Source organism: Taudactylus pleione, unplaced genomic scaffold, assembly GCF_031769625.1.
Source record: "Taudactylus pleione unplaced genomic scaffold, aTauple2 ptg000037l, whole genome shotgun sequence".
NCBI classification, from domain to species: domain Eukaryota; kingdom Metazoa; phylum Chordata; class Amphibia; order Anura; family Myobatrachidae; genus Taudactylus; species Taudactylus pleione.
In genome coordinates this window covers 4,922,781-5,066,959 of record NW_028284439.1, presented here as the reverse complement: position 1 = coordinate 5,066,959, position 144,179 = coordinate 4,922,781, and the positions used below count along the sequence as shown (strand labels likewise).

The 144,179-nt window shown below is 41.3% G+C and overlaps 1 protein-coding gene and 1 pseudogene across 1 annotated transcript; both read left to right on the top strand.

Annotated features, from left to right (window-relative positions):
* The first annotated feature begins 50,954 nt into the window (after window positions 1-50,954).
* On the top strand, window positions 50,955-51,073 carry LOC148538703 (5S ribosomal RNA; annotated as a pseudogene).
* Window positions 51,074-63,941: 12,868 nt separating this feature from the next.
* Window positions 63,942-121,847, top strand: BCHE (butyrylcholinesterase). Its single transcript, XM_088452362.1, has 4 exons — window positions 63,942-64,087; window positions 68,767-70,298; window positions 103,347-103,513; window positions 117,106-121,847. Exons 2-4 carry the CDS (start codon window positions 68,776-68,778, stop codon window positions 117,228-117,230), a joined length of 1,815 nt encoding a protein of 604 aa, XP_088308488.1. The 5' UTR covers window positions 63,942-64,087; window positions 68,767-68,775; the 3' UTR covers window positions 117,231-121,847.
* The last annotated feature ends 22,332 nt before the right edge of the window (window positions 121,848-144,179 follow it).

Sequence of the window (144,179 nt, the reverse complement as noted above, 5' to 3'; positions counted from 1 at the left end):
TTCTGTGAAATTTCTTTTAAATTTTTAATATTCCTTTCTCAGTTGTATGTATGATAATAGTGAATTCAGTTATCTAAAGTTTTCTGTTATATGTGCAAACACAGAAGGACACCGTGGAGTGGATTGCAACCTACATGCAGGCTATATGACCATATGAGAGAGCCTTAAGGCGCTAATAAATTGCTCTTGCTTTTCATACCCAGGGATTCCGTGCATTAATCATTTACAGCAATTGACAGTCAGGTATCTCATTTTGCATTAGAAATATTTTTTGTTTTCTTATTGGAAGTAAGGAGGAAAAAAGAATAGGAGATTATATTTTTCATTAAAGCAGGTCAGGACTCAAAACCAAGGAAAAAATATTATCTTTTATAGGGAAATAAAATTGTAATTACAGTTTACTTTCTTTATTATTCAGTTGTGCATGTGCATTATTTACAGTACTTACAGTAGCTTTCTATTTTGGTACAATGGCTGATATGTGTCCATTATGGGGAAAATTGCACATCCACGTGTCCCAGTCTTATTTAATGCCCTGTCCCCTAAAGTTCAGGGGGTTTTGGCAAATACTTTGTCATTGACCAGATTGGGGCTGATTTTTTAATAAAGATGGACCCCTCAGTTATACTCTTCCAGTTATGCTGAGATTCAGCTAAGGCTGTTTGTTGCTGGTGGTGGTGGTATTCGGCAATGGGGAGTGCACTGCTGACATTTTCATTTATTTATTTAATTTTGTATTATAATGAACAGCTTTGCCTGGGAAAATAATAATAATAATAATAATAATAATAATAATAATCTTTTAATATAATATAAATGTATGTATGATAATATATGGATTACAGTTGGATACATGTACATTTGAGCTTGAATATTGTTTCATAATCTTATCTCAAGCATTAGATAGCAAAGAGCTTCAGGAAGAGTAAATTCACCTCAGATCAATAGAAATAGAAAGTATTACACACAAGCAATTGAATATGCCATTTAACATGCAAAAAGTGATATTTTTTCTCCTGTGCAGGAAGTAAAAAGTTAAGGAATTCAATAGGCCAAAACAGAGAACTTCTTTTTTTTTGCCTGGTAAAACCATTTTTGGCACAAAAAGATTATTCCCCTAAAAGTCTGACTGTTTTGAACCCCCTGGATGTGGTTGAGCAACCAGTCACAGCAATTAGAAATACTGTATATTCAAATGTATGTTTATTGGGAGAGGATACAGCAGCAAGGGAATGCAGATAATCTTGGAAATGCACATAAACTTGAAAATGCAAATAAAACTGCAGAGATGAGAATGGGAACAAGGCAGAAACAAATAAAGTCCTTTATAACTGAACAAAGAACAGACGCAAGGTAACCTGATGAATGGCAGAAGTTCTTTAGCTTGACAAGCACAATACACATGAGCTCACAGGAAAAAAAAGTCCAGAAACATTGATGACCCAGCCATGAATGCTGGGACCAGGCAGACTTAAATGGCCAGGTGTAATCCATGCTGGTGAATGAGTATATTATATATTAGTCTCAACCTCCCCGTAGCTATGCTCTGTCCTGTTTGCCACACCCAACACACTCTGTGCTGTCTCCTGCTCCCATACTTACCCCATTCCTGGTGGCCAGCTGGGTCCTTCTCTCATACAGCACTATATCAACACATGCCCAAGCTTCCACTGCACATTCATGTAGGAGGTGGGACAGACCTTGTTTTGCTTGTGTTTCTATGTATAAAAACACTGGAGCATGAGTAATAACTCTAGTGCTTCTTTATTCAGCCATTATAAACTATATACAATCTATACACAGGCCTACATCCACTTACCAGCATCCCCATGGTCCTAGGGACTGTCACTGAAGATTTGGGCTTTCACATTAAATAAGGTAGTGTCTACAAATATTATGCATACATCTAATGCAATAATATCAGATCCTCTTTTCCTTATATATAAGTCCTGTATACTTCAGTGCTACAACACAACAATGAGATATGTTAAGATTAAGAATATCATCTAACATGTTTCAATGAGTCTAACAGGTCTGCAATTTTCTCTTTTGGGTGTCTTCTAAATAGTCTGTGTTTCATCAACCATGCTGGACCTTTTGTGATACATGGTTTGTTAATTGTTATCAAGATTATCATACATGTCAGATGAAGGGCATGCTTCATTCATGTTGTCTTCATGTTGTCTTCATAATGGTTAGGTAGAGGTTTTAAATCTTTATGATTTCTTCATACTTATGTTCCACACTCTGGACCTGATTCAGCAAAGGATGGACTATGGTAGCAGCTGCGATGGCTCTAATCTGGTAATGCAGCAGGAGGTTTCATGCCTGCTGCATGCATTACTGATCCGAGTTGCATTGTACAAGCCGGCCTCAGTAGATGCACAAAGAGGCCAGTAAATTTTTGTCAGCCGATGGAGATCCTGGCCTCATCACTGCCAGGTGGCACGCCTCTGTTTTGGGAAACAGAGGCAGTCGCTGCCCCCTCCCTGCCCAGAATCGACATCACAGACCTGTACTGCTCATATGAAATACGGGTCCGGCGCATGTGTATATTCCCGACAAACAGGTACCTGCATGATTTCTTCTCCTGCAACCTCTGCTAAGTCAGACTTTCTGTGCAAATTGCTATATATATTGGTGCCACTTGGTTCACAGTGCCTTTCTGCATCCAAATGCCTTTCTTATGGTTTGTGAGATGGAGTTGGTCACCCGATTTAAAATCAGACTAGCCTTTTGCTCTTCAATCATGGAACAGTTTTGGATTCACCTGTTGTCGTTCCTTACTCAGTCTGACTAATGTTGAATCATGCATTTTAAGCAGTTAATCATGTATTGGAAGATTTGTTCTAATTCTCCTACACATCAGAATCTGTGCTTGAGAAAGTCCATTCTGCAGTGATGCACTTCGAAAGATTAAGAGAATTTTGTAGAAATCTTTTTTTACAATCATATTTTTTCTTCAATAGGCTCTTCTCACTCTATTTTCCACCAATCCATTTGACCATGGATAGTTGGGACTTAACATAGTATGAACAAATACCAAATAATCAGTGAATTGTCCAAATTCAGTGCTGGAAAACTGAGGACCGTTGTGAGTGAACATTTCCATAGAAACACTAAGGGGTCTATTCATTATGGTAATTATCAGAGTTTGGACCATGATAATTAACATACTAACTCACCGCGAGCATCAGAGCAATTCATAATTGGTCCGGTACAGAGACAGCTGATTTGAAAATCAGCTGTCTCTGTGAGCAGCTTCACTGCTCCTTTCAGAGCAGTGAATCTTCTCACTGCTCCTTTTGGAGATAAGTTCGCATGCATGACTTACAGGTCAAGCATGCGCACAAGAGTCCCGACCTCTGGTGGAAGGAGCCAGACAGGGATGGAGGGATCCGAAAGGATCCCTTTTCATGACCCGGGTAGCGGGAGCACTTGGCATCCTGCAATCAAGCTAAAAAATATTGTATTTTTGGAGCTTCATGAATACAGTTCCCATACTAGTGTATGGGGACAGCGGGCCATTTCGGCAGAGAAAAGTAAGCAGGAAATATGTGTGATATCTCCTGCATTACCTTTTTGATGAATGGTCCGATAACTTAATTTCTTCAGTTGCAAGTGAAGATGTTCATTTCCCCTGCTTTTGTAGAAATTAAGTAATGATGAACAGACCCCTATGTCTTGCAAAGACTGACATCATGTAATTGATAACAGCTCTACTAGTAGTCTTATGTAGTATCTTTACCTTAGGGTAATGATAGTAATAATCCGTTATGACAATGAACATCTTCCCATAAATTCAACCAAATCTGCGCCTACCTTATGGTATTGTCTTTTGGAACTGCATGAGGACTCAGTGGCTTGACTTGTTGCTTTGGTCTATATGTAAGACATAATGTGCATGTACTGTAGCTGACATCTGTGTTCTTGGTTCCTACTTGGCCAATATTCCACTTTTCTTGCCCTCCACTTACATTTTTTTCTCCTAAGTGACCTTCATATACAGTATCTTGCACAGCATAAGTTTTCAGTCTTGCTGGTATAAATCTATTGACTTTGTAAATGTGTCATTGACTATGTAAAGTCATTTTGGTACATCCAATAATCATGAATAAACAACGGACAAGTAATTTAATGTAATCTGTCTCTGTTTCTTTTCTAATCTGTTTTTGTCTTGCAAGAGAAACTGGGAGAGAACAACATATGCTTCTATTACTTTGTCAATCAGACTTCCAGGTATTTTCCTTTTGTCCACAGCACGTGAAAGTGTGTCAGCAATATACCTGCATTTACTGAGACAATTGTACATCATATTTCTGTAGTCTTATAAGCATTCATTTAATTCACATGGGGCAGTTGTGTATTGACTTAGCATGATAGCTACCAATGGTTTGTGGTCAGTTTGCACTGTAAATGCTTGACCATACACAAATTGATTAACTCTCTCACATACATAAGTTATTGCTAGGAGCTCATTTTCTATCTGATCATAACTTGTTTCAGCAATTGTCAACACTCTAGATGCATAGATTATAGGTTGCCATGTATACTCATATTTTTGCAACATTACAGATCCTAGGCCAATTTGTGAAGCATCTGCTAACATCCTTATTCATTTTGCAGGTTCAAAGAATCTTAGTACTAGTTGCTGTTCCAATTTCTGCCAACTTTTCTCTTATTCATGTGACTACATCCACTCATTATCTTTGTCAAATAACTATCTAAGAGGACCTGATTGTTCTGAGAATTGAGAAATAAACTTTCCTAAGTAAGTCATCATTCCTATGAATCTTCTGACATAATCTTTGTTGTTTGGATGTTCCATATTCACTATGGATGATATTTCCTTGGGTCAGGCTTCACTCATTGCCAATAAAGGTAAGTGTTTTCACACCAAATTCACATTTGTCCTTGTTTTGCTTTAGATTCACTCTCCTCATAAATTCCATAAATTTTCTCAATCTGTAATCATGTCCTTCCTTTGTAGAACCCCAGATAATAATGTCATTCATCATTGTTTCAACTCCTGGAATATATTGAAAAATCATGTGTATTATTTTCTGGTATACTTCTGGAGCAGACAGTGGGCCTAATTCAGACCTGCTCGTGAGCGCTGAACGCTCGCAAGCGGGTCGATGGTGCCCTAATGCGCATGCGCACAACGGAGGGAGCTCCGTCGTGTGCATGCGCGAGACCCACATTGCAACAGCCAAGCTGTCGCTATGGGTCTCGCACCAAAGGGGGCGTGCTGTCAATGGAGACTGACAGCACGCCCCCTTTGGTGGGTGTGCCGGGGGCGTTGCTGCCCAGACAAAGGCGTTCCAATGGGAACGCCTACTGTCTGGGTCCGGCCCCACTCACATCACTAGTGATGTCAGTGGGAGTGCATTTGGCTCTGATAGAGCCAAAAGCACTCCTGGGCTTGCGGCAGCGAGACCCTACTGCAGGGCATCTTTTTGGCCGCTCCATTTTTAGGTAGGAGGGCCTTGATTCAGAGTGAGCACTCTGGTCAGAGCATCTGACTCTGAATAAGGCCCAATATCCCATACATAGGCAAACACAGGGAGGGTTTCCGATTGCATGGAAATCCCCCTTCTCAGCCCACACCATGATGACCACAAATATATATATAGAATATAATAATAAAGTTGCATTTTTTTTAAGATCCCCTCAGTGTCACAAATGAAATATTTACCACCACCTGTTTATCTTTTAAAATGAGTGAGCCAGTAATGAATACACTTGTACATCAACTAGGATATAAGGAAAAATGCACTGTTAGGACTGCACTGATATACACCATATTGATATTGATATGGTCAATTATTTATACTGTATAATAATACACTATCCAGTGCTTAAGGAGACCAATCTGTACATATCTGTCCAGGACAGTGCTAGGTTCTTTTGCTGCTCACCCAGACTCCCGAACTTGCTGAAATGATCTGGAATGGAGCCCACATCTGAAATAAAAAACATTCAGCTCTGGCAGGATGACCCTTCTTCTGTATATATAAAAGCATACTTTGATGGTTGGTCCTGTATATGTCAGAATTTTTACATATACTATACTACGTATAATGTATATTATGGCTGGTTAAGTGCTGATTATGCCCTCTTCATGGACTGGCCACACTTGCTTTAAAATCAAGCATTTGGAAACCCCCCTCTAGAAATCCTGTGTTTGCCCTTGCCATATGTCAGTCAAATGAATCTGTATTCACCTTCTGGTGTATTAAATGTACACAGCTTTGAGCTGGCTTTATCTATAGTAGCTTCTTTGCCAGAATCCTAAAGATGCTTCCAATTTACTGAACCATTTTAATCTTGCAAATTTCAACATGGTTTCTACTCTGGTGGGTAGATTGAAATGTTCCCTTTTAATGACTTTATTCAAATTTCTTGGATCAAGACATATTATGGGTTGGTTATTTTTTTCCCACAATTATTAGTAAGTTCACCTATTCAGTAGGCTCATCAACTTTCTCTATCACACCCAAGCTCTTTTTTTTATTTTTTATTTTACTGCAAATTGCAGTTTTCTATAGGGAAGTATCACTAGTGGAACTTGTGTGTGTATGTTTATCTTATTCTCACCAGGAATGCAACCTTAGCCTTCAAACACATCACTGTATTCTTTAACCACTTGCCTGGCACGGTCGTATCAGATATGACCATAACAGACTGGGCTTTAACTGACATGGTCGTATCTGATACGACTAGTCAGAAATAACCACTGGGTGGCTGCTGGAAGCTAATCTTCCCACCGCTGTCTACATCAGAGGGACCTGCTGGTCCCTCTGCACCCATAGCTGCCCCTCCAGTGTGTCCCGATCACTGCTGGCCACAGTGAACGGGCAACCGGCGGCACGCCCCTCCCCGCGCGGCTCCAGTGTATCCTGATCACTGTGACCAGCAGTGATCGGGTTGCCTGTGTGACTTCTCGCCCTGGCAGCCAGTGCAACTTTATCTTCTCCCGGCATGGCTTGTTCCCCTTACCCCGATGCTGCAGTGTCCCCGGGCTGGCCCACTCTTGTACAGAACTGCTCTCCTCAACCTGCCCACCCTCCACCCCCTCTTCCTTGTGCAGTGTACTCACCTCCTCCTCCCGTCGGCAGCTGCTGGGTGTCCATCGGCAGCTGCTGCTCTAAGTGCTTCTGCTCATGGCCCGGCGGCTGCTGCTAATGTGTGCCGGTGCCCTCCTTCTCCTTCAGGGCCGGCAGCTGCCGCTGATGTGTGCTGGTGCCCTCCTTCTCTTTCTGGGCCAGCCAGCTGCTGCTGATGTGTGCCGGTGCCCTCCTTCTCCTTTCGGCCCGGCGGCTGCTGTTGATGTGTGCTGGACCTGCCTGTGTCCTTCTTCTCCTTCCGGCCAGGTGGCTGCTGCTTTGTATCAAGGGACCTCCCCCTTCTCCTCGGTGCAGCTGTCAGTGAATGTGTCCCCCTCGGAACAATGATCTTGCAGTGTATGTATGTGTGTGTGTGTGTGTTATATATATATATATATATATATATATATATATATTAGGGGTGAGCGGGTTCGGATTTCTGAAATCCGAACCCCCCCGAGCCCCCCCGATCCGAGGCAGATCCGAGTCAGGCTAAACTTTTCCCGCCTGACTCGGATCTGAAATCAAGGCAAAACGTCATCATCCCGCCTTCCGGGTCTCGCGGGTTTTGGATCCTATATAAGGTACCAGTGTCGGCACTATTTTATCACTCGGCTGTGGACAGTGAAGAGGGAGGGTGGGAGTTAGGGCTGGCTGGGCTGTGTAGTGTAGTGTAGTGTAGTGCAGTGTAGTGTTGTGCTGTGCTGTGCTGCGCTGTGCTGCTGTTGTCCATAAGGGCTGTGTCCACTCCTCCAAAGACCATAGGGGCTGGCTGTGTTGTGCTGTGCTGCTGTTGTCCATAGGGGCTGTGTCCACTCCTCCAAAGTCCATAGGGGCTGGCTGTGTTGTGCTGTGCTGCTGTTATCCATAGGGGCTGTGTCCACTCCTCCAAAGTCCATAGGGGCTGGCTGGACTGTGTTGTGCAGTCAGTGGTCCATAGGGGCTGTGTCCACTCCAAAGTCCTGTGCAGAGTCCCAGTCCTAAAGGGGTGCTGTAGTGTCGTCCAGGGGGTGCTCTGTCCATCAGGGGTGCTCCCCCAAAGTGCAAAAAAAAATAAAATATTTTCTGTGTTTGTGAATTGTGTGCGCAGTAGCCGCACGTGCATCAACAAAGTAGTGCCAAGCGTGCGCCTATGTCATAAGTAAAGGGCCGGCTGGCTTGACCGTTAAAGGGTGCTGTAACCCCCAAAGTACACTCCAAACAACATAAAAAAATATTTTCTGTGTTTGTGAATTGTGTGCGCAGTAGCCGCACGTGCATCAACAAAATAGTGCCAAGCGTGCGCCTGTGTCATAAGTAACGGGCCGGCTGGCTTGACCGTTAAAGGTGCTGTAACCCCCAAAGTACACTGCAAACAAAATAAAACAATATTTTCTGTGTTTTCTGAATTGTGTGTGCAGTAAACGCACGTGCATCAACAAAGTAGTGCCAAGCGTGTGCCTGTGTCATAAATAATGGGCCGGCTGGCTTGACCATTAAAGGGTGCTGTAACCCCAAAGTACACTCCAAACAAAATAAAACAATATTTTCTGTGTTTGTGAATTGTGTGCGCAGTAGCCGCACGTGCATCAACAAAGTAGTGCCAAGCGTGCGCCTGTGTTATAAATAAAGGGCCGGCTGGCTTGACCGTTAAAGGGTGCTGTAACCCCCAAAGTACACTCCAAACAAAATAAAACAATATTTTCTGTGTTTGTGAATTGTGTGCGCAGTAGCCGCACGTGCATCAACAAAGTAGTGCCAAGCGTGCGCCTGTGTCATAAATAAAGGGCCGGCTGGCTTGACCGTTAAATAGTGCTGTAAACCCCAAAGGGCACTCCAAACAAAATAAAAAAATATATTTTTTTGTGTTTGTGAATTGTGTGCGCAGTAGCCGCACGTGCATCAACAAAGTAGTGCCAAGCGTGCGCCTGTGTCACATAAATAAAGGGCCAGCTGGATTGACCGCTAAAGGGTGCTGTAACCCCCAAAGGGCACTCCAAACAAAATAAAAAAAAAATTTCTGTGTTTGTGAATTGTGTGCACTGTGGCTGCACGTGCATCAACGAAGGAGCAGCGCCAAGCGTGCGCCTGTGTCCCATAAGTAAAAGGCCGGCTGGCTCATTTCTTAAAGGGTGGTGTAACCCACAAAGTGCACTAGTCTCCAACAAAAATAAAAAATTATTTTCTGTGTTTGTGTGTGCCTTAGCCGCACGTATATATCAATATAACATAAATGCAGGACCAAACTTTCTCCGATAAAAATAAAATAGGGAAAGATCAAGGACCACTTCCTCCTAGTGCTGAAGTTGCTGCCACTAGTCATGACATAGACGATAACATGCCATCAACGTCATCTGCCAAGGCCGATGCCCAATGTCATAGTAGAGGCCACATACAATCCCAAATGACAAAGTTCAGGAAAATGACCTTGAAAAAAACATTTAAATCATCTGAAGAGAAACATAAACTTGCCAATATGCCATTTACGACCCGGAGTGGCAAGGAACGGCTAAGGTCTTTCCCTATGTTCATGACTAGTGGTTCAGCTTCACATGACGATGGAAGCCCTCTTCCCACTAAATAATCAAACGAGTTAAGCTGGCAAAAGTACAGCAAAGAAATGTGCGTTCTAAGAAGATATCACAAATCCCCAAGGAGAGTCCAACTGTGGTGGCGGTTGCGATGCCTGACCTTCCCTGTACTGGATGGGAAGAGGTGGCTCTTTCCACCATTTGCACGCCCCCTGCAAGTGCTGAATGGAGCTCCCACAGTCCACTTGCTGATATGCAAATTGAAGATGTCACTGTTGAAGTATAACAGGATGAGGATACTGGTGTAGCTAGCACTGAGGAGGAAGTTGGCGAGGAGGATTCTGATGGTGATGTGGGTTGTTTAAATCAGGCTCCGGGGGAGACAGTTGTTGTGCGTGGGATGAAAAAGCCCATCACGGTCATGCCTGGGCAGAAGACCAAACATTCCACCTCTTTGGTCTGGCAATATTTCTATCCATATCTGGACAACAACTGTCTTGCCATATGTACCATATGTAAAGGTGAAATAAGTAGGGGTAGGGACGTTAACCACCTAGGAACATCCTCCCTTATACGGCACCTGCAGCGCATTCATAAAAAGTTACTGTCAAGTTCAGAAACTTTGGCTAAGACCGTAAGCAGTCCAGGGACACCTAAATCCCTTTTTCCTGTTTTATCCAAGGAATCGGTGGATGAGGAGGATGAGGACGACATCTTGCCTCCATAGAGCCAGTTTGTGCAGGGACACATTAATTGCCAGCTTGTTTTGTGGGGGCCCAAACGAACCAATCATTTCAGCCACAGTCATGTGGCAGACCCTGTCGCTGAAATGATTGGTTTGTTAAAGTGTGCATGTCCTATTTATACAAGATAAGGGTGGGTAGGAGGGCCCAAGGACAATTCCATCTTGCACCTCTTTTTTTTCTTTGCAGTATGTAATGTTTTTCAAACTGCCATCCTGTCTGCCACTGCAGTGTCACAACTAGATGGGCCACGTGTTTGTGCCGCCCACTCGTGTCGCTTAGCATAGTCATCCAGCTACCTCGGTGCAATCTTTTGGCCATAAAAACAATATTGTGAGGTGTGAGGTGTTCAGAATAGACTGGAAATGAGTGGAAATGAAGGTTATTGAGGTTAATAATTGCATAGGAGCAGAAAAACCCACAAATTCTGTGATTTAAGCTGTTTTTATGCTTTTTTAAAAAAAAATACAGATCCAAAACACAAAACCCAGAACCCAAAACACGGAAGGGTGGTTTTGGCAAAACCAATCCAGATCCAAAACACGAAGAAAGATCCAAAACACGAAAAGTGGCCGGTGCACACCTCTAATATTAATATATATATATATATATATATAATTATATATATATATATATATATATATATATATATATATGCTTTTTACAGGTACAACACGCAAGTAGCCTTCACATATCTCATGGATATGTGCAAGCTGCTTGTTCGGTTGAGTTTTGCATAAAGAAAACACTGCAATCTCAGGTGAGTAATCTCATCTAAACTTGCTACTCTGGGGAGAAACCTCAATATGATTCACTATCGGCCAACTCACTTTCAGCTAAACTCACTTCTTAGTAAATTTGTGAGTTGAAAAACTAGGAAATCACCCGAGTTTCAGCGATGCAAATCGAGTTTTAAAAAAACAAACTCTATCAGACTTGATTCTTAGTAAATTTAAATATTTTAAATTCAACTGAACACCTGTATCAACCTTAAAGGGAATGACAATCTTTTTGACTGTTAAAGGAACAATCCTTTCCTTCTTATCTGCACTGCAAAGTTTAATGCAATCCACAAATAAACTCATCGGTCTTATCTTGTTTTACATTGTGCACTTTGTATGCTTAAATTTTTGTTTACAGCATTTGGTAAAGTGATTAATCTTACTACATTTCATGCAGGGTTTACCATAAGCTGGGCACATATTAGGATTGTGGCTGTTTCCACATCTATTACACATTTTTCTATTAGACTGTGGGACTAATTCAGAGCTGGATGCCGTGTAGGTCGGTACTGTGTCTTCAGTCGCTTTGAAGCAGAAAAAAAATGCTATTGCTGAAGGCAGCATCTTGTGTAATTAGAAGCCCCCCTCCGGCATTTATCATCTGTTGCCTTCATCTTAAGATGCAGTATCGGATCACCATTGTGACCATTGAGACGACCATTGGACATCTGAGGAACCATTAAGTTACTTAGACTGTCCAGTGCAAGTAAGATGCCAAGGAAAGAGAATCTGCCTTGGAATATGCAGTCTCAGGCATTAGGCATTTCCCCCAAAAGTGAAGATCAGGCGCTGAGAATCAATATTTATAGATTGTCATTTTAAGTTGCTCTCTTAGCTGCCATTTTTTTCATTTGCTGAAGAACTGCTTTTTTTTAGTTCTGTTTAATATTATTATTGAATTATGGATAGGAAAGTGCAATTAAGTGATGTATTTTACTGTTCACCCACTTCTCCTTTATTGAAGTTAGCCATTTTATCTACTTTTAACTCCGTCCCATGAAAATTATTAGGTAACATTTGCATTTCCATGATATGGCATATTCATTTGATTAGAGAACTGCACATAATAACAAATATACATGTATTACAGCACACATATGTGTGTAAGAAGCTTCATCCAGGGCAACATTAATACAAAATTCACATATAACTAAGCCCATTGAACATATAGCAACATATAGGTAGGTGCTCTAAAATGGGGAACTTCCCATTGAGATAACCTCTAAGTTGTACCAGGAATTTAATACTACTGCTCGGCGGCGGGTGTCCTTTACCGGGGAGGGTAGAGTAGATACCAGGTTGCAAAGAATTTCTCAGACCTTTTTTCTGTATTAATTGACATTTCTAGCAAATCTATATGAAACAGGTAAGATATACAGTACATGGCATTAGCAAAGACAATGTCTAGGGATCTGAGGAGACCCATTGGGAGAGACTGGTTTTCTTCTCCGATGCAGCAATTGTAGCTAATAAAATACCTTGTCCCACAGGAGACTTAGGATGATTGGGAGTTGGGTATATGTCCCAAAGGGCTATTCAGGAGAAATATTAATGGATATACACAAGCATATTTAATATATGTATGAATAATAGACAAAAAATGTTAACCTCTGGGTTAAGAGCATGCCTCAGGTGTGTGCCACTTAAAGCAGTTACAGTCTGATGAAACCCCCCATCAAAAGGTGTAATTAATGAGTAACTTAAGCATGATGTAAGAGCATGTAATGCATTTCTGTGTAAGAGGCAGAAATAAGGGTTTTGATAAGGTATGTAAAAGCAGTGAGAATAGTTTTGAAAGAGTGGTGGGAAAATGTTTTGTCATTGGCAATGCCAGACTGCACCTTGTCTAAATCAATAGAACGTTTAATATGAGCAGCTGCGCAGCACATCATCTACTGTAGCACATGTGTTCTATGAGCTTCTATTAACTTAGAGAGTAATTTAGCCACATAGCTATGAATTTTGTAACATACAAAAAGAAGACTAGTGAGATGGGGAAACACTTTCTGTAGCCAATCATAGGGGAGCATTTTAAGCTTCTGTTCATCCAAAATTTTAAAAATTTTAAAAACTTAGGCTCCAGGAACACAATACAGTTGAGTCAGAGATGGAGGGCCCTTGAGACCCTGTATTATGATATATAGGAAGGAAAATAGTGTTATGAGCCAAAATACCCATCTTAAAACTGGATTACCGCCAGGCTGCCGATGTGGTAGTTAGTAACAAATTGTTAACGACTGAGGACGGGAAAGTCTTGGGTCTCATATATAAAAGACTTGGGAGTGAAATATCAGGGCAAAAGGCTTTCTCCAAACTAGCATTAGTAAACTCATCAGAGTTCTGCAGCCAATCAACTGCATAACGATAGTTTTCAGCTAGAACATAACTTTTAATGCAATGAAGATTAATACCTACCAAATCTAGAGACTGACTCCATAGTTTAAATAAAGATATTCTAGGCTTATTGTCTGCCCAGATGAATTTGCTCATGATCCTAGCTTGTAACTTCCAATCAGAGTCCTTTAACAACAGAGGTAACATTTGAATAGGGTACAATAATCTAGGAACTAAATCATGTTTCCAAGCTTGAAAATCAGCTATGGTGTGGGCAATAACCACAGGAAAATTACCCACATAAAGGTTAGAAGGATTAACAGGTACATGTAGTCCTAAATAAATCAATGAAGTACCCGCCCACATAAAAGGAAAGGAGCCATTCCCATCCTCCACAGCACCTGCATACTGTTTTAGATTTATTAATCGCGAACCCCGATACAAGTTCAAAATCATGGAGGAGCTGTAGAAAACCAGGGAAAGCTATATGAGGATTAGTAAAATACAATAGAAAGTCATCAGCATAAGATGATACTTTTAATAAATGAGGACCAATCTCGATCCCATGCCATTCCATATGCAAGGAAAATGTTGAATAAGAGGGTCTAAGCTAAATTGAAAAGGAGAGGGGAAAGGCGGCAGTCCAGTCTAGTGCCTCAATGTAAACAAAAGCTCTCTGTATTCAATCCATTAATGGTGAGAAACAGAATGGGAGTATTATATGAGAGGTACCCAATGAGCTTTTTAGTGAATGGGTCAAAGCTGCTATTACCTGGTGGATGTTATATAGTCTACCTTTCACAAAGCCAGTCTGTGATGCAGAGGTGTCACTAGGGTTGGTGTCACCCGGTGTGGTAGCTCATGGTGTCACTCCACTACATGGGCCTTGTATCACACCACACGGAATCCTTAGTGCTGTTTTTGTACTATCACTAAATATATGTTAAATCAATGGGCAGAAAGAGTTTTCATTTGCAGATGGACAAGCACTCACATCTATGGAATGCCCCTTATTCAATGCCCCCAGTAGTAGTGCCCCTTATGCAATGCCCCTATAGTTGTGCCCATTATGCAGTTCCCCCTCTGATAGTGCCCCTTTATGCAATTGCCCCTATAGATGTGCCCAATATGCAATGCCCCCTGTATTAGAGCCCATTATGCAATGCCCCCTTATTAGAGCCCCATATGCTGTACCCCAAGTAGTGCCCCTGACACAGTTCCCCCAGTTGCACCCCCTAGATTTTACCTCCAGTAGCACTCCTTATGCAGTGCCCCAGGAGTGCCCCTTATTCAGTGCGCCCAGTAATGCCCCTGATGCGGTGCCCCAGTAATGCCCCTTATGTTGTGCCCCCAGTAGTGCCCCTTATACATCCCCAGTAGTGAGTCTTATACAGTGCCCCCAGAAGTGCGCCTTATACTGTGCCCCCAGTAGCGCTTCTAATGCAGTGCCCCCAGCAATGCCCTTTAAGCTGTGCCCCCAGTAGAGCCCTTATACAGTGCCCCCCAGTATTGCCTCTTATGCAGTGCCCCCCCAGAAATGCCCCTTCAGCTGTGCCCCAGTAGTGCCTCTTATGCAGTGCCCCTTAAGCTGTGCCTAGTGTGCCCCCAGTAGTGCCCTTATACAGTGCCCCAGCAATGCCCCTTAAGCTATGCCCCCAGTAGTGCCCTTATACAGTGCCCCAAGTATTGCATCTCTTATGCAGTGCCCCAGCAATGCCCATTAAGCTGTGCCCCCAGTAGTGCCCTTATACAGCGCCCCCTGTATTGCCTCTCTTATGCAGTGCTCCCCAGAAATGCCCCTTCAGCTGTGCACCCAGTAATGCCTCTTATGCAGTGCCCCTTAAGCTGTGCCTGGTGTGCCCCCAGTAGTGCCCTTATACAGTGCCCCCAGCAATGCCCCTTAAGCTGTGCCCCCAGTAGTGCCCTTACACAGTGCCCCAAGTATTGGATCTCTTATGCAGTGCCCCAGCAATGCCCATTAAGCTGTGCCCCCAGAAGTGCCCTTATTCAGTGCCCTCAGTATTGCCTCTCTTATGCAGTGGCAGTGCCCCCAGCAATGCCCCTTAAGCTGTGCCCCCAGTAGCGCCTCTTATGCAGTGCCCCTTAAGCTGTGCCTGGTGTGCCCCCAGTAGTGCCCTTATACAGTGCCCCTTAAGCTGTGCTTCCAGCGCCCCTTCTGCAGTGGCCCCGGTCCCCAGTAATCCCCCTTATGCTGTGCCCCCACTGTGCAGTGAGTCAGTACTTACTTCTGGGTGTGTCCAGGTGGGGTGCGCACTGCACAATTTACTTGAGTCCTTCTGTTCTTGACACGGAGCGCCGTAGTCCCTCGTCCTTCTCTATCAGGCTGAGTGGCTCCCAGAAGAACAAGCGGAGCTGGCATGTGCGATGACGTCATCACAGCTGGCATCCAGAACCACACACAGGTACAGAGAGATTCATTGTGCCTGTGTGTGGCTCTGGACGCTGGCCGCGGTGAGAGAATGTGCAGCTTACCCCGGCGGCGGCAGGCAGAGCAGAGATGACCAACGCGCTGCAGGACGGACCTGCATATAGAGTAAAAAGTGTCTCCTCCAGCTACAGCAGCATGGTCGGCGGTGGTGCCGTGGGTGTGCGGCCCGCGGGGGTGACGTGCTGCTCTTCTTGGTGTCAGCCCTTTGGAGGGTGACACCCGGTGCGGGCAACACACCCCGCAACCCCCTAGTGACGCCACTGCTGTGATGGAAGCAATTTAGGAAGCAGACTCTGCAATCCTTGTGCCATGATGAAAGACAAAACTTTTAAATCTTGATTTAGCAGAGATATGGGACAACATGTTTGTATTAATGTGGGATCTTTGCCCGGTTTAGGTAACAATATTATCCGTGCTTCATTACAAGCAATTGGATTAGCTTCACCCAATTAAAATAGAATTAAACAAAGTTAGCAAATGAGGGACTAGATGTGGGTATAGTAATTTATGATATTCTGCACTAAGGACCTGATTCCTTACGGAACAGAACTTTGAATGCAATAGCGATTACGCATGCAGTTCAACTGCGATAGTATGCTAATCCATTGTGATCACAATGCCGCCGCAGCACTACATATGGACACCCACTTTACTCTATACACATCCATAATGTTTAGCAAGACTACAAAACCATCGGTAAAGTCAAGGACCATCACAGCCTCACACACACTTGCACAAGCTCTGACGTTACTCAGAATTGCTAACTTCCATGAACGCTATCTGGTCTCAGGCTGCGTAGGGCATTGCAGTGAATAATTTATGCATGCCCCTGCAATGGTGTTGAGACACACTGGCATGCCTGCGTTCGGCCAACTATCCCCCCAGTTACCACCCACAAATGGCACTTCCTGTCAATCACTCTGCGATGGGCCTGCATAGTTACTGCAATCACAGTCCCGTTCGCAGTGGCGAGCACTGTGATCCATATGCATGTGAAGTACTCAACAATCAGCCGACTGCATGCGTATTAGAAACTACATTTCTTGCTGAATCAGTCCCTAAGTTCATCTGGGCCCGGAGTCTTACCGGTAACCAAACGCTCAATAGTGGCCAGGATTTCCTGCCCAGAAAATGGGTCAGTCAAGGAGTCACATACTTCCTCCATCAACACAGGTGAACCAGCTGACAAGAGAAAATCCATACCCAAGGTCGGGTTATCCGGTGGTGCAGTGTATACATTTCTACAGTAATCTAAAAACAAAGGGCCAAATGAAGTAGGGTGTGAGCTATACTCGCACATTTTCAGAACAAATCTTTAGTATGATGGCCCCTTCAGCACAATCCTGTAAATGAACATATCTTAGTCAAAAATACATTATTAGGGCCAGTTGGCACATATACAGTAACAATGGTGTACATTGGTGTTACAATTGTATTTTAACAAATAAAAAATTACCTTTGGGATTACACAGCTTGTCAATGATGGTGTAACTAAGGGACTTACCAAGAAGAAGGAACACCCTTCTTTGTTAGGATGTAAACGAGGCTGCTATGTATCATTCAACCAAGTGCACCGAAGTGTATTGGGATCTCCCTCCCTCCAATGAGTTTTATGAAGCATAGCTATGTCTGGTTTAAGCCTCTTTAAATGCTGTAAAACTTTCCGCTGTTTGAGTGTTGTGTTTAGACCCTCTACATTGCACATGAGGACTTTAATATGCTCCTTATAGCTAATATAGGAGGGTCTAAATTATCAGCCAATACCCTGCTTTACGAAAAAGCTTAACAGCTGACGTACATACAAAGTAGCCCCCCCATATCCCAGTGAGTAAGGGATCTATGACAATAAACAATATGCAGTCTTTCAACTCCAAAAAAAAATAAAAACAATTACAAAAGGATATACCAAATAAAGCAGCTCTACCATTTTGTAATATTTTAAGAACCCAAGCAAAAAGCCAATGAGGCCAATATGAACTACAATACCTATTCCAAAATTGAGAAAGTGAGGGGAGGGAAAGTGATAAAGGGATAGGGTCAAAATAATAAAAAAGGGAGGAGGAAACGTGCACTGAGCATGCAAAGGCACAATAAAATAATATCACAGTGACAGATAACAATAACCTAACAAGATCAAGCAATATGCATGGTACTTGTGGGCCAAATGATGAATCAATCCACATCATCAGATAGAAGAGTGGTCGGCCCTAGAAGAGAAATAACAAATGTCTTTGCCGGAGTCACCGAATCAAAGAAATACTGCTGACCTTCATGGTGCAGCCGGAGTTTAGCAGCATAAAGGAGAGCAAACTGGATTGCAGCATTCCGGGGAGAACTCTCTTTGTTTCATTGCCACTTGGTAAGAGAAATCTTGAAACAAAAGTAGTTTGTTCCCTTGTTAAGATAAACCTTGAGATTTGCAATAGGCTTCCATCACTCTGAGTTTATCCATGTAACAAAACTTAAAAATGACTGGCCTGGGTCTGCGATGGTCAGCCTGGCAATCTGGGCCAAATCATTGTACATGCTCTTTCAACATAGAGTCTGTTGCAGGGTTACAGCCCAATTCTGGAGGTAGTCATAAGCTTCTTTTGTTTAACAGATTCGTGCAGGGCAATCAAACGGAAATTATTGCGATGATTGCAATTCTCGAGATCTTCCAGCGTTTCTTGTATGGCAGTGATGGAAGCTTCCTGAGTATCAATTAGCAACTTGGCTGTGGTGGGGTCATCTTCAAAGTTTGAAATGCGTTGCTCTGCCTCATCAAAATGTGCACTATGCTCTTTAAGTTGAACTATGCCAGAATCAATTGCTTCCTTCAGACCGGCTATTATTTTATCGAGCAACGGTGAAAGGAGATCAGAGACTTCCCATGCTTTGGCCACAGATGCAGCTTTGTATTAAGAGGGGTCTGTCACACCTTCCAGAATATCATCCCCAGCCAGAGAAGAATGAGGACTAGAGGCGATGGAGGCCGTAGTTCTGTTTTTTGTATTTGAACCACCTTGGCCTCCTCTCTGGGCTTTAACAATATATTTATCCATGTGCAGACCTCCAACAACAGGCTGAGTGTAAGTGGCTTACTATGACAGGCACTGTGCAGTTCCTGATCAGCATGGCATGTATATAGCAGTCAGCAGCAGTACAGAGAATGGAGGATTCAATGCTGTGAAGAAGAGGATAAATGTACCTTCAAGGCTCCACTTAGATACACCAAGGTCATTCCAGGAGGGTCAGAGAGCAGGCCAGGGAAGTCACAGGGCAGGGAAGAGTAGCAGGGAAGGCACGACAAGTGCCCAGTCTATTCCAAGATGGAGGCTGTGTGCAATGGTGCAGCAGCACACCCGAATTCTGGCGTATTCTGAGCAGTGGTGACCCGGGGGAGTTTCCCTCTTGCCTACCAGTATCTCTGGTGACCGCAGATGGCTGTGCAGGTCACGGCTCCCGGTGCTAGAGGAGGTATGATTCCGCGTTTACAGGGGGAGCTGAGAGCTCATTAAACGCGGCCATCTGCAAGGTCTGTCCCATAATTGTAATTTTTAACACATTGTATTATTCAGAATACAAAATTGTGATAGATTTTAATGAATTGTGCAAATCCACCTTTTTGTGCCAATTGGTATCACTACATTTTCAATAACAACAAAAGATGAACAGAATTAGAAAAAGGCTTAGATCAGGGGCTATTGTGTGATCATACAATAATAAAAATCTTAAAAACAGCTTTAAATACATGAAGAATACGTCCCTCATCTGGAAGTAAATGTCCTTCAGAATATCCTTGTGTATCCACCAATGCCTCTCTAAATCCTTATCGTTGAATGTTAAGGCAATGAAAAAAAGAGAAAATATAAGTGTAATATTGTCTTCAGCCCTTTTTGAAGAAAAACACTTCCTCTTATGTGACGTCAATATTTTAAATATTGGAGGGAAAATCATATCCAAATGGACAGTTTATATAGTATCCCAGTAGGTATGAGGAATTGTACCTCACTCACAGTTCAGGAAAGTTGTGATGTACTTATAAAGGTATCTTAAGGTCCTCCTTTTGTGCCCCCACACCATTAGTGGTTCTCAATATAGACATGCATACCACACTCACGATCAATGGTTTCAAAGTGCTTATAAAGTTATCTTTTCATATGTGTTTCTGCATACACATATGTAACCCCCCTTTACCCTCTAAAGGGACACCAGGTTACTAACTCCTATTTCACTAAGTGGTCTAATGTTAACAGTGCCTCCACCCAAGTATAAGAATATAGTGTGGGCCTACTTGGGAAAACCCCTGTTAAGATACCAGTTATTTTGTGTCTTAACCTAGGCTTACTTATAAAGGTATACAATAATTGTATAACTTAACTTAAACCTGTTCTTCTATCCTCCATAGATTACTGATTACTCCGCTACTCCTTCGGGCGAGTGACACACTCAAATACAGTTTGACAAGGGTAAATTTCTACAGATAGAATACATTGAGAGACAATAAGTAAAGAACAATACAACCTCTAAAATACATCAAGTTTTACAGATGAAACATAACCTCAACTGAAAACTTGCACATACAACTTTTCATCACTATAAATATATAGTTGTAGAGTCATCAATTTAGCCTTGTAATAAGTCCACAGTTCATACTCCAGTATGTTGTAATCCTATAAATAACTTCCTTTGCACAAAAATATGTAGCAGGTATCCTATTGGGATACAATGTGGTATAATGTTTCTGGCACTTGCTAGGTGTTCCTTCTACATATAAATAAGCTGTAATGTTGTAGGAGTTAACTTGTAGTGCCTTTTTCCTGAAGTACTTATAATCCTATTAGTTTGCAACTCTGTTATTCAATTATATTACTTTGTTTCATGCTGAACAAAATAGTTTGTTCTAAAGCCCCCTTACTTAAGCTGCTAAAGTCTGGTTGCTGTGTCTTTTGTTGTTACTTCCAACTCCAAATAGCCATTTATAATGTCACATAAACTTTACTAATGTCATTGTATCTGCTGGTTACTATCACATATCCAAAGTTGACTCTCAAATTAATTTTATAGGATTTGCTATGGAAAATCAAGTTCCACTCCTTTACAGTTACTAACAAACTGGCCAGTATAACTGTTATAAGGATATGCAGTCAGGAAGCCATGGACCTAATCCAGACAGCTGACTTCCTGACTGCTTTATCCTGGCGAGGGTTAAATGACAGGCGTCTAAATCTAGACGCTTGTCATTTTATCAATGACAGTAGACAGGCGCCCGGCATCCCGATCGAAGGGACACTGGGCGCCAAAGTGGATAGCCGCTGGGGGGAGGGTTAGGTTAAGGGTTCCCGGGAGGAACTTAGGGTTAGGCACCCCCCCGGGAGGTTAGGTTTAGGCTAGGGGAAGGGGGGGTTAGTGTTAGGCACCCCCGGGGGACTTAGGGTTAGGCATCCCCCCAGGAGAATTAGGTTTAGGCGGCGGGGAAGGGGGGGTTTAGGCACTTAGGACCTCATTCAGAGTCGGTCGTTGCGGCCACACGGTCATACGCATACGATGTTTTTCTTACTGCGCCTGTGCGCGGCTAGCAGAGCGCTTGTGCGTACGAGCTCTACCGATCAAAAATACGGAAGTGGATTGCTAAAGTTGATTGACAGGAAAGACCGTTTGTGGGAGTATACGGGGGTGGTGGTCTGGAAACGGAGGCGTTCTTCAGCGTTTCCAGGCGTTTTAGGGGAGTGCATAAATTACCTGCTTCGTACGACCAAGAATTGCGGATGCATGAAAACATCACTCTACGAACAGGCTGATCGTCCAGGCTAAGTAGGCAAGAAGCGTCCGTAAGCCACAACAGTACAATCATTAATCTGATGTTACCTGCGATGTTTCGATTTGGAACCACACAAACCAAGCAGCTAAGATTCCTGCATTGTAACTATTAACACTGCTAATTACCTTGTAACTCATTTCACTTGCGTGTGCATTGAGGAATTCGTAACACAAATGTTTCTTTGTGCTTTTTAAACAGTTTTGGGATAAAACAGTTTTTAAAACATTTAGCATTGTGTTTTGCGTAGCAGCCTTTTCAGATACCACACCGTTTAAACCTTGTATACATTGATATAGTTAAAGATAGACATTATTGGTATGATTTTTTTTTATTTGCCTTTCATCACAATGTAAAGAATAATTGTTTAGGTAACATTTGTATATAATTAAAATAATGAAAAAAAAAAAAACATTTTTTGTCCAAAAAAAAAAAGAACTTGAGACATTGGTGACAAGAAATATGGGGACTGGACAACAGGTGAGGGTGGAGATATCCAGGGCTACTTGCGTTGTTTGGGCCGGTTCGGAGGAAGAGGTAAGCTACGGACAGCCGACTGGCGTGTAACATGCCGACTGGCCTGGCCTGAGGTAGATGGGATTTCCTCTGGCCTAGGCATAGGGCCTCCATACTTGCGGGGGTGGCTGTTGGGCTGCCAGAGGTGGTGGTTCTGGGAGGAAGGGAGTCTCGCTCCATCATGGCAGGTGGGTTGGCCTGCTCCTGGGTATTGGCAAAATGATCTAGGGCCCCAGTAATGGTCTCCAGGGCCACCGCCACCCTCACCAGAGTCGTCTCCATCCTCAGAAGAACACATGTGTTATCCTGAGTTTGGGAGACCAACCTGGTGAGGAGTGGCACTGCTCGGTCTAATGGTTGCCCTGGAGTAGACTCCACAGGGTCCCCAGATGGAGTACTTGGATCCTCCCCTGCAGAGTCTCCATCTGTGCTGGACCCAGACCTGACCTCATGAGCAGGCACTACCTCCTCTGAGTCTAGAATATAAAAAAAAAATGTTATTTGTTTTTCCCCCCAAAAAAAGAGACATTTCTGCTTTATAATTTTTGTCTTACAAAATTAAATTAACTTCTTGCACATGTGGAGCATTGAAGTCGACCATGTCAGTGTCCATAGTGGACACGCCGACTATCTCCTCTTCCGTCACACATCCCTGAGCCAACGTCTCCAACCTTGTCAAGGCCAGCTCCTCAGATGGGACCACCACCTGTCCTCGCAGCATGGTCCACCCTACTCCATAGCTTCCTCTTCAGTTGGTACTTGAAATCCGTCCAGCTGTCAATGTTATTTTGGAAATTTTAAGTGTTAGTTTTTTTAAATAAGATCAAGCTTTGGCCTTCAGTACACTCACAATATAATTTTCTTACCGTTTTTTTATGACTTTCTGTATTCTGTAGGTTGTCCCCACACCATTAACAGCCCTGGATATCTCCTCCCAAATCCTGTCTTTTGCCCCAGCCCCCATATTTCTGGGTGCATTGACTAGGTTCTCCATTGTCATGGTCACCAATGTCTCAAGCTCGATCCGTGAAAATGGAGGGTTTATTGGCCTTGGCCTTGGTCTGCTTGGGCCCACCTCCTCCTCCTCTACTGGTGGACTTTGATTCCCAGCACCTACAACAAATTTTCAAATAGTACAATTTTTTTTTTTTTTTTTAGGGAAATAAGACCAGTTCTTGTGTTGTGTAAAAAATGTGATTGGAACTTACCTGGCTCAGTTGGCCTCTGCTCACCATGCTCCTCGCTTGACATTCTGGTAACCTGTGAGAGAGCATGAAGAATACTGCTTGTGCAGACTATTTTATAGATGTGATTGCATCCTTGGATTGGTTACCCGTGCATCCTTATTTCACTAACTACAAATGCACACCTTTCCTGCATACCGTAATTACTGCTTGAGTTGTGCTAGATGTGAGCACATCCCTGGATTGGTTACCCGTGCATCCTTATTTCCCTAACTACAAATGCACACCTTTCCTGCATTCCGTAATCACTGCGTGGGTTGTGCTAGATGTGAGCGCATCCCTGGATTGGTTACCCATGCATCCTTATTTCCCTAGCTACAAATGCACACCTTTCCTGCATACCGTAATTACTGCTTGAGTTGTGCTAGATGTGAGCACATCCCTGGATTGGTTACCCGTGCATCCTTATTTCCCTAACTACAAATGCACACCTTTCCTGCATTCCGTAATCACTGCGTGGGTTGTGCTAGATGTGAGCGCATCCCTGGATTGGTTACCCATGCATCCTTATTTCCCTAACTGCAAATGCACACCTTTCCTGCATTCCGTAATCACTACGTGGGTTGTGCTAGATGTGAGCGCATCCCTGGATTGGTTACCCGTGCATCCTTTTTTCCCTAACTACAAATGCACACCTTTCCTGCATTCCGTAATCACTGTGTGGGTTGTGCTAGATGTGAGCGCATCCCTGGATTGGTTACCCGTGCATCCTTATTTCCCTAACTACAAATTTACACCTTTCCTGCATGTTTCAATAATTGGGGTTTGGTTTCTTTATTTAAGGCAAAGCCAAATGTTCCCTTACTTGTGGGTTGTAGTTGGAGTGTTTGGTGGTGCAGGAGGTGTTTGATAATAGTTAAATAGTTTGAAGTTGATTGAGAGGTGCTTGTGTGTGTAGTTTGAGAGGTGTTTGTTTGAAGTTGATTGAGAGGTGCTTGTGTGTGTAGTTTGAGAGGTGTTTGAAGTTGATTGAGAGGTGCTTGTGTGTGTAGTTTGAGAGGTGTTTGTTTGAAGTTGATTGAGAGGTGCTTGTGTGTGTAGTTTGAGAGGTGTTTGAAGTTGATTGAGAGGTGTTTGTGTGTGTAGTTTGAGAGGTGTTTGTTTGAAGTTGATTGAGAGGTGCTTGTGTGTGTAGTTTGAGAGGTGTTTGTTTGAAGTTGATTGAGAGGTGCTTGTGTGTGTAGTTTGAGAGGTGTTTGTTTGAAGTTGATGGAGAGGTGCTTGTGTGTGTAGCTTGAGAGGTGTTTGCTTGAAGTTGATTGAGAGGTGCTTGTGTGTGTAGTTTGAGAGGAGTTTGTTTGAAGTTGATGGAGAGGTGCTTGTGTGTGTAGTTTGAGAGGTGTTTGTTTGAAGTTGATTGAGAGGTGCTTGTGTGTTTTTTTTGTTTTTTGTTCTCATTTATTTTGGTTGAGGGGTTTTTTTTGTGTTCCTTTCTTTTTTTGATTTTTTTTGTGTTCCTTTCTTTTGGGTTGGTTTTTTATTGGTGTTCCTTTCTTTTTGGTGGTTCTTTTTTGTGTTCCTTTTTTTTTGGTGTTTGTTGTTTGTGTTCCTTTTTTTTGGTGGTTCTTTTTTGTGTTCCTTTTTTTTGGGTGGTTCTTTTTTGTGTTCCTTTATTTTTTGTGGTGTTGGTTTTTGTGTTCCTTTTTATTTTTTTTTGTGTGTTTTGTTTTTGGTGTTGTTTTTGTTTTGCCAAATTTGATTGCTTTGGACTTTGAAAAACCCTGTTAGTTTTTGTGCTTGATCCGGTGACTTGTTTGGTTTGGTTGGCCGGGCTTTTGTCTTCTTCCTAAATCCAACATTATTCGAAGAATCAAGTAAGTGTGCCAGCCTACTGCATTTTGTTTTTTATTTTTTGGGGATCAACAATCCTAAAAATCGTTCATTTTTAAAAAAAAAATATTTCTTAAAGGTGTTTAACACTCCATTTTGGACTTGAATCAGGTAAGTGTCTATTTATTCAAGCCTACACTTATTTATATTTTATTAGAATTTTTATAACCAAATTTTTTGGGAATATTGTTTATTGATCTATTTTTAAATTGTAATTTTGTACATTTAACAACAATTCATATTTGCGGGTTTAAAATTAAGCATGGTTTTAACACTAAAAGTAGTAATATTGGTTTGACCTCAAAAAAATTTTTATTTTTTTTTTTCCCTCTCATTTTAAAATCGTATAACAAATACACATGTAGTGATTTCCAAAGATGGTACTGCCCGACCCTGTAAGAATATGCACCATTATTATAAAGCTAAGTATTTTTGTACAAAATATCAAAATACACTCTGGAGAACAAATTAAAAATATAAATTTAACTTTACAGAGCGATGTTGGACAGCTAATAGTGGCCATGTTGACCCCCTCAACCTTCCTCAGCCTCCTCCTGGGTGTAGGCATAGGAGGCGTGCAAGGGCCAAGATATATAGAACACGTGTCACCCTTTTTGGAATGCCTGATGATGTGGTTGTAACCACTTATCGCCTGCATCCAAATATTATCCTAGACACTCTTTCAATAATAAAGAATGATCTAGAAAGTCAGATTAACATTCCTACAGCAATGTCACCACTTACACAGTTGTTGGCGGTGTTACATTTCTGGGTCCTTCGAAACCACTGTGGGGCTGGTGGGTGGCCTCTCCCAGCCCTCATTTTCACGGATCCTGAGGCGTGTGCTAGATGCATTTTTCAATCATCTAGCACATTTTATTAGTATGCCTTTGGATACGGAAGCCCTTGATGTGGTAAAGCAGAAGTTTTTTGAAATTGCAGGCTTTCCACACGTCATAGGGGTAGTGGATGGCACTCACATAGCACTTCAGCCCCCTGCATGCAGGGAACAAATATATAGGAATCGCAAACATTACCATTCCCAAAATGTAATGGTGCTATGTGATGCCTCCTTCTAGATCCTCTCCCTGAATGCCAAATTCCCAGGCTGCAGCCATGATGCGTATGTGATCCAGCATTCAGGGATTTGGCCCAAACTAAGCACACTGCAAGCTGGTGATGCGTGGATTCTTGATAAGTAAAAATCCAGTATGTCTTTCTAGTAATAGTGTAAACAGGTTCTCATGGAAAATGTATATCTTTTGGTGTCCCATTTCCAACAGGTGACAGTGGATATCCTTGCATGCCCTGGCTGCTGACTCCTTATTTGACTCCCACACCAGGGCCCCAAACTTAATATAATGCCACATTTACAGCCACCAGGCAGGTGGTGGAGTGCTGTATCGGCCTTTTAAATGGCCGGTTCCGGTGTCTCCACCACTCTGATGGTCCACTCATGTACTCGCCGGATATGGTTTCTCGCATTGTGATCCTGTGTGGGATTTTACACAACATTGCAATAAGGAGTCGAGTACCCATGCAGCCAGAGGAGGCCTTGCCAGAGGATGGCCCCCCAGAGGAAGGTGTTGTGTTGCTGTCGGGGGGGCCAGACGCGATGATGTCATTTCACATTTTTTTAGGTATGCATATTTACATTTTTGGAAAAGAAAATTCAATTTTGCAAAAAGTATTTTAATGTGTCCCTTTTTCTTTTGTTTTCTTTTCCTACCAACAAAATCACAACACTTTCCAAAACCTGCAAAAAAATGGAACCCATTGGCAATACCCTGTTATGTTTTTGGACAACTAACACATTTTGCACGGATATCCCCCAACATGTTTAGTTAATTTGCCTTTTGTTTTAGTAATTGATATGTTTTCCATTCCAAAATCTGTTTGTTTTTTACTATAGTTGTTTATGTTTTACTAAGCCACATGTTTAATTTGCCCAAACCATGAGGACATTTGTTATGTGTGAATCTGTTATGAATTTTTTGTTACCATTAAAAGCCTGTTGGCAACATGTTTGTTATGTAATAAATGTTTTAAATGAATTAAAAATTTTGTTGTTTCTTTTTTTTTAATTGTAAGCCACTTTGAGGTGTATAATGTATGCCAACCCATAATTGAAAAATAAACAATATTACTGCAAATTTTCTTAAGGTTTACTAATACATGTTTTAAGTTCTTAGACTATGGAAAGGCACCCACCTTTGTTCCTAAATTTTTGGACATGCAGAATTACACCCTTTAATGTGTGGCAAAAAAGAGGACAAATGTTGGAAATCACAAAATTTTATTTTTTTCTTTAAATGTCATAAAAATTTAAGAAAAAACAAAAATAAAACTACACATCCTCCAAACGCCCCACTAATCTTTGGAGGCAGCAGTAGGCCTGCATTAAGTAGCCCGAGGTCTCTCGCAGCTCCTCCTGAATTTCCCTCAGGATGTGGGTTAGATCTGTGAAAATTAAAAGATAATTGATTAAATACTTCATTACAATTAGAAACATTTGAACATTACACATTATTCAATGTACCAAAAAGTGTTTAAACACACTGATGTTACGGTGTGTTAGAAATTATCAGACACACAACATTATTAATAGGCTTCTACTTTTCTGTTGTTCAACTAATTTGAAACCCTAACTATGTGGCATAAGCCAAAATCCACTATGATGATGTTACAAATAATGGGAAGCCATATCCTTAAAACACAATGCACGTATTCACTTCTAGAATGTTGTTGATAAACCAAAAATAGAATGTGTTGGTTTGCTATGTAAAACATCACTTTGCCTAAGTACATTAGTACATTTTAAACACAGTGTACACAACATCAACAAGGGTAGTCTGGTTCCTAGCACCTTGCCAAGTCTGGTGACAGTTTTTTTTACATTGTAAAATACTAATCCAAATGTAATCATTATTTCCTTAAAACTCCAATACATTGTTGAAAAACCAATGTAAACAAAAACAAACAAAAACAAATGTAAACATAAAATAAAATAAAAAAGTTTAGAATTTTGGTTACACAATACAAGTACACATTCTGTACAATAAGGACAACATACAGGAGGGTTTTTTTTAACATTGACTAAAATAATTGGCAAAGGAACATACATTTTTAACAGTCCACTAATTAATACTTTTAAACAAACGCATACTTACGTCTGCGTATTTGCGCCCGCAAATTCATGAGGAGCACAGGCGACCAGCGGCCCAGGTCCGACCAGTGCCGCTCTAATTGGGCAATGTTTCTCCTATACCCCGCTGATCGGAGGGCTCGCCTCACCTCCGCATAGGCCGCCCGCTTTGTGCGATTCGAAATGGGTAGCACAGCCTGGGTAATACGCCTGTCCATGATTTTTACCAGGACAAGCAACTCTCTCCTGGTAAACGCTGCGGCTCTCATGATGGCAATGGGCGATTTTACAGAAAACATGAAATATACATGGGGTACTAAAATGATGATTGGCTAAAATATTTTCACTTTCCTCAAAAAAAAACACTATTGGCCAATCCTTTTATCATGTGTCCCGAAAAATAAGGTCACATTTGATTGGCTACAACACGCAGTGTGCAATTGCAAACATAAGAGTGCAAATGATCCTAACGCAAAATGCACATGCATTTATAAAGTTAACACAAATAGCAAACAGACATTCACAGTTAATAAACCTTACTTTGTTTTTAAAATTGTGTGAAAAAATAAGAACGGAGAAAACAACCACAAAATGAACAATAAAGTTTATTGACACATGAGAAAAAACTCGTTTCAAAGAACAGCAAGAGTTAAACACTTAATTAGATAATTGCCAACAAGCTAATAACAAGCTGATCGATAGTCCATGTAAACATGACATGTGACCATCAAATCAGCACATACGCCGCAAACATCAGAACATAATTAGCATACAGTGACTGACAGTGCCCGACTACGATTGACTCGATCGTTCGTTCAGATCAGTCGGTAGCTAGAGGAGGTGCAGTGCTAGCGAATGGGCATCAGTTTGTTTACGATCACCCTGCCGTACGATCGGATTTTGCGGTCGTTGATCGTACGACCGTGCTGCCGCAATGACCGACTCTGAATAAGGTCCTTACAGTGGAAGGTTAGGGTTAGGCACCCCTAAGGGAGGGTTAGAGATAGGGGGTAGAATTAGGTTAGAGAATACTTACCTTGGATGATCGGGATTTCCTCCTCTGCCGGGATGCTGCTGTTGGGATTCCAACCGCCGGGCATGGGTCCAGCGGTAAATCATACTGATTTCTTTATAAGTGGATTATGTAATTGCACTGCTATTGCTGTATGTGAATGTGCCTTAGGATGCAGAACAACAGTATATAGGTAAGGAGTTGTAGTATTACACACTATGGGTACAGCGCTACTGCTATTAACCACCTGATTGTCACTGGACGCTCGGCTTGAACTTGCTGACTATTGATCACCTGACTATACATAGTAGGGCGCCTGTGATCGTCGACTCTCCCTTCACCTCTGGCCACTTCCCCGGGGACAAAACTGTGACCAGGAAGCACTACTGCTGCATGTACCCCTTCCTTGTGCAGACTAGCCTACCACACATGTAATCCACCTCCATCCTCTACCGCATGGCTCCGCCTCCAGTCTGCTTACTCAGATACTCAGCTGACAGAAACTGCGGGACCCACCTATTACAGGAACTCCCATGTGGCCTCCACTGCCGGGACATCGAGCACCCCGACCGAAGCTGCTGCCAGTATCCTCTGCCAGAACTGCCATCAGCTGCTCCAACAGCTCCTGAAGTGAAAGGCTCAGCTCCTGCTGCACTGGTCCTCTGCTGCACTGCATCATGGCTAATCCCACCTACTCCATCAGTGGAACACCTAGCTGACAGATGTCCCCGCCCAGCACTCAGCCACTCCCGCTGGATACTTGACCATAGCCGACAGGTATCCACATTGAGCAGGCAGGGTGATACCACTACCCACTGACATACACAGCTTCAGCTGGGCTCCATCTCCAGCTTTGCCCCCCTGCGCCCAGTAGCGTATCACCGCTCATTGGCTACCCGGGACACAGGAGGGCAGGCACCGAAGGGAGGGATCAGCAGACTGGTCGTCAGCTACTGCCGGCTGTTGTTATGTCCTACTGGACTCAGAGGCATGCGACCTCTACTCTGGCCGCGAGCCCCCATCTTTCCTGCCTAGCGCTCGCTCTAACCCCTACACACTCTGCCTATGTTAGCAGTGGGTTTTCTTCAGTGAGGGTTCGTGCCATTTCATTTCACCTTCTATCAGCTCCTCATGATGCCCTGGATTTTACCTCAGAAAATGTACATAAGCAATATATACTGTAGCACAAATTTAAGTGAACCACATACATGCAAATTAATCCGTACTGTACAGTGACATGTCCTACATGTTACACATTCCATTAAATACACATGTTTTTAAGTATTTTATAATTGAGTTGCAATAAAATATTATATATATTAACTCTAAATAATATATTTCTTTTAGATGCAAATATATGAATTACTACACACATCAATTACACATATATATATATATATATATATATATGTATATATAGTTCCACAGTTCCACAGTCTGCTGGCACTCCAGCAACAAAGTAAATGGCTCCGGTGCCTGTTTCAAGTAAATCATACACAACTCCAGCAGAAAAAGCGGCACTCAGAGACTTAGGTGAAAAAATATGAAATTTCATCCACGTCTACATTTGGGGGTCACCACCCCTTCCTGATGACCACATACAACAAAAAGCACACCAACAATAAGCCCCTTAAGTACTGTACCTGACATCCAGACCACAACGCTGCTCACCAGTCTAGCCCGACAAACTCCCGCTGACGCACTTCTGGGTTCTGCCGGAAGTGTTGCCATGGTATACGCAAGCTTGAACTCCAGGGCTCCCACCTTCCCGCATTCCACCAGTTGAATCCACAGCTGATTCCGACGGGCAGACATGTAGCCAATTGTAGGGTGTCTATATAACCCCATAACATCTAATATATAAATATAAGTGACACATAAAAATAGGAATACATAGAGAAAAAAAACAATCATAAAACAAAATGAGAAAAACAATTGAAAAGAGAACACTAAATTATGCTATTCCAATTGATTTTATCATTAAGTCCTTTAGGACTAATGGTATCCAGATGGACAATCCACTGGGCTTCTCTAATTAGAAGTTTTTTAGCTCTGTCCCCACCGCTTAATGAGGGGGGCACATGGTCTATCATAAAGTATCTAAGTGATGCCAGTGATTGGCATCTTTCTTTAAAGTGTCTCGCCACCGGCTGATCGATGGTTCTACCACTACTTGATAAACGAATTGCAGATGATGGGCTGCCATTCACTCACTGAATCTTCTCGTGGTTTGTCCAATATAGCAAAGCCCACATGGGCACACTATCATATAAACCACATGTGTGCTACAGCATGTAAGTACATGACGAATGTTGGAAGTCTTGTTAGTTTGTAGATGTTTGAACGATTTACATGCCACTGAAAAATAACATGTTGTACAATTACTACACTTGTAGCAACCCGGTGGTTTCCTATAGACATTGGGTAGGTCTGGAACACCACTGCTGGTTATATCCTTCTTGACCAGTCTATCCCTTAGATTTCTGCCCCTTCTAAATACTGCCAAAGGGCACGTATTTTTAAAGGAGGGCAATTCACTATCAGATGTAACAATAGGCCATAGCGCTTAGGTGGCCCTTTTGATAATTGGGCTGGTGACTGTATAATTACTAGTCCATGGAATAGCCCGTTGCCCAACTTTTTTGACTGGATTAAGTAACTCGTTTCTCAACATCTGTAGCACTTTATATTTATGAATCAAAAGATCCTTCAGGGCATATCCATGAGCCAAAATCGATTAATCAAATCATCAATAAGACTAGGGACCTTATTTCCATCGCTCATGATGCGAGCAATGCGCATCATCTGAGACAGTGGTAAACCTGTTTTAAGTGCTGTTGGGTGGTGACTTAAAGACATGAGGAACGTGTTTCTATCTTTTTATTTCCTGTACACCTCCGTTTCAATACGTCCATTAATAATCTTAATCTTTACATCCAAAAAATGGATTTCCTGACTATCATGAATATTTCAGAGAGCACAAAATCCTGAGGGGTTTTAGGGTACGAAACGTACCAACCATTGGGCGTCATAATCCTGAGTTCGTTCGCAGATGGATTGGCATTTTGAATAAATGCGCTCTCAATCTTATGGTGGCAGTCATTGAAGAATCCAATAGGGAACACCTAGCAACTAGGAACAAAATTGTGGAGTTGTATATATATATATATATATATATATATATATATATATATATATATATATTTATATGTATCATGTATTTCCATAACCCTTAACCAGGGTTATGCATATAATGGGCATATCACAGTCACGGTCAGCAAACAGTAGTCTTTTGTGTAAAGGTTTATTTAGAAAACTCTTGTAGTGCAGGTCTGTCTGTCTTAGTTTCTCTCTCTGGTATAGTATTAATAAAGGTGGCTCCATGCTCAAAATAGATTGACACATTTTGGCTCTACAGGAGCCTTTGTCTAGATTGACTGTTGGGAGTGTGGAGCACTATCCTCTATGCACCATATTTCTACATGAGAAAAAAATGTAAATATAAAAATAAAATATGTAGTAAGCAAACAAACAGCAAAACAATGATTTCCACATTATACCTTGCGTTTGGTTATATCTGCTATTTAAACATACTTTTACAGGACTGTTTCTTACATTATGCAGAGCCTAGGTAGACAATAAATCAATAAATATGCTCTTGACTTCACCATTCAGCTTTATTAAGGTACCAATTCTTGTGTAAAACTCCATTTAACAAGAAATTACCTCACTACAAAGTAAAACAACATCCAATTTCCATATTACCTCACTTAATTGTTAATATTTTCATCACTCAGTGGCTTAGAAAGCCTGGCCTTTTATCATCCAAGCACTGGAGTTCATTTTGCTGAGGGCACATTAACATCTATGACATTGATAACCATAGAAGGTTACTGTGATGGCGGGCATTAGTGCATAGTTAATCTCAGGCTTCATCCTCTCATTAGAATCCCCTGCTAAAAACAATTAGAAGCTGACTAACTAATAAAAAACAAATGCAGATTTGTGAATACAGCATAAAGGATCACAGAGTCTAATGTCACCAACAAATTGTAATGTATCAGTATACATCTAGTGTGTGTGTCAAGGCAAATATTAATAATACAGTCATATACTGTAAGTTCTTACCAAACAACAGGACTTCCAAAACAGTGACTGTATGATTATTTTGAGATGAGCAGTAAATAACAGAGTATTGGGTTTTTCGAGTTGAACTAAGGCATGGCTCAGTTCCTGCTGGCAAATTCGGCCCTCAAAACAAGGCAAAACATCATAATTCCGGAAATGTCAGATCTAATGTTCTTGGGATTACTTATAATTCCCTCCCTGTCATATTTTAATTCTACTTCCTACTTCCTATTCCGCCCCGAAAAGGAGCTCCGCTTTTGTGGGCAGGCTGAAAGCACTACACAGATTAATATGATCTGTGCAGGCTTTGTTATGTGTTAAAAACTATTCCCAGGGCTGAAATCTCTCGGGAAGGTTCAGACCCCACAAAAAGCTCTTCCTCACACCCCCAGGCAGTGGGTGCAATGGGAATAGTTAATAAAAAGTAAATAATATTGTTTAATAATATTGTTTTTTTACAGATGACCTACAAGTCCCAGCAAGCCAGCACTGACAAAATGACATTTTTGGAACAAGTGCCAGCATGCCCAGACATTAAAGCCCTGCTGGTGCTTGTAGTCCATTTAAAAAAAAATAAATATTAAAATAAACACAGGACATATACAGCGAATGTTATCTACATTTTAAAAAAAAAATACTCTCCCACAATTCACCACTTCATTGCTTACAAAATGCAGTGATCATGTCTTCTTTGGTTAGCACTGATTCAGGGATACATGGTAGTGATCTAACGATCAGTGAACAGCACACCACAGGGATTTCAGTGAACATACCACAGCTGACAATTCACTATATTCAATAGTCGCACATAATTGAGAGCTAATCAACTATATAGTTAGTTTGTGTGGATGGTTATCATAACAGCCATTCCACCCACCATGCCTTGATAAAGACACCGGAGTAGCGTTGAAACAAGTTGGTGACCATCTTCCAAAATTCAGATGGTCCTAGTACCTGCTATTTCTAAGGATAAACAGACTCACTGCATACCTGACTCATGTGGTCTGCCCCGTTCAACTAATACGGAGCCCTCTTTCAGTGCAGCCCAGCCGTAAGGAGGTGATCGGCTCCCTCTCCTTGGTTGAGCTACTTGATATCCAGTACACCCCTTACGCACCTGTCTCCCGCAGCCCAACAGTCTCCCAGCCAGAATCACACCAGCTATTGTGGTCCGTTCTTCTAACAAATCTGAAGCATTCTGCTATTTCAGTGAGGCTAGAACAGCTTGTGAGCAGTTCCCTCTCCTAGGTTGAACTGAACTCACATGAAGCAAACTACCGCCTGTGTCTGGATTCCTGAAAATCAGCACTTCAAAAGGTGCAGCGCCGTTCTACACCTTGGTGCTGTTGGAAACAGCAAACAAACGGAGATCTTATTTACCACACTGGAGATACTACTGCCTACAACAGCTTTTACACGGAGATCCAGGCTCCCCTCTACACAGGTTAGAGCCACGAATAATGACACCATAATTTAGACTGTAAACACACCACAGGTAAAATTTTGCTATCAAAGCATGTCTAAATTATACAGGACCCCTGCGCTGCTTGGATTCTGTTTGCAGTTGGCAAACATTACAAGACTTGGAATTATTACAAATTCTCCTATTAGCACAATTTGAAAATTACTGTCTAGATTGGTACAGGACCATTACAATGTTTCAAATATATAACATGTGAAAATAAGGATCAATGCATGTTGAAGTTTATTGGTATTTCATTTAATAAAATTAATTTTTTTACAAATTCGAACCTTGTTACATTGTATTTACCCTATGAATAACCAGCTGCTTTTTGTACTATATTATATATTTATTTCTGGGATTGACTACCCCAATCAGCTGAAATATTCAGGGTGTGGTATTTACTCATCAAGCGCCTAGGTATTTTTGTTGTTGTTAATTCCACCCACCTGTGGAATGTCTAAATTATACAGGACCCCTGCGGTTGTCAGAGTGGAACAGCTTAACGTCGATGCTCCAGTGTTGTGACCAGAAGCATGACAAGAGACAGAAATTCAGGGCCTGATTTAGACCCACTCACGAGCGCTGAGCACTCGCAAGCGGGTCGATGGTGCCCCAGTGCACATGCACATGATGGAGGGATCTCCGTCGTGCGCATGCGCGAGACCTGCATAGCGACGGCCAAGCCGTCGCTATGGGTATCGCACCAAAGTGGGCGTGCTGTCGATGGTGAGTGACAGCACGCCCCCTTTGGTGGGCATGCCGGGGGCGTTGCTGCCCAGATAGAGGCGTTCCCATGGGAACGCCTTCTGTCTGGGGCCGGCCCCACTGACATCACTAGTGATGTCAGTGGAAGTGCTTTTGGCTCTGATAGAGCCAAAAGCACTCCTGGGCTTGCGGCAGCGAGACCCTACCACAGGGTCTCGTCGCAAGCCCGATGGTCGTGATGGTCTTGACCATCGCGACCATCTTTTTGGCCGCTCGCATAAGCTGTGAGTGGTCACCCACAGCTATGCGAGCGGCCAGGAGGCTGCTCCAATTTTAGGTGGGAGGGCCCTGATTCAGAGCGAGCGCCTTTGTCAGAGCATCCGGCTCTGAATCAGGTCCTCAGTTCCTACTGCAATATCTCTTACAAGAGATTTTCAAAACTTCTCCCCAGGAAGATGGCTTGAAATAAAGATTATCATTATATGTTTCTCTGCTGATCATCACTTCACATTTCCTGTGTAACCACTACATGCAACGCCAGTTGACATCTTTCAAAGGGTGAGTTTATACACAATTTTCATCACCCTTTAATTTTACACCACAATGTGCACTATTTTTTTTCCCACATATTTTATGGGGATGCGATCAATATCCTGACTGCGGGGATTGCGGCGGTAAGAATGCTGGCACCACAATCCCGACACCTGTCAGAATCCCTGTGCCACCACCCTGATTGCTGGAATCTTGAAGATAAGCAGCAGGGTTGGGGGGAGGGATAATGTTAGGGTTTGGCACTAAGGGGAGGGTTAGCTTTAGGATGCAGGAAGGGGGAGGTTAGGTTTAGGCAATGGGGTGACATAAAGTTCAGTCACCAGGGAGGGCAGATTTGGGAGAGGGGGAGGGTTAGGATACTGACTGACAGGTATTGGTATCCTAACCCTGTCGGGAAATCGGGTTCGGGATTCTGACCGCCGGCATCCCGTACTCATCCCATTTTATGATATCCCACTGGAACATCTATAGAAAGCTACAAAGCACCAGGACTACCCACTCCTTTTCATTGCTGTTTATGGCAATGCTTTTGAGGTTTCTGTAAGTACATTTCTCACTCTCTGTGAGGTGCAACATAGGAGACAGTTGGACCTTCAACACCAGAATCAGGGCAACATACTGTAAACCCATTTTCATCTAGAATAATCCTGAACTCTCACATCAATAGGTAGTGCAAATGTGTTGACTGCATTGCACAAACCTGCTGAATCTCTATCAGCAGATGAGTGATGACATAGAACCATTGTTTGGCAGTAATTATGCAGTGCCTGAAATGCATACATTATTGTGTGCACTGCATTTTATAACCATATAATCTTTAGTGGTTCCACAGGCAACATTTGTTAGGCACTTAAGTCAAGTGTTAGGTGCCTTTAAAAAATGTTTTGCTCACATATATTCTTCCCCATCATGAGTCTCAGTGGCAGCAGCTAAGGTTTGTCTTCTATCAGATATCAGGATCATATATTCCGGGAACCATTGACTGTACTCATTGCCTGGAGAGCACCTCACTTGATTCCAGAAGTGTATGTGAATAGGAATCAATATCACTTCCTCTATATGTAGGTGGTCTGTGATGAATACCAAGGAATATATCCTATATCCTGTGCCAGTCAACCCTGTGGGAGAAAGTGGAGATTAGAGAGATTCCTCAGGGCTGCTGCTAGATATGTTTTCTTGATTTCTTATACAAAATGCAACATGGTGTTACTAATATCAACCTATTTGTTCTCTCTCATATCAGGCAATTTAGGATATACCCTACAGCAAGATCGGGCTGACCTGTTATATTGTGTCATACAGCAATGGGGTTTCCATTAACATCTGAAAATGTGGCAGAAGGCAGAAGGAAGGTTAGGGAGTGGCTGATAAAGGAACTACTTCACATGTATGTGAATTATACTTTACCTGCAAAGCACTAGGGACCATTTGGTCTGGTGAAATTTTTTTTTTTTTTAAATCTATAGAGCTTCTACCAGTGTTAATATGTAACCTGACGGCCTTAAGCTGGGTACACACTACACGATCTTTTGCACAATATATTGTTCTGGCACGGATCGGAACAACATAACGTGCAGAACTCATAGTGTGTATGCCCGATCGCGCATGCCCGCTGGTCATCTTCGCATCGTCCCATCTGCTAAATGCAGCATGGAACTACACGTCCACTGCATTGTGCACTGTGTACAGACTGTGCGATGCATTGTGCCTTTGCATCGTGGCATAGCTGGGTACACACATCGTATAGGGTGTACCCAGCATTAGTCTATCACTCCTATTTTTTTGTAATTGTACAAAACAGTTGAATGTAGCACTACGTATACAGAATAATGCCTAAAGTGATGTTACTGTACATCATGCCTCAAAGTATACATGTTTTGCATGTGTTTGTAAATGACAAACAAACTGCAAATCAGTATACCACATTAATATATTTTTCATTCTGTTCTTTGGACTGTTCCTCAACATCTGACCCTCTTGACATACCTATCTCTGTTATCCCTACGTCCTCATACTCAGTCTTGTGGTGTAGTAACTGCTGATGTTTGTGGGGTCTCAGTTTGGCTGCTGGAAGCTGAGGTGCTGGCTACAAGTAAATGCTGCTTATAAGCTGTTTGCAGCTGAGCAATTGCTGAACATAATTGATCTGTCATCATTTGTAGACACTGGCTATTATTAGTGTTTAACATCCACATGTCTAGTATTAAGTGTTTGCTATTTGTGTTCTTGTGCATATATTGTGACTGTAGCTTACAGAATTCATCCAGTGTCCCTTACATATTGCCCAGTGTAGGGCATGTTTGTTGCTGGCTGTTGATGTATCTGTTGTTCTTGTGCCTGTGTGGGCTGAATAGTGACTAGTATACTCTCCTCTGTAGGCCATTCTTTTTTGATGCTGGTTTTCATTCTCCAGTAGTTAAGATGGGCGTGTTGGAAAGATATGTATCAAGAAAAACATATGTGCAAGTATTACACTGCCCAATTACAAACATGATTTGCTGAATACATAATAATTTCAAGAAAGCCATATGTAATATGTATACATTTTTTATTTAGGAATATAATCTTATCAACAGAAAAACAGCAAAACCAAACAGCAACAATAATTCTTGTCCAAATATTTCTAAAATATAAAGTGTTGTGGTTGCTACAGTATAACATGCTTTTGTATGTTCTATAAATACAATACATTGAGGCTGATTAAGAGATATACGCTAATCTGATGGTTAGCGCACCTCTCTGATTGCAGCCTCTCTGCTCTGGCGCAGGACCTGTACTGTGCATGTGCAGTATGGGTCTGCGATCCTGCACGCAGACTGGCAGTTATTGACAGTCTGCTGCCATTCCTGGGCAGGGGTGAGGGAAGAGTCTACTGTACTGCCAGAGAGGATGGGACCCACTCTGACTCTGCATATGGGCCCTCTCCCCTCTTAAAATGCCTCTGACCTAATGTACATATCTTGTAATAAAAAAACAATATGTTTCATCTTCACGGGTAGAAGAGAATGCTCTTTTCCACTTTAGGTGGTGACCAAACAAGTGTGTGTTCCAATGAGTAAAGGAGTAATCGGTCACTGGAAATCAGGAGCAGGCATGACTCGCCTTGTCCTTCTTTTTGTTCTTCTATCACCTTTTTACAATGTGATGAATGGATCCAGGTGTCTTTACCTACAGTACTACCATTACAGCTGTAGGCATTGTCAGCACTCAGCAGAACTTATTATGATTCTTCTCATCTTGGGTCAAGTGTTAATTTCATTGAAAATTTTTTAGGACCAAGTCCTGACACTGCATATCTGTTTTGTTCGGGAGGAAGAGACTTGCTCTGAGAACACTTGTTCATCCAGAAAATTAAGCAAAACAAACAAATTCATATGCTAAATTTCTCATTTTAGGAAATGAAATGAAGTAAACATGTAATACATTGAAGAGACATTGAGTTTATGGTAGATGGCATTGTGCTGGCACTGAAGCAGTCTGCCTGGATTGATTCTCAGGTATATTTTGCAAAGGGTTGTCATAAATGGAAAAAAAAACAAGAGTGAACCAATCACTGTACTAATAATATCTGACCACTGGGAGAGACGCCATGAGCTGCAATCAATAATGACTTCAGCAGTGATTTTTTATGCTTTTTCCTTGCTCATGCCTTCATGTACGTATCAGATGTGATATGTGAAATCATTGCCATTAGGTGGGTGTGCCATGGGTGTAGCAGACTGGAGCTATTGGGGAGGAGGCCAACAAGGCACAGCCACGCAGTGATCATTAATCAGAGTCCCAGGCTATCAGGCAGTATGTTCTACAGCAATATTTTTCCTGTATTAGTTGCTTACTCAAAATTAACCTTACTCAAAAAATGTTTATGTCAACATTTTTGTAAGGCTGAATAGGGTTGTATCAATGAATTGTGTAACATAATGTTATCTCAGGAAATAAACATATCGGTACAACTGACACCATGTGTCTTCTGACTCTACACATTTGGTGAATATCACTGACATTTACAGCACTGACTACCGCAATGTTTATGTCCACCATCAATGAGCCCATGTGGTTTCTCATTTCCTTGTTACATTGTTTCTTTAACTGATGAGATTTCTATCTACTATGTTTCTCCTCACTACTATGGGCTTGATTTAGAGGTACACGCTATTGCAGTCGCAACTGAGTCTTTTGCTGCAGCGTGAATGCAATTTTATGCTAATACTGCAACCTATGGGATTTGTAAAGAGACGCCGACCGACTGCACTGCTAATCCACCACTGTGTGCATTAAGACATACCATCATCTGCACATCGGTCGCAACATCGAACATTGCACCAACCCTATGTAAGAGCAGAAGCTCAGTCCTCACATGGCCGCCAGAAACAGTGCAGCTGTACGATAGTTGTTGGCATAAATGTTAATAAAAGCCTCTTGTTTATAAATACTCTATCCTAGATTTGGGTGGATGCTGCTTTCCAGACTTTTGTGTGGACAATCATCAGTACATAACTTTGCAACTATACATGAAAAGATGTTTCCTAGTGTACACAATTAAAAGTCCATTTTGACAATCCTCTGGGTAGCCTCGAATATGTCCTTATACATCAGGATGAAAGAAAGAAAAAATGCTATAGTGTAGCTACATTTTAATAAAATAATCTTATTGTGCAAATAATATATAGGTGTCTGCAAACCATCGTGAAATACTCAAAACTCAAAAACTCTGTCACTTTATTATATGGAGAATTACTGCACACCATGTGGAAATTCACACAACTACTGTATAAAAAAAGGATAAACCACCACTGTAAAAAAAACTGTGTCTGCATGCCAGAAAAATAGCAAACACTTTCTCAACTATTACCCACTTGAGAAAACACCGCTATGAAATATACCATGTGTCTGCATACTAGAAATATGACAAACACTTGTTTATCTGTTGCCCACTCAGATAATCACACCACTGTGTATAACACCATGTATCTGCATGGCAGAAATATAACAAACACTTGCTTATCTGTTGCCTACTTGGATAAATCACACTATTGTGTATAACATCATGTATCTGCATGCCAGATATATGACATCTACTCATTAATCTGTTGCCCAATTGGGTAATCATCATCCTTACTCTTCATAATTTATGGCACTGAGAAGAAAAAATATATAGCCTAGTGCAGTATATTTAAACATTTCTTTGAAACCACATAACTAAAAGAGGAAAAGTTAATGCCCATACATTCAATCAATATAAAAATCCTCATCTGAACGTGCCCTCCTGGAATTCAACAGCATTTTATCCATGTAATGTCTTTAAGATTCATCAGGATATAATCCCATTGATGATATCCTAAAGATATTGCATAGAGAAACATGGAGAAGCTGAATTAAAGACCATCTTCCTCTCTTGTATATACTTTCTCCAAAAGGATTTAGTGTGAAAATACTATTTAAAGCAGTAAGGACCAGTCATCAGGTTGGCAGTGGACAGACCCTTAGAGAAGAATAGAGGATGTACTGTGCTCACATGATCGCACTATTTCCAAAACGCCCACTGCACAGAGGCTGATGAAGTAACAAAAATCTGCCCTTCATTCTCAACACTTTCTTACAATTTTGCAGGAGCCCTAACATGGATTTATCACATTGCGTCTTCTAGGAGTCTCAGCCAACACATGCTCCAGTTTAGCTTGGAAGAGTCCTTGCTTTTACGATTGCTCAAGGGTCTTGATTCATTCGGCAATTACACAGCCCACATAGTAATAATGTTATATATGTATATATATATATATATATATATATATATATAAATATATATATATATATATATATATATATATATATAAAATGCACACTCACCACCTCCTTCCAGAGAAGATTCCAGGACTTGCACTTCACCACAAAAAAAATGGGATTAATCTAATATAAAGGTTACACAGACAAACGCAGAGGCCCAACAGTCTGTTTCAACTGCTCACATACAGTTTTCATCTGAAGGTGGCTCATGCCTCCAGGTGTGCAAGGAAGCACACTGTTTAGAGTATATGGGAAAACGTCCTAGACTGCACACCCTGAATATATATAATGGGAGGTGCTACCTGTTGAGACTATTAATGCAGGCACAAAAAAAAGACAGATCACAGGTGCACAACTCCAAATGACTAATTATATTGTATATAAAAATACATTTTGCAATAAAAATTTTCAATAAATAGAGGTTTTTAGCATAACATGGGCAGAGTTATGGGCCTACCCACCATATCCAGGTAACCTCTGTATGGTAGGTCCCTAACATACTGGGGTTCAAATCCAGGGAGCAGGACACCGCCAAACCAGCTCAGCCGAGCCACCCCAGGGCATCACTCTAATGAGAAAGGTGAAGTGTAGAGTAAGATAGATAAGAGCAGCTACAGAGTAGAAAAGTGAAAACACATTCTTCAGCAGCTTCTGTTGTCTGATTTCTGCTTCTAGTGGGGGGAGAATAGATTTTCTTATCTTTGACAGAATCCAGCTTCCTTAAAAAGTAACTTCTGTTTCACACATTGTGTGGTAGTGTATAAAATGAATCATGCAGTAGTGATGACTTGTACAATATGAGACATACAGTACACTTTGTACATAATCTGTTTCTATGGCAAGCTCGTGCTAGTAACAGATATGCATTAGATTTTCACTCGCTGACAGAATGAATCCATCTTATTGCAGCATTGTGCTGAAGAAACACAAATTGATGTAATCTGTCCTTTTCTAAACATAAGTCATTCAATGGAATGTACTTTTTGTCTTTGCTGTGATACTAATGAAGTTTCTAAATTATGTATACCAATCACTGTACTATAGCAACATGTCACTGGCAGTCAAATGAGTATTGATAATATTGATATGAGCAGTGTCAAAATATTTATTAATTTTGAAGAATTCCAGAATATTTCACAGAAATTTAATAACAGGGGTTAAATATGCCATTTAATAACAGTTCAGTGCTGTGTAGGGCGTCTCACATGGGCATAGGCTGGAACTTCTGAATGTTTTCAGTGTATTAGTGTGGACTGGCAGCAGGAACTGACATCCAAGTAATTAGCAGCACTCAGTGGGGGGCAGGGATTACAGTGCCAGATATTGAATAATTCAAAACCTATTATAAGCACTACCACCTCTTGGGTACTGTTAATTACTTTGATGTCAGTTCCTGCCTCCTCTCAGCAAGTGCACATACTATGGAAATCTTTGGGTCAGAAGTTCTTAACTATACACACAGGTCAGATATTATTAAAAACTGTTTTCTATATGAGATTAATGGATGGAACTTCCTATGTCTCCACATGAGAAACCCCAAAGTTACATCCTTTAAACTTTCTCTTATAGGGATTGTAACCTCAATACAATTGTTTGATTAATGCAGTCTAGCACAGGTGAATTTATATGTGAGGCCTAATTTATGTTGAGCCTGTTTGCAATTTTTTTTCATTTTTGATTATTTATGGATCTGGCCAATGGCCGATGATGTCATTACTACCTCCAATGATGTCACACGTTTGCCCTTCTGATTGACAACACTCCCAAACTTGTTTGTGAAGACATAAAAATGAATCAATAGGATTGACAGGAGAACACTGGAAAAAGAAAAAGAGATTATGGAAAAAGAGAAAATTAACATTGGCAACTGTACTAATTAGAATTGCTTTGCAAGTTAAACATTTGATTGAATTGGATTGAGGTCCTCTTGTGTTTTGATGTCACTGGGCTTGATTCAGAGGTTAATGTCCTTGTATGCAGCAGCTGTGCAAAAATATGCAAAAGTTGCAGGAGGCATATTGTGTAAAAAGATGCCCACTGCAGGCTTCTGTGATCTGAAGATACAGCTTTGGATTACCATTGTGAACATCGGGCAGGCATCTGCCATTTGAGTAACCCTAAAGCTGCATACACACACAACTATTTTGTTACGAACGATATTATGAACGATTTTATGAATGATTTTATGTCAGATTTTTTAAAGTGTAACGAACGATTTTTTGGAACTACAAACGATTTTTGAATATTCCTTTACTGAAAATCGTTGAGTTGACAACTCTGACTGAACTACAAACTACATTCGTGAATGCGCATGAACAATAATCGTTCATCATTTGACTCAGAAAGTGAATGATTTTTTCAAACGATTATTGTTAAACTATATCGTTTAACGATAATTGTTCAAAAAATCGTTGCTTGTGTATGCAGCTTTAGGGTTACTTCACTCCCTTAGCATGTTTTCTGGGATCCCTGCCCGTTGAGAGAAGCTTGCAGACTAAAGTGAAGCTTGAATACTTAATACTTAAGTGGATTGAGAGTTTGAATCAGAAGCAGGGGAGTTAGAATACAGAAAAAGGTGCGTTATTATACACAAACAGTAACACATATTTCCGATACCACTTACATCTGAGACAATGTTTGGAAAAAATTATAAAAGTGCTGAGGTAAACCAGAAACCTATCTAAAAGAATGATGATTGTTGAATAAACTAATAAAATTAGCTGTGTCAGTGGACTAAAAAATCTATTTAATTGTAAAAAATTTAAAATGAAAAACAGTATACATCAACATCATTGACCAATGAAACACATATTAAAAGATACAGTGTATGATAATAAGTAACCAATCAATTTTGATCAGTCATACAATAATAAACAATGTAGCTAAAAATCGTTGGTTGTTTGAATCACCACAATGCTTGAATCAGGTGACAATAAAGTACTAATTATTAACAATACTGGTATAAACTTCCCCTATAATTGTGGATTCATTCTTTATAATAATATCTGTAATGAGTTATGAATCAATCTGGAGAAAACACAGGGCTTTGAATGTATTTAAACAGACTTTGGGGTCTGTAGTGTCCTTTGAGGCTCAGTCCTGATTAGAATTGGTTATGAACTTGGTTAAGTTGATAAGCATGGGGAAAAAAACAATAATATCACACTGTTAGGTATAAACAGATGATGATCCTCTAAAATAAAAATATGTGAACTAGAGGGGGCCAGTGAACCAAACAAGAAAAAAAAAAATCTGCTCACCCAACCAAGAGGTATTATGTCTGCTGGAAAATGAAACAGGAAGCATATCCACAGCAACAGAAGATAATTCAGAACAAAACCAAATAAACATAGGCAGAAAGATGAACATACCTAGGAACAGGAGATATAGGCAAACAAATAAACTCTAAGAGCAATGTGTGTAAATGCTAGGAGCTTTGGAAATAAATCCCCAAACTAATTGCAATAATGACAAGGGATGATCTGGATATTGTGGCTATTACAGAGTCACGGTGCAATGAAAATCATGACTGGGACATAGCTATACCGGGATATACTTTATTTAGGAAGGATACAATGGGAAAAATAGGAGGAGTAGTAGCAATGTATGTCAAGGAAAGCATAAATACTTTGTTAATACATAGTATTGAAGAAAAAAATTAGTCCCATTGGGTGACTATAGAAACAGGGGAGTAAGTGATTGTTCGCATTGGGGTGATCTACAGACCACCAGGTCAGGAAGAGGAACTGGACAATAAACTACTGCAGGAGATCACTAAAATGGCATTAAAAGAAGAGGTTATAATCATGGGAGATTTTAATCTACACAATATAAACTGGGAGGTGTTTGTGTCAAGTTCCACTAGAAGTAGGGACATCCTGAATTCATTGCAGGGAGCCTCCCTCCAGCAATTGGTGAGGGAGCCCACTCAGAAAGATGCAATATTAGACTTAATACTTACAAATGGAGACAGAATATCTGATGTAAAAGTGCGTGAAAACCTGGGATCCTGTGTTCATCAAGCAGTATGGTTCAGAATAAAGACAGATACTGACTCACCCCATACAAAAACAAAGGTGTTAGCTTTTAGGAAGGTTGATTTTGCAGGGATGGGAAGATGTGTAAGCGAATCTTTGGCAGAGTGGAGGAACTTGAAAGGAGAGCAGGAGAGGTGGGAAAATTTAAATAATGCAATGTTAAAGGTAACAGTCCTTCATATCAAAAGGGTTAGGAAAACCACAAGGAAAAGGAAGCCAGCGTGGTTTTGGAAAGAGGTAGCAAGTATTGTGAAAGCAAAAAAGACAGCCTTTAGGAAATACAAGCTGACACAAAATACCGTATATACTTGAGTATAAGTCGACCCGAATATAAGCCGAGGTACCTAATTTTACCAAGAAAAACTGGGAAAACTTATTGACTCGAGTATAAGCCTAGGGTGGGAAATGCAGCAGCTACTGGTAGTAATCCCCCCCTGGTAGTGCCCCCAGTAGTAATCCCCCCCTGGTAGTGCCCCCAGTAGTAATATCCCCCCCTGGTAGTGCCCCCAGTAGTAATATCCCCCCTGGTAGTGCCCCCAGTAGTAATACCCCCCTGGTAGTGCCCCAGTAGCAATATCCCCCCCTGGTAGTGCCCCCAGTATTAATCCCCCCCTGGTAGTGCCCCCAGTAGCAATATCTCCCCCTGGTAGTGCCCCCAGTAGCAACATCCCCCCCTGGTAGTGCTCCCAGTATTAATCCCCCCCCTGGTAGTGCCCCCAGTAGCAATATCCCCCCCTGGTAGTGCCCCCAGTATTAACCCCCCCTGGTAGTGCCCCCAGTAGCAACATCCCCCCTGGTAGTGCCCCCAGTATTCCCCCCCTCCCTGGTAGTGCCCCCAGTAGCAACATCCCCCCCTGGTAGTTCCCCCATTATTAATCCCCCCCTCTGGTAGTGCCCCCAGTAGCAATATCCCCCCCCTGGTAGTACCCCCCGGTAGTAGCCCCCCGAGTAGAAAGAAATGTCAAAAAAAAAAAACACTTACCTGTAACCCCGCTCCTGGTCCCCAACGCTGCTACAGGCTCCTCCGCCGCTTTGCATAATGGGAGAGATGTCGTCATGACGACGTCTCTCCCATTACCCACTGCGGGAGCCGGAAGATGGCTCCCGCAGTGGGAGCAGCAGTAGCCACTGAGAGTCTGACAGACTCTCAGCGGCTGCTGATTATACCAAACACATAGCTGCTGGCTCCGGCGGCTGTGTGTTTAGCAGTGTGTAGCGCTGACCGAACTCCGTCCGGTCAGCGCTACACACGCGGTGCAGGCTGTGTCACAGTGACACAGTCTGCACCGCGGCCCGCATGGTACGTTACTCAGCAGCGTACCATGCGGGCATGACTCGAGTATAAGCCGAGGGGGTGCTTTTTCAGCACAAAAAATGTGCTGAAAAACTCGGCTTATACTCGAGTATATACGGTAATGAGTACAAAGAGGTTTATCTTGTAAAACATAAGGAGGCTAAGAAAGTAATCAGATGTGCAAAGGCAAAAGCTGAGGAGAAAATGGTACAGTCAGTGGGTAAAGGGGGCAAAACTTTTTTTAAGTATATAAGTGAAAGGAGAAAAACAAAAGGTGGAATAATAAAAGACTAAAGACAGAAAGAGGAAATCTTGTTGAAGGAGACAATGTAATACCTGATCATCTTAATAATTATTTTTGTTCAGTATTCACTACTGAAAGAGAGGGCAAGGGACCACAGTTGAGTCACAGGTGTAATCAGAGAAATGAAGTAGGAACAAGCACATTTACAGAGGAGGAGATCCTAACAGAACTCTCAAAACTGAAAGTGGATAAATCAATGTGGCCAGATGGGATACAACCAAGGATACTAAAAGAGCTTAAAGGGGTGCTGGTAACACCATTAACAGAATTCAACCAGTCACTAGCTACTGGAGTAATTCCAGAGGACTGGAAAAGAGCAAATGTTGTCCCACTGCACAAAAGTGGAAGCAAGTAAGAGGCAAGGAACTACCGACCAGTGAACCTTACATCAGTAGTAGGGAAATTGATGGAAACAAAAGAAAGAGTCATAGATTATCTCAAATCCAGCAATTTGCAAGACCCCAAACAGCATGGATTTACTGGGGGGAGATCATGTCAAACAAATCTTATTGACTTTTTTGACTGGGTGACTAAGGAAATATATAAAGGGGGCCATAGATATAGCTTATCTAGACTTTAGTAAGGCTTTTGACACTGTTCCACATCGCAGACTGTTAAATAAACTGGAAAGCATGGGATTTGATACAAAGATAGTTGAATGTATAAGATCATGGCTGCAGGATAGGAAACAGAGAGTTATAGTAAACAGAGTGCAGTCTCAAGAGGGAAATGTTACCAGTGGAGTACAATAGGGATCTGTACTTCGACCAGTGCTTTTTAATATCTTTATTTGTGACATTGCAAATGGTATTGAAGGGAAACTATGCCTTTTTGCAGATGACACAAAGGTATGCAACAGGGTAGACACATCAGGAGGGGTAAAACAAATGATTGATGATCTAGGTAGACTAGAGGGATGGTCAAGAATGTAGCAACTACAGTTTAATGCCAAAAAATGCAAGATCATGCACTTGGGTCTCAAAAATCCAAAAGGGGAACTATAGTATTAATGGCACTATACTGGAAACTACTGAAGAGGAAAGGGATCTACATTAGGAGTCACTATTTCAGGTGACTTAAGGGTAAACAAACATTGTAACAAAGCAATGAGGAAGGCAAGTCAGATGCTTGGTTGCATAGGGAGAGGAATCAGTAGCAGAAAGAAAGAAGTGATAATACCACTGTATAAGTCATTGGTATGTCCTCATCTCGAATACTGTCTTCAGTTCTGGAGGCCATATCTCCCAAAGGATATAAATATATTAGAGACTGTTCAAAGAAGGGCAACTAAAATGGTACAAGGTCTACACCACAAAATGTACCAGGAAAGACTAAAAGATCTTAATACAGTATGTATAGTTTGGAGCAGAGAAGGGAAAGGTGGGACATAATAGAAACGTTCAAATATATAAAGGGTTGTAACAAGGTAAAGGAAGGAGACATTGTTCAAACAAAGAGAAGTATTAGAACAAGAGGACACGTTCTGAAACTGGAGGGTGGTAGTTTCAGGGGAAATTTGAGGATAAATTACTTCACAGAAAGGGTAGTGGACAAGTGGAATAGCCTCTCATTAGAGGTGGTAGAGGCTAAGACAGTAGAGCAATTTAAACATGCATGGGATATACATAAGTATATCCTTCAGAAGAAGTAAGGATCAATTAGGGTTGAGGTAACAATATGTTTAAAAATGGGGCAGAGTAGATGGGCCAAGTGGTTCTGCTCTGCTGTCAAATTCTATGTTTCAATGTTAGCACTTTGTGAAGTCTACATCCAAATCTGTTCAGTGAAAAGCTCAGAACAGGCTCCCCGATTCAAAATTCTGCCCAGTGTACCACAATGGGAGGTCTGACTGGGAGTCTTACTCCCCTAAAACCTGGCCAGGTTCCAACTGGTCCACCTCACGTTGCTTTCATCCCAGTCGTGCAAGGGTATCTGATTGCATAACCGGACAGACAAACAAACAAATAAACAAACAGACCAATTAATTTTATATACAAGATTTGTCGCTCTGTCGCTTTGCCGCTATGTGGTCTAATAACTTACTTTTTTATACTAAATAACTATGTAAGATTTGCTAGCATTACCTTGAGAGCTGTGGAAGATATTCGCTGACAAACAAACAAACTTCTTTTACATATATAGTGAATAATATATATATATATATATATATATATATAGAATAAGTGTGATGACTATGGCGCCGACCAACAACAGTAAATAAATAAATAAGATATAAAAGTATGATATTAATACTGTAGTGATCAGTTGTGGTGAAACAAATGCATAAAAGGACGCGCTACCAGGAGGTGTCAGCTGAAATCAAGTGAAGAGGATTGGGGCAGATCCCAAACAATAAATGTGAATATGGCGAATGATAACAGCGACAGGCATCACTTAGAAAGTGCACAGTGCAATAAATATAAAGAAATTTAATCAAAAATACATATAGACATACTAACATAAATACATATAATAAAAACGCACAATGTTATAAAGTGAATGGGCAAAAAACCGCATAATAGCTTGACAGCGTAACAACAGATCTCAACACCACAGTGTTGGAATAAAGTGCAAATGCATAATGGTATAGATTGGACAAGCCCAATAGTATATATTAAAATCAGATGAACAGAGAATATAGTTTAAAAACAGCAATGAATTCAAAGGTGCTTATCTTAATGGATTTAAAGGCAAGAGTGCAGCTTCCCCAACGCGTTTCATCCAATGGGACTTTATCAAGGGATATTAGCTAGCATGCATGAGTCCATATTTATACCAGGTTAAAACAGAACCAATTAGTCATCTTCATTACAATTGGTGACCTCATATCCGGTCTATCGGAAGGATTAAGCAAAGGAGACTTTCAAAATGCTCCTATGAATTAAGTTAATTGTTTATGACACAAATAAAGTTCCAGAAACATCCGGATCACTTTGATATAAAGTGAAACTTAGCATAGTACTAAGCGGTACTTCCACCCAAAGATCTCCACCCTCTATGACAACATCCGCCCTCTTCTGAGTCTGGACGGAGGCAGATGGTTAAAGGATCGGCGTCTACGTGGCTTCCGCCCTCACTCCTCATTTCCATGGCATCCGTCCGTTCTGGATCTTCGAGCTGAATACCATGGCCCCACAAGGATTTAATGAGAGTTATGAGATCGCCCCATTCTTGTAAAGAGACAAGGCGGTAGTTGTGTATGTTAAAAGGAACCTACAACCAGACCATTGTGTATATGCCCAATCTCGTCCGATCTTGGAAGCTAAGCATGTATGGGCCTGGTTAGTACTGGGATGGGAGACCTCCTGGGAATACCCGGTGTTGTAGTGTTCATACATACTTACAACAGGGCGCAAGATAGCCACTGGGTCTCTGAATGGTCTTAACTCTCTACCCTTGTTCCATGGTTACCCACGAATTATATCAATTAACCCCCTCTTCTACCTCTAACTAATTAATTTTTGCATTTTTAAATAAGTTATTATTTTAGATAATTTTGAAGATCTCTATGGAGACTCTGACGTGCCTACCACTAAATTAGCCTTTGCTCTCTTACATATACCTTTTACTTATTTATTATTATATATTTTCCTTAACTGGTTGTGCCCCATTGATATTTTCATCATATTTTATACTAATTCTTTAATTAATATATTATGCTATTTGAAATTTGATGTTGTGTCTTTATATAAAGCATGCTTTTTAAAAGAACTATGCTGCCATATGTTGGTTCATTGTCACATAAATGATATTATTATTTTATGTTGATTTAAGTTGCGTATCTACTAAAGTTAACACTTTGGGCAGAATTACCCTCTTTCAAAATGGCGCTCTCAAAGTTTCCAAATACTACTGAATTTTTCTGCTTCCATAGACTTATGGCAGTGCCTATTCCCGGAATACGACAGGAGCAAGAAACGCTTAACCTGAGTGGGATGTCGATGACGTCGAGTATGGGCGGATGCCTGTGTGATGATGAACGCTGGAGTCAGGGCGGAAGTCACGTGGACACCCGCGATACCATTACCGGATATTGAAGGACGGATGCCATGGAAACGAGGAGTGAGGGCGGAAGCCACGTAGACGCCGATCCTTTAACCATCTCCCTCCGTCCAGACTCAGAAGAGGGCGGATGTTGTCATAGAGGGTGGAGATCTTTGGGCGGAAGTACCGCTTAGTACTATGCTAAGTTTCACTTTATATCAAAGTGATCCGGATGTTTCTGGAACTTTATTTGTGTCATAAACAATTAACTTAATTCATAGGAGCATTTTGAAAGTCTCCTTTGCTTAATCCTTCCGATAGACCGTATATGAGGTCACCAATTGTAATGAAGATGACTAATTGGTTCTGTTTTAACCTGGTATAAATATGGACTCATGCATGCTAGCTAATATCCCTTGAAAAAGTCCCATTGGATGAAACGCGTTGGAAAAGCTGCACTCTTGCCTTTAAATCCATTAAGATAAGCACCTTTGAATTCATTGCTGTTTTTAAACTATATTCTTTGTTCATCTGTTTTTAATATATACTATTGGGCTTGTCCAATCTATACCATTATGCATTTGCACTTTATTCCAACACTGTGGTGTTGAGATCTGTTGTTACGCTGTCAAGCTATTATGCGGTTTTTTGCCCATTCACTTTATAACATTGTGTGTTTTTATTATATGTATTTATGTTAGTATGTCTATATGTATTTTTGATTAAATTTCTTTATATTTATTGCACTGTGCACTTTCTAAGTGACGCCTGTCGCTGTTATCATTCACCATATTCACATATATATATATATATATATATATTGTGACACAGTCAGGTTAGGGGGTCCCTCTCCTGGGTAGAGGACTCCTTCCTTACACACACAGCAGCTGGGAAACAGTACGCCAGACTGGATTCGAGTACAAGCTGGTCGGCGCCAGTCTTTATTGTACAATGTCAGAAAAACATAAAGAAAACAAAACATAAGTCCTTGCCCTGTCGGGGCACTAACTTCACAAGTGACTTCCCTCACTACAAGAACCTGGCAGGGCCTAATGCCCTTGCCAGCAACAAAGCACAGCACAGTACTTACAAATAGGTTTTTCAAGTGTCTCTGAGCAAACTCCCTGCCTGCTCTCCCAGATGAGACACTCAGCCCTAAACACACTAGGCTTATATTGGCCACTCTCAGGTGGAAAACTAACAAGCCTGTTACCTGGCTGCGAGAACCAAAACCTGGAGTGGCCGTGGGTGGAGCCCTCCCTCTCCTCTCACCCACAACCCCCAGGTCCCAAACCAGCTTTTCAAAAAGCCGAGACTCAAGCCTGCTATACTGCAGACTTTCTCCTGGGGGTTTAGAACACATAAGACAGGAATCTGGGACAAATGTACCTGCCACAAACCACTTTACCAGTGATCCTATCACATATCCACCCCCTTTGTTTCGACCTGTGGGGCGGAACAACTGAAGCCCCCAAACAATGAACGCGTGACAACGCGTCTGCATTGGCCAGCTGGCTTCCTGGCCTGTGTTCCACTGCAAATTTAAATGTTTGTAACGCCAAGAACCATCTCGTAATTCTCGCATTACTGTCCTTATTTTCGGACATCCACTTCAAAGGGGCATGGTCAGTGATCAATTTGAACTTTCTTCCAACCAAGTAGTACCTGAGAGCCTCTAATGCCCACTTTATGGCCAACGCCTCCTTCTCCACTGTGGCATAGTTTCTCTCATGTACATTCAACTTTCTACTTAGATAGAAAATAGGGTGTTCCTCACCCTCCTTGTTCTGGGACAGGACCGCTCCTATACCTACTTCTGATGCATTGGTTTGTACTATGAATTCCCTGTCAAAATTAGGAGTCATCAGGACTGGTTGGGAACACAATGCTACTTTCAACTCCTGAAAAGCTTTCTCTGCCTCAGGACTCCATTCTACCATGACTTTTTGTTTGCCTTTGGTCAGGTCAGTCAGTGGGACTGCCGTGGTGGCAAAGTTGGGTATAAACCTCCTGTAGTACCCCGTAATTCCCAAGAAGGCTCTCACCTGCTTCTTATTCAGAGGCCGTGGCCAGTTTTGTATGGCATCAACCTTATTGAGCTGAGGCTTTATCAGGCCTCTGCCAATGGTGTATCCCAGATATTTTACTTCCTCCATGCCTAGACAACACTTTTTTGGGTTGGCTGTCAAACCTGCCTTATAGATGGAGTCCAACACTGCTTGTACCCTGGGTAAGTGAGACTGCCAATCAGGACTATGAATGACCACGTCATCCAGATAAGCAGCCGCATACCGTCTATGGGGCCTTAGAATCCTGTCCATCATTCTTTGGAAGGTAGCAGGTGCCCCATGTAGCCCGAAGGGCAACATCTTGTACTGAAACAAGCCCTCTGGCACTGAAAAAGCTGTCTTTTGTTTGGCGCTCTCAGTTAACGGTACTTGCCAATACCCTTTGGTTAGGTCAAGAGTGGTTAAATACCTTGCCGTCCCTAGTCTCTCAATCAGTTCATCCACTCTTGGCATTGGGTAGGCATCGAATTTTGAAACACTGTTCAACTTTCGGAAGTCATTGCAGAAACGCACACTCCCGTCGGGCTTTGGAATCAACACAATGGGACTTGACCATTCACTATGTGATTCTTCAATAACCCCTAACTCTAGCATATTTTTAATTTCTTTCGACACCGATTCTGGTAATCTATAGGGCTTTAGATTAACTTTGACCCCTGGGTCAGTGATTATGTTATGTTTAATGACCGAGGTTTTCCCAGGTATGTCAGAGAACAGCACACTATTTCTGATCAGAAACTCCTTGACCTCTTGTTGTTGAATTGCCGACAGGGTTTTTGCCACTGTCACTTCGGGAACTAAGGGCCCTGGATTTACTGGAGGGGCTCGGACGGCCGACAGTACCGTTCTATCTTTCCAGGGCTTTAACAGATTTATATGGTATATCTGTTCCGGCTTTCTTTTCCCCGGCTGGTAAACTTTGTAATTGACCTGTCCCACTCTTTCTAAGATTTCAAAGGGCCCTTGCTATTTAGCCAAAAGTTTATTTTCCACAGTGGGAACCAACACTAACACTCTGTCCCCAGGAGCAAAGCTGTGTAACTGGGCATTGCGGTTGTATACCCTCTGCTGTGCCTGTTGAGCCTGTTCCAGGTGCTCTCTCACTATCGGCACTACCGCAGCAATTCTCTCCTGCATTTGAGAAACATACTCAATCACCATTTTGTAAGGACTAGACTGCCCCTCCCATGTCTCTTTGGCAATGTCTAGTAACCCCCTTGAGTGTCTCCCATACAACAAGTCGAAGGGTGAAAACACGGTGGAGGACTGGGGAACCTCTCTTATGGCCAACAATAAATACGGCAATAAGTAATCCCAATCCCTACCATCCTTGTCGACCACTTTCCTAAGCATGTGTTTTAACGTCTTGTTAAACCTCTCGACCAGCCCATCGGTTTGGGGGTGATAAACCGAAGTTCTTAACTGTTCAATTTTGAACAGGTGGCATAACTCTTTCATGACTTTTGACATAAACGGTGTACCCTGGTCAGTTAGTATCTCCTTGGGTATACCCAGCCTGCTAAAGACATGAACTAGCTCTCTGGCAATGGTCTTGGTTGACGTATTGCGCAACGGGATCGCTTCCGGGTACCTGGTAGCGTAATCCATTATGACCAGAATATACTGGTGTCCCCTGGCAGACTTCATTAAGGGTCCAACCAAATCCATCGCTATTCTTTCAAACGGCACCTCTATAATAGGCAATGGAACTAGTGGACCCTTAAAATGTGGCCTGGGAGCATGATACTGACACTCAGGGCAGGATGCGCAAAAGTCAGACACCTCTTTATGAAGCCCGGGCCAGAAAAACCTCTGCATTATTTGCTCAGTGGTTTTCTCTACCCCTAGATGGCCTGCCGTTATATGACCATGGGCCAGATCCAACACTGTTCTTCTGTAGGCTTTGGGAACTATTAGTTGTTCCACAATATCTTCCCCCTTCTTAGTCACCTGATATAACAAATCCTGACACATTGCCATGTGGGGATAGGACAAAGGACTATAAGGGTCTATGGGTTTACCATCAACTACTTTTCCATTCTCCCTGGCTTTTACCAAAGTAGGGTCATTCAACTGCTCCACGGCAAAGAACTCTCTTCTGACCTCTAAATCAGGCAGACGATCACCTGGCCCAACAACACTTCCCACCTCAATGGGAGGCACATCAGTTGGCAGGCCACCGTCACGCTCTGCATTCTCTAGTTCGCCAATCATAGTAGAAAAAGGAAATAACTCTGACTCAGAAGAAACTCCCTCCTCCACTACATCGACAACCTTCTCAAATGGATCGGGGTTGTTCACCTCTGGAGCAAAACGGCTTTCCCACAACTTCCAGAAGTGAGCAAAGTCTCTCCCCAATATTGCATCGTACACCAGACCATGCACCAAACCCACAGAAACTATAGCAGAGCCACATGGTGTCTCGATGTTCACCTCGGCCGTAACATAATATCGAGTATCCCCATGTATGCAGGTCACACCAACAGTTTTCCCCTTACGCCTCAAGGGGTTCACCAGTTCAGCTTTTATAAGTGTCACCAAGCTACCAGAGTCTAACAGTGCCTCTACTCGGTTGCCATCAACAGTGAGTACACACATGTGCTTATCAGTCTCAGCCTGCCGGTCAGCCGTACAGGCTGTCTGTGCAAAGAAAGACCCCCTACGGTAGACATGAGCAGTATCACATTGCATAGGTTCAGTTGTAAGTGAACAATTAGCGGCAATATGGCCGAAGCCACCACATCGGAAACACTGAGTCATATTAATGTCTAGTCGTTTACGGGGCAAGAACCTTCCTGGCCTGGCAGGCCTGTCTCCAGGTTCTACACCCTTAGTCTTAGGTACATTCCACCGCCCAGCACCCTTCTCCCCTTGAACAGTCTTACCAGTGTCTGTGGGAGTTCGCCGGCGCGCCATTGGGGCTCGGTGGGGCATACTCATCAGCTCCTCAGCTGCCACGTACCTCTCCACCAGCTCGACCAACTGGTCCACGGACTAAGGGTCTGCATGGCTCACCCACCTGCACAGAGTCACAGGTAATGATTGCAGGTACCGGTCCATCACGACCCTTTCCACGATCTGTGGTCCCATCAGCGTCTCGGGCTGTAGCCATTTTGAGGACAGATGGACGAGGTCATGCATCTGTGAACGTGGAGGCTTGTCCATATGGAACTCCCAGCGGTGGACCCATTGGGCACGAACAAAGGAGGTGACTCCCAAGCGAGTTAGGATCTCCTGTTTTAGTTTTTTATAGTCCTTGGCATCAGCCAGGCATAAGTCGAAATATGCTTTTTGTGGCTCCCCAGACAAAAAAGGTGCAACCAGACTTGCCCACTGCTCCTTGGGCCAACTCTCCCTTTCGGCCATTCTTTCAAATGCGGCGAGATAGACCTCCACATCATTGCCCGAAGTCATCTTTTGGAGGAAGTGACTGGCTCGTACGGAGTGAGTGGTGGTGGGAGGACCAGTATTAACAACTCTGGGCTGGGCGACCAGGTGCTGTACCACCTCTCTTATGGCCTGGCTGTTTTCCGCTAAGGCCTGGCGGGTTTCCTCAATGGCGACCTGTTGAAGTCTGTTAGTCTCCTGCTGAGCTCTGGTAGATTCCTGCTGAAGTTTGTTTGTCTCCTGCTGAGTTGCTGTAGCTTGGAGCAAGGCCTTAATAATGTCCTCCATTTTGTCCTGGGGTGTAGGTTGGAAGCTGAACCTTACCTCTCTGAGCATTTGCTGACGCCTCCTCTATGGGACTCCAAGGACACAGTGTTATTTTCACACTCACCAATTGGGTGTCTGTCCCTTTAATTTTAAAATGGAAAGTTTTCCTCTTGCTGCAACTTCAGTGTGTGTGGGTGCCCGCATTCTCCACCATATTGTGACACAGTCAGGTTAGGGGGTCCCTCTCCTGGGTAGAGGACTCCTTCCTTACACACACAGCAGCTGGGAAACAGAACGCCAGACTGGATTCGAGTACAAGCTGGTCGGCGCCAGTCTTTATTGTACAATGTCAGAAAAACATAAAGAAAACAAAACATAAGTCCTAGCCCTGTCGGGGCACTTACTTCACAAGTGACTTCCCTCACTACAAGAACCTGGCAGGGCCTAATGCCCTCGCCAGCAACAAAGCACAGCACAGTACTTACAAATAGGTTTTTCAAGTGTCTCTGAGCAAACTCCCTGCCTGCTCTCCCAGGTGAGACACTCAGCCCTAAACACACTAGGCTTATATTGGCCACTCTCAGGTGGAAACCCTAACAAGCCTGTTACCAGGCTGCGAGAACCAAAACCTGGAGTGGCCGTGGGTGGAGCCCTCCCTCTCCTCTCACCCACAACCCCCAGGTCCCAAACCGGCTTTTCAAAAAGCCAAGACTCAAGCCTGCTATACTGCAGACTTTCTCCTGGGGGTTTAGAACACATAAGACAGGAATCTGGGACAAATGTACCTGCCACAAACCACTTTACCAGTGATCCTATCACAATATATTAAATGGCATAAAATTACAGGGGGGGGCACCATGCATGGGAAGGGGGGGATAGAGCATACCTCCCAAAATCTGGAAATTGGAAGTACTGTAGGGGAATTAAAAGGACGGTGGCCTCTCATTACACTGCCATTCAAGGTTATGTACTCCACTAATCAGCATTGGCTGATCTCAACAACTCTGCCCGATCACCACCACACATCCTTCATGCAAGAGTGGCTGAAATAGAACACAGTGAGAACATCTACGGGCACCAGTAAACACTTTCACCTGGAACATTCGCCATAAATTTTCCATACAGGAGCAGCAACCATAGAACTAGAGATGTGCCGGGTGCCATCTTCTTTTTTATCCTTTGTGCTGTTTTCAATGGGCTTAACACTGATTGGCTGAGAGCCGTGACAGATCGCCCCGGATCCCCGAAATTCGGGTGGGTTCGGATCTCTGAGATGCGAACCCGCTCATCTCTACAAAGAACACAGTCCCAGTCACTGTGATAACATTTTTCTGCACTTTTCTAAAACTCCACCTGAAACAACATGTGGTGAATTACTTTGTTCCAGGTACTGAGAGCAAATATCTATGGTGAATTCCATAGAAGTACCAACTTGTAGGTGTTACTTCTTGTCTTTATTTACTATTCTTTCTAGTGCAGAGACTTCTATATGTTCATTGCATTCCTGCAAAACATTTATAATCATGACAGGGATTTGATATTCGACTCTGCTGTTTTTCTAAAAATATAAGATTTTTTTTTTCCATCTGGAATTAGTGGAATTTATTCCATCTCTCAGACTGTATCTGTCCTGGTCCATTTTTAAACAACCAGTGCATTAATATGATACATTGGAGTAGATGTATGAAGCCCAGAAACGGTATCAGCGCACGTTATGTGCGCTGATACCGCTTCTCCCCGATGTATTATCGGGGGTCTGGGTGGGAAATGACAGGGGCGCTATGCGCCCCTGTCATTATCGGCGCTGCTATCTACAAGATAGCATCGCCGATAGCCTGGGCCATGTACGAACGATCATAACGTCTGACCGTTCGGCCGGCTGTAGGTGTCGTTATCGACAGCTACAGCCTGGCGCTAGCCTATCCCCACAGCAGGGACAGCGTTGTCCCTGCTGCGGCAGCTGCCGGCTCCAGGCTCCACGCGGGGATCTCGCGATACTTGCGAGATCCCGCGCATGCTCAGTGGAGCCGGCCGGGAAGAGACACAGCGCATCAGCAATAGGCTGATGCGCTGCTGTCTCTAGCGGGTAGCGCCGGAGGGAGGAGTTAACGCTCCCCCTCTCCGGCCGATGAGATGTTCTCACATCTCATCAGTAGTGCTTCCTGCTTCGCCTCGGTAAAGAGGCGAAGCGGGAAGCGTTATAGCGGCACGTTAGGTGCCGCTATAATACATCTACCCCATTGTTGTTAATATGTATTTTACTGTCACGAGAGCTCTTTGATTGTGTTACACTTTTTAATAAATTGTATCTACTTTTAGATATTATTATAGATATTTAGGGGTATATTTACTAAGGTGAGAGTTTTTAGAAGTTGCCCATAGCAGCCAATCAGATTCTACTTAACACTTAATTAGCACCTTCTAGAAGATAATAGCGAGAATCTGATTGGTTGCTATGGGCAACATCTCCACTTCTAAAAATTCTCACTTTAGTAAATATACCCCTTAGTTTCACCATTGTTACAGAAACGAAACACTCAGCGCTACCTATTTTTTTAACTTGAAAAGGGGCGTGCCTGAGCTTAATTCTAATTTCAGTGTAAAAACAAAGCTGCTCAGTAATTGTGTATTGGAAAATAAATACATTTACACCACCCATAGTTTGTCTAGGGGCAAAGTTGTTCCTTTTTTGCAATTTGCTCCTAACTGTTCAAAAGCCCCAGTAGGTCTGCCATGTGGAGGATGCAATCATTGTTAACACCATAACTGTCATATACAGTATTAATGAGAGCAGTCTGTATTTTATATAGTTTTATTATGCAGTTTGTACTTATAGAAAGCAGAACGTTTATTTATTAGAATGGAAATGCCATTTAACTATACATGTAGAGAATTGTTTTTATTACTTCCCCAGCTGATGTAAGAGTCACAGCCTTAAGCATTCCATCACGCCAGGTCTTGGATTTTGGATTTGAATTTGGATTTGAATTTGTTATATGTGTTTGCTAGCAAAGGGGAATTGAGTTATCTCCCAATGCAATCATATTAGTAATTGTACTAATTAATCATGCCTTGTTGACATTTTTGGCCAATTGTAATAGGGTTAATGTTTGAAAGAGTGTTGGATCTTTTCATTATAATATGTTCCTTTATTATGAATACAGTTATTGCATTATTTTTGTGGTGCAAAATATACACCACCTAGCAAGTATATACAATATAAGCTTATGTGGTAAGTGTAGATGCCATCAGAATGATGTTTGGAGCAGAATGAATGTTAGTGATTGCATCACCAACAGGACCCACTATCTTGTTAACATTTTGAGCATGTCAACATTTCATCGATGTTAACATGATGAGCGTTCATGTGGTCAATGTTGACGTGTTCCATGTCAACATTATGACCATGTCGACATTTACTTATTGATATGATGAATGTTGACATAATGAAGGACAACAACACATGCTAAACCCATTTGACTATGTATTCTCTTAGTTAAATGCACTCATTTATTGAGCATGCACAATATAAATATAAAATACTGTAGTTTATGCAAATAGGCATTTATTCAACTGTGCCCCACTGCATTTTAACTTTAATATGGAGAGCATAGTTCTTCTTGTATTCCATCACCACTGCATATCTGTGCAAGTTTTTAGTAAATAAAAGCATGAAAACATCTAAGCTTGCAGCCCAGCATCAAGAGTTCCTCAATCTCTGAAAGTTGCTACACTACCATATAATGCTTCACACACCATAAGTTTGCATCAAAATTGCACTAACATTCCAGATACGGAGGGAAATGTCTAGTCAGGGGCTAGCTTGTAAGCCACACTGAACTAGGCTTTATAAAGTGTTGATTAACAGCGTTCGTGACAAAACTAGCAAAAATTCTGAAACAAAAACTAAAAATAAATATTTATAACCTGACCTCTCTGCTCTGTACAAGATCTGTGTCTCTTGTTCACATGCATTACTTGGTCTCATTAATGGTTTCATGGCTGCACCCACTCTGTGGAATACCCTCCCATGCACAATAAGACTTTCCTCTAGTCTCCAAACCTTCAAGTGTTCCCTGAAAACTCATCTCTTCAGACAAGCTTATCAAATTCCACAGCCACCCACTTAACCTGCCTAAGCTATCCTACCCAATTACATCCCCATTACACATTCCACATATTGTACAACTTGACATATTTTCCATTTCTTCACTTACACACCTTCTATGTAACTGGGTTATGCACCCTCCCCAAGAACCTCTGCACTCTTGCTAGACCATTTTGCAGTATGTAGCACCTATACTTGTGTATCTATACATATTTTCCTATAGATTGGGAGCTTGCAAGAAAGGTCCTCTTACCTCTATCTACCTTTGCCTCTTCCTTTACACTTACTGGAAACTGCAATATTCTCAGCCCTGAAGATGCCAATAAGGTTGTAGCACTTGAAACATCACCATTAGATAATAAGTGAGATAATATAAGAGGGCTAAGGGATATACCAGACTTCTATGTTGAATATGGCTGCCTAATGAAGTGACATTCCATTTTTAGCGACTGGTGTATGTGTTGAATGTAATGGTAAGGAAGGTTTGTGTAGTGGATAATATAATGTACTGGTGTGCTGTAACATGGTATAATGTGAACTGGGGGCACTGTAATATGGTATAATATGAACTGGAGGGCACGTTATGTGGCATAGTATGAACTGGAGGGAACTGTAATGTGGTATAATATAAACTGGGGGCACTGTAGTGTGGTAGAATATGAATTGGAGGGCACAGTAATGTGGCATAATATGAACTGAAGACTCTATAGTGTGGCATAATCAACTGGACTGTCATCTTGTGAGTAAAGCCCACTTATCTCTTTGTATGTTATTATGCAGTCTTGCTTTATTACTGTTGTATTCCCAATTGTAAAATGCAATGGAATATACTGGCACTACATAAGTAAATGTTTATAATAAATAAAAAAATGTGAACTTGGGGGGACACTGTAATGTGACATAGGGCCTGATTCAGAGATAAACGCTATGTGCTCGCAGCTGTAATTTTGCATGGAACACAGCTACAAAAATATGCAAATAGTTCCAAACCTTACCTGTGCATCAGGATGCCCACCGCTGCCTTCTCATATGCGCACAATGCCGCTTACCTGCGTAAATATCTGTAACATCGATGTACCTTGCATGGCCATCTTGCCCTTGCAGCAGATCTGACCCAGCAGTTCTCCTGACACACAAATGGCTGTCATGCTGAGTAGGAGATCACAAGGACTAATTTATGCACACCCATGTAATGGAGTTTAAATGGTCAGACACACCTACATTTTTCAGACCACCCCCCTGTTTCCACCCCAAGTGCTGACAACCTGTCACTTACTTTGCAATGGATGCCTCTGTGCATCCAGTATCGCAATGTGATCACTGCGCACAAGCAGTGTGGCTTATATGCATGCGCATGGCAAACAATTGCTTGATTAGTGTACATAATCGCTGTTGCATCTGTTTCTGAATCAGGACGATAATCTAATCTGGGGGTACACTAAAGTGGCATAATATGAAGTGGGGCACTGTAATGTGGTTTCATAGGAACTGGAGGCACTACTGTCAGGAATAATATGTACTAAGGTGCTACATTTGGGCATACTATGAACTGGGGGCACTACAATGTGGCATAATATGAAATGTGTGCACTGTGTGGTATAATGTGAACTGGGGCATTATTCTGATTTAATAAACTAGGGCACTACTATGGCTCATACAATGAATTTGGACATTAGTGTGTTGCATAAAATAAACAATCACTGAGGAGAGAGGTGTTTCTCTAGAAGAATTTGGAGTGGGGGCCCTTTAAAATGTTACTATGGGGTCCACAAAATTATGGCTATACTACTGACACCCACTAGAGGGGGTAACAATTTCCCACTATAGAACTATTTTGAGTTTGCTTGTCTTCCGATATATAAGAAGCCTCAGCCTGTATTCTTATGAACAGAAAAATATATGCAGTACTGTATCTCAGAGGAAAAACACAGCAATACTCATTTGTGCCTCATGAGGATATAGTCAACTTCAGCCTCTGGGCACCATATTGCATAAGAGCCCTGAAGCAGGTGATGCTACTCTGGAAAATAAAATGCATAAATTAACCTTCTCAAGGTATTATGTCAATAATGATATTCAGCTTCCAACATACAGGGAATTCATGCAGGTGCTCTTGTTATTACTCTAAATTTGATAATTCCATAACTAATTACAGTTTCTTATATTAAAGTAACATTTAATGATTGCTCTGGGAATTGAATTTATACACTTCAGATGTACAACATACCATGGCATAGCATGAGAAAACAAGCTGTTGCCATAACTTTCTTTCTTTCTTACTTTTTCAACTGGCTGTAAAGAAGTAAGTTTAAATCAAGTTTTATGCAAAGAACAGATGTCAGATGGTAAAGATCGGCTTCTTGCAGATCAAGTTGCTGCTGCCAAGTCTCGCGAGCTTTAATTCAGACACAGTTTCTATTAATGTCCGTACCATCCAATTTACAGAACTGAGGCAGCAGATGTACAGTACTTCTAGAGACTGAACTACTTAAGAACCTCACTGTTTAAAACTTTATTATATTAGCACTGGTAAGTGTTTGAACATTTCTGTATTTTAATGAAGCTTTTAATGGTTGATAATTTGTACTTCATATTCATTCAGAAGATGCAGTAAGACACAAAACAGTATTGGTACTTGTTTTACTGCACAGACTAAGTACAGACACATCTTCAGAGGATAGCAGACAGACACAATCAGCAAATGCTAGTTACACCAGATATTGCACAGATAGATAGATAGATAGATAGATAGATAGATAGATAGATAGATAGATAGATAGATAGATAGATAGATAGATAGATAGATAGATAGATAGATAGAGATTGTATTATGTGTTATAGAGATCTATTTATATTTTAAGATTTATTTTTCATGTAAAGTAAATATATAATGTTCAAGTTATTGAATAGTGCCTGAAAAGCAGGCACATTGTATAATCTATATCTAATCATGAGTAACAATTTTGAAAACAAAGCCAAACAACTTTGTGCCTATTTTTAAAAAAGAAATAGCTAAAATATGATACAGTAATCATACTACTTTTTACACCTATAATAGAATTTAAATATAAAAGAACATAATTCTATCTTTAATGTGTGCAATCATTATAGAACATAGATAGATAGACAGATAGATAGATAGATAGATAGATAGATAGATAGATAGATAGATACAATTTACATAATATAAATAAAATATAATATAATCAATGAATTGACTGACAATCAAGTTCCACATCTTTATCACACTTTAGTTCTATTGTATCACATATTAAACAAGGGCTGCTTTACTTTCTATAAACAAGTATAAATCATAGTGCATACTCTGATATCTAAGACTGTAATAAGTAAATAAAAATGGTCATAGGTAAGATGGTTATTACTAAGTTATTACTAAGTAATGTATTGCATTACACTTTAGGTGAATTACTTACATTGCTACCTTCTTTTAAACTTTGTTGAAAAAAAAACTGCACAAATTGTGCAAGACTTTACAACATAGTGAACTTATTACCTAAACCTAGTATAGCTAAGCTAAAGTATGAACCATAATTAATGAATTGACTGACAATCAAGTTCCACATCTTTATCACACTTAGTTCTATTGTATCACATATTAAACAAGGGCTGCTTTACTTTCTATAAACAAGTATAAATCATAGTGCATACTCTGATATCTAAGACTGTAATAAATAAATAAAAATGGTCATAGGTAAGATGGTTATTACTAAGTTATTACTAAGTAATGTATTACATTACACTTTAGGTGAATTACTTACATTGCTACCTTCTTTTAAAGTTTGTTGAAAAAAAAACTGCACAAATTGTGCAAGACTTTACAACATAGTGAACTTGTTACCTAAACCTAGTATAGCTAAGCTAAAGTATGAACCATAATTGACTTTATTTATTTGATGTGGCGCTTTGATTTAATATAAGAAAGATTATAAATATGTGTTTATTAATCGAACAATAACGAGAAAAACCTCAACTCCGATTTGTTTACCTAAATAGAAACACATAAAACAAAAAATAATCAAATCACAGAAGTCCTCTGTATTCAGCTATACACAAATAACACTATTTTCTTTTGTTGAGCAATTACTGTGCGCTATGAATAGATTTATTGTTATGTTAGTTACAGTACACAGCTAGAACATCAATACAGCGTTGTCATATATTTTGATTAACATAATTTATTACCATGCTATATTCTTCAGTTGTTTGTTTAGCTACACTAATTCCTAATCTATTATCATGTAAAAATACGCTGGACCTAGAAATAGCCTGGGTAATAAGATTAGTGCCTCTAATATTAGAGTAAAGTTATTAATATGTAAAGGTCACATGAGGGCAGTGGTGCATGATGGAATCTCCACATTAAGACAATGCATGAGATTATGTACTTAAGGAAAATGGCAGCTAATGATTTCCCTTCCCATAAATAGAGTACAGAGCTTAACCATGTCCATAGCTTTATACCATTAAGGTATATTAACATGAAAATTGTGTGTAAAATTTAGAGGCAATAACCATTTTTATTACTAACACGTTTTAGTATATTTGATTACGTATTGTGTTGTTTTCTTGTTGAAGATGCATATGAGTTCTTCTGTTCTTTTCTCTCCCTAAGACTTGGGAGTCTGTTTAATTCAACCATGACATAATAGATACTTAATATTATCAAAAATTAATTGATAGTATTGTCGACATACTCAGTAGGCAGAATTATATACATTATTATTATTATTATTATTATTATCCTTTATTTATATGGCGCCACAAAGGTTCCGCAGCGCCTTACACAGTACATAAATGAGCACACAAGAAAAACAGTTAATAGTAATACAAAACAATGCAGGACAAGGACAAGGTTATAAACTCAGCTGCAAAACACAAGCAGCAGGACATGAGCAACCAGGTGGTAGGTGCCATTGTAGGGAGTTAGGAGTAAATTATACTATAAGTAGGGGGAGGAGAAGCACGTGAGGATGAGGGCCCTGCTCGTGAGAGCTTACATTCTAAAGGGGAAGGGCAGACAGACAGGGGCGACACAGAGGGGTAGATAGTGAAGAAGGAGCATGGAGCAGTGGGTTAGGATATGTGCTGCGGAATGTGTGTGTATAAGACGACCTGATGTTATGTAAAAATTAAGTCCTTCATACATCTATCTCTATGATAGAAAATAGATTGTTTGTGTTATTTACATGAGAGATGTACAAAGTAAAGTAGAAGCACTTTAATTTGTGTGTTACATTTTAGCATCTCTACATAATAGAATACAGGAAACTTAACTGCTGTTCAATAAATAATAGACTTGCACATATAGTACAGTAATTAAACAAAAAAAAGTAATTGTTGTAACATTGATAACAAGACAGAACTCTGTAATTACAAAGAAATAAGAGTGTGACTTTAAAAGTAAGTTAAAAAATTCAAATTTGACATATGAAAATAATGTTCCATGATTTCTTTTAATGGTTGTATCTTGATTAATTTATTAGAAGTCATTAGCTATATTATGAATTTTATGACTACAAACTGTTATTCAAACATTGAAATTCTTGACATAAAATTTGTTTTATATACCTACTGCTACACATATAAACAACTATTCCCGATCACGTTACAGTTAACCAGCTTCTTCTATGGATGTGTCACATTGTATTTCAGAAGAAAGACAGTTTTATAACAGTCCCCATATAAGAGTTATAAGAAAAATATGTGTATGATTTTTATGTGGTATGTAAGGAGAGAAAGAGCAATTTGTTCCTTGTAGGCATTTCGGGTGTCAAATTAGTTAGTACGAAGAAACTCAGAAGTTTACACATACTGTAGTTAAGCAATAATTTGAATGGCATGGATCCCTGATTTTTACTGTTCTTGAAATTCCTCGTATGCATGAGGGAAGAGTGCAATTTATGCTATGTGTGTACTTTTATGCCAGTACAAAGCCTGGAAAGGAATTGTTAACAAACTTTCAGATTTCTTAGCTCTAACCTCATTGATTCAAAAGTTTGAAATAAATATTTTTTTTAGTGAATGAGTTTATAAACTAATAAGTAAAAGATTAATATGAATTGTGTAGAATGAAACATGGAAACCTCACTTATGTTGAAATATAACAAAATTGTGAACTTTTTTTGATTATAAAATCCCATAACCACCATTACATTATATTTTATGTCCTGGATCACATCCCACTCCAGGAGGTTGTTGTATTGCATGCAAGGCTCTTGTTCTATTGATATGATTCATATGTCTAAAAGCTCTGTGAAGATAACAATATAATATAAAAAAGAGCATGCTAAGAAATCAGATATATTTAATCTGTCTTTCTTGTTATCACATTAACTTCCAATGCTCTATCATGACTAATATCACACACTTAAATATATTTTGGTGGCAGTTTTCCCTTAAATGCATTTATTATACCTACTTTGATGAGATAATATAACACAATATTATAGGTGATATATGTAAAATCCAAGAATTTCCATGTTGGCATTATAGACTGTTTTAGGAAAGCATATTAAATAATCACTTACTGCTGGCAATTAAGGAGATACGCGCTTATCTGAATTCCAAAAATGTAATTGCTGCAGTTTAGTCATAAAGTTCATGAATCCCGCAATGGGATAAGTTTTGGAAAATCATACAATATCTGTGCTTTATGAAAATAACTATAAGGGAAGTAGATGCATGAAGCAGCTGTCAAGTGATTCTAATGAAGACAGAGGCATTTGAATAAAAGGGGGGTCCATATGCAGCATATTCATCCCATACCAACTGCTGGCCATGCCACCTCTCTGGGACTGAGTCTTAGCTACAGTATACCAGTATCAATTACGTTACCCAAGACATCACCAGAAAGATGACACAGGTGTTGGGGGACTTTGTACCACACCTCCTGCACCCATTATAGGAACACCAATGGATGTACAGTAGGATAATGTAGCAGAACAATATGGATATAGACTCATAATGAACAGATGGCAGATTTGATGGACATACTGTAAACACATGCCACATTAAATACATGTAGCTATTCAAAATCCATAATAATGTCATCAGGGAAGTGTTTTCCTTATATATCAACTAGGCAAAAGCCTAGGGCAGCACTGTTCATGGGGCAGCCTACAAATGGAATTATATTTAATTAACTATGTATTTATTAATTGAATGTGAACATATTTTATATATTGCAGTTATCAGTGATGTGGTACAATCTGACACAAGGAAAGAATATCTCAGCAATCTGCTTTACAGTAGTTTGTGTGTTTTTCATCAATGTTCATTGTGATGATGATGATGACATTGTACTTACCAAGTATGGAAAAGTAAGAGGGGTGCAGATATCAGTTTTTTCTAAGACAATCACAGCTTTCCTTGGGATCCCATATGGAGAACCACCAGTTGGAGCCTTGAGATTTAAAAAGCCAGAGGCTCTTAAACCTTGGACTGAAGTGTGGAATGCTACAAAATATGGCAACTCTTGCTATCAATATGTTGATCAAACATTCCCTGGTTTTTCTGGGGCTGAAATGTGGAATCCAAATACACAACTAAGTGAAGATTGTCTTTACCTTAACATATGGATACCTAGTCCAAAGCCAAGAAATGCCAGTGTCATGGTCTGGATATATGGTGGTGGTTTTGAGACTGGAACAGCTTCTTTAGACATTTACGATGGCAAGTTTTTGGCTCGAAATGAACGTGTGATTGTTGTGTCAATGAACTACAGAGTGGGAGTTTTGGGATTTTTGGCTTTCCCGGGTAACTTTGAAGCTCCAGGAAATGCAGGCTTATTTGATCAGAGACTAGCCCTTCAATGGGTACATGAGAACATTGCAACATTTGGTGGCAATCCCAAAAGCATAACACTTTTTGGTGAAAGTGCTGGAGGAGTATCTGTTAGTTATCACATGCTTTCTCCTAAAAGTCACCCATATTTTACTAGAGCCATTATGCAAAGTGGAACCGCAAATGCACCTTTTGTTGTTTTTAGTAGTTCATCAGCCCGCTATCAAGCTCTGACATTAGCAAACCTTTTGAGTTGTTCATTTAGAAATGAGACTGAAATAATTGCTTGTCTTAGGAGTAAGACGTCTGAAGAAATAATTGAAAAATCACTTTCTATTTTATCACAGAGAATATTATTAAATATTAATTTTCTTCCTACAGTTGATGGAGATTTTCTACTAGATTTACCTGAAAATCTGCTACAGCTTGGAACACTTAAAAAAAATACACAAATATTAACTGGTGTGACTAAAGACGAAGGGTCATATTTCTTAGTTTATCTAATACCTGGGTTTAGCAAAGACCATGAAAGTTTTATAAATCAGACTCAGTTTCAAGAAAGTGTTAAGCTTGCATTTCCCAAAGCCTCTGAACTTGCTATAGATTCTGTCCTTTTTCATTACACAAACTGGGTTGATGAACAGAATCCTGTTCACAATCGCGATGCCATGGATGATATTGTTGGAGATTACAATTTTAAATGCCCGCTGCTGGAATTTACAAAGAGAAATTCAGAACTTGGAAACAAAGCTTATTTGTACTCCTTCAACCACAGATCCTCAAAACTGGCATGGCCCGATTGGATGGGAGTGGTACACGGCTATGAGATTGAATTTGTTTTTGGAGTTCCAATGTATAGAAGACTTAATTACACAAAAGAGGAGGAAACTCTGAGTAGAAACGTAATGAGATTTTGGGCAAATTTTGCAAAAACTGGGTAAGCTTGTCTTTCATTAAGCAAAATTATTCATGCCTGTTTTTTTATATAATTTCCCAATTCATGGTTTTTATTTATATTTTTCCTGAAAATGATTTATCATGTTGTGTACAGTATAAGTTTTTTTTAACAACTTGACAGTAAGACAAGTTCATAACACCTTATGCCCTTTACAGAGTTTTCTTTATCTTCTTCATGAATGTTCATAAATAGTGACAAAAGCTGCAGCTGTTCTAAATGAAAGTAAACATAGTTTCAGGTTGCACCACAACTGACACATGTGTGTCTCAAGGCTGTTTCCATGATAACAGATTTACACAGATTACTTACATTTCTTTCCATCCAAGTTTAACTTCGGCACATTCAATCTTTTCTGTGTTTCAATAGTTTATTCATCTATATTGGGACAATTTGCAGAGAGTAATTTATAAATATTTCTTTCCAAAAATGGTGCCATTTACCATAAATCAGAATTCAGCTCTCCATTTATTGTAAAACAACAATGATTTGAATGACTTACTGTAAAAAGGTTTTAATGCTCTGTCCCCATGGCAGTAAAGCTCACTAATGTTTAGCCCTTTTTAAGAAATTATTTGTTAATTGCAGGAATGAAAATTGCAGCTAGGAACGAAAATGTAATTGCAGCTAGGAACGAATATGTGCTTATGCTATACAGGGCCCTATTAGTGCTGTTTCATAATATGAAGTTCTGTGAATGAAGAATCTTGTGTAATGCAAGTAATATATTCATTCATTAGAACTGTACAAGCTATTTTCGAAAATCATCTGTAAAAAGAAAAGTTTAGTAGTTATTCTGTTTTTAAAGTTACTATTACCACAGTGTGGTCCATATTTGTTTACTCTCCTTGAACGTCTGGGAGACTTCTGAATTTATCAGGAGAATAGACACCCGTCTGATCCTACCCACTTCTATAGTAAAGTGGATGGGGCCATGTTAAAGCTTTTCACTGTGAATTGCATAATCAAGGCCCCAATCCCACTATGTAGTGCAGTAATTCGCCATCTGCACCTCTGACCTGGCTATGCCACAATAAATATGAAACCGTAGGTTAAAAAGAGTCTGCTCAGCCTATGCCCATGGCCAGCTAAACTCCCTGAGGTGGCACTATAGTTGTAGAGGTCATTGATCATGGATGCAATGAGGAACTAACCCATGATTTGTGGGGCCCTCACAGGACACAATGCCACCTGCGCTGACAAACAAATATTTTACTTTTAAACTTATTTAGAAAACAATAGTAAGAACAGGTTGTAACAATGGTTTCTCTGAAAACTACTGCCACTAAGCATTCTGCCCAGCCCCAAGTCCTAGAACTAAGGAATGGGATCGAATGTGGTAAGTGTAACAACTGTGCAACCAGGAATTGATGATTGGCTGTAGTGGTTAGTGCATGAACACACAATGTAAGTATAGTTACAGTCTTGTAGTAACATGTTACTTTGAGGGTCTTCAGGGAAAATTAAAAAAAAAAACAGTGAGTGCACAATTCCTTAAAAGTAAGTGTTTTATCTTAATCAGAAACACAAATATGGGAAGTTTAGGAGGATTAATATAGATGTAATGGGATATTAAAAATGTTTAACATGTAAAATAGTAGACCATTGAAGGCTATGGTTCATTGTATCTAGTCCCAAAGTCACTCTCTATTCTAATATGGGCAATGTCTTGTCTCAAATATGAACCATTTGGACATTTGTCGCCTGTTTTTGCATATATGTCACTTTTCAGGACATTCTCTATGAGCTTGCAGTATTGTAGGCTAGAAATGTGATATATATATATATATATATATATATATTCATCTTATGAGAATTCTCTCCTGAAGGGATGCCTTGTAAGTTTGGTGTCCAGTGCAGCCTTGCCCAATGAATATTCCCTTACAGTTACAGTTGTCATTATCAGAGCATACATATTACATTTGACAACTGATTTTATATATATATATATATATATATATATATAAACACAATATTTATTTATGCATAATATATATTAATATTTATATTGGTTGAGGATTTTTTTACGGGGTAGGTATGCTTATTTTTTCTGTTGCACTTTGAGAAATGAAATTTTATGAAATTGTAGTCCTCTCCTGATTATATAGGATCACCGGGTTTCTAAGTGCATGAGTGCTCATGAGACAGGTCTGATGTAGTATGCATATGCCAAAGTTGCAGGAGTTCAGTAAGTGACATTTTAAAACATGAAGTTGGTCTAGAAGCCACAGACCATTTTTTTGAACTAAGGTAATATAAGCATGATAATACCATATATTAGGCAGGCACAACATTATTATTATTATTATTATTATTATTATTATTATTACTACTATTATTATTATTAATAACCTTTTTAAATTATGTGTCATGAAAAGTGTGATTCACAGGAAAGAACTCACATAACATTAATTAAAGGAACATTTCTTACAGTATTACTAAGGCATTGCCAGTGTGTTTTTATACATTCCCCTTATAATAATGGAACTAAAAGTTAGAAATAAAATTATTTTTGTATTCATCTTAGTATGTGAAGATAAGCATTGAAATATGATTTTGGTATATTTGCATATTATAATCAGTGACTCCATGTATGTGTAAAAAAAGAGTAAAACCTTGGTAATGATAACTGAGATGCTATTTGTAGATGACCATGTGCTAAAAAAGTGTAATCATTGCTATAAGAGAATCTCCTTTTATTATTTTTAGTGGTCTTGGTGCTATTGCTATCTACAGTATTGGGAATTTCAATATAAGTTTTATTCAGTGCCATAGAATATGTAGTACGTTTCTGATTTACTTTGCGTAATGGAACTATAAATATTTGTATATTTTTAACTGCTGTGTGTAATAATTCAGTGGTAAATATTCACAAGCCTTGATAATGTTTTAAGAGTATAAGGGAAACCATTCATTACATTCCTGTTTAGAGTTAATACTATAAATAGATCTATATGTAGGCTGCCAAGATTATCTCAGATACTTCTTCTTGCATTTCTGATAGAAAGACTTGAATAGACCTGACAGCTTGCATTTCTAAATAACAGTTTACCAATAAAGGCATCATCTCAATCCAATTAGCTGCTAATTTTCTCTCAATTCGATGCATTTTCTTACCCTGCTGGGTAATGTGAGATGTGATAGCCTGATCAGCATAAAAACAGACATATTGAGGGAAAGGAAAATATAATGTTTTTATTTCTGCAGACTGCAGTCAGTTTACAAAAATTCAAGTTTTCCAATAACATTGGCAACATTAATGCTGCCCATAATGTAATCATAGTACCCTGAGGAAAGTGAATAAAAGTTACTTTTGAATATGAAACATGGTACTTTATATTTTGCATATGACCTGGTTGTAACTGGTCATGACTGTGAATATACTTAAGTGCATTTTACAAATAACTGTTAGTGATATTACAAGGACACAGCATGCATCATATTACCTCCAGATATCTGTGGTCTGAATTTAAAAGCCATGAAAAATGTGTAATCTTAATTGCAAAGTCACCAGAGATCTGGCGTCTGCTTTGTAAAACTGATAGAAATCAGAAGTATGCATTGTGTTTGCCATCAGAGATTTAGGTCTGTATTGTATTGCCACTAGACATTTAGGAGGTGTGCACTGAATAGCCAAGAGAGATTTGGGGATCTGCTCTGCACAGTAATATCCATAATAGGACAAACATGTTATATGTTAATAATAATAATTATTAATTATTATTATTATTATTATTATTATTATTATTATTATTAAGTTACCAACATATTACATGGAATTGAACAGTGAGGGGGTCATAATAGAATCAAAGAGAACAGAGGTCATGCCCAAATGAGGCGTGGGGAACACTTGATACATGAAATAACAGAATAGCAACTGTAGGCAATTGTGGCCATTGTGTAGAAATCCTTAGTAGATGCACTTTGTATATTAGGGGGGATTTATTACATTTTAAAGAAGATACAGTAAGTAGAGGTCTTGACCATGGCTCTCAATCAGATTATAACTAGTATTCTATAGGATGTACTGGATAAATGATAGCTAGAATTTGATTGGTTACTTTATTATAGAGAACACCTCCACTTGTCTTATTTAGAAGGTCTTTTAACTTTGTTCCTTAGTCACTAAAGTTAATAGAATACTCTTTATATTCTACATTGGTCAGTGAGATCCATATTTTTATGTGTGCCAGGATCCTGGATATTAGATCATTCTCAGTGTTGTATATTTGTCACAACAATGCTCTTGTGCTGCTAACTGGTCACTAGAAAAGGTGATGCATTAAATCTGGTCAGATGGGTCTGGATTGTATTTTGATACTACTTTTTAAAGTAGAAACTTTTGACATATTTAATTGGCTGTGCAAAACCACACACACACCAGGTCAGGTATCTGCTTTTATTTAGTTGCAAAGAAAAAGGCAATTTAAAAGTTGTTAGAAATTATAATAACACCAAATATTATGACTTTGCACTATTGCATCACCCTCCCACTCCTCCTTTATCTGGGTTGGGTATGAAATACTGACAGTCGGGATGCCAGCTGTCAAAGTACCGATTTGAACAGCGGGCACCCCGACCATCGGCAACGTAACCACATCCCTAGCCCATAGACAAGTGTTTGAAGCATATAAAGTATAAAATTGATGAAATACTATGCTTATATATTATTAAAACTATATTCTTGTGTCTGACAAAGATGACATCAACAAACATTGACAGTACATTAAACAGCAGGTTTTATATAATATATTGGTAATAGAATAAATGTCTATTCATAAATATTGTATAAATACTAGGGATGCTCAGGTTCGGTTCTCAGAGAACTGAACCCACCCGAATTTCGGAAATCCAGCGTGATCCGAGCCAAGCTCGGATCTCTCTGCCTTCCCCCAGATCACACCCGAAGCAAAAAAAGATTTTGTATTGAGCGGGCTTGACGCTGATTGGCTGAGAGAGCTGACTGTCATTTAATATGCACACAGTCAGGGAGCAAAAGAAGATGGCACCCGCCATCCCCTGACATCGCCGGCACCCCCGTTGCCGACACCGCCAGCATCCCCACTTGCAGCATCCCCTGCTGCCGACACCACCACTGCCGAAACTGCCGGCACCCCTGCACTGCTGCAAACCATGCTGAAGACACCGTCAGCGAACCCCACACTGCTGACACTGTCAGCACTCCCACACTGAGGACACCATCAGCACCCATGCACTGCCGAAACTGTCAGCACACATGCACTGAGGACACCATCAGCACCCCCGCTCTGCTGACACCGCCAGCACCATGCATTGAGAACACCCCTGTACTGCCAACACAGTCAGCAAATCTGCACTAAAGATACCACTGGCACTGCCGACATCATCGGTACCCTTCACTGAGGACACTCCCAGGAACCGCAGCACTGCCATTCCATGTACTGAGGACACCATCAGCAACCCCCGCACTGCTGACACAGCTAGCAAACCTGCACTACAGACACCACTGGCACTTCCGACATCACCGGTACCCTCTACTGAGGACATTGCCAGGACCGCAGCACTGCCATTCCATGTACTGAGGGCACCGTCAGCAACCCCACCACTGCCGACACTGCCAGTAAACCTGCACTGAAGACACCGCTGTCATCCTCGCTCTGCTGACACCGCCGATACCCTACACTGAGGACACTGCCAGCACCACAGGACTGCCATTCCATGTACTGAGGACACCATCAGCAATCCCACTCTGCTGACACTGCTGTCACAGTAAATGCACTATTGGTGTATCCAACCCACACTGTATAACACACTGTATCTGTGTTGGAAATTGAAAGCTGAACTGCCCCATGTTAGTGCCGCCCACTGTGTCACTTAGCTTAGTCAGCCAGCTAGCTGGATGTAACCTTTTGGCCTCAACTAGATGAAAAAAATAATATTGTGAGGTGGTCAAAATTGATTGGAAATGACTGGAAATAAATGTTATTAAGGTTATTAATACTATAGGAACAAAAAAAGGCCAATTTTATGTGATTTTAGCTGTTTTTTTTATTTTTTTAAGAAAAATCCAGATCCAAAACTAAAACCCGAAAACAAAACACGGAGGTGAGGTTTTGGCAAAACCAATCCAGATCCAAAACCAGGGGAGATCCAGATCCAAAACCAAAACATGAGGGTCGGCGCACATCCCTAATAAATACTAAGAATTTTGCTGATGGATAGTCAAGATACTGTATAGTAGTTCTGAATTATATGTGGATGGACATAGCGATTCATGTGAGCTACTGTACCCTTTGTGAAACAACTGCTCCTATAAAGTTACAGAAACTTGTCTAAACAATAAAAACCATTGGTATGAAATGTTAAACCACTTTCACCCCAATATATGAACATCAACTGATCTCTGTTCCCTTAGGAATCAAGTAAAGCTTAATCCATTTACTATATAAAGCTGAATTAGAAAACACAAGTGATGTTGGCTTTGCTTTTTATATGATTAATATATGGACTAAATCCCAGAAGTACAGAGGTTGTTTGCCCACTGAATTGAATGACAATAGTGAGCTACCTAAGGGCTTCAGATCCTGGTCTTAACTAGATCGTTTGCCTGGTCATTCCATTTCAAATTTTTATAGGCTGGATTTCCAATGCTGAAGCAACTAGTTACTGTATAAAAAGTGACAGTGTTGGTACAAAATATATTATCGTGTGTTTATATAAAAACAACATAACACCAGGATAATGGACATCCCCTTGTCCTAGATATACCTGCAGGGATAAAGAGAACAATCTGTGAGATGGTGAGAGAGATTGGAGCATTTTATTTTCATTTTTAAATAACCAGCCACTAGTGGGTTGTAAAATCCTGCTCTAATCTGCAGTGACAGGAGGTCAGAACTTTGTCCAAAGCAAACTGGAAATTTAATATAATAGATTTGGGACTAAAATCATATAAGATTTTTTACTCCCTCATCATCATTTGTATCTCGTCCCATGTTATAGAAATCTTTGGCAAAACTTCTAAAATGTATTTGGAAAGCCTAGAATGTGGCAGTAATTGTTTTGTTTTCAGTCTCTCTTTTATAAAGAATAAACATTTGACATGTATTTATAGTTAATTGAAAATCTGCAATTCCACTTGAATATTAGACTAAATAACTGTATGAAATGTTCATGGTTCCCTGTAATATTTGGGGCTTTATGGAAAAGACAGCACAATCTTGTTGCCACACAAAATCAAATATTGTTATATAGTATATGAGTATGCAGGAGGTGGATGATATGCAGTAAAATCACCATTTATAGAAGCAAAAATATCTATGTAATAAAAATATTCAAACACACAAAAGTGATACAATTAATAAAGATAGTCAGGTTGTAGTTAGCCTCCTGACAGTTAGAACGCCAGTGGTCACAATACTGACAGCGGAACCCTGCCTGTCAGAATACCGACAGACTGCGGAGGTAAGTATTATAGTTAGGGGTAGCTTAGAGTAAGGGTTAGTGGGAGGGTTAGGGTTAGGCTGCGAGAGAGGAGGGTTAGGCTATGAGAAGAGAGAGTTAGGGCTAGGCTGTGGGACTGGAGGGTTAGGGGAAGGTTTAGGGTTATAATACATATATGTGTCAGGATGCCGCTGTCGGTATTCTGACTGTCGGCATCCTGACAAGGTATCTCCACATCACAAAAGTTTTTTTTTTTTTAAACAACATTTACCTATATAATGGGGATACCTCACTTGCTCACTTGGGGCCCTATTTATTACAATTGGTTATCACATTATACATAATTTGAAACATCATCATGCGCCGTTGACTCATCAACCCCCCCCGCAACTGTCTCCCTGTGAACTTCCCTCCCCCCATGACCTTCCTGCTCAATTACACTTACCTCAGTGTGCAGTGCTCTGGTGAAGTCCTCCCTCTGAGTCTAGGGTCAGCTGGTCTCCCGGCACCTGCACTGTGACCCCGGTCAGCTTCTGCAGGAGTCCGGAGACCAGTTGACCAGAGCCCCAGAGGACCTCACCAGAGTACCGAAATCCAGTCCCTACAATCAGGTAAGTGGTGTTATTTTAAAACTATTTTCTTTTCCATTGATCAGCTTGTGGTCTATTTAGCTCCCTGCCAGCTCCCGACTCTGCTCTGCCTATCAGAGCAGAGCAGGAATCTGGGGACCAGGAGGAAAGCCCTGATAATGCCACCTGAAGATGAAGTTATTATCACAGGGCTTTCCCACTTATTTTTTTACAATATATTTTTATAAAATCTCAGGCAGATGACATTTCCCATTACAGGTATGGGGAAATGCGATCTGCATAATAAAAAATATGCGAATTAAAGGGCATAGAGTAGTTTTTCATGAAAACTACTCTAATTGCACTTTAATAAATTTATGTGATACTAAAATAATGAGAGAATGGTGTGAAAACACCCTTTTCACATTTTTTTTAGTAAAAATAATATTGATAAATAGGCCCCTTGGACTTCTTTCAACCATGACAAGTAGATTGCAGATGATATTGGACCTTCGTGAAGCGCAGCATCTGTGGTTCATTATATCATGCTGCTGCTTTGCCAATTTAATGAGATCTAAAAATTTTAAAGTGGCTCTATAAGTCTATATACATATTTAATGATCAGATAACACAGAGAGTTTACATTAATATTTAATCTGTCAAAGACTGTGTGTTTCTGATATACATGAAATAACTGAAATGTTTATACTCAGCTAAATATGTCCACAATGCTTCCTGTCACACCTTGCAATAGGTTGTCATGTTAGGAGGGAGGTGCTTCTCTATTTAAGCAGACAGTGACAGTAATTTACACTGTGTGAATTCATGTTCTAAGGAGGTGGGAGGGGCTTCAGCTTACTCAATCGGAGTGGGGAAGCTTTTGGGTTTCTTTGCAGCTGAGCTACAGTGGAATGTCAAATACTGGTTAGTTTTATTTTATTCTGCAATTTGGAGTTCAGACCTAAACTCTCCTCCACACTTTGAGAGGCATAATTATCAATTACTGTATCAGGTTTTAGATCCGATAATTGTATTGTTTTATGGCCGCTATTCAACGGCAATAAGAAATTAAGTTTCAGCCAGATGTATCAAAACTCACACACAGGGCCAAGGGTTCTGAAAAGGAGCCTGTCCCTGCGAAGTGCTCGGAGTGAAGTGACCACATCAGTTGGCACTTCTCTCCTCTATTGGGACTCCTGTGCGCTACACAGGCTGCTGTTCACACATGTGCAGTTGGTATTGCCAAGGAGGATTCCGGAGGAACCCTGCTGGTAATTTTTGCGAAAAGTAGCCCATAGGCTACAGCGGCTAATGCTATAACCAGACAGCATTGGCTTGGTAAATCTGACGGCTTTGCAGTAGGGGTGAGCGGGTTCGGTTTTACTCGGTTCTTATCGCCACTTTACCGCAAATTTGGCTCGATTTTATTCGCTATCCAAAACACATGTTCGGCGACAGCCAATAAAAAGATCCGGGTAAAACCGAGTAAAACCGAACCCGCTCACCCCTACTTTGCAGCCCCCCTAGAAAATATGAGGGCTGTGCCTACTGTTGGAAATGGAAGGACCATGGCAGATATAGAGATCTGCTGTGGTCACTCCATGGTATCCTCGGGGGATACTTATTATTTAATAGTACTACCCAAAAATGGGTGTTTACAGGGAATTTCCCATAAATTTTATTTGATAAATAGGCCCCTAAATCTGCCCACCTGCAGTGCAACATGGTTTAGCCAAGGCACAAACCTGCTCCTTATTTTTGCTCTGCTCCCCAACTCTGAATTAGCCCCATAATAATATAATCAGCAGTGCTTATAGATGTCTTTGTTCAGGTGTAGCAAAGTGCAGAGGTATACCCATGCCATTCTCTGTGGGCATCATCCTTCAGGCAAACTTATGTAAGAAGCCATAGAGATTTGTGCATAGGAAACAAAGGAACTGTGCTGCACATATTAAATTACCATAACATTTAGTTTTTATTTACTTAAAAATAAATAAATAATGCAGTAAATAAGTAAATAAATAAAAACATTGAGACTAATAAAAGTGTTATCAATAACATCCACTTACTTTTTTCAAACTGAAACTCAATTTTTGTACTTTTCAAATAATATTGGAACATTTACTTCAAAACCGATAATTACATTACCTGTATAAAACTTTGAGACAAATGTAATACTCTTGTGCAATATAATATGCAATGTGATTACTACTAGCTGTTTTATATACAAAGAAATAAAACCAGAGCAATTCCTATGAAACTCATACAAGTAATTGCATTATGATTATAGACTTGAACTGTTTTTCTCATTTCAAAATTAAAGTTAAAAAGAAACACTCACTGTAGATATACTTAACCAGAATATAGAAAGCTAAATATGTAACTTGGTATGAAATAAATATAATATTACTTTTCAGCAAGTCGCATATATTTTACATGGAAGCAAACCTGTATCACAAATATATATATAAATATGTTTATGTTGTTAGCGTTCTATTTAAATCATATCTTACTTATCTTCAGCTTCAGTTTTACTTAATAAGGAGTGGAACAAAGCATGTCTTTGAAATTAATGGAAAAAAAAATCAGAAAAAGAATTATGGCTAAGACCCAACTGGGTTTCAGGCCAACAAACCACAGAGTAACTTACACCAGTCCTGCAGTCTGTAAAAGAAATGTTATGTTTTCTCTTACACTCTGTTGCCAAGGCACTAATCGACTACAGGAGAGCTGATAAAATCCAGCACGATGAAAGTAGGTTGGAAGCTTTAGTAATACTTTAAAAGTTTTTTTTTTTTTTTGCTTTTTCTCCCTTGGGAAAATGTATCAAGCTGTGGAGAGAGATAACGTATCAACCAATCAGCATAAAACTGTCATTTTTCAAACACAGCCTGTAAAGTGACATTGAAGAGATGATTGGTTGGTACTTTGCGGTCAATCCAATTCCATGCGATGATCTCGCGAGTGCAAGTCGATGCGACAATGGGCGCACTTGATGGCAGCCCGAATTTGCAAAAAAGTGCTCACAGTCCCAATTGGCTCCGAACAAAATTATGTGAATTCGGGCTCAGTGCCAACTGCAATGGGTGCAAGGTGTGGTGCTATTGCCGGCGTTTTAATGCCATTTCAACGGCAACTCGCACCCTTCATGTGGAATTGGATTGACCCCCAAATCTCTTTCCACTTTATCTCTCTTCAAGCTTGATACACCTTCCTCCTTGGTCACCTTTTAACAACTTACTGTAATAGCTGGTAATTAAGACAAAGATGTGCATTTGGCACTTTCAGCAGACCTGATTGAATTGATACAGGAAAAAAAGTTTAGATATGTATGGAAAGTGTTCTTAAAATAGTCAACTCTAATGCTGCCCATACACTACACGATACGGGGACGACGGTATGATTACGACGCCATCGTCTCCCGTGGGGTGAAGTGCATACACTGAACGTTCAGACATTCATTGTATGCATATTAGGGGTGTGCACCGGCCACTTTTCGTGTTTTGCATTTTGGTTTTGGATCTGGATCTTTCTTCGTGTTTTGGATCTGGATTGGTTTTGCCGAAACCACCCTTCCTTGTTTTGGGTTCTGGGTATTGTGTTTTGGATCTGTATTTTTAAAAAAAAAAAGCATAAACAGCTAATTTCCTGTCTCTTCTGAACATCTCACAATAGTGTTTTTATGTCCAAAAGGTTGCACCGAGGTAGCTGTATGACTATGCTAAGTGACACGAGTGGGCGGCACAAACACGTGGTCCATCTAGGAGTGACACTGCAGTCAGTGGCAGACAGGATGGCAGTTTGAAAAACTAGGCCGCAAACAGTACATATTGCAAAGAAAAAAAAGAGGTGCAAGATGGAATTGTCCTTGGGCCCTCCCACCCACCCTTATGTTGTATAAACAGGACATGCACACTTTAACAAACCAATCATTTCAGCGCCAGGGTCTGCCACATGACTGTGGCTGAAATGATTGGTTCGTTTGGGCTCCCACAAAACAAGCTGGCAATTAATCAGTCCCTGCACAAACTGGCTCTACGGAGGCAAGATGTTGTCCTCATCCTCCTCATCCACCGATTCCTCACCCTCTTCAGTGTTGTATACATCCTCATCCTTACAGATTATTAATTCGTCCTCGCTGGAATCCAGAACCACAGGTCCCTCTGTAGGTTCTGGAGGCTGCTCTCACTGGAAGAGTTGATAATTCATTTTTATGAACATTATCCTCTCACATTTTGTGGAAGCAACCTCCTACGCCTTTCGCTGACAAGGTTCCCGGCTGCACTAAACACTCTTTCGGAGTACACATTGGAGGGGGGGCAACTCAGGTAAAATAGAGCCAGTTTGTTCAGATGCCTCAAAATTGCCTCTTTTTCCTGCCAGGACAGGTACTGACTGTCTGACATGCTTACTTGGATGCTGTCACCAATGTAATCCTTTAACAGATTGACGCATGCTTGTCGCTGCTGCTTTGAGGATGCAGGTGCGGCTACAGCCCACACAATTCACAAAGACAGAAAAAAAAAGAATTTGTTATTTTCTGTGGAGCGCACTTTGGGGTTTACTCCACCCTTTAACAGACAGATGCACGCTTGGCGCTGCTGCTTTGAGTATGCAGGTGCAGCTACTGCGCATACATTTCACACACAAACAGAAAAAAAGAAGATCATTTTATTTTGTTGGAGCGCACTTTGGGGGTAACACCACCCTTTAACAGACAGATGCACGCTTTTCGCTGCTGCTTTGAGGACAGTATCATATGCAGTGACAGTAGACTTGTCAGAAATTGTTGGCACGTCCTTCAGTCCAGACCAGATGTCCAAACCGACCCTTGACTTATGACACAGGCGCACGCTTTGCGCTGCTACTGTGTTGATGCACATGTGGCTACATCGCACACAAGTCACAAACACAGAAAAAAAATTGTTTTTTATTTTTTGGAGCACTTTGGGGGTTACACCACCCTTTAACAGACTTATGGGACACAGGAGCATGCTTGGCGCTGCTCCTTTGTTGATGCACGTGCAGCCACAGAGCACACAATTCACAAAGACAGAAAAAAAAAAACTTTTTATTTTTTGTGGAGCGCACTTTGAGGGTTACACCACCCTTTAACAGACAGACGCACGCTTGTCACTGCTGCTTTGAGGATGCAGGTGCAGCTACAGCCCACACAATTCACAAAGACAGAAAAAAAAGAATTTTTTATTGTTTGTGGAGCGCACTTTGAGGGTTACACCACCCTTTAACAGACAGACGCACGCTTGTCGCTGCTGCTTTGAGGATGCAGGTGGAATCTAGACGGGATTTGGAACCGGGGACACACTACCTCCATCAATTGTCTAAATCCCACTGCACTAATGGTGGATACCGGATGCACGTCTAACACCAACATAGCAGTCAAGGCCTCAGTTATATGTTTTGCTTCAGGATGTCTGCTGTCGTACTTCATCCTCCTCGCTAAGGACTGTTGGAGGGTCAATTGTTTAGTAAAAGTAGTGGTGTTCCTACTTCCTCTCTGGGATGATGAACAACTCCCAGCAGCAGCAACAGCACTAGGATGAAGTGGTTCTTGATCTTTCCCTATTTTATTTTTATCGGAGAAAGTTTGGTCCTCCATTTATGTTATATTGATATATTCGTGCGGGTAAGGCACACACAAACACAGAAAATATTTTTATTATTTTTGCAGGAGACTAGTGCACTTTGTTGGTTACACTACCCTTTAAGAAATGAGCCAGCCACTTACTTATGGGACACAGGCGCACGCTTGGCGCTGCTCCTTTGTTGATGCACGTGCAGCCACAGTGCACACAATTCACAAACACAGAAAATATTTTTTTATTTTGTTTGGAGTGCCTTTTGGGGGTTACAGCAACCTTTAACGGACAAGCCAGCCAGCCCTTTACTTATGGGACACAGGCGCATGCTTGGCACTGCTCCTTTGTTGATGCACGTGCAGCCACAGTGCACACAATTCACAAACACAGAAAATATTGTTTTATTTGGTTTGGAGTGTACTTTGGGGGTTACAGCACCCTTTAACGGTCAAGCCAGCCAGCCCTTTACCTTATGACACAGGCGCACGCTTGGCGCTGCTCCTTTGTTGATGCACGTGCAGCCACAGTGCACACAATTCACAAACACAAAAAATAATTATTTTTTTGTTTGGAGTGCCCTTTGGGGGTTACAGCACCCTTTAACGGACAAGCCAGCCGGCCCTTTACTTATGGGACACAGGCGCACGCTTGGCACTGCTCCTTTGTTGATGCACGTGCAGCCACAGTGCACACAATTCACAAACACAGAAAATATTTTTTTATTTGATTTGGAGTGCACTTTGGGGGTTACAGCACCCTTTAACGGTCAAGCCAGCTGGCCCTTTACTTATGACACAGGCGCACGCTTGGCACTACTATGTTGATGGACATGTGGCTACTGCGTACACAATTCACAAACACAGAAAAAATATTTATTATTTTTGCACTTGGGGGGAGCACCCCTGATGGACTGAGCACCCCCTGGACTACACTACAGCACCCCTTTATGACTGGGACACTGCACAGGACTTTGGAGTGGACACAGCCCCTATGGACAACTGACTGTACAACACAGTCCAGCCAGCCCCTATGGACTTTGGAGGAGTGGACACAGCCCCTATGGACAACAGCAGCACATCACAACACAGCCAGCCCCTATGGACTTTGGAGGAGTGGACACAGCCCCTATGGACAACAGCAGCACAGCGCAGCACAGCGCAGCACAGCACAGCACAACACTACACTGCACTACACTACACTACACAGCCCAGCCAGCCCTAACTCCCACCCTCCCTCTTCACTGTCCACAGCCGAGTGAGAAAATGGTGCTGACACGGGTACCTTATATAGAATCCAAAACCTGCGAGACGCGAAAGGCGGGATGATGATGTTTTGCCTCGATTTCAGATCCGAGTCATGCGGGAAAAGTTGAGCCTGACTCGGATCGGCCTCGGATCGGGAGCTCGGGGGGGTTCGGATTTCAGAAATCCGAACCCGCTCACCCCTAATGCAGATTAATCATCCCCAAACATGGCAACCTGATGGCAGTCGTCAGTTTGACCGTCATGTTCGGGCGATGATTGAAGTTAAAAATGACCAGCGGGCGTGCGCATCGCTGGTCTTTTTTGACATTTTACTGCCAAATTTTGGGGGCGGTTGCCGAGCGATGGAGTGATAACGACCATCGTTATCGCTCTATCGCTAGGTTTAATCGACTAGTGGATGGGCAGCATACCCCTTCATTATCAAGCAACAAGTTTGTGTTGTATCAAAAGAAAAGGTGAAATGTTATTTTGTGGATACTATTTATGGAAGAGGTTTTCTATTATCAGACAATTTTGGGCAGATAATGATCTGCGGAATGGACTTTAAAACTATATTTCTTCTCTATTTTTACTTTATTCTGAATTGTCTGCATACGTGGAATGTCAAATAAAATCTATATTTACATTAATATCCTAATTATTACTCATTAAACTCCAAACTAAGGGCCTGATTCAGAGCCGCTCGTTAGCGGCCGTTCGTTCGCTCCGAGTGATGTTTTCCCAACTGCGCATGCGTATGGATCGTTATACGCATGCGCGAACCAGTCAGTGCGGTCATGTGCTCGCAAAATAGCGAATGCCTGATAATTTGAGTGACAGAATGAGGCGTATGTGGGTGGTAACAGGGGAAGGTGCTTGAAAACGGGGAGTGGAGATCAGAACGCAGGCGTGCTTAAAGGTCAAAACTGGTGTTTTATGGGTGTGCATAATTAAAACAGCAGCTTCATTGACCACGTCACTGGGTTATTTTATAGCCAGAACTGCTCACAAGATTGTGGTAGCAAAAACCAACCACAAGAATAGCGAGCAGTTCATACGCTGGTCGATGTACTCGATTAATCTAATAAATAGCGGACATGATGTAGGATGCGAGCGGCCAGGGGGCGTTTTTATTCAAAAAACGACCGCAAGTTTTGTTCGCTCATTCAGACCTAGAGGCGTGAACAGACCACAAAGAGCGAACGGTTCATTTGAATAGCCAACCCTATTTTCTGGACGAGCGAGTGCTAATTGCGTCCGGCTCTGAATCAGGCCCTAATTTAGTTAATTAAAATGAATTATCATATTATACTGTAGTCCTAGTGATGCTTGCCTCCTCTATGACTTTGCTATATTGTATAATCTTTGTATTGTACATGTGTTGTTTGTTTTGTCTCATGTGATATTGAATTTATTGGCCCACCTGCAAATAATTTTCTAGTGGCTCCTCTTTTAGTACTGGCTGATGGCTATCCTGATTTCATAGCTGTTCCCATGTATTTAGTTCTGTTTGTGTAATGTTACTGTATAATTTCACACTTCCCAATAACCCTAAAGCTGCTTTTGCAATCAAATTTTCTGGATCTGACTTAATTTTAGCAGTGCCAGATTAAGGTCCACATGGGCCTGGAACTGAAATTTATGAAGAGCCCATTGTATGCTGTCGCAGGGGTATGTGACAAGAGCTGTGTCAGTGTGACTAGTGATATGGAGGCATGATGAGTGCGTGGGTGTGGTCTACACAAGGTGTGTGACTATCACCATGGGGGGCATATCTGGCAACTACCTTAAACCACTTTAAGATGGTGCTATAGCAAGAAAAGTTTTGTGTTTTTTGTGAAATGGCAAGAACTGTATGGTCTGCCTAGATTAATAAGGAAAAATAATCCAAAATTGTTCACAGATTTTGGCATATTTCTATACGTTTTCATTCCACATCCCTAGACACTGAAGTAAATTAATAAATGAACTGCCTTCTTAGGCGTTGCCCTTTAAAAAAAAAAGAAAATAATGGCAATATTGAACCAAGGTGGTAATGGTTAACTTTGACCGCGTCTGTAACAAAGTAACAACCTTGTTACACACATATATATTTGTTACGTGGTGGTCCATAAAGAAGTCTCTCCCGGTAAGTGGTGGAAAGACTAAATTTCTATCATGCAGGATAGGGTGTGAGAGGTGTCTCGGATGCATAACGTGTGGCTATTTGAAGACAGGGGACATTTTTGTACAACCCCACTCTGGCAAGAAGTTCAAAATCAATTACACACATGGGGGGCATTCCATATAATACAGAAAACATAACAGTGACCACCAGAAAATGCAAAGAACATAGCAGTGACCACCGTATAATACAGAGAGCAATACAGTGACCTCCATATAATACAGAAAGCGTCGGTGTCTCCACCATTTTATATGGAGAGCATTACAGTGGCAGTCATATAATACAGAGAGCGTCACAGTGAGCGCCATATAGTACAGAGCATAAGTGCGCACCATATAATACATTAAGCATCCAAGTGGCCGCCATACACTATAAAGAACATCACAGCCACACAATATGGCTCCTGAAATTAGATAAATCAGATAGCAAGCAGCTGGCAGATCTATATCAATAATACAGCACAGTCCCGAGCCCGCCTAAAGGTGTGTATACACGCAGTGATTTTTTTCGACAACAGAATGGTAACGATATAGTTATCGTTCAGTCATCAAAAATATTGTTCAGTTTCTGCCCCAAAACGATGAACGATAATGATCAACGTGCACTCCCGTTTGTATTTGGTCATTATCGTTCATTGCCTGAACCTCCTGTCCACTCTGATGACATTGTCAGGTTGAACATGTTCGGCAATGAGGGAGGGAGCCCGGCACTGAATGATACTGAGCACACCCCTGCTGGGGGCACACGGGATGATGTCGCTAATGCAGCGAATCGTCCCGTGTGTATGCAGATTTACTGCTCCATCCTTCACTCCCTCCATACCGTGTGCACCACTGCTAATGTGTCAACACACACACTGAGCTTGCGGCTGCGTTGTAAAGAAGCAGAGCTGAGGCATGAGGCCAATAAAGCTGTAGTCTGTGGCTTGCAACACCTCTGAAGGGTGATGATTTTTGATTATCACCCTTCATTGGTCCAGCTGCAGCAGTGCCCTCTCACTCACTATGTGCATATACTTTATATATATATATATTAGTGTTCACTCTAGGCAGGGTGCCGGACCTAGAGCAAAGGCACTTCTGTGTGCTCCAGAAAAGAGAATGAAAAGGGGGCATGTCTTTATGATGCTTTCCCTTTTCATAACTCTTGGGGGCATGCCCTACATGCCAGGCAGCCCCTAAGCTCCACGGTCACTGTGAATGTATTCACCGGCGGTAAAAATAGTGTCATCAGGGCACAGGTCACGCATGAGCACAAGAGCCCCGACATCCAGCGGAAGTAGCTGGACAGGGGAAAAAGGACCCCGGATTCTGTCTCAAGGAGTGGGTAGCAAGAGCACCGTCTCAAGGAGCGGGTAGCAAGAGCACTGAAGATGGCGAATGCTCCCGCAATCAAGCTCCAAAAATATCATATTTTCGGAGCTTGATTAATTATTTCCCCATACTAGTGTATGGGGACCGCGGGCCAGTCTGCCAGAGGAAGGTAATCAGGAGATATCCATGATATATCCTGCTGTACCCTCTTGATGAATGGCCCGATAACTTAATTTTTACAATTGCAGGTAAAGATGTTATTTTTTTTTAAAATTCAGTGATGATGAATAGACCCAACTAGCTGAAAGTGCAGTTATAGACTGTGTGGCTTGAAGTTGAAGCATTTATTTATTATTAATAATTAGGAAAAAAAACTCACAGTCTCTCAGAGTCAGGCAGCTGTTTGAGCGCGTGTGCTTAGGCAGCGGCTGTTACAACTTTTCTAATTTACAACCTGTTGAACAGGGAGCAGGGACTGGAGTTGATGAGTGAGTGGCGTAGTGCCACACCCAATGCCGAGCTGCTGCTGCTCCCAAGCTCCGTGTCCCGGCAGGGCCGGTGCTAGGGTGTTCGGCGCCCCCTTAAAAACTATAAATTTGTGGTCTCATGGTCTCACTCCCATTTTTTATAAAGGGACAGTGCATGCCAAAAAGGGACATGGCATCACAAGGAAGGGGCATTGCCACACAATAGTCCCCAAATTCAAATTACACCACACAGTAGTACAATCTTATTCACATTACAAAACACATAGTGCCCCTGATTCACGTTATGACACTCAGTAGTTTCCGTTATTCCCATTACATCACACAGTAGTGCCCATTATTCTCATTACGCCACAAAGTATTAGTGCCCCTAATACACATAATGCCACAGCGGTAGTGTCCTTTATAAACATAATGCTCACATTAGTGTCATTTCTACACCTAATGCCACAGAGTAGTGACCCTTATGCACAATACCCACAGTCCTGCCCCTTATACACATAAATCCCAAAGTAGTAGTGCTCCTTACCCATAATATCTTCTGTAGTTGTGCCCCTCTAACACATAATGCCCACAGTAGTTGTGCCTCTTACACATAATGTACATAATGCAAGTTAGATGTGTGGCAATTATTATAGAGAGTGCTAGGATGCTCACTGCTCCTTCCACCCTTTCAAATTCACGTGCAATGCTGCATACATCACCAGCAGAAGTGCAGAATACTGGGACTTACCCAGTGCAGGCCAGACAGGGGATCATCTGTTTTCTGGGTTGGACCCCTGTTGATTGCCTTGGGCCGGTCACCCTCCAAGGATTCTGCCAGGGGAAAAAGCAAGAGCGGTGGTGGGGGGGGACTGTGGTGAAGAGAAGAGCCATACAGGCTCAGCAGCACTTACTGACCCTGCCTGCCACTACCTGTTATTCAGTTTGTCAAACTGAATAACAGGTAGAGGCAGGCAGGGATAGGAAGCATGGCTGAGTGCCACAGAGAAGAGGCAGGGTCAGGAAGCGTGGCTGAGTCCCACAGAGTAGAGGCAGGCAGGGACAGGAAGCACAGGACAGTGCTTGGTCTCCTCTCCCCGGCGCTCACAGTCCCAGTGACATCGTCGGCTGTGCTGGACTCCCAGAATGCTAGGCATGGCTGCAACATGCACAGGCACTCTGGGAGGCAGTGAGAGGGAATGAGTGGCCATAAAGACGGTGCCACAGTCATCTTTTATGGTGGCTCTGCGGCAGGCAAGCGTGGGCAAGATCCATCTAATTAGACAGTGCCAATGGGGACACTGTGACCGTGCTTTCAGGTAGCAGTGCCCCCGGGCAATAGCCCTGCTTGCCCGCCCCTAGAACCGCCACTGAGTATAATGTAAATGCTCAGTAAATGTATAAAATGTGTATAAAAGTATGCAGTGTACTGGATGGAATGGAAGGGATCTTCAATAATATTGAAATCTACTATTCTTTGTTCTTTTAGTAATATAGTAAATGTGGCTTGTTTGCAGGAACTGCCATGTTTTATATATGAGCATGCATACAGCTCATCATAATATAGGGAGTATATATTTTTCCTGTAACGTGATCTGATCCTGTTTTGGAATAACCCACGTGGTGTCCTGTACTATGGATATGGTATGTTGATGATGGTTTTGCTCTCTTCACCAAGCTAGTGTAATTGATCCCTTTGGTATATTGCCAACTTTGAATTCCTTGGCTTCATCTTTAAAATTTAAGATGGAAATTGACTCTAAAGGAAATCTTCCTCTTAGTCATCCACATATAGACTTTCAGAAAGGTAGCAAATAGACCCATCTCTGTCTTGTGCTAGCCAAGCCTTAGAGACATTTTGTCATTATGTCATTGTTTCCTATTTGCTCATTCAAATTTTTGATAAATTTAATAAACAGTGTGTAATATTTTTTATTTATTAATCCTATGTGTTGATAACTATTTTAAAAACATTTTTATTTTAAAAAATTTAGAACCTTGGCAAAACACAGTGTTAGCTCTCCTGAGAGGGATTACCCTATAACTGCATGATCCATTGTAATCCTACCATCTTCTGTTGCCAACAACATATGGCCAAATATGCTCTTTACTACAAATACATTTTTATAAAACAAATACAGTTACAAATCATTCAGAAATGTTGGATTGACCCACATGATGTGAAAAATTATTTAATGAATTATCCCACCAGTATGAGACATAACTATAATGGTGTATAAAGTAAATAGCTTATTAAAAACATTGTGATTTATTCTTTTGTGAATATTTGTGAATGATACAGTATCTTGTACACATAACATATATAGTATTTTATGCAATATATATGTAACAAATTTTCCTAACCACTTCTTTAATCTGTTTTTTAAACATTTATTTGCTGTCTTCATTGTGGTAATCATCCTTACATTCAGAATAATTTGTTCTGTAATATTTTTTAAAAATCTGATATGATTGTATCACTATATGGCTTCAGCCTGTTTTTATGGATTTTCGAGAAAAATGACCTAAGGGACTCACTTTACGTGCATTGGACTGTCAACCGTATAATCAAAAAAAGTAGTAGAATAATGCAATTTTATCTGACTGCCATTCACCACACAATCATAGCGGATCACTTAGGGAAATCTGATCTCTCTTATCCAATATTGTTGTGCGACCGTATAAGATACTATCTCACATGAAAAATCGTCAGTCTAATCTTCCGTTAATGAATGTGTAAGTTACTTACTCTGGCTCAATATGCCGTAAAGAACTAGTAATTTAGCAGAATTTAAGGTGCCAAAACATCATGTAATTTTGATAGTCACTGAGATCAAATTAGAACATATTGGCTGCACATCACAGCATGTGTGGACACAAATCAGCTGCTGAATACAACAACATCTAATGGTGAACATTCAGATGTGTGTTAATAATCTGTCAGCAACAGTTTTGATGCATGGGGTGAGCACTCTCTTCCTTGGACCTGTGTAGCAATTTAGGACATAGATTTGAAAGCTAGAACAGATTTGTTTATAAATTTACACCTTTGCTGCAATTGAAGCGCAATAAACAAATTACATTCTACTCAATGACATGGCTCATATGAGAAAGTCTGCATTCACTCACTCTTAATATAGAACATAAGGGGTAAATCCTCTTTGGTACATCATGCACCTCAAGTTTGGACTACGGAACCTAGATTTCTGCCAAAGTAGCATTTTACACCAGCTGATAAGGGGAGTTGGGCTGAGTGATGATTCCTTTTTGAGGATGGAGTAAAAGCAATGATGTGCCCAGTTTTATAGAGTGCAGAAACAAGATATAACATTGCAGAGCAATATGAGATAAAGAGACGTCAAGGGAGAACATTTAGGGCTTACCTGGCTTTGTGGAAAATGTCATTTTCACTCTGCTAAAACACATGACATCTGTTCTAGCTCTGAGCATATTCCAGTGGTAGAGTAATAAATATCTCTAGGCAATCTATGGTTAAAGAACAAAAAAAACAGTATTACACATAATAATTTCAGCTATGTACTTTGTAAATATAGATTTGTCCAATGTAAATGAGCCTAGCTTCTCTTACTTTCTACTTTTAAGAACTGTTTGCCTAAAATGGAGACTGCTTATCATTGTGGCAGCAAAGATGGTGTAATGGTTAGCATTACTGCCTCAATGTCTGATACCCACTATGGCCCTAACTGATTGGAGTTTGTATATTTTCCCTGTGCTTGTGTGGGTTTCCCTGCGGGTGCTCCGGAGGTTAATTGGTTCCCAACAAATATGAACCCTAGTGTGTATGTGTGTGAGCATTTGACTTCTACAAGCCGGAACTTCTGCGCGCCGAAAAAGGGGCATGGACTATCAGAAAGGGGTGTGGTCTCACAATACACCCCCTTTCACATCACTAATGGGCGTGCCCAGCATCTCTGAGATGCTGGGCTGCCCACGGGATTCCTCCCTGCACTGTGAATAGATGGCGTGTGCATGCGCACGGCATCTATTCTCTCTCTGCTCACCCGCTGCTCTGCTATGCAGAGCAGAGGTGCGTGCTCCCACCAACTTCCCCCTCATCGCGGGACACTGCAGCCCATGGGTGGGACAGCGGGACAGTCCCCAAATAACAGGACTGTCCCGCTGAATGCGGGACAGTTGGGATGTATGGGTAGGGAATATAGATTGTAAGCTCCACTTGGGCAGGGACTGATGAGAATGGCTAAATAATCTCTGTATCTCTGTAAAGCACTGAGGAATTTGTGTGTGCTATATAAAGAACTGGCAACAAATAATAAATAACTTGTGGGTACAAAAAAGTCATTTTTGAAGTCTAGATGTCTTCTGTTTCAGTTACTTTAATTATATCCACATTAACTCACGTTAATTCAAACATTTACATTTTCTAATAAATTACTGCTTTTCTGAGAATACATTTTTGTATTAAATTAATCCTGAGAGTAAGAGGTACCTTGTCTCTGCCAGCATCCTGTATGGGTTGGTAGTGGGAAATGTAAACTACTTTTTAATGTAAACTAATGTAAACTACTTTTTATTTAAAAACAAGCATGTTAATCTTTTGGCCCATTCACGTTGATGGAACACTGACTGCAAGCACTTGCACTACTCAAACTGCTCTCATAGGAAACTTCCATGATATACAGTACAGGAGGCATCTAGTGACAGGTATGTGAACACGGTGAATGACCACATAATTGCTAGCTGACTCCTGCATTTCCTTATGATTGCAAACTGTATCTGAAAAAGAGCCGGCCCAAGCCAATTTGGTGCCATAGGCAAAATTTTGACTGTTGCCCCCTAGCAGATAATCCCACCACCAATCATACATATATGGAATGGGATTGAAATGCTGGTGGCTGTTTAGCCGACAGATTCAAATCCCTGCAGCAGATGGCCAACAGAGGAGATCCCGACAGAGGTAAGTATGTTCCCTATTCCTAACCCTCTCCCCCCTAACCCTCCCTTGGGGGTGCCTGACCCTCCCCTCCCCCCTAGTGCCTAACCCTAACCTCCCCCTAGGGGTGCCTAAACCTAGCACCCACTCCCCGCACCCTAAACCTAACCCTTCCGGTGGGTGTCTAGCCCTAACCTCCCCCCCTAGTTCCTAATCTCCCCTTCCCCATGCCTAACCCTAACCTACCCCAGGGGGGTGCCTAATCCTAGTACCCCATATACACATTATGCCACACAATATTAGTGCCCCTTATAACACATTATGCCATGCAGTAGTAGTGCTCTTTATAACATGTTATGCCACACAGTAATTCCCCTTATACATTTACACCACACACAGTAATGCCCTTTACAAGAGATGCCACACAGTAATACCCTCTACACAATTTTCAGTACAAATTATGTCACCCAATATTAATGCCCTTACACATTATGCCACATAGTAATGCCCATTATAACATTATGACCCACAGTAAAATCACCCCTGCAGCCTCTTACCTCCCCATTGTGTCCCTTTAGCATCCTCAGTCACATGATAAGAGATGACATGATGAGAGGAGATTAATCTCCTGTGTATTTGGTGCCCTGCCTGGCAGACATCCATGCAGAGACAGCGACACTGCACAGCAATTTCAAATCTGACGCTGTCCGTGAACCAATCAGGAGCTGCTGCATCACTATCAAATCCCCCCACTACTCCCAGCATCACTGAAACCCCCTCACTACTCTTTCATAGTTATAGAACTCTGTCCAATTAAGTGCGACAGCGAAGGGGGTGAATTGCTATTACAATGGCATAGACTGCTGGCAATGGCACTGCAATTTGCCCTCCTTGTGGCCCGATCTCACACTGGTCATGCACATATTTGTATGCAGTCCTGTGGGGCTGCGAACAAAAATGTGTGAGCCCAGAGGTACCATACTAGTTGACTGATTGGAATGAAAATCTGGTAAGGTAGGAAAGCAAATGACAATCAGCAATTTGCTCCCAAAACACCAAAAAATGGACTAAAACTGGTGTTTTAACAAGTTGCTTAGATCAAACATTTAACAAACCTGTCTGACAACTATTTTCATCTGTTTTCTGTCATTTTGGAGCAAATTGCTGATCATCATTTACTCTCATACGTTACCAGATTTTCATTCCAACCAATAAACTAGTTGGCTGGTTGGACAGATAATCTTTAGATGTGTGGCCAGCTTAAGTGTGGCATACAGCAGCACTTAATCGTAGGCATGGCTAACTCGGATTGGATTAGTCTTGATCCAAGTAGGTGCGAGTTACTCTCGCCCGGGAGTAAGTGTGGCTGTTTGACGCACTTACGGTACTTACGGTACTACCCCATAGGGGTGAGATTGGGCCACTGAGGGGGGGACAATTGCCATGCCATTTCCGGTGTTTCTATGCCATTATAACAGCAATTCACCTACTTCGCACCTAATTGGCTCTAACCTATAGAGTTATATCCCCAGAACATTTATATATTTTCTACATGATAGGCCATTGAATTTACTAATTTTTAAATTAATCAAAATGTACAGTGAAATTATATCACACAGATGTGTCCTCACTCGTCTTTGCTGCAGTCGCGTCAAACAGCCCCTCTTGGCAGACCTGGTCCCATGAGACTGTGCTAGTTCCGGGCGTCTTTTCTGCCAAAAATGCATCTAAGTAGCAATGCAATGCGAAACACCAGGAGACTGTGCTGATTAATTTGTTATGTGACACTTGTATATCTGTGTGCGACTGAGTCTCTGAATCAGCGTGCAAAGTGCTACAATGCAGCGGCTGCAGCTGTTTACAGTCTCAGTCACAAACAGATATACAAGTGTCACATATAAAATTAATCATCACAATCTCCGGGTACGTCCTAGTCACACTCCATTGCAACTTAGATCCATTTCGTGATGTATTGAAGCTGGATGAGCAAGGACACATCTATATAGTGGTTATATAGTGAAACGTATATGGTGTTTATGTTGTGTTTTAGTAAGTTACAAATTCCCTATTACTTCCCACATACCCAAAGCAAGAAATATGTAATAATTGTATTGATTACAAAAAGCTTCTTAGAAACAGTGAAATGTACTTTCCTGGGTCATATGTAATTCCAGTTGTAATTTATATTTCATAGACAATTATTTTGAAACTGACTGATGTTAAAGAATCTCCCATCAAACATATTAATTTGGTAATAAAATATTAAAACACACCCTAGAGCAAGTATAACTTGTTACGTTATTTACTTTCTAACCAATTTATTTAAATATGTTTATAGATTTTTTTATATTATTATTATTATTATTATTATTATTATTATTATTATTATTATTATTAACTCATTTGGTGACAGGTGGTCCTTGTGAGCATTGTATGAATTTCTTTTTTCTTCTATCCATATGGATAACACCTGTAGTGCCCGATCTTGTGACCTTACAGCTGCCAGTATGGACTGGTGTACCTATGTATACTTGTACTTGTAAAACCACAAAAAGCAACTTTTTCACCTTTTATAAAAAGAAAAATGAATAGAAAGATGCCAAAATCTTGTGCTCCAACAGGACAGAAGTAACCATATGAGAGTCTGAAACTGATTATACTTAATACTTTATATTAGAGATGTGCGGGATCGGATCCCTGAGAACCGGACCGACCTGAACTTCGGGGATCCGAGGCGATCCAAGGTGCCCCTGGGAATTCTCCTCCACTTCGGGGATCTGAGGTGATCCAAGGTGCCCCTGGGATCTCTCCTCCTGCCCCAGATCCCTAATCAAGGCAAAGACTCGCGATCCTCTGTGTTGGATCTCAAAGTTTTGCCTCGAGCGGCCATTTTTAAAAATGCCTTTGCCTTCAGTGGGCAAAGCGCTGATTGGCTGACAGAGCCATCTGTCACGGCTCTCAGTCAATCAGCGTTATGGTGCCCATTTGCATAGATCATGTACAGATGCATGTAGCATGGACCCGGGAGATCTGTGCTACTTGCATCTGTGTCATTGACACAGAGCACTGACGGGTCCATGAGACCTGTCTGTGTTGCCGCAGTAAAAAAAAAACCCTGTGTAAAAAAAAAGAAAAATATTGCGTGCCCCCCCCCAAAAAAGCAACCAGCCCTGGGCTTTAGTGATCCAGTGCTGGGTGTGCTTCAATACAGGGGACAAATGACACAGGGGTCCCCCATACTTAAGCACAACCAGCACCGGGCTAGTCAGAACCAGCCCTGGTTGCCAAAATGTGGGGGACAAACAACATAGGAGTCCCTTGCATTCTGCGCAACTGGCATTGGGCTCTGATCTGGTCCTGGAAATACAGAGGAGAATGTACATGTAAATAACCCTGTGGCTCTCCATTGACTACAATAGAGGGAGCCTTTCACTGGCTGAGAAATGGGGGATGACCTATCTCAGCCAATGAGCACTTAGCGGCAGGGTTTCTATGGTGAAATCCCGCCGCTAAGCTCTCATTCAGGAAATAATGTTCTATAGAATGGTACTTAAGTACGTGGAACAGGATTTTCGTTTATTTTTTTTCCAAGTCCGGGGATGCCTACTTCGGACCAAAGAGGACAGAACCTCGAATAGGAGATGGTGAGTATGTTTTTTTTTCACAGGTCCCCTATGGATACTTTACCAGACAAGTGGACCAATGCTATAGGGATACATAGGTGAGTATGTGTGTATGTGTGAGTACATGTGTGAGTGCATGTATGTTTAATAAACTTATACTGTGTACGGTGTGTGTGTGTCCTGTGTTTATTTAAACATTTCTTTACAGGTGAACTACAGGTACCAGTGGGCCCTTAATGCCCTGCATGCTTGTACTTGTGGTTCTCCAAGTACCAGCATGCAGGGCAGGCTTGCTGAGACCTACAGTTCTACTTGTAAAGACAATGTTTACACTTATTTATTTTTACACAACACATACACTATCAACCTGCCACCCACCGCCACCAGGGGTGGCAGAGATAGCCCCGGGCTATCAGCCTGGGGTGCCCTGGAGGGGGGACCCCTTTATTGGTGGGTCCCCAGCTCCCCAGGGATCCCTGGCCTGGGCTGACTAGTGGTCAGGGCTGAAGCTGCGGCTGGGGGTCCTGGTGAAAGGGCTCCCCTGGCTGTGGCATCAGTCCCCCACTAGAAAAAGTTTGGTTTCAGTTCTGGTAGATACAGGGGAACCCTACTAAAGTTTTCCCCTGTATTTCCAGAACCAGGACTGGATCAGAGCCCAGTGCTGGTCGCGTAGAATACAGAGGACCCATACGTCATTTGACCCCCATATTTTGGCAACCAGGGCTGGTTCTGACTAGCCTAATGCTGGTTGTGCTTAAGTACCCTATGTCATTTGTCCCCTGTATTTAAGCACACCCAGCACTACGTCACTAAAGCCCGGGGCTGGTTGCTCTATTTGGGGGGGGGCACACCATTTTTTTTTTTTTAAACAGTTTTTTTTTTTAACTGCAGCAGCACAGACGGGTCTCATGGACCCATCAGTGCTCTGTGTCAATGACACAGATGCAAGTAGCATGGATATCCTGGTCCGTGTGTGCATCTGTGTCATTGAAATACACAGCAGCACAGATGGGTCTCACTGACCCATCCGTGCTCTTTGTCAAGCACACAGATGTATGTAGCACAGATCTCCTGGGTCCATGCTACATGCACCTGTACACGATCTATGCAAATGGACACCATAACGCTGATTGGCTAAGAGCTGTGACAGACGGCTCTGTCAGCCAATCAGCGCTTTGCCCATTGAAGGCAAAGGCATTTTTAAAAATGGCCACTTGAGGTAAAACCTCAAGATCTGATACAGAAGATCACAAGGTTTTTCTTCGATTAGGGATCCGGGGCAGGAGGAGAGATCTGAGGGGTGCCTCAGATCACCCCGGATCCATGAAGTTCGGGTGGGTCAGGTTCTCAGGCAACCGGACCCGCTCATCTCTAGTCCAAACAAACCAATAATTTCAGCCACAATTGGCAGTCCATGTCGCTGAAATGATTGGTTTGTTAAATTGTGAATGTCCTGTTTCATATACACCATAAGGGTGAGTGGGAGGGCCCAAGAACAATTCCATCTTGCACCTCTTTCTTTTCTTTGCATTATGTACTCTTTGGGGCCTAGTTATTCAAACTGCCATCATGTCTGCCACTGCAGTGCCACTTCTAGATGGGCCACTTGTTTGTGCTGCCCACTTGTATCGCTTAGCATAGTCATCCAGCTACCTCAGTGCAACCTTTTGGACTAAAAACAATATTGTGAGGTATGAGGTGTTTAGAATAGACTGGAAAAGAGTGGAAATTAATGTTATTGAGGTTAATAATAGTGTAGGAACAAAAACATCACACAATTCTGTGATTTTAGCTATTTTTATGCTTTTTTCCCAAAAAAATACAGATCCAAAACCAAAAACCGGGAGGGTGGTTTTGGCGAAACCAATCCAGATCTAAAACATGAAGAAAGATCCAGATCCAAAACCAAAACACGAAACACAAAAAGTGGCCAGTGCACACCCCTAATATATATAGATCCAGTATTAATCAACATTCTTTACATTTTACTATTGAAAAACCTAAAATGAACATGGGCTAGCAATCACTCATTGCATCAAATGTTACAATATTGGAAATTTCTTAATTATTTGGAAAAATGCTTAGGGGTCCATAAACCAGGGGTGCAGAGAGTGGGGGGAGCGGGAACTAATCTAGACTACTAACAGAACCAAAGTGAAAAATATCCATTATATTTAATTTGTAACTAGCATCCTGTGTGACTTGTAAATTAGCTCCTGAATTTACATATCCACATGGGTAACAGCCGGACAAATCTTTTCATGCAGATAGTAAATGTCCCATTAGACTCCAATGGAGTAAAGGAGATAGTAGGAGGTAAAGTGGACACCTGAAGGAACAATTTTCACACCAAACTGTTAACGGGATGGCTAAAATCAGTATTTCAAACAGCGATTGTTTTCCAAAAGCAGAATGGTGTGGAAGTCCCTCTCTGTAGACCAATATTTGATACCCATGTTAAATATGCAGTGAGTTAAACTAGCTACTGCACACTAGAGCAATTTTTCGATTGAACAAAGAAATGGCATGATTCTTCTGCCAGTGGAAGGTCCCGATATCGGATGTACACACTAAAAAATTTAATGAAAAAATCTGCAGATTTTAAGACTCATGGATCACTCAGAAAAAAATTATGCTTACCCACACACTACACAATTTACCATCTGTGGCCAACGATGATTACTTCAAATTTGGATAAAAAGCTGGACTATAAAAAAAAGTCATGAGCATTTTTGGATTCTGGAAGTAAACACACATCATTTCCTGTTTATGTTGTAGGCTTCTACAGTATATGGAATTTGACTTATTGTTTACAAAATGGATTACATACAAATGCAAAGGCGTGCTGTTTTTGCTGTTGCCATTGTGACCATTTTGCATGACATGAGTAGGAGAAGAAGAATCAGGAGAAGGCACTGCTTCACCAAGGACTGGTTGTTAAAGAGAGATTCTTTGTCACACATGTTTTTGTTGCAGGAAATTTGTGACAATAACCCTGATGATTTCTGGAATTTCCTCAGGGAGTGGAGGATGACTACTTTCTGGAATTGTTAGAACTGCTCACCACACACATACAAAAACAGGACACTAAGCTAAGACCAGCCATTACTTCTGAGCAAAGTTTGGTCTCTGCATTGTGGTTCTTGGCTACTGCAAGGTCCCTGGAAGATCTTAAATTTAGTAGTGTTGCTGTATATCTCCTCAAGCTTTGGGCCTCTTTCCTGAAACTTGGGATGCTCTATTTGCAGCACAGAAAACAGAATATGTTAAGGTAATCTTTTAGCCAACACATCATGCATACCCTTTAATTATTTATCATTGGCTATTAACATTATACATATGTTTAATCATGGGCATTGCAAATGTGACTCTACTGAAGAAGAGTACAAACCTGAGCCAGAAGATAGGTGAGTTTTTCTATTTTTTTTTTTTTTAGGTAAACCCTGGGATTACTACTGGAGCAGGGGACCAATCACTGGGGAAAAGTTAAGTATGTGTGAGTGTGTTTAGTGTGTAATAAAAATTTTACTATCTACTGTGTTTGTACTGTGGTATTTTTACTATTTTCTTTTACAGTGGTGGTATGGGTGCTGGCTGCCTGTTGGCACCTGTAGTTCCACAAGTGCCAAAGGACAGGTACACTGACATTTGTAGTCCCACTGTATAAAACAATAGTAGACATTTATTATTCCCACTATTACCCCAGCACCAACCGGCCAGGCGTGCAGGAAAGAGCTCCGGGCGTCAGCCTAGGCCTGGGATGCTCAGGAGAAGGGTGACCCCTTCACCTACCCTAAGATCCCCAGCCTGGGCTGACTACCTTGGGGTGTTAACTCTTTTGCTGGGGTGACCCGATGAAAGGGTCACCTGGCTGTGGCATTACACCCAGGCTAGTTTAAGTCTGGTGCTGGTTTTAAAAATATGGGGACCCACACTCCAATGTTTTCCCCTTATTTTTAAAATCATGACTGGCTCACAGAGCTCAGTACTGGTTCATAAAATATGGGGGAACCCTACATGTTTTGTCCCCAATATTTTTAGAACCAGAACTGGGTCAGGAGCCCGTGGCTGGTTATGCTTTAGGGAGGAGGGAAACCCACCTTGTTATTTTTTTTTATTTAACCTTTTTTAGGCTAATTACAGGCAGAACAATACACAGATCACATTGATCTGTGTATGTTTCTGCGAAACATGCAGATCAGGATGTAGTCTATTTGAAACTTTCATTAAGGACCGAGTTTGCTAAAATTACAGCTGTGATTATAATCACGATTCTTGGTAAATTCCTGAGTTGTATTCCTGGCTTTGAAAAATACCTGCGAGTTGTATTTATTTCTAATTGCGCTTTCACTGCTGAATTAGCCCCATGGTCCTGTCTACAGGTAGATACATTTTGGCATTATTACTTAATTTTATGTTCTTCGCTGCAAAATATTTCTCCAGCATCCCCTTCTCTTTTATGGGAACATCAAATTAATGTGCAATTTACCAAGCTAGCAAGCTGTATGTTTCAATGCTTAGTCTATACCAGAATGGGCTTCACTGTGCTGGAAACCTTCCATGGTAAAATAAATTGATTAATAAGGCCATTATCCATGTAAAGCTAATTTACTTCTCTAGGTTATACCCCAAGAAGTTCAATAAAAGGTTCTAGCATTAACTGAATTGTAATGTGGTGTTCTGTTTAAGGGCAATGGGTGATATACCTGCCCGTGTTATTATATAATGATAGGTTAGTAGGTGTGCTTGATTCATGGTAGAATTATGTCTTTATCTGGCTTTATTTATTTGTCTGCAACTTCTTGGTTGTAAAAATCAATAATGGAAAGTTCAAAAATAAGTGCTGTGTCAATATCAAAATTGAATGTTCAAAAAGAAAGAATAAGATACAATTATCACGTTGGCTTCTTCTTTTTCACTCTGAGAATTTCCACGACATGAACAGCACAGACGGTGTAATGGTTAGCATTACTGACTCACAGCACTGAGGTCATGGGTTTGATTCCTAACTGTGTGGAATTTGTATATTCTCCCTGTGCTTGTGTGGGTTTCCTCCAGTGCTTCCTCCCACAATCCAAAAATAAACTGGTAGGTTAATTGGCTCCAAACAAACATTAACCCTAGTGTGTATGTGTGTGAGCATGTGGTAGGGAATATAGATTGTAAGTTCCACTTGGGCACTGATGTGAATGGCCAAATAGTCTCTGTAAAGTGCTGCAGAATATGTGTGTGCTTTAACTGGTAATAAATAATAATAATAAATGTGATACTCTAATATTTTATTTTTATTTATTTTATGTTTTTGCTATTTTGTATATGATGAAAAGTTTACTGTATTTTAGTTGAGTTAGTATGCAAATTATTTGTGATGCTTACCATCTTCCTCTTGTAAACCAAAACCATTTATTTGCCATCCATTTTCATTCAGCAAAGGTAGATATTATTTTGTTAATAAACTAGCACAGTTTTGTCTATCTGCATTGTTAAGCTTGAAAACCAAAGCACAGTACCTAGCACAGCAGCCTGCACGGTCTACTGATAAAGCCTACAAAACAGTACAATGTTCTGAGCTTTTATTCTGAGTGATACTACAAGCAATGGTTGTGTGTTATGAATATGGATGAGTAACCAAAGGGTTGCTGATATAAAAAGCATAATACAAAATATGAGCAGAGTATGTAATAACAGTCGTTATGTTTAAATATCTCTCATTTAGCAATCCAAATGGGGCTCAGACTCAGGAAAACAGATGGCCAGCATTCACACTCGATGAACAGCATTACCTTATGATAGACACAGAAGACTTTAAGACAGATCGGAAAATGCGTGCCAAGCAGTGCAGATTCTGGAACAAATTTTATCCCAAAATCCTGCAAATAACAGGTAAAAAACAAAAAGTTGATAATTATGTTTCACAATACTGCTATACCTTTAAGAGAGGGCATTGTCATAGCGATTCATTTTTAGTTATACTTTTTTTTAAAGTTCACCTAATTTTGTAATTTTTAAAAGATATCTGAAAGTACTGTTTTATAAGAAAGGTGCAAAATAAGTAGATTGAAGTTCAACATGTACTGTGATACTGTCTAGTCCTGTATAAAAATAACCATCGGCATTTAAGAAATGGAATCTTTGCACTTGAACTAAAATGGGTTTGTAAAAGGGAGACTAGGATATAAAATATAAAAAAAAATATTAAACGTTTCCCAAATATGAATTGAAAAAAAAAATATTTTTTAATAGTTAGCTGCTTTTATAAAGGTAGAACTTATGATTTCTAATTACACTTCTAAGATATACAGATGTGTCCGCTTACATCCTTGCCGATCGCACTACAAACCTGCGCAAGCATCGCACCATGTGATTATCCGCAGCAGCATACGCTACGGTACGCTCTGGCACACACTGCGATCGCACCATGCAATCCTGTGAAGTTGCGGGTGTGAATGCAGTGCGCTTATCCACTCACGGACGCACATTTCGCGTCATGCGTGGCGTGATTTGCCACATATGCAGCAAAGAAGCAAGAGGACATATCTATACTTTACCGTATGTTAACAACACATGCATTTGGAATCGTCCAACATTGTGGACTTTATTTTATACTAAAGGGTTGTGTTTGTGAATCAAACAATCTTTTATTACTTGTTAGATACCTTCAATAGCAAATTACTTTGAATATGTCAGCAGATGACATTGAGGTGAGGTTGGAATGTATTTGAAGTGCACTGTATTCAAAACTACCTTACAAGTAGCAGTTAGGTACACTGAAACAGAGAGTGTATCTAGCAAAGGATAAAAAGAATGGTACTGTACTTATTAGGAACTTTGCTGTTTAAGGGGTCTATGTACTAAGCAGTGATAAGTGACAGAGTGAAAAGTGATAAGTCTGTGATAAGTGCCAGCCAATCAGCTCCCAACTGTAATTTTTCAAACACAGCCTTTGAGATGACAGTTGGGAGCTGATTGGCTGGCACTTATCACAGACTTATCACTTTTCACTCTGTCACTTATCACTGCTTAGTACATAGACCCCTAATATTGCTATCTTTAATCCACTAATTCCATCTCCAGTTGGAATTTCCTGACTAAGACCTGAGTACTCCATAAGTGAAGGTTAAAGTGGAGGAAAGAAATATAGCTGCATTCCCATTGTGTGAAAAGAAAGGTGACCCCCGACCACAAATTTATGCTATTTCTGTTTTGCATACCAAGCACAAACACCTTTTTTCCCCTCTAAAGACTACACTGATGTTACGGTGCACATATCCATGTGTCAACTGAAATCAGTTCAAAACAAATGTAATTTTTAATTCCGTGTAAAATAAGCCTAAAACAACATACAGTATACATGAAGTGCCTTATTATTTCTTGTTTGGTTTGAGCACTAACTTTGCTACAGTAAAACAGGAAGATTTTAATCCTCCAAGGAAATCCAGTAAGAATATAGGGCAGCAGCAATCCAGAAAAAAATATTTATTGATCGATCAAAAGAGACACATATTGTATAGTACAAATACTGTATGTAAACACTCAACAGATATCTATAAGTGAATGAGAAATCTACATTAAGTCATATGATGCATTGATTAGTAATAATATTCTTCGTCTTGCAAACTGTTTACATTACTGTTACTTTATATATTATTTCCACTATAACACAGTACTGATATTATTATTGTGGTAACGTACTATAAATGGCAATGACATAATTGGAAATTATGCTATATCCTATTATCATTTCAGGAGTCAAGGGGAAATGTAATACAGTAGCCTGCAAGATGCAGGCATCAGCATGATTGCAACGAGTCTTCCCCATGTTTTTAAGTTGCAATAATTTGAAAGTCAAAACCAGGGTGATTATGCCTTTAAAATTATAGCAGATTTAAACATCGGGCAGACTTGCCAAACTGACTCTGATACTTGCCAAAATGACTCTGATGCCTGCATTTTGCAGACTATTACATTTCCCCCTCAGTGTTTAATAAATAGTATACCTCCATTGTAGATTACTAGGTTAATTGTAGGTATTAAATAGTTACTACACTATAACAAAAGAATCATTGGCAACTTTTCACACTGTGCTTGTGCCATGTACAGCAGAAGTTATCTCATTTCCTATAAAATAAAATAAAAATAATGAGCTGTAAACTACCCAATTTATTATTATTATTATTATTATTATTATTATTATTATTATTATTATTCACAGTGCCGCACAGTGTGGGAAACAGGACATACATGAAATAGAAACATACTAGGTCAATAAAATGGGTAGGGTATGGGATCCCATTGGGTGGGATGTCAGCAGTCGGGATTCTGCAGCCGGGATTCTGACTGCTGGAATCCCGACTGCTGGGATGCCAACTACATCTTTATTTTTAAAGTTATACATTAAATATTGTTCAAGGGCAGTTTATTTTAATTAGAGGTAGAATAGAACACACAGTATCTTCCTTTATTAGCAACAGGCTCATTTCTGTCTAAGGTAGTCATTTCACAAAGATTGATGAGGTCAGTGTTAATAAGATGCATGACTTATGATTTGATTTGTGTGACCTTATCACTAAGAAAGTAAACAGGTGGCAATAATATATCACACTGAGTGTCCTTCTACTGCCTTTCAGGATGTGAATTCCTCAATGGAATTAGAGTGTTACATTGGATTGAATTTCTATGAAGTGATTAACCAAATCAATTATGCATGAAGACATATGTTTAACGATGTTTATGTTTTTATTGTCACAGGTGTTATTACCAAGAGCTACTTTATTATATCAAATGCCCACAGAGATTCAGAAAATGATAAAAGCCCCAAACATAAACATTTTCTACATTAAATGCTATTTCTAGATTATGTCTTATTAGTCTTATTATTGAAGTTTTGTGTTAAAGTTTGTAAGTTAAAATAAATAAATGTATGAGTAAAGGATGAAATGACAGTATACTGTATAACATTTATTATTACATCTTCCTCTTTCACAGTTCTACTATTGTTTTATTTGTGTCCTAATGTTCAGCTTTCTGTTGCCTGTTAGATATTGTATTGTCCTTGCTGAGAGCTAGAGGTGCTGCAATGCATTGTTTTTCAAACAGATTTGTAAAATTGGTACAAAATTAGAAAACTCACTGAATTTATCCTAATTGATTGACTAAATAATTGACCTAAATTAGAGAATGTGACACAGGTTGGAACATGTTAAAATCAGTTCAGCCACATATGAGCTGGATTGACAATATTAAAGAAAGTTAAAACATAACCCGCAGTTCAGTGTAAGGAACTATTTGCCACTTTGGGCTAACAGTTTTATTATACACAAATTGGAATTTAAAGCCAATTTATATTGATTCAAACTAAATAAGTAGTTTTTTCAAGTATTTTTACCAATTACCATAGAATTTGTTCAACAACATCTTAAAATAAATTTTGTTCAAATAGAAATTTTTACCTCAAATTAAAATATCTTCTATATGTGCTTTTTGGAAGCTATTTGCCACCTCCAAATCAAAGAAAATGCACATAAACTCCAAATATGGTGGTGCCACAGAGCTTCGAAAGTGATGCAGCATAGAAGGGATACAAAAAAGGAAAAGACACACACACACACACACACACACATGGATGCACAGGCTACACACAGAAATGTGCAAGGTGCGCACCTACTGCGCACCTTGCACTTCTGTGTTAAGTCTTAACATTTGTTAACATTTCTGTTTAAGACTTGTTTAAACTTCCATACACTCTAAACAGCCTGCAACCCTGCCCGGGCTCCCCCTTTGAACAAATACAAAATAATTACACCAGTACTCCCTAAACTTTAAAAAACATAATCCAGGCATGGGCCAAAGCAGTTTCATGAACAGTGCATGCTAAGTCAGTGTCTGTTCGCTTTGACAACATAAGGATGGGCCCATTGAGTAGGAGGTACTGAACTCTAAGAAAGAGAGAGAGAGAGGAGAAAAGAACAAGAAGCAGATACTGTACACAGACACAGAGGGGCAGGAAGGTGAAATGGGGACAAAGAGCAATACAGAGAAGGTGTGAAGAAAGAGAAAGGCATGAGACACAGAGTAGTGGGAGAGGAAAAAAATAGGGAAAGAGAAAAATAGAAAAAGGGGAGAGAAAGACATGGAATGGTGTTACAGAAGAAGATAGATAGTTAAAACTGATATAATGTAATGGATCTCCAATAGATCTTTATATTTGACATATACATTAGGCACAGTTTATCAGGGGTGCAGCATTCCAATGGGAAAATGGATGAGGTTTTTATGTCTTAAGAAAAAAAAAAGTTATTCTGGCAATGTTTTGAAAGAATATGTGATAAGACAGCGCAAATACCTAAAGGATAGAGTCAAGGATGACACCAAAGCAGCGAGCTTGTAACAAGAGAGATTATAATATTGTCAACCTTTAAGGGAGCTGTAGCAGGGTTAAGATGATATGTACAAAAACAGACAAATCTCAGGTGCACTACTCCAAATTATTAATAATATATAAATGCAATAACATTTTGCAATCACCTTACCTGGTTTGATTGCAAAATGTTATTGCATTTATATATTATTAATAATTTGGAGTTGTGCACCTGAGATTTGTCTGTTTTTGTGCCTGCAATTAGTCTCATTAGGTAGCACCTCCCATTATATATATATATATATATATATATATATATTCAGGGTGTGCAATCCAGAAATCTTTCCCATATACTTAAGATGATATGCTCCATTTTGGGCATATAGATATTTAGGTTGCATGGAGATGGCAGAGAGACAATTGGACACATGGCATAAAAGGAAAGTGATCAGGGAGGTAAGGGAGGTTTCTGCAGAGATGTAACAGGGCATAAATACTCCCACTTGTAAGTGTGGTGCTGACTTGCTGCAACCTGAGGATGCTCTGATTAGCTGCACAGACTGCAGGGTTCCTACCTGGACTGTGTAAAGGTTGCACCGGTGGCACCAAAGCAGTGGTTCTGGCTGAAGGGTGCAGTTCCAGACATCCTGATAGCTAGAAGCAAGGCCTGTGGGGTGACAACAATGCCGCCTAATTAGTCCTGTGCTCTGTACAGCAGCATTGATTGCACACCTCTAGTTATGGCTCTGGTTTCTGTGTCATCAGCATCGAGGATATAGCAGAGGCCAAAAGAGCTTAGAAGCTTATAGAGAATATAATGAAAAAGAAAGGGTCATGAACAAAACCTTGATGGACCCCAACAAATATAGGTATCAGATGAGATGATGTGTCAGTATTAGAGACAATGAACCGTGAGAGAAGTCTTTAGATAGTCAAGGCCAGTGGCAAATGCAGGATTTCTAGAGGGGGGTTTCCAAAAGCTTGATTATAGAGTGAGTGTGGCCAGTCTATGAAGAGGGCAGAATTAGAAATTAACCAGCTTTAATATGCGTCATACAAAGTGTATTGTCTGTCATAATTGCACCATATACAGGACCAGTGATCACAGTAAGCCATTTGATGCAGCAGTAGGGCCATTAGCCTGAGATCAATGTTTTTATTTTAGATGTGGGCACAATTCTAGAGCATGAGAGCAAGTTTTGGAGCCTGGATGAGCAGCAGAAGCACCTTGCACTGCCCTGGACATATATGTACATATTGGGTTCTGTAGCAGTGCATCACTAACAGTGCATATTTTCCAGATCTCCTAGTTGGTGCACAGGTTATTTGTTACTGGCTGATACATGTTAAAAAAATCCATAGGTGGTGCTAATTATTTCATTGGTGATATTGAGAATAACACGTAGCACTAGTAAAAGTCTATTATATTACTATTTCTATTGTGGTCATAGTGTGGGCTGGAGAGGGGGGTTTCCAGGCAGCCAGAAACCCCCCCCCCCCTGTGTTTACCTATGAAGGCAGATGATTTGTCAAGGAGAAGAAGGTAGTTTGCTGTATGAAAAGTGATAGAGATGTTAAAGAGAATGAGTAGGTACAAGTGAGTAAACCATTGCTCACTTTAGTGAGGACAATCTAGGCAGAGTATAGAGAGTAGAGAATAAACTGACTGGAAAGAAAGTAGACAATTCAGTTTTATTTAATTAACGAGTGAGCAAAGGGAGCAGAAAAGTTGGGCAGTAGCTGAAATAAGAGGTAGGGCCAAGAGAGGTTTTATTTAGGATAGGAACGATGTAGGATATAAAAGATGAACACATATTTCAAGATGAAAGAGAAGGTGCCAGTGTAGAAGAACAGGTTAAAGAGTTTAGCTAAGTGAAGTCAAGCATTGGGGGAAGAGAGTGTCACAGTTGGTGCTAGTGAATTATCTGTATCAGGTGATGAACTGGAATCACTGGAGGCCGGCTGGACTGGAACCATGGGTAACATGAATAGCTCTTTTAATGTAAGAAGTGGGTAGCAGTGAGAACTGCCTTTGGTGATGAGTGACTGGAACTGGAAACTTGAGACGTTGGAATGAGACCAGAAGGAACTTGGAGGGACCGGACTGGGACCGGCAGGTAGGCTGACTGAGCTGGTCGGGGTACCAGCAGATGAGCTTAAAGACGGATGGTAGCGTGGAAGCTACTTGTTGTGGCTTGGGAAGCTGTGGGAAGACGCTGGTAGCTGGGTAGCTACGCGGAGTGGCTGGATAGCCATGGGTAGATGCTGGTAGCTGGGTGGCTACGTGGAGTGGCTGGATAGCCGTGGGTAGATGCTGGTAGCTGGGTGGCTACGTGGAGTGGCTGGATAGCCGTGGGTAGATGCTGGTAGCTGGGTGGCTACATGGAGTGGCTGGATAGCCGAGGGTAGATGCTGATAGCTGGGTGGCTACGCGGAGTGGCTGGATAGCCATGGGTAGATGCTGGTAGCTGGGTGGCTACATGGAGTGGTTGGATAGCCGTGGGTAGACATTGGTAGCTGGGTGGCTACGTGGAGCGGCTGGATAGCCATGGGTAGATGCTGGTAGCTGGGTGGCTATGTGGAGTGGCTGGATAGCCATGGGTAGATGCTGGTAGCTGGGTGGCTATGTGGAGTGGCTGGATAGCCGTGGGTAGACGCTGGTAGCTGGGTGGCTATGTGGAGTGGCTGGATAGCCATGGGTAGATGCTGGTAGCTGGGTGGCTAGGTGGAGCGACTGGATAGCAGTGGGTAGACGCTGGTAGCTGGGTGGCTACATGGAGAGGCAGGATAGCTGTGTGGAGAAGCTGGCAGCGTGGAAGCTACTTGGAGCAGCCTGGGAGCCGTAGGTGAGATATGTATCATGGAAGCTACTTGGTGCGGCCTGGGAGCCGTGTGGAGAAGCTGGCAGTGTGGAAGCTACTTGGAGCAGCCTGGGAGCCATAGGTGAGAGATGGTAGCATGGAAGCTACTTGGTGAGGCCTAGGAGCCGTGTGGAGCAGCTGTCAGCATGGAAGCTACTTGGAGTGGCCTGGGAGCCGTAGGTGAGAGATGGTAGCGTGGAAACTACTTAGTGCGGCCTGGGAGCCGTATGGTGAATCTGGCAGCGTGGAAGCTACTTGGAGCGGCCTTGGAGCCGTAGGTGAGAGATGGTAGCATGGAAGCTACTTGGTGAGGCCTGGGAGCCGTAGGTGAGAGATGGTAGTGTGGATAGGCTTACGAATAACACTGGTCTAGGAACCAGCAGGAGCCTGGGACATCCTGGTACACAGAGGTACAGCTATATCACAAGTAGTACACCACAGGATGTAACAAGATGTTCAAGCACTGAGTGCTATTAGAGGAGTATCTATATACGTAGAGTCTGGCAGCGATTGGAGGATACAGACAGGTGGTCTGGCAGTGGCATTCAGAGTGGAGCAAGGCACAACATGCAGAGGGAGTAATCATCTCTGGAGCCCTTGAGAATCAGGACCACACCTGTGATTCCAATTAAGACTAGCAATGCTCACAGATTAATCAGTGTGAGGAGGAGAGCAGTCTGCACACACAGGGTTGTCACAGCCAGCATGATTCAGCCAGAGCAGATCTCCCAGGGGAATTACAACCACAGATCCATGGAGCAGCTGGCAGAGGTAAGTCTCAAAAGATAAAAACTAGCCAAGATTGTGACAGTACCCCTCTCTTCACGGGTGGACTCTGAACACCCAAACAAATACATAGGAGAGCACGAAAAAATTAGACACCCTGGAAACTGAAGAACTTTCTTCCAAACATGACATTACAGGAGCTTCAAACATAGAGACACCATCTCTCTTGAAACATCTCTTTAGACGTCTTCTAAATTCTTATATTTATTGGGATACCAGGAGTGGAAATTCTTCAAGGGGATGATTCAAGACCTTCGTCGATTCTTCTTTCTGCTGCGAGAACATTTTGTGCCAGCCAACGGACATGGGGACCTCTGGTAACTCCCGTGGAAATATATGACTGGAAAGGACAGGGTCAAATGACAGATGGCTTTCAGGGAATGGAGAATTATCATATGCAGGATCGAGTTTAGACTCCAAGTCAGTATCTAAAGGTAAAATGGAAGGTTTAGTAGGACTTGACCAATGATAGGACTCCTGGGAGGAACAAAGCGAAATATAACCATTTTTGAAGGATTCCTGGGAGGTACCGCAGTATGAAGAGGACAAGGAGGTGGACGCACATCTCATGTTCAGGGATGCCGATTCTATAGCACCACTCTCCTTGGATGCTTCGAATTCCGCACGTTGGCCCTTGAAAACTTGACCTTGTTTGAATTTCAGGGAAGTGGAGGACTCAGCAGGGGATGATTCCTTAGTAGAACCAACAGACTGCTTGGACTGATTTTCAGAACTGAGAATTTTACTAGAATTTCGTTTGACAGGTTTAGGAGCAAACTCTTTAATAATAGCTTCACTGAAAGTTTTTATACTTATAAGCTCAGGATCTTTTGACTCGATGAAAGGGTTGGCCCAGTCCAAAACCTTACCTCTAAAGGAAGCAAAAAGGTATTTAGTAAAGTTGGTAGGAGTGATACCACAAGCTGGATCTGCTTCCATGATTACAGCATAATGCTTCTGTAATGCAAAGTTTTGCGATAAGTCCCCATCAAAGTATATGCATTCTGGAGTATCCGATGAAGTTTGAGTGTTCGAGATTGTGAAGTTGATAGCTGTTAGGTACTTGGACTAACTAAAGTAACTGGAAGGAGTCCTGAGGAGCCAGAGACAGCAGCTTCAACAATCGAGGCTGAGAACAGACTACAGGAACTGTCATCCTCTGGAACAATATTTTCAGGAGATGCTGAACAGGAGCCAAGATCAGTATTAGTAGTACATGACACTTTTCCCTGGGAACTGGAACCTGAAACCCACTCCTGGGGCATGAACTTGAGACCACCTCCTGGGGTGCGATACTTGAGACACCCTCCTGGGGTGCGAGACTTGAGACCCCCTCCTGGGGTGCGAGACTTGAGATCCCCTTCTGGAATGAGGTGTTTGAATTCTCCTCCTGGGGAATAGCACTAGAAACCCCATCCTGGGGTGTGAGACTTGAGACCCCTTCCTGGGGTGCGAGACTTGAGACCCCCTCCTGGCGTGCGAGACTTGAGAACCCCTTCTGGGGTACGAGACTTGAGACCCCCCTCCTGCAGTACAAGACTTGAAACCCCCTCCTGGGGTATGAGACTTGAGATGCCCTTCTGGAATGAGGCACTTGAATTCTCCTCCTGGGGAATAGCACTAGAAACCCCATCTTGGGGTGCGAGACTTGAGACCCCCTCCTGGGGTGTGAGACTTTAGACCCCCTCCTGGGGTGCGAGACTTGAGATCCCCTTCTGGAATGAGGCACTTGAATTCTCCTCCTGGGGAATAGCACTGGAAACCCCATCTTGGTGTGCGAGACTTGAGACCCCCTCCTGGGGTGCAAGACTTGAAACCCCCTCCTGGGGTGCAAGACTTGAGACCCCCTCCTGGGGCATAATTCTTGTAACCCTCTCCTGGGGTGAGAGACTTAAGGTCCCCTCCTGGCGTACAGAACTTGACACTCCCTGTTGGAGTATGGGACCCAAAATCCCCTTCTGGGGAGGCTGACTCGACTTTTCCTTTTGGGGTATGGAACATGAACCCCCCTTTTGGGATGCAAGGACAGAGACTTCCTCCTGGGGTGAGTGACTCAAAATCCCTTCTTGGGTTACGAGACTTGAGGACCCTCCTGGGGTGGAGACTCTGAACACCCCCTCCTGGGGTTGCCAACTGGAGTCCCCTACCAGGGCAGGCAGAATCCGGGCTGGGACCGGAACAGGTAGAATCCGGGACGGGACCGGAACAGGCAGAATCCGGGCTGGGACCGGAACAGGCAGAATCCGTGCTGGGACCGGAACAGGCAGAATCCGGGCTGGGACCGGAACTGGCAGAATCCGGGCTGGCACCGGAACAGGCAGAATCCGGGACGGGACCAGAACAGGCAGAAACCGGGACGGGACCGGAACAGGCAGAATCCGGGACGGGACCGGAATAGGCATTGATACGTTGACACATTGTTATACTGCTGGAGTTGCAAAGGGGACAGCCTTTGATAAAGTGGTCAGATGCTCCACAATAGCGACAGAGATGTAAATCTTTACGCCGCTGGCTTTCAGCCACAGAGAGCTTGGAGTGTGGGTAACTTCGATGTCTCACTTTACTTGGCATGGAAGAATCTTTGGTTCTTAGAGATTCCAAGACAGAGTTTTTAGTTGAGACAGAGGTAGCTCTAAGAAATTCAGGAATGATGTGAAAGATTTTGCTGAGTAGAGCTTGTAGCTGTTCCAGCAGTTGATGGAAAGTAGTTAGGGGTTCTGGCAAGATTTGGGTATCAGCCGGTTAGTCAGAATTTGCAGAAGCTGTAGTACTTGATGCTGTACCGCCTCCTGTGAATCCAAACGAGTGATTAGGTTACGGAAAGCACCTGATCCAGGATTAGGTGCTTGATCCGCCACCATCGTTAGGCTTGAACATACTGTCACAGTTGGTGCTAGTGAATTACCTGTATCAGGTGATGAACTGGAATCACTGGAGGCCGGCTGGACTGGAACCATGGGTAACATAAATAGCTCTTTTAATGTAAGAAGTGAGTAGCAGTGAGAACTGCCTTTGGTGATGAGTGACTGGAACTGGAAACTTGAGACATTGGAATGAGACCAGAAGGAACTTGGAGGGACCGGACTGGGACCGGCAGGTAGGCTGACTGAGCTGGTCGGGGTACCAGCAGATGAGCTTAAAGATGGATGGTAACGTGGAAGCTACTTGTTGTGGATTGGGAAGACGTGGGTAGACGCTGGTAGCTGGGTAGCTACACAGAGTGGCTGGATAGCCGTGGGTAGATGCTGGTAGCTGGGTGGCTACATGGAGCAGCTGGATAGCCATGGGTAGTTGCTGGTAGCTGGGTGGCTAGGTGGAGTGACTGGATAGCCGTGGGTAGATGCTGGTAGCTGGGTGGCTATGTGGAGAGGCAGGATAGCTGTGTGGAGAAGCTGGCAGCGTGGAAGCTACTTGGAGCGGCCTGGAAGCTGTAGGTGAGATATGGTAGCGTGGAAGCTACTTGATGCGGCCTGGGAGCCATGTGGAGAAGCTGGCAGCGTGGAAGCTACTTGGAGCGGCCTGGGAGCCGTAGGTGAGAGATGGTAGCGTGTAAGCTACTTGGTGAGGCCTGGGTGCCATGTGGAGAAGCTGGCAGCATGGAAGCTACTTGGAGCAGCCTGGGAGCCATAGGTGAGAGATGGTAGCGTGGATAGCTGAATGCAGCAGGCTTACAAATAACACTGGTCTAGGAACCAGCAGGAGCCTGGGACATCCTGGTACACAGAGGTACAGCTATATCACAAGTAGTACACCACAGGACGTAACAAGATGTTGAAGCACTGAGTGCTATTAGAGGAGGATCTATATACGTAGAGTCTGGCAGCGATTGGTGGATACAGACAGGTGGTCTGGCAGTGGCATTCAGAGTGGAGCAAGGCACAACATGCAAAGGGAGTAATCATCTCTGCAGCCCTTGAGAATCAGGACCACACCTGTGATTCCAATTAAGACTAGCAATGCTCACAGATTAATCAGTGTGAGTAGGAGAGCAGTCTGCACACACAGGGTTGTCACAGCCAGCATGATTCAGCCAGAGCAGATTTCCCAGGGGAATTACAACCACAGATCCATGGAACAGCTGGCAGAGGTAAGTCTCAAAAGGTATAAACTAGCCAGGATTGTGACAGAGAGGTTGCAGGAGTCGGAATGGAACAGGATAAAAAGGACCAGTTGATGTAAAAGAAAACTACTGTAGTAGGATGTGGAAACCTTGTCTTTCAGTAATATGAGGGAAAGAACTGAGAGTGTGAAGGTGAGTGGTGGAGAAACTGAGTTTGGGGCAGTGCATCTGATGAGAGAAGATTTCTTTACAGATGGTGTCAGTTTTGCATTTGATATAAGTGGAAAGTAGTGAGTGAAAAGGGGAAATATGGTGGATGTGGCAAAGTAACGATATGATGGTGGCAAAGAGGTGACAGGATTGGTTTACTGTGTGGATACTAGGGATCTGAAGTTGGTTTGTTTGGCAAGAAAGAGGATGGTATAATTAAAATCCAGGATACATTTCCTATGAGGTATGCCAGTGTAGCAAGATTTTCTTCATTGGTGCTCAGTTGTACAGGAACACTTCTGAAGTTGGCAGGTCAGTTTCAAGTGCCAGGGTTATTTTGTCATAGTGTGGGTAAAGGACAGAGCTATGAAAGCAATGTAGAATGGCAAGGAAACTGAAGGAGTGAGAGCAATAGCTTATCAATGCATGCAAGTTTGTTGCAGATTGATCTTGGGTTCTAGAGTACACTGAAAAGGTGAGCTGGACACATGAAAATGAGTTTGGTAGGCTTGGAGAATCTTGGTGGATTAGAAAAAAAATAGTGGTAAGAAGAACATGAGCAGATAATGGTTCTAGTTGAGTTGGATAGAATTTAATGGTATGCAATATTTAACATCAATTTCTTTAAGAGACCACAGTGAATGTAGCTGGTGCAGTGATGATATGGAATATTTATCATTAATTAATGTAAAGTTGGTTATATTAAACATTAGCTATACAGCCAAACATTATCTACACAGCCTAATTGAAATGTAAACTTCCAAGTGGATTGTTAAATTGTCATTCTTTTTCATTTTTGCTCGGAATACTTAATCTGGCACAATTTATACGGCACTGGTCCAGACCATATACTGTGTGTACAAAGAAATCAAATTAATTACTTTGCTGTAATAAGGTGGCACAACAACAAATAAGTCAGATCAAGGGTAGATTCCTATTGTAAAATCTGTACAATAGTACAAATAGTAACTCAATAGCAGTGTTTGAGAAAAAGAAATACCATGTGCTAGATTAGGAAAATGTAACAAGTTTCTACAAAGAAGAAAGACATGACAGTTTAAGAATAACTGTTTCCATTAACTTGACCATCCAGCGTTGCTGCATTTCTTGAAAACTATGTCACTAACACTCATTCTTTCTCAATTAATGTAAACACAAAGATTTAAATTTAGATTAATACACCCTTTGTAATTTTTTTCAGGAAGTATTGATGAAGTAGAACAACAGTGGAAGGCTGAATTCCATCGCTGGAACAATTACATGATGGACTGGAAAAATCAATTTAATGATTACAGCAGTAAGAAGGAAAGCTGCGCTGGTCTCTAATTAATAGCTTTAGCCTTTAAAGGATGACCATATTATATTTAGTAGGTACAAACATACTGGCAGTCATTTAAAGTTTGCAAAAGATAAGTATTATGTAAAGTAAAGATTATGTAAATTAAAGAGAACGGTTAAGCAACATATTAATGATTAGCACAATACTTTTTATTTTGTATACTGTTTGTTTTATAAAGTTGTGTACACAGTAATGAAGATCACTAATATTTGTATGTGTAAATTGCTGCATAACAACTATCGAATGCTTTTTGTATTAGATTGTAATTACACATTTTGATCTAATGAGCTCTTTTATATACAATAGTTTGGCTTTTTTTGTTTAATTGAAAAATATTTCAATAGTAAAATTTTGATTCTATAACACTTAAATATCATCCTCAATTGTTACTTTATTTTATTAAATTCAAATATATATGTAAGCATATAAGCCATATATTTAACATATATATTTTCAATTAGTATTCTGTAGGACTTTAGATGTTCACTGCTGCTTCACATTATGGACCCTAAATACCATTGCAGGCCGTGGGCCTTATTATTTTTTTGTATTTTATTGGGGACTTTTTATGAAAAGAAACACACAGATCAGGCATTGCTTTTTTCTGACCATACTGAATGTTATTTCTTGATAGTGACAAACATTTCATTTGATGAAACGGCCAAAATATAAGCACTATGGACATGTTTCAGATGCGCACGCTAGATGCAGCCGCTCGCTCCCAGCTTATGGAAATTTTGCTAAGTGACGTCAAGGCAGCCGCTAGCTCGGCAAGGCATAAGCACGCCCACTATGTCTTTGTGAGCGATCACTTTGTGTTTACAGATGCCCACTAGCCTATCTTTAGCCACCCACTAGCGTACATCATCTCCAGGAAGTATATTCAACCATCGGTACATCGGGTTACATCGGATCTGACCGTAGCGCTTGCAGTTGAGTGTACCCTACCGCAAGCAGTGCGAGCACTTCAGAGTATTTTTCAACCAGGTGATGTGTACTATGACACTGCCTGTTAATTATGCATGCCCCAGAAACAGCACGAAAACAGTCTGGCATGCCTGCGTCTGCAACTCCACTCCTCCGTTACTACTGCCCTGCCCCTGTTACCACCCACAAATGGCCTTTCCTGTTACTCATTCCACTGGGCTGTCTTTGCAGGGCTAGCAAGCAAAATCTGATTGCCCATACTAGTTTGCGCACGCTCACTGAGAAGTACACGCATGCGCACATTAGCGAACATCGTCTGCAAAGACCCTGTCACCACCCACAAACGGCACATCCTGTCTCTCATTCTAGTGGGGCGTCTGTGCACAGGGTCCAAGAGCTTCGTGATTCATGCATGCGCACTGCATCTTATGCGCAGATTGCAAACATTAGCAGGCTATGTGCGAACGCATCCTAGCGAGCGGGTCTGAATCAGCCCCTTAGGTCCTGATTTGGAGATGTACGTTCATCTGACAATGATTGTTAGGGGTCTGTGTCTGCACACCCCCATTCTGTGCATGTGCAGAACTGGTCCTGCACAGACACAGACCCCTAACAATCAGAGATGTACACTTATCAGACAATAGAAGTAAATTTGGATGTCAAGTATACACTGTACTTGACATCCTGACGAAGGGGCGTGTTGCCCCGAAACATCGATAATGGTGCTTTTGCAATAAACCAAAGTACTGGTTATATGATACTGACTAGTCTCTGAGTGCCGCCTTCTTGTTTCTCTATATGGTGGGGACGCTGTTCCCTATTAGGAAGGCACCGGAACAAGTATATAAAACCAACAGTGATCCTACACTCATGGATACACGGCAATACAGTGTATTCTTGGCATCCTGGTGAAGGGGCGTGTTGCCCTGAAATGTCAATAATGATGCTCTTGCAATAAACCATAGCACTGGTTATATCAGTGTTGGCTAACCTTGACACTCCAGCTGTTGTGGAACTATATATCCCAGCATGCCATGCCACAGTTTTAGCATGCCCTAATAGCAAAACTGTAGCAGTGCATGCTGGGTTATGTAGTTCCATAACAGCTGGAGTGTCAAGGTTAGCCAACACTGGGTTATATGATACCAAGAGGTCTCTGAGTGCCGCCTTCTTGTTTCTCTCTCTCTATAATTATCTATTCATTTGAAGTTCATATGTTCATTGGTTAAGATGCAACTGAAAACATGTAATTGAGAGAAATGAACAGCAAATGTACATTTATTTGTTGCTTCCATGTACTGTAATCTAAAAAGTATCAATGAAATATATTAGTATACAGTATTTACTCTACCTGTGATTCAGATGTTGTTGTGTTAGTTCATTGTAATTTAATAATATGGTTTCAACTTTAAAATGACCTGTCACATGTCAGTGTATCACTACTCCATCACTATTACTCCCAAAGAATTCTATCTACAGTCCAAAGAAAACTAGCCTTCCAGTGGCCAGCACCATAATGATGATGAATATCACTTGTATCCAAATGTTGCTCATGCTCTCTCTGATCACAGAAGAAAGGAGAACCTTACCTAGTTGACACAGCTGTTCTGGGAGAAAAAGAGTCAGATGTACATAGAGGAGGGATAATGGAGAGATATATTGCATTCAAAGGCGTTCCAAACTCATGCACACTTACAATTAGATAGGTGGAATGGGGGTGTGATGGGCCATGCTCACATTAGCAAAGTACCGCAAGGCATGTTCGCACAAATGTCACGCAGAGGAGCAAGTAAGCATAAATACGCCTGTAAGGAGGCATGTCTTGTGCAACCACTATATGTCAGATCCAAGTGCACCCTGATGATGATGACTTGAAGTAAACTGGGTGCACATGCTGCAAATGCAGTGGTGTATATATTGCTCCACATTTCCACTGAAATATGCATTTTTCTTTAGGGGTTGTAGCAAGCCACTGAGGGGAGCAGGGCCGGCAAGAGAAATCTTGGAGGACGATACTCTCTTTTTGCCTACCACATCCCTCCACACTAATTAAAGGCCAGTTGGCTAACAAGTCTTTTCTTACCTATATAGTAATTTCTCTGCAATGGGGAAATTCTGAAGAAATTTCAGCCTCACTGGGCAGACAGCAAAGGTTAAGAAATCGAACCCAATTTCACGGAGCTATCTGTATATCTGCGAGATTGCAGCTAAATTTAAATAAACAATCAGTTTTAAGGCCATAATTCAATATTTATGCAGTAGACTGCTTTGTCTGGAATTTGCCTGTATACCTAGAAGTTTTTGTGCAGAGCAAAATGTGAATTTTTCTGATGAAACAATTTTATAATTTTAAACTATTTGCTATTTGGTACCATTTGTGTCAGTATTTTGTTTCTTGTTTGTTGCTGTTTTGAATTGATGACTTCATGATGATTATTGTCCTCAGCCTTACCCCTCCTCCTGTGCATCTCTAGCACTATTTCCCACTGTGCCTCCCCACCACTATCCCCCTTCCCTGTGCCTCTCCAGCCATATGCTCCTTGTGTTGCTCAGTCTTTTACTACAGTCCATCTTTGTCTCTCCAGCCCCCTATGTCTCAACAAGTCCAGGCCCCATGTCTCTCCAGATTCAGACCCCCCTGTGCCTTTCCAGGCTCCTTGCATATCCCTAGGCTCCTCTGTGTCTCTCCAGGCCATCTGCATGTCTCTGGGGCAACCTGTGCCTCTCCAGGCCCCTTTGTGACTCTCCATCTCCAGGGCTCCCTGTGTCACACCAGCCCCCCTGTGTCTCTCCAGTCTACCCTGCATCTATCCACCTCCAAACCCCACTGTGTCTCTTCAGGCCACCATGTGTCTCTCCAGGCATCCTTTGTCTCTCCAGGCCCCCTGTGTCTCTCCATTTTCCGTCCGTGTCTCCTAGTGTGTCTCTCCAGTCTCTCCTGTGTCTCTTCATCTCCACGTCTGATTGTACCACTCCAGTCTCCCATGTCTCTTCATCTCCAGGCCCCTTTGTGTCTCTCCATGCCCCCTTGTGTCTCTCCAGGTTCTGTGCATCTCTCTTCTCCAGTCTTTGTTTCTCCACAGCCTGCCTGTGCTTCTCTGGTTTTAGCCTGCACTTCCCTTCTTATCCTGTCTTCTGTTCTGGCTGCTCTTCTATTTTGTGGCACCTCTGCTTAGTGGTGCAGCATGACATCATTATGCTGCACGCAATGCACCTGAGCTGCTGCACTGAACAAAAATAGCTTTATTGTGCCGGCTTTGCCAGCAATCCATTCTTTACTGGCTCCTCTCTGTGTTGCTGGACTTGGTGGCTGCTGGGAGAAGTTGAGAGGCATGCTCATGAGCTCTGCAAAGGCCCATGTGAAGAGCTGATGTGGCTTTCCCGGTGGCCCAATCCACCCCTGAGTATGCATATTTAGTTACAGTATCAGATCATTGTGTCACTCAAAAATAAACAAGTAAATGCTTCCAACTGTAAATGAGCTCCTCAATGTATACCCTCTAAAATACCACAGAACCTTTTGCGCTACTTATAAGATCTGAGTTATAGAGGGATCACAGTTATAGAAAATGTGATTATTATTATTATTATTATTATTATTATTATTATTATTTTTACTACTTTTTACTACTACCGTCTTTGTATGTTGCCTTAATAAAGTTTAACTGTAAATGTCACATGTGTTTTTTCATTTTTAATTTTTTTTAACTTAACAAAAACTTTTAAATTATTCTCAGAAGTATGCATAAATGGAAGAAATCAAACCTCTATATAATGTCATGCACCTTGATATGTTAAAGTAATCTTGCATAGATTTGAAATGTAAGGTGGCAGCCATGGGAAGGATAAGTAGCCACTGGTAAGAGTGGGGGTATATATGATATTCTTTGTAGAGGACACCTCAGTGTTCACAGTTTTGCAGAGCAATACAAAAATGAAATATCATTTAGTGGAGATTTATTTACGTTAGATAAAACAGCGGAAAGGGTACATTTTAAGGGTTTAGAGGGGAGTATTGCCATATTTAATCTATAATAGGACTTGGTTTATTACTAGCTATTCATCGTATATTCTAAGATAACCAAGTGACAATGCTGCATAAATTCCTTTCTACCATTTATAATGTACGTAAATAAGAAAATGGTGATGATATAACTGTTGAAGGACTTCCTGCTTGACTTTACATTAGTTTTTTCTTATGTGGTTTTTAATTGGATTGCTTATGTATGTTTAAGTTGGCTGGTTCAGTATATTGTATCTACATGTGCTCTAGAAAAGTGAGTCACAAAACATAAACTATTGGTGAGGCCAGAGTATAGGTTTGACAACCTCTGTTACAAAGTATAACATTTATTAGTGTTGTGCAACTTGCAGTCCAAAGACAGATGCACCCTTCAAGGTTTTTCTATGGGCCAGTAACCCTTACAACTTCCACAGACTCTTTGCTATGACATTATTTTTTTTATTAATATCTAGCTCCCAAACACATTATTATAACATATATATCCTTCTTCATGTGTGTATTTGGACAGCGCTGCCATAGGCCATATTGCTTGTTTACGGATCATGCATCTTGTTTATGATTCAAACTCCTGTTCTCTCCTACCCTTGCTTCTTTAAAAGTCTCTTTATTTTTGTTCAGTATTATACATCTGCTCTATGATGGGCAGCAAAATAAAATTAATTGCTTTAATAAAGATACTACAATGGAAACAAGTATTTTGTCTTAGAATAGGTCATAAGTATTAGTAACAGTTAATATTATGTGATTATAAAGAAAACAAACACTGTTTCTGCATTCATTCTTTTCATTAAAATTTGTCATTTAGTTAATGACAATAAATTAAGGAAAAAGACAGCTGCACATCGATCTATCCCCAGCCCATGGAAATTCAATGTATGAATAAAAGCCAATAAAATACATATGCAACTATTAGCATCATCTTTATTTTATCTAAACTGTACTCTTATAATTTCCAACAAACATTTGCATATGTTTGATATCCTCTCTGTTGACTTTTTGAGCTTGTTAAGTTTTTCGGTCTCCAGCAAAGATTAAATAGCCATGAGCTGTAAAAGCTGTTTGATGCAGCTGGTAAAACTCTGGGGTAGCTATCAAATAAAATAGGAAGTGAAATGTGACACACCCACTGGCTTCTAATTTACATTATACTTCCAAGAGACATCACCCAAAATCTTATTTGGAATTTTGAATTGAAACAAAAGGTATACTGTACAACTAGTGTGTTGGTTCTATATCATTACAGTGTTTTGGTTTTGGCAAAACCACCCTGAAATGTTTTGGTTTTGGATTTCTTTAAAAATTGCTAAAAACAGCAAAAATCTTGTAATTTGGACCAGTTTCTGTTCTTATGGTATTATTAACATAATATTATTTCCTATCATCCTCAGAGTTCACAATATTGTTTTCACTAATATTGGCCAAAGGCTGCAGCAAGCTGGCTGGCCAGACTTAGTGACAGAGCAGCTGCACAAACGCATGGCAGTTTAAAATAATATAGCACATCTATAGAAAATAGTGTCACAGCAGTTACAGATAGGATGTCAGCTTAAAAAACTATACTATAGAATGTTTTTATTGATCTAGAACTAATAGCATAAAAGTAAAAGCCTAGTAGAAAATTCAAAATATAATATGTTATCAAATCACAGGCCTCAGGCCAAGAACAGAAAGTAGAAAGTGATAATAAATTAATAAGTTAATAACAACATTCTACAACCAGAAATCACAGGCCTTAAGCCAATAGAAATAGATAATTGTAGAATGTAAAAATTGATAATTAATTAATAAGTTAATAACAAACTTCTCTAAACAGCAAATCACAGGCCAAATCAATTCAAATCACAGACCCAATCAAATCAAAGAGTCTCATTATTAGAAAGGCACCTATTACTATTTCCATAAATTTGGTTTATGGAGACTTGTAATGTTGTCTTCATGCAGTCAGAATTTTGCTTTATATGGTGATGGAAGTCTTGCAAGATACAGAACATCAATGCCTGTTATAAGTGCATATCCAGAACAAGTGGCTGCTGCTGTGACTTTTAAAAGAGAGTTGAGAAGCTGGAGCTGATACTGCAGCATCTACTGAAGGGGGAAAAGCTAAAGTTAGCAATTCAGATGAACTGTACTCGTCATAGTCAATTAGAGGAAATATAAAAGTGAGTCTTATCAGATGGCACCTATTATCTTTTCCATAAAATTAGTTTGGCTGAAATAATCCTCACTTTTTATTTTCTATAATAGTTTACACTAGAGATGTGCAGTTCAGATTTCCTGAAAAACTAACACACCTGAACTTAGAAGTTCTAATTTGAATCTAGTCATGACTCGTATCACTTTTGTAGGACAGAGGAGAACAGAGCCCCAGTTCAGGTTTGATGTAAGTATGGAACTCAAATTTAAAAGCTGAATCTCAGTCTTGGATTGCATGTTTACATGTCCAAATTACATGATTTTTACAGTAGCTGATTTTTATTAATTTTTGAAAAATCCAAAATCGTATCGAAACCAAAACACTTGAGGGTGGTTTTGCCAAAACCAAAATCAAAACCATAACATTTGAAGGTGGTTTTGTCAAAAACAAAAACATGGGGGTCCGCGCATAACTCTAGTTTAAATGTATTCATATTGTTGTCATCACTATTCATATTCATTGTACAGGAGCATAGTGGTTATAATTGTGTGGAGACTTGTAACTGTGTTTTTCTTTGTATTAATATAATTTTGATTCAGGGCCAAAACCCAACAGAAAAGTAAGTAATTAATGCTTCCAATCAAACACACACAATCTTAAAAAAGCGCAATCTTAGAAAAGTGGTGCACCCTTATGTTGTATATTAAAAGAACATGCACAGTTTAACAAGCCAAGCACTTCAGCGGAAGGTACTTCCACTTTTGTGGCTAAAGTGCTTGGTTTCTTTGGCCCCCACAAAAGAAAACATCTTGGTGGCTAGGTTAAGCCAAGCTATCAATGGACTTTAAGTGGCTAAAGCTGCATACACATGCAGCGATTTTTTGGATGACAGAACCATAACGATATCATTATCATTCAGGTGTCCAAAATATTGTTCAGTTTCTGCCTCAAAACGGTCAATGATAACGACCAATGCGCACTCCCACTGGTTGTTGGTCTTCGTTCATTGCCCGAACATGCTGGCCAACCTGACAATATTGTCAGGTTGTAGCATGCTCAGGGATGAGGGAGGGTGCCCGGCACTGAACAATATCATTAATAATATCGTTCAATGTTTGTGCTCAGTGTCATTAACGACACTGAGCACACCCCTGCAGGTGCACACTAGACGATGTCGCTCATGGAGGGAATCGTCCCATGTGTATGCAGCTTAACAGTGTTATTAATTATCCTCACTGTTGAAAGATGTCATCATCCTCATCACTACCCTCACCACTGTTGTTAATGTCATCATCACACTATATTAGCTAATCCCAACTGAAATCCACCATTACAGTCTCTCTTTGTTGTAGTTGGCAACAAAGGTCTTCCTCATAGAATTTGTAGTTCATTTTGATGAACATAAGCTTTTCCACATTTTTTGGAAGTAGCCTCCTATGACAACCACTCACAAGATGCCAGGCTGTGCTCAACTCTTTCCAAGCACAAACTGGAGGATGGGCTGCTTAAATACACTAGTATAGTTAGTTTGCACAAGGGGCTACAAATTGATTTTTTTTCCTTCCAGGATTCAAAGGGATTGTGTGACATGCTAATTTGTACATTATCATTAAAGTAATCCTCCACCATTCTATGGATGTTTATTGTAACAGATTAAGTCATGGTAGAGGTGTCAATATATGTGGGAAATTCTTTCAAGCCTGACCAGAAGTCATAATGTTTCACTCTGTTGTGCTGAGTTGACTCATCATCATCATCATCATCACCAGTGGGCCTCTTGGAGAAGGTCAGTTTTTTCCTGGCAGCAGCATTTGCAAGAGAAACTGAAGCAGGAGAAGTTGTGTCATGTGCCACTTGAGCTAACAACTTGCTTTCAAGGAGCATTTTGGATCTCATAAGATCAGTGTTAGTTGGAAAAAATATATTACATAAGACCTAAACCTAGGGTCAAGCATGGTTGCCACAATGTAGTGATCAAATTGCAAGATGTTGCAAATAGCTTGGTCCTGGTGAAGCATATAAAAAACGATCTACAAGTCCAACATACTTAATGGAATTGCTTAGTTTCATATCCTCCTCCTGCTTCACTAGCTGCTTGTTCCGGTAGCTTAATTAAGGGTATGACCTGACTCAGATTGGCAGTGTCTGAACTAACTTTATTAGTTACTATACAATTTCAAATGGTTTCAGTAGCTTGTGCAAAATATAGAGCATTCTCCTGTGTACTGCAGTAAGGTAACATGTCACCCTCTCCCTATCTCATGGCTTGATGTGTACATCATGATGGTTTGTTGCTGTTCCTCCAGTTGGTAAATCATATAAACTTTGGAATTTCAAGTACTTACTACCTCTAGCTTCAGTTGATGGCATGTCAAATTAAACTTTTCTTATAGCTGCTGCGAAAATACCCTGAAATGTTATGGGTCTCAATCAGCATATCCTGCATAGACCTGTCATTACAGAAATATTGAACCACCAAGTTTATTGTGTGTAAACACCATGGCACATGAAAAAAATTACCCAGTTGTGATGCTAGTACAATATCACTTTCATTATTATAATTGACAGATCCTGAGGAGAGTCTTACTCAGGTAAGACATTTTGCTATTACATCCCTGAATTTTTCTAACAGATTCACATCAGTATGCCTCTTAGTGAAGCCAGTGATACAGAGAGTAGCCTGCCTGTGAATGAAGTGGCATTGTGTGTTAGATACTGCAACTGCTGGAGGTGATACACCCACCCAGTGGGCTGGTCTCAGTCATGTAATCTTAACTTTGACCAGTACCGCTTGTCCACATATACATAGTAAAGTAGATACTTGATACAATAGCATTCTAGGCAAGGAGTAACTCTTTGTTAATGTCTTTGTACTGGTGAGAATTGCAGTTCATGTAAAATAGAATAGACATGTAATTTGTTAGCGTGGACACTTGACCTCAACTAATCATCTAAATACAGATTCATTAATGGTGGATATCGGACACAGGTCTAAAGCTGAATAGCTGCCATAGCTGCAATGGCTTCAGTGATCTGATGTGAAACTGAATAGTGGCTGTCAAACTTGATTGCTCTTCCAAATTATTGTTTACAGACAATTGTTGTATGCAACAACTAGTCTTCTTTTTGGTCCTCTTCTGTGATGAAAATTTACCCCCAACAGCAGCCGTAGCAAGCAAGGTTTCTAAATTGGAATTGTGGATAGGAGAGTCAGTATGCCTTTGCAAATTGGATACAGGTACTGTATATCTTTGATCATTAATAAGGAGGTTGATGATGAAGGTGTTGACAGTGTAGATTACATGCGCTGGTATGTAAATCCTATTTCTGAATTTAATAAATCACTCAAAAGAACTCGTTGCAAGTTATGTAATAGGGAGGAGGTGCCTAGATGACTAATGTCCCTACCTCTACTTACATTGGCACTACAAATGCTACAGATGCCTTGACAAGTGTTTTCAGGATTTGGATGAAAATATTTCCACATCAAAGAGGAGCATTTTTTGGGCTGTTTGGTCAAATTTCTGTTTATTATCATTCTTGCTTGTCGCTTCCTCTTATTTTATCCCCAACATTTCCTGGCCTCTCCTTTCTCTTCCCTGGCCCTTCCCAATGAAGCCATGGCCCTTTTTTGGGTGCATTATGTCCCTTTGAAAAATGAGGGGGCGCCAATGCTTTTTCTGGCACAGGGCACCAAAAAGTCTAGGTACGGCTCTGCTCATCACTATGTACAACAGGTGTATTTTAGCCTGGTCACCAGTATATACAGTAAATAAAATATCATGTATAAAAGCCTCAATAATGGTCCAGACACATATTAAATGATATTGCAGACAAACATTATTTAGCTTAAATAAATGTTTAAACATCATCAAGGTGAATAGAAGTGCCATTAAACACCAGTGAGAGCCAGTAAAGCAATAAATTGATACAAGACTAAGAAAGAGATTAAATGTACTGTAAAGGAGCATACACACTAGACAATATGCTCCCTGAGCGATATCCTCTAGTGTGTCCCCGGCAGGGAGTGTTCAATGTTATTCATGACATTGAGCACACCCGTTGAATGATATCATTAACGATATCATTCAGCTCCAGGCTCTCTCCCCCATTCCCCAACATGCAGCAACCTGATGACATCGTCAGGTTGGCCTGCATGTTTACTCGATGAACGATAATGACGAACGACCGTCAAATCGCGCATCGTCATTATTGTTCATCGCTTTGATGTTAAAAATTGACAATAAAGTGGACGACTGAATGATATCGTTATCATTCAGTCATCCACTTTAATCGCCCAGTGTGTACGCACCTTAAGTCCCCGGTTTGCATGGTTGTTGGTGTCTGTTCTCTAAATGACATCTCTATCTGAAACTCTCTTGGATCATCTCCTCAGCTTCATCTAATTATTTCCCATTGGGCTTGAATTATCCCAGTACATGCAGGTTTAAGGACAACAGAGTACAGTAGTGTATACAGTGCAAGTGTAGTGCTGTACAATGTTAAAAAGAATGGGTGTAAGACCATCTGTACTCCTTACAACTTTACATGACAGAACAATTCACTCAGGTACAAGCTGAGCTGATATACCTGCTTAGAACTCTGTCTACATACTACTGTACCAGCCAGTTTACTATAATTTTATCCTGGCTCACCTCCTTCCATCCTCAGCTACACTTAAGACTCTTTCATGTGTAGTCTTGGACTTCACTAATGTCTGTTGAATCAAACAATCATGCTCACGCTACCTAACTCACATGCTGTAAAACAAGATGCCATTACAGTCCATGTTTTAAGGATATCCATGCTAGAACACAGGAGAGTTAATTAGTACAGTACCTCAGTCAATATGATTTATTCATCAGGACTCAAGCATGGACATCCTTAAAACCTGGACTGTAATGGCACAGTTTGGGAACCCTTGCTGTAAAATCTTTCTGCCCTGCCATTACTCTTACTTTCCCGATTGTCCATGGCTTCAATGTCCCATGGCCATCCCTACCATTATAGCAGGTAAGTAGGGCACCACACAGAGAAGGGCGCCATCATGCCACATACTGACATGAAATGCCACAGCACTGCCTGACTCAAGCAAAGCACTGCTGGGAATTGTGCAAGTGCAGGCAGTCAGGAGCTGTGCGGAGAGGCCAGCCGGGATGTGCCTCTTATGTGCACATAGTGGTCTTATGAACCCTGCAGGGTAGCCTTATCCTTGTCTCCTTCCCACTGGCTGAGCTGGAATGGGGTGTGCTAGCACCAGATTCTCCTACATTTATTATGTCACCTCTACTCCAGTAGGAGCCCTGATAGCGAGGAGAGGGGGTCTGTAGGACCTGTATTCCCACCACTGCTGGCTCATCCACAAGGGTAAGATAGCATTCCCACCTCTACAGTCAGTGTGTATAAGTAAGATGAGGAATATTGTGCTCTATGGAAGTACACAGGCACCTGGTGGCAATAACTTTGCCAATGTGGAATAATCATGTTGGTATTACTGCTCTATATTAGGGAAAAGATCTGAGATCTGACTGCACTATGCAACGTCTTCTTCCTGTGGATAGGGGATGCTTGCAGAATGTAGAGCTGTTTTTACCAACACAATGTGCTCTGCATGGCATACCTTGTGCTCACAATGTAACCCATAGGTTGTGTCCTGTCTGGAGCTTTTAGGAAAATAACTGTACAGGTGAGAGTTCAGTGCCTGACCCTTAAGGTAATTATTAAAAACAGTCCATACTGTATTGCAAGGGATATTTTAATTTTGAATAAAAATATCCCTGCTATGTACTAAATGTAACTCACAGGGACAGCAGTCTGAGGATGACATAATCCAGGGGATGCCATCTGTGAAATGCTTTGCTTTTTGAAGTTTGGTACATAGGGGACGATCATATTTCCCATTGATAATAATGGGGACTGCAATCTGCACTGATAGTTAGCCTTTTGCAGATGTCTGTGAAAACTCCTGAGTTAGGCTGTTAGTACTTAGCAGTGATACATAAAAGTATGCAGATACTGTAGTTTCTGCATAATTTTATGAAAAATGGCCATAATAAAATAAATAGTACTTTAACTTTATCTGTGTATAATATTGTTTATAACACTAAAGGGTGCCAAATTCTTTATTCACTTACCAAAAAAAAATTAGGCTTGGGCTGACCCTGAATGGTCCCTCACTATGCATTCTGAAAACCTCCTTTACCAATACAAACACACCAGTGTGTTAACAGCATTTCAATAGCCTGGTTGTAAACTTGTTAGTAAATAGGGTACATAACATGCATGACTCTAAACTTAGCTCATCAACATCCAAGCTAATTCCTCTCTAAACCATACAGACACTTGCTAGTTTTTTTCACTTATGATTTCTAACATGCCCCTAGAGACAGTGATAAACTCACACATTACATCCACACAAAACACCTATAAGAAATGATTAGGTAATAAGGAGAAACTATCCAACAGAATAAGGAGAAAATAATCAGAACCAAAGTTTTATTAAAATGTTTAACATTGACAGTGAGTTCAATGGGTTACAGGTACTGTATATCTTTGATCATTAATAAGGAGGTTGATGATGAAGGTGTTGACAGTGTAGATTACATGCGCTGGTATGTAAATCCTATTTCTGAATTTAATAAATCACTCAAAAGAACTCGTTGCAAGTTATGTAATAGGGAGGAGGTGCCTAGATGACTAATGTCCCTACCTCTACTTACATTGGCACTACAAATGCTACAGATGCCTTGACAAGTGTTTTCAGGATTTGGATGAAAATATTTCCACATCAAAGAGGAGCATTTTTTGGGCTGTTTGGTCAAATTTCTGTTTATTATCATTCTTGCTTGTCGCTTCCTCTTATTTTATCCCCAACATCTCCTGGCCTCTCCTTTCTCTTCCCTGGCCCTTCCCAATGAAGCCATGGCCCTTTTTTGGGTGCATTATGTCCCTTTGAAAAATGAGGGGGCGCCAATGCTTTTTCTGGCACAGGGCACCAAAAAGTCTAGGTACGGCTCTGCTCATCACTATGTACAACAGGTGTATTTTAGCCTGGTCACCAGTATATACAGTAAATAAAATATCATGTATAAAAGCCTCAATAATGGTCCAGACACATATTAAATGATATTGCAGACAAACATTATTTAGCTTAAATAAATGTTTAAACATCCTCAAGGTGAATAGAAGTGCCATTAAACACCAGTGAGAGCCAGTAAAGCAATAAATTGATACAAGACTAAGAAAGAGATTAAATGTACTGTAAAGGAGCATACACACTAGACAATATGCTCCCTGAGCGATATCCTCTAGTGTGTCCCCGGCAGGGAGTGTTCAATGTTATTCATGACATTGAGCACACCCGTTGAATGATATCATTAACGATATCATTCAGCTCCAGGCTCTCTCCCCCATTCCCCAACATGCAGCAACCTGATGACATCGTCAGGTTGGCCTGCATGTTTACTCGATGAACGATAATGACGAACGACCGTCAAATCGCGCATCGTCATTATTGTTCATCGCTTTGATGTTAAAAATTGACAATAAAGTGGACGACTGAATGATATCGTTATCATTCAGTCATCCACTTTAATCGCCCAGTGTGTACGCACCTTAAGTCCCCGGTTTGCATGGTTGTTGGTGTCTGTTCTCTAAATGACATCTCTATCTGAAACTCTCTTGGATCATCTCCTCAGCTTCATCTAATTATTTCCCATTGGGCTTGAATTATCCCAGTACATGCAGGTTTAAGGACAACAGAGTACAGTAGTGTATACAGTGCAAGTGTAGTGCTGTACAATGTTAAAAAGAATGGGTGTAAGACCATCTGTACTCCTTACAACTTTACATGACAGAACAATTCACTCAGGTACAAGCTGAGCTGATATACCTGCTTAGAACTCTGTCTACATACTACTGTACCAGCCAGTTTACTATAATTTTATCCTGGCTCACCTCCTTCCATCCTCAGCTACACTTAAGACTCTTTCATGTGTAGTCTTGGACTTCACTAATGTCTGTTGAATCAAACAATCATGCTCACGCTACCTAACTCACATGCTGTAAAACAAGATGCCATTACAGTCCATGTTTTAAGGATATCCATGCTAGAACACAGGAGAGTTAATTAGTACAGTACCTCAGTCAATATGATTTATTCATCAGGACTCAAGCATGGACATCCTTAAAACCTGGACTGTAATGGCACAGTTAGGGAACCCTTGCCGTAAAATCTTTCTGCCCTGCCATTACTCTTACTTTCCTGATTGTCCATGGCTTCAATGTCCCATGGCCATCCCTACCATTATAGCAGGTAAGTAGGGCACCACACAGAGAAGGGCGCCATCATGCCACATACTGACATGAAATGCCACAGCACTGCCTGACTCAAGCAAAGCACTGCTGGGAATTGTGCAAGTGCAGGCAGTCAGGAGCTGTGCAGAGAGGCCAGCCGGGATGTGCCTCTTATGTGCACATAGTGGTCTTATGAACCCTGCAGGGTAGCCTTATCCTTGTCTCCTTCCCACTGGCTGAGCTGGAATGGGGTGTGCTAGCACCAGATTCTCCTACATTTATTATGTCACCTCTACTCCAGTAGGAGCCCTGATAGTGAGGAGAGGGGGTCTGTAGGACCTGTATTCCCACCACTGCTGGCTCATCCGCAAGGGTAAGATAGCATTCCCACCTCTACAGTCAGTGTGTATAAGTAAGATGAGGAATATTGTGCTCTATGGAAGTACACAGGCACCTGGTGGCAATAACTTTGCCAATGTGGAATAATCATGTTGGTATTACTGCTCTATATTAGGGAAAAGATCTGAGATCTGACTGCACTATGCAACGTCTTCTTCCTGTGGATAGGGGATGCTTGCAGAATGTAGAGCTGTTTTTACCAACACAATGTGCTCTGCATGGCATACCTTGTGCTCACAATGTAACCCATAGGTTGTGTCCTGTCTGGAGCTTTTAGGAAAATAACTGTACAGGTGAGAGTTCAGTGCCTGACCCTTAAGGTAATTATTAAAAACAGTCCATACTGTATTGCAAGGGATATTTTAATTTTGAATAAAAATATCCCTGCTATGTACTAAATGTAACTCACAGGGACAGCAGTCTGAGGATAACATAATCCAGGGGATGCCATCTGTGAAATGCTTTGCTTTTTGAAGTTTGGTACATAGGGGACGATCATATTTCCCATTGATAATAATGGGGACTGCAATCTGCACTGATAGTTAGCCTTTTGCAGATGTCTGTGAAAACTCCTGAGTTAGGCTGTTAGTACTTAGCAGTGATACATAAAATTATGCAGATACTGTAGTTTCTGCATAATTTTATGAAAAATGGCCATAATAAAATAAATAGTACTTTAACTTTATCTGTGTATAATATTGTTTATAACACTAAAGGGTGCCAAATTCTTTATTCACTTACCAAAAAAAAATTAGGCTTGGGCTGACCCTGAATGGTCCCTCACTATGCATTCTGAAAACCTCCTTTACCAATACAAACACACCAGTGTGTTAACAGCATTTCAATAGCCTGGTTGTAAACTTGTTAGTAAATAGGGTACATAACATGCATGACTCTAAACTTAGCTCATCAACATCCAAGCTAATTCCTCTCTAAACCATACAGACACTTGCTAGTTTTTTTCACTTATGATTTCTAACATGCCCCTAGAGACAGTGATAAACTCACACATTACATCCACACAAAACACCTATAAGAAATGATTAGGTAATAAGGAGAAACTATCCAACAGAATAAGGAGAAAATAATCAGAACCAAAGTTTTATTAAAATGTTTAACATTGACAGTGAGTTCAATGGGTTAGATTTTGACAACCATGATGTTTTTAGGCCTCATTACAAAAAATGGGCTCATGAGTGCAAATATTTTTTGTTTGTCGGGAGTCTTGCCACCTAGCAATAGCTGATGGCTTAGGTGCAAGTCTCTCGACGAGCACAGAGATGGTGAAGTGAAAGAAAACTTTCACTTATCTTCTCCACTGCTGGGAGGGAAGAGCTGGGCCCAGGAGACCCGCGATTCGCTGGTGATAGACGGGGTGAACGCACATGCATCACAGACATGTGCACGCAAGCTGGGCACATGCGGGTGCTCAGTATGAAAGGCGGAGCCACATCTCCCCTGATAGATTTTACCTCAGCGCGATGGAGGACACAGTGTCTGTGTCTGCCACAGACACGCTCCTGGTGTCCCCATCTGTCAGCAAAAGAGGTAGGCAGTCCTCCAGGCATAACCTGGTTGAGGCAGCTAGTAGTTCTTCCTCAGGTGAGGAAATAATAGTTGAAAAAAGAATGTTAATGAACCCTGTGAGGTCGGAGGACAGCAGGGACAGATTAGTCACATTGCAGAGACTCCTTCCCCTCCTGCATATTCTCACAGAGTGGTGAGAAAATGCTCCTATAAAAAGAAACATATTGACTGTGTTTCTTCAAGAGATGCCTGTTCAGGAGAAAACATCTCTTTCCCATAGCTGGAATACCTCTAAGGTTCACAGCAGACCCCTTTCTCCCGCCCATGACCAACACATATTTCCTGCCTCAGACTGGTAGGTTGCGCCACAGCACGCTCATAAAGGGGCTAATCACCACCACACACCACCCCTGACTAACGTATATACGGATGCTAGCTACCCTTCAGTAGATTGGGAGTCAGAGGAGGTAACTAGGACTAGCGTGTCCTCTCACAGAGGTGAGTATAGTTATTCACAATGGTCCAGGTAGCATTAGCCAGCAGATTGCTCCCGTCCAAAATTCATTCCTCTCACTAGGCCCTGAGCAAGTGGTCCCAGGTATATAATTTTGCTCAATTAGCCTTTAGAATGACTCTCATTAAGGAGGATGAAATGGTTCTCCACAACCATACTGGCATTCCTGAGATTCCTGCTCTGTTTACCCCAGAAATTGATCGGGCCCTTACGTCACTCGTTGATGATAAGGCCCAGAGTGATTCTACAGATAAACTACTTAGGAAAATTCAGCTTAAAGTTTCGGATGCAGCTGGTCCTCTGTTATTTGTCCTAGACAAAGCAGAAAAAATAAAGGGTCTCATGGGATTGCCTAGATTCACTGGTAGCTTCCAAAATGGCCCTCTTAAAAGCTATGAGCAGGGCTACCCTAAGGATTGTCCAGACTTGTGATTTCATATCCAATTCCCATAGTACTCGCTGGCTGGCTAGTGCAGGTCTGACTAATCTAGCCCCCAGGCAACTAGACATTCCTAACTTAATAGATTCTGACCTTTTTGGCCCTGACTTCAAAGATGAAGTGAAAGTCTGCTATAAAGCCTATAAGTCATTCGCAGACCTGAAGGGCCCCCAGGCTTCCTATCAGCCCTTTTGTGAGGGGGTCATTCTGCGGGAGCCAGCAGTTTGACTCATGACCAGCGGGGTGCTACCAGAGCTCCCAGAGGAGGATTCTCTCAGACACAGATTGCAAGAGGCACAGGATCCAGCAATGCATACTTCTCCAGGAAAGAAAGAGGATATGGTAAGTCAGTTGCCTTTGCTTCCTCCTCCTCATCGTTCCCAAACAATCATTTCCTGGAGACAGATCACCAGAGACAGGTGGTTGCTAAGGATTGTGGAGAAAGGTTTGTGCCTTCCACTTTTCCATTTTCCACATCAGGTATATCCCTGCTCAAAAAATGCCAGTCCTTTATTAGATAGTGTCTTATCCCTTGCCCTTCAGCAAGGCAAAACAGAGTTGGCAGATCCTTCCAGGAGAGGCTGGATCAGTCAACTGTTCCCCATCAAAAAACAGGATGGTTCATACAGGCTGGTTTTAAATGTCAAAACCCTAAACCAATATGTAAAACCTAATTCATTCCATATGGAGGGCTTAGCGGATGTACCCTTCCTGCTCGCAAAGAACAATTTTTGTACCAAAAAAGACCTCAAATCACAGGAGATTCTTAAGACTCCTCTGGAATGGCGTCCTCTATTAGTGGACAGTAATGGTTTTTGGGCTATCCAATGCCCCTTACACATTAACATGCCTTATAAAGGCAGTAGTTACACACCTCCATCAGATGGGAGTCCACTGTATAATTTACCTGGACAATCTCCTGGTGGCCCACTTGGACCAGGACTCCCCTTTACTCCACAGGGAGCTTATACTTTTGCTCCTACAGAATCTAGGGTTTACAATAAATCTTGTGAAATCCATGTTAATACCTTCACAGTCAATCATATTTCTGGAATTCTTGATAGATACCCCTTCTTTAACAATAGCAGTTCCCCCAGACAAGTGGAGGGATATTAAAAACTTCATATCTCAAACCCTCAAACATCAATTCTTAATGAGGGATTTAGCCAAAATTATTGGCAAAATGAGAGCCTTAGATCCAGGTTTTCTCCATACTCCCCTGGTATGTAGGCACTCTCAGAACCTTCTCTCAGCTCTCCTTGAACAGGGTCAAGATTGGATGGGCAAAATCTTTCTAGATCCCATAATTCGCAGAGAGATCCGCAGCTGGACAGCCCTTCCCCTACCCTCTCCCAGACTTCTGCTTCCTCATCCACAGGACAGTTATCACGTCAGATGCATCTCTTTCAGGCTGGGAAGCATATACAAAACACACAGTAGTAAGGGGAGGGTGGTCTGCTCAAGAGTCGACAGCTCATATCAGTCTCTTGGAATTGAGGGCTGCTAGGTTAGCTCTTTCTGCACTAGTCCCACTGATTTCCCGGGAGATATCGGTCAAGCTCTGCCTGGACAACAGGACCATGGTTTCTTATCTCAACAGAATGGGAGGCACTTGATCCCTCATTCTCTGCCAAGAAGCAATAGACATCTGGAACTGGGCGGAAAAGTGATCCAAACTCCTATGCGCAATATACTGCATGTTCCAGGAGAGCTAAATGAGTTAGTGGATTCCTTATCCAGGAAAAATCTCACACTGGATTGTGCAACTCTGAAACCAAAGGTGTTTCTCAACATCATGAAGACCTTTGGACAACCACAAGTGGCCCTGTTTGCAACTCCGTCTAACACTCAGGTTCCAACCTTTGTCTCCAGAATCTAGACTCAAGGGGCCATGCACATGGACGCAATGTCCTTCCCATGGACAGACCTTCCTTTTTACTTACACCTTTCCCCTTACTGCCATGCTACTGAAGGTCCTCCACAAGATCAAACTGGACAGGGTATCGCAACTCATTCTAGTATATCCTGTCTGGCCATCCAGAGTTTGGTTCCATTGGATCACCCCTCTCCAAAATGGTCCCAAACTTTCCCTAGGCATGTCCAAAGACTGCTTCCAGGGGACTCCAGACCTCTTACAGGATCTTCCCCATTGCATGTGGATAGTGACATTACTCGGTTGTTGACTGCTACTAACCTCTCGGCTACATCTATGGCCTTGATAAACGCATCTCTTAGACCAAGAACAAGGTCCAGATACCAATCCATAATCGATGAGTTTATGGCCTGGTGGGCTGCTCAGGCTCCGCCTTCCAGCTCCCTTTCTGAGCCTAACTTAGCCCTAGATTTCCTGGCTGCTAAGTTTGATTTAGGCCTCGCTTCTTCCACAATACATTCATATGGCTTGGCACTGGCTCTCCTTATTCCAGGCCTCACAGAAAATAAACTATACCTTAGACTACTTAAGGGTATTTTCTTGTCCAAACCTCCATGTCCACATTACTCTACCACGTGGGACATTAATCCCTTTCTAAATTTTCTTGCCACTATTCCTTCTACAGCTGACATCTCTAATCTTTCAAGAAAGCTAGCTTCACTCCTAGCACTGGCATTTGCAGCCAGAGGAGCCAAACTTTCTTTAATACACACATCTGAACCCTGGATGACACCCACTCCACTGGGTTTCCATATTGTTTTGAGGGAATCAGTATGATTTACCGCTAGCCACATGGCCGGCAGTCCTAATCCTGACAGTGGCAGCCCAACAAAGGAGAAAATCCTGATTGTCTATTAAGGTGAGTATAATTAATCTAATTCCCCCCTAACCCTAACCCTCCCTTAGGGGTGCCTAACCCTAACCTCCCCCCAAGTGCCTAACCCTAACCCCCCTCTAAGTGCCTAAACCTAAACCCCCCTTTACATTTGTGCCTAACTCTAACCTCCCATTCCCCTAGCCTAACCCTAACCTCCCAGGGGGGTGTCTAACCCTAAGTCTCCCCAGGAGCCCCTAAACTAACCCTCCCCCCTGCGGATGTCCATGCCCGGCTTACCTTCGATCGGAAAGCCAGGTATTGGGCTACCGTGTAAGTCTAATCACAGGCATTGGGATTTTGACTCCTGTCATTGTACCTTGCCGGGATTAGGCAGTCGGGAAACCGACTGTCGGCATTGTGACCACCGGCTTCCTAACTGCTTCCCGTTTTAAAAGGACACACAAATACCAGATCCATGCAGTCCCTTCTGGTGGAGTTTGATCTACTCAGAGACCAGTCAGACCTTGATCTTTGCATAGTTGACTGCTTGTCTACCTACCTAACACTCACAGCCCCACTGAGAGACAACATTTCTAACCTCTTTATCACTTGCCGTAAACCCTTTCGTCCCATCAGATCTTCCCCAATCAGGGGTTGGATAGTTTCTGCTATGCAGCGTTCAGGAATAGACACCTAACACTTCAAGGGTCACTCCCTTCATGGATCTGCCATCACATTGGCAAAATCTAGGGATTTGCCATTACAGTCCATAATGCGAGCCGCTCATTGGTCTCATTGGTTGTTAAACACTATTGGAGGCCCTCTGATATGCAAAGGATAGAATTCTTTAGAGCAACCACCAGGTATGTGGTAGTCTACCCACCAGCTCTTGCTAGGTGCCAAGCCTCCAGATGAATAAACACTAGTTTGCAGGTATCTATGACCTGCAAACTCCCTTTGTTTTAGGCAATAGGATTGCCACCTAGTAACAGCTCCCATCCAACCCTCCCTATACCTTGCTAGGTCTGCTGGCTTTAAGCTTTAATGTAAGTTATTAGTTATACCTGACCTCTCCTTTACTTTCAGGTGCGCCAAACTTCCAGAAGAAGCACCCGTAGTCAAAGCTACCTAAGGATTAGAAGTAGTTTTAATCTTATCTTCTACAGTCCTAAACTTCTACAGGAGTTTAAGACTGTGGCCCTGATTCAGAGCCGGATGCTCTTTCAGAGCACTCGCTCTGAATCAGGGCATTTTTTTTGTTGTGACCGCCCACAGCTTTTGTGAGCAGCCAGGTGATGGTCGCTATGGTCGAGACCATCGCAACCATTGGGGCTTGCAACGAGACCCTTCTGGTTAGCTCTCCACTGACATCACTGGTGATGTCAGTGGTGCCTCCCACAAATGGCAGGCGTTCCTTCGGGAACGCCTCCGTTTGTGTAGCCACCCCCCTCCCTGCCTACAAAATGGGACGAGCTGTCAATCAACATCGACAGCCACCCGGAGCGAGAGAATTTCTCTTTCACTCCGGGGCTTCCGTATGTGCGCTGCGCGCATGCGCAGTACCCCACCATCGACCCACTTGCGAGCGCTATGTGCTCGCAAGCGGGTCTGAATCAGGCCCTATGTTCCAGTTTCAAGGCAACATAAGAGATCGTTATTCCACCATTCCCAGTTGCTTTCCTGATTACCTTGTTCTACAGTTTGCTGGTTTCTAGCAAACATATTGTTTCTGCATCAACATAGTCTCTTGTCTCCTTTGTTCTTAGGTTACAGGAATTAGGGTGATTTCACCCTTCCCAATCTCTCTCTTGTTCTAGTCGGGATTGCCATCTTTAAGCTTCTGTAAAATCTAGCAGGGGGGTCATGGCTCAGCCTTTTATACTAAGTTTATGCATGTGCCCAGAGTGACCGGCGTGCGTGCACATCCGTGATGCGTGCACACTCATAGGACCAAATCACATGCGAATCGCAGGTCTCCTAAGCCCCGCTTTTCCCCCACTGCTGTGGAGAAGGTAAGTGAAAGTTTTCTTTCACTTTACCTTTTCTGCGCTCGTCGGGAGGGTTGCACATAAGCCACCAGCTGTTGCTAGGTGGCAATCCTGTTCCCTAGATCAGAGAGAGTTTGCAGGTCTTAGATTCCTACAAACTAGTGTTGTGCAAATGCTTCTATTCCTTACAAAACAGCTAAGCTTCACTCTGACAATCTGCCCAAGGAAAAGACTCTGGACCTCATTCAGAGTCAGTCGTTGCAGCCACACGGTCGTACGCATATGATGTTTTTTATTCTGCGCCTGCGCACGGCTAGCAGAGCGCATGTGCATACGAGCTTTACCGATCAAAAATATTGTCGGTCGTAGGGCTTCCGACACGGAAGTGGATTGCTAAAGTTGATTGACAGGAAAGACCGTTTGTGGGAGTATACTGGGGTGGTGGTCTGGAAACGGAGGCGTTCTTCAGCGTTTCCAGGCATTTTAGGGGAGTGCATAAATTACCTGCTTCGTACGACCAAGAATTGCGGATGCATGAAAGCATCACTCTACGAACAGGCTGATCGTCCAGGCTAAGCTAGGCAAGAAGCGTCCGTAAGCCACAACAGTACAATCGTTAATCTGATGTTACCTGCGATGTTTCGATTTGGAACCACACAAACCAAGCTGCTAAGATTGCTAAATTGTAACTATTAACACTACTACTTACCTTGTAACTCATTTCACTTGCGTGTGCATTAGGGAATTCGTAACACAAATGTTTCTTTGTGCTTTTTAAACAGTTTTTGGATAAAACAGTTTTTAAAACATCTAGCATTGTGTTTTGCGTAGCAGCCTTTTCAGATACCACACTTTTTAAACCTTGTATACATTGATATAGTTAAAGATAGACATTTTTGGTATGAATTTTTTTTTATTTTGTTTGAATTTGCCTTTCATCACAATGTAATTAATAATTGTTTAGGCAACATTTGTATATAATTAAAATAAAGTTAAAAATAAATAAATAAAAGAGCTTGAGACATTGGTGACAAGAAATATGGGGACTGGACAACAGGTGAGGGCGGAGATATCCAGGGTTACTTGCGTCATTTGGGCCAGCTCGGAGGAAGAGATAAGCTACGGGCAGCCGACTGGTGTGTAACACACCGACTGGCCTGGCCAGAGGTAGATGGGATTTCCTCTGGCCTAGGCCTAGGCATAGGGCTCTCCATACTTGCGGGGGTGGCTGTTGGGCTGCCAGAGGTGGTGGTCCTGGGAGGAAGGGAGTCTCACTCCATCATGGCAGGTGGGTTGGCCTGCTCGTGGGTATTGGCCAAACGATCTAGGGCCCAGGCAATGGTCTCCAGGGCCACCGCCACCCTCACCAGAGTGGTCTCCATCCTCAGAAGAACACATGTGTTATCCTGAGTTTGGGAGACCAACCTGGTGAGGAGAGGCACTGCTCGGTCTGATGGTTGCCCTGGAGTAGACTCCACAGGGTCCCCAGATGGAGTACTTTGATCCTCCCCTGCATCTGTGCTGGACCCAGACCTCCTCTGAGTCTGGAATATAAAAAAAAAAAGTTATTTGTTTTTCCCCCCAAAAAAACAGAGACGTTTCAGCTTTATACTTTTTGTCTAACAAAATTAAATTACCTTCTTGCACATGTGGAGCGTTGAAGTTGGCCATGTCAGTGTCCATAGTGGACACGCCGACTATCTCCTCTTCCATCACACATCCCTGAGCCAACATCTCCAACCTTGTCAAGGCCAGCTCCTCAGGGATGGGACCACCACCTGTCCCCGCAGCATGGTTCACCCTAATCCGTAGCTTCCTCTTCAGTTGGTACTTGAAATCCGTCCAGCTGTCAATGATATTTTTGAAATTTAAAGTGTTAGTTTTTTTAAATAAGATCAAGCTTTGGACTTCAGTACACTCACAATATCATATTCTTACCGTTTTTTTACGACTTTCTATGTTCTGTAGAATGCCCCCACACCACTAACAGCCCTGGATATCTCCTCCCAAATCCTGTCTTTGGCTCCTGCTCCATATTTCTGGGTGCATTGACTAGGTTCTCCATTGTCATAGTCACCAATGTCTCAAGCTCGATCCGTGAAAATGGAGGGTTTGTTGGCCTTGGCCTTGGCCTGCTTGGGCCCGCCTCCTCCTCCTCCTCTACTTTGATTCCCAGCACCTACAACAATTTTTAAAATAGTTAAAACATTTTTTTTTTTTTAGGGAAATATGACCAGTTCTTGTGTTGTGTAAAAAATGTGATTTGCACTTACCTGGCTCTGTTGGCCTCTGCTCACCATGCTCCTTGGTTTACATTTTGCTAACCTGTGAGAGAGCATGAAGAATACTGCTTGTGCAGACTATTTTATAGATGTGATCGCATCCTTGGATTGGTTACCCGTGCATCCTTATTTCCCTAACTACAAATGCACACCTTTTCTGCATTCCGTAATCACTGCATGGGTTGTGCTAGATGTGAGTGCATCCCTTGATTGGTTACCCGTGCATCCTTATTTCCCTAACTACAAATGCACACCTTTCCTGCATTCCGTAATCACTGCGTGGGTTGGGCTAGATGTGAGCGCATCCCTGGATTGGTTACCCGTGCATCCTTATTTCCCTAACTACAAATGCACACCTTTCCTGCATTTTTCAATAATTGGGGTTTGGTTTCTTTATTTAAGGCAAAGCCAAATGTTCCCTTACTTGTGGGTTGTAGTTGGAGTGTTTGGTGGTGCAGGAGGTGTTTGCTAATTGTTAAATAGTTTGAAGTTGATTGAGAGGTGCTTGTGTGAGTAGTTTGAGAGGTGTTTGTTTGAAGTTGATTGAGAGGTGCTTGTGTTTTGTTTTTTGTTTTTTTGTTTGAATTTATTTTGGTTGTGGGTTTTTTATTTTTTTTGGTGTTTTTTTTTAGATTTTATTTGTGTTCCTTTCTTTTTGGGTTGTTTTTTTAATGGTGTTCCTTTCTTTTTGGTGGTTCTTCTTTGTGTTCCTTTTTTTGGTGTTTGTTGTTTGTGTCCCTTTTTTTTGCTCTTTGCTGTTTGTGTACCTTTTTTTTGGGTGGTTCTTTTTTGTGTTCCTTTTTTTTGGGAGGTTCTTTATGGTGTTCTTTTTTTTATTTTGTGGTGTTGGTTTTTGAGTTCTTTTTTTTTATAAATTTTGTGTGTTTTGTTTTTGGTGTTGTTGTGTTGCCAAATTTGAGTGTTTTGGGCTTTGAAAAACCCCATTAGTTTTTGTGCATGATCCGGTGACTTGTTTGGTTTGGTTGGCCGGGCTTTTGTCTTCTTCCTAAATCCAACGTTATTTGAAGAATCATGTAAGTGTGCCAGCCTACTGCATTTTTTTTTTTGATCAACAATCCTACAATTCGTTCATTTTTAATTTTTTTTTTTTTCTTCAAAATATTCTTAAAGGTGTTTAACACTCCATTTTGGACTTGAATCAGGTAAGTGTCTATTTATTCAAACCTACACTTATTTATTTTTTAGATTTTTTATAACCAAATTTTTTGGGAATATTGTTTATTGATCTATTTTTAAATTGTAATTTTGTACATTTAACAACAATTCATATTTGTGAGTTTAAAAATTAAGCATGGTTTTAACACTAAAAGTATTAATATTGGTGAGACCTCAAAAAAAAATTTTTTTATTTTTTCCCTCTCATTTTAAAATCGTACAACAAATACACATGTAGTGATTTCCAAAGATGGCACTGCCCGACCCTGTAAGAATATGCACCATTATTATAAAGCTAAGTATTTTTGCACAAAATTTCAAAATACACTCTGGAGAACCAATTAAAAATATTAATTTAACTTTACAGAGCGATGTTGGACAGCTAATAGTGGCCATGTTGACCCCCACCAACCTTCCTCAGCCTCCTTCTGGGCATAGGCATAGGAGGCGTGCATGGGCCAAGATATATAGAACACATGTC

Excerpts from the sequence above, each read along its gene's own strand:
- BCHE (XM_088452362.1), top strand. The coding sequence starts at position 68,776 with ATGTGGTACAATCTGACACAAGGAAAGAATATCTCAGCAATCTGCTTT. Across the intron at positions 70,299-103,346 it reads GCAAATTTTGCAAAAACTGG|CAATCCAAATGGGGCTCAGA; the intron begins GTAAGCTTGTCT and ends TCTCTCATTTAG. Across the intron at positions 103,514-117,105 it reads CAAAATCCTGCAAATAACAG|GAAGTATTGATGAAGTAGAA; the intron begins GTAAAAAACAAA and ends AATTTTTTTCAG.